The sequence below is a fragment of the Lytechinus variegatus genome, chromosome 11 (genome assembly GCF_018143015.1).
Source record: "Lytechinus variegatus isolate NC3 chromosome 11, Lvar_3.0, whole genome shotgun sequence".
Taxonomy (NCBI): Eukaryota; Metazoa; Echinodermata; class Echinoidea; order Temnopleuroida; family Toxopneustidae; genus Lytechinus; species Lytechinus variegatus.
In genome coordinates this window covers 24,870,569-24,995,817 of record NC_054750.1, presented here as the reverse complement: position 1 = coordinate 24,995,817, position 125,249 = coordinate 24,870,569, and the positions used below count along the sequence as shown (strand labels likewise).

Here is a 125,249-nt window from a genome sequence, read left to right as displayed (position 1 = left end):
ATGATGATATCTGCTTTAAACGGAGCGGTGATGCACATGAAATGGCTAATGCTTGATTTTGGGTTTCTTATTCAAATGAAATATGGTCACACGTTAAATGATAAAACTAACAGTGAAATAAAGCTTGCGATGTCTGAAATTAACTTTTGTTTACAATCATTTGTGTCCTCAGATCCAGACGGCATAAAAGGGTAAAGGTTTTGCTTACCTAGAGTTAAATTGTTAATTTGGGTGGCGATGATGTTACAAAATATTCAAATGGATATGTTTTATTTCAATTCGCTAAAAATGCAAAAGAAATGTAAAAAAAGGGAAAAACACGCGGTCACAATTTTCTTCGGATTAGTTATTGTCTATAATCCTCTGGATTTCATGTTACCAGATGTGAACCTTCAGTCCACTTCATGGGCAACGATCCCCCACCCCCACTTTTCGAAGCACTGAAAAGTGCCTTTTTTATGCAAGAAAAATGCCCCCCCCCCCACAAATGTGTACCAGCATTGCCCTTTCACCGGAGGACCCGTTCTGGCTGTTACCAAGTGCCCTTTCTCGTATAAGTGCCAATTTTCACAAAAAATGCTCCTTCTTGAATGTGTTCTGTGCCCCTTTCACCCAAGAACCCGTTTTTGTCTCACCTGCATAGCAGAGTGAGACTATAGGAGCCGCTTTTCCGACGGCGGCGGCGGCTGTTAAGGCCCTAAACCGCAAATTGCACCTAAACCGCAAATTGCCGCCTAAGCATGTAGTGTAGAATATTAACAAGGACCGTGCGCGCGTAAGAGGCGTGAACACAGAGGGCGGCAAACATAAATCGCAGAAGGATAGAGGTTGAAGAGTGAGGAATTAGAACTAGGGCGCTGATCTCATTTTTATGAGAAATGTTGTTGTTGATACACGTATTTATTTATTTATTCATTTATTTATTTAAATATTTTACCAGGGTGCTCATTCAACATAAAATTGGTCTCCCATGGGGCCCTAAAAGGCTATCATTATTGTTCTTCTTGTTTGTTGGTTTTGGACTTTTGGTTAATGGCGGGAGTTGGGCAACTAAGGCTGTACATAGTGCCGGTTTTTTTTTTATCCCTAATTCTCCCTAGTATAATCTAACGCCTGTAGGTTTAAGAAAAGGAAAAGGGAAGAAATTAAAGGGGGAAAATAAAGAAAGAATCGCTATAAATAATTTTTTAAATATTATTTATAATTTTTAAAAACTTAATACAAAATGTTACGAGGGTAATGAAGCCATGTACTCATATTATTATAGTCATAATCAGTACGAAGTAGTAGTAGTAGTAGTAGTAGTAGTAGTAGTAGTAGTAGTAGGAGTAGCAGTAGTAGAAGTAGTAGTAGCAGTAAGAGTAGTAGTAGTAGTAGTAGTAGTAGTAGTAGTAGTAGTAGTAGTATAGGAGTAGTAGTAGTAGTGGTAGTACTAGTGGTTAGTAGTAGTAGTAATAGTAGCTTATTTTCAAAAATTTTCAAACTTTAATACAAAATGTTACCAGGGGAGTGAAACCACTCATCCAAGGTCCTTCGTTATCATTCGTATAATCATTATTATTATAGTCACAATAATTATCATTATTGGCAGCAAGAGTAGTAGTATAGTTCTAGTAGTAGTAGTAGTAGTAGTAGTAGTAGTAGTAGTATTAGAAGTAGTAGTAATTTATAGTTTATTTAGTTACAATTAACCAACAATATAAAGTTAATTTCTTTGAAGAGATTTTGGTATTGAACAAGATACAAAAACATGGTTTACTATTCATGTGCATTTTTTTAACTTCTGTGCAGCCCTGATTCCAACAGCCAAAAATTATTGCAATTAAATAATTTGAAATCCAAAGTTCCTTTATCACCATTCAAGAAAAACATTTTAAATTTAGCATTCTGTTGAAATGACAGCAATCGGTGGCCTACCTTGAGAGAACAATATTTTCATAATCCCAGGTATTTTCAGGAATAATTTCCATTCTTCACTTATGAAGGTATTTGGACACAATAAACTTACTCCTATACTTCTGGATTAGAAGTTAGACATTTACAGAGTCTTGCCCCTTTGGGCTCTCACACCCCTCCCCCCCCCCCCCCCCGGGTCCCCGCGAGGGCCATATTTACAATGTGAATATTATATGTGCATCCCCTATTCATGAGCACAATTCCAGTATCAATATGGGATAAAATTTGACCATCAAATTTGCAACAGAAAAAAATATTTTCCCCCTTGAAATGCCCCACCCCCAACTAGAAACCCCCACAGGGCCCCAAGGGGGTCATCCTAGGAGTTGTCATGAAGAACTCTTAATTTTTCACCCAATAAGATTCTATGCATGACACAACTTCCATTTCTGGAACTGGAGAAGGAGAAGTAGAAATTTACAGTTTTGCCTCTGGATGCCCCCCACAGGGTCCAGGGGGTATTATTTAAACACCTGTGCGTCCCCTACCCCTAAGCATGATTTCAGCCAGGTTTGGATAAAATTTGACCATCTATTTTGAAAAAGAAAAAAAAATAGGATTTTCCTTAAAGTGCCCCACCCCCAAATTTTAAGCCCCCACAGGGCCCCAAAGGGGCCACCCCTTGAACTGGCATGAACAACTTTTGTTCTTCACCTATTAAGGTGTCTACACACCAAACAACTTGAATGTTCTACTTCTGGATCTGAAGAAGATTTCTGAAATTTACAGGGTTTCCCCCTGGAGGGCCCTCCCCCTGGGCCCCGATGGGGGCTACAGGTATCCCTTGAACAACTTTGTGTCCCCTACATCAAGCATAATTCCTACCAGGTTTGAATGATATCTGACCATCCATTTTGAAACAGAAGAAAAACGTTTTTTTCCCTGAAGTGCCCCACCCCCGACTTTTAAGCCCCAACAGGGCCCCAAAGGGGGCACCCCAGGAACTGGCATGAACAAATTTATTCTTCGCCTATTAAGGTATCTACACACAAAACAACTTGACTGTTCTACTTCTGGATCTAGAGATTTTTAAAATTTACAGTCTTTTCTCCCTTGGGGGTCCTCCCCCAGGGCCCCCATGGGGGCTACAGGTATCCCTTGAACAACTTTGCATCCCCTACGCATAGGGATGATTCCTACCAAGTTTGGTCAAGATTGGACCAGCCGTTCTGGAGAAGAAGATGAAAATGTAACAGTTTACGGACGACGCACGACGGACAAAAACGGACGGCAATAGATCACTTGAGCCTTCGGCTCAGGTGAGCTAAAAATGTAAAGAAAGATATGATAAATTGACAAACTTTTAAAGGGATAGTTCAGTAATGGATCCGAACTCAAAATTTTCTCCAAACCTCATTTTAACAGTAAATTTGATTGAGAAACTGCTTATAAACACCATTTGAAACTCTCGCCCGGACGAATCAACACCAAACACCAAAATAACAAAGTTATGATTTTCCAATTCATTATGAAAATTTGATGAAGGTTCTCGCGAAATTTTAGGCCAGCAGACTTAGCAGAATCAAACAACTTTCGCGAATTGCATGAAGTGTTTACGTACATGTATACATGTATGCACAGCTAGCTGGCTCAATTTCTCGCGCGAAGGTGCATTGCTATTGAGTAAACAAGACTAAACTTTTTTCTACAAGCTTAAGCGGCGATTTGCGGTTTAGGTGCAATTTGCGGTTTAGGGCCTTAACAGGCGGCGGCGTCAACATCAAATCTTAACCTGAGGTTAAGTTTTTGAAATGACATCATAACTTAGAAAGTATATCACTTAGAAAATATATGGACCTAGTTCATGAAACTTGGACATAAGGTTAGTCAAGTATCACTGAACATTCTGCATGAGTTTCACCTCACATGACCAAGGTCAAAGGTCATTTAGGGTCAATGAACTTTGGCCGAATTGGGGGTATCTGTTGAATTCCCATCATAACTATGAAAGTTTATGGATCAGATTCATGAAACTTAGACATAATAGTAATCAAGCATCACTGAACATTTTGTGCAAGTTTCAGGTGTCATGATTAAGGTCAAAGGTCATTTAGGGTCAATGAACTTTGGCCGAATCATAACTTTGATAGTTTATTGGTCCAGTTCGTTAAACTTGGACGTTAGAGTAATCAAGTATCACTGAACATCCTGTGCGCATTTCAGGTCACATGACCAAGGTCAAAGGTCAATGAACTTTGGCCGAATTGGGTGTATCTGTTGAATTACCATCGTAACTTTGAAAGTTTATGGATCTGATTCATGAAACGTGTACATAAGAGTAATCAATGTATCACTGAACATCCTGTGCGAGTTTCAGGTCACATGATTATCGACTTTGCTCAACCGCCCCTGGTCCACTTGCATCGCCTCAGTGTATCATTTGTCTCCTTACTCCATCTACATCTTTCTAAATGCCATTTGGCTAATGATATCTTTCTCTAACCATTTCCATCTCTTTGTATTTTCTTCTCTCTCGCTTTCTCTTTTCTACATCTTACCTTGATGAATCGACCTCCAGCTTGGAAATTATTTGGAAATATTGAAGTGACAATGACCTGACTCATGAAACTTAACCCTAATTTAATTGGCCTATTTGTCATTTCTGACCTTACAATTTTTCTCATGCAAAGTGAAATGTCCAAAGATACTTCCTGAATATCCGAATATTTAAGTACAAGTTAAAGTATTTTCATACCAGAACTAGAACATACGATTTAGTAAATTAATTGCTTTATTTCAATGAGAGATGGATGTCGTAACTTCCTAATTTACCAAGGAAAGTACCAATTTGTACGTACATTATCAGTGAGTTTAAACCTTATGACCTTATAACAAAACAAGAATGTTACCATATTATTGTAAATCCTCTATATTTGTCAAACATTTTATCAGTTTATAAAAGCAAGGAAAAAAAATCACCACTGACCTGTTTTTAAACCTAAATACATTATCACCCCCATGCAATGTTTGCCATTTTTATAGTTTAGCTTTACTGAATGAATTGAGCCATTTTCAGGTATGTTATTTCTGACATTTGACCCCATAAATCCAATCAGATATTTTCACTCCAATATATACCAATAAATACCAAGCTTGAGGTTGAATCATCATTTGGGGATTTCTCATGTATTTAGAAATAAGTATGTGACCTTGGTTTCTCCCCAAGTAATCAGATCCTTCTCATACACAGTGAGTTTGGAGATGATTTTTCAAGATTTTCAATTGATAGTGAGGATGAAAACAGGAAGGATGGACAACCTATCCCCCAAAAAATTACACTTCTGACACCAATGTTTAGTGGGTAAAGAGATGACAACCATTTCGTTTTTAAATTTGTTGCCTGGCTAGCAGTAGAGCATTAGCTCTTGCGCAATGAAATGTGTAAAATGTGCGCAAGCGGGTCAACGCCCTCCTGCCTGACCATCAGGAATGGGCATTGATGTACATGTACATCCTAACGCCCTTGTGCCACCAAGGCAACAATCAAGGTTGAATGCTCCCCCCCCATTTAGCACCAACACACAATGGATAAAGGGGATACTATTACTCAATATATCATTTTCATTTATTTCATATACATAACAAATAACACTGTAGTCATTACAGGGATTAATCACATACTCGTTTGGAACAAACAGTTCATAAAGCAAGAAGCAGAGATAAGTTAGGAGGTCACTCTGGCCAATGTAACAATGTTCATCACAGTTGAACAGTTACTCAAGATTTATGCAAATAGATTTACATAACTTATGTATTCTTCTAAAGTGCTTGCAAGCATTTTAACACAGGCTGAAGCAGTACCCATGAACGCTCACTCCATACTGAAAAGAGGAAGTAAGAAAGAGATATCACAGCAACCGATACTAAGAATTCAATCTTCAATATCCAAGGTTTCAGTGTTAAGAGTTTTATCATTTGGTGTGGTATGGTGATTTCGGTAAATAAAGTAATATGAATCTTCGTTCAGATGAGTAATTAGATCACAATCATCATTCCAAATTCCATTTGTGTGTGAAGGGTGGGGTCAGGCTAGGGATCTCTGCTTCATGAATTCTGTGTGAAAAAAAGAGAAAGAAAACGGGGCACAAACATGAGATCAAGCTTCAATCAACACAGACATGAAAGAGTGAAAGGTCAAGACAAAAGAGAAATAGATATGTAAATACTTGTACAATCCATCATTGAATACAGTGTTTTAATAGAAATAGTAATAATAGCTGGATTTATAAAGCACTTTTTGCCAGAGGATGCAAAGCGCTGCTATTATTAACCCAGCTTTAGCTCGAGCTACCATCACCAGCGCTCAGTGCATGCATAGGAATTACTACTGCCGGGTACCCATTCACCTCACCTGGGTGGAGTGCAGCACAGTGTGGATAAATTTAGTCTCTTTCTTCGTGAATTATAGACTCAATTAGGCAAGAGGAGACAATTCCAAAACACCATCAATAGTCTTCTAAAATTCTTACAATTCCAGTGTTCCAGCAAAACGGGTGCTAATAACGCAAGTAATGTTGATTAACTCTTTGCTCGCTTTGTTCGACTAGAATCACAAACAGGCGGCTGCCAATTTCTACTAAAAGTCACATTCCATTCAACTTTTGTACACACAAAGCTTTTCTTTATAATAAACCAATCAAAAGCTATTGTCAGCAGAATTACATGTATCAAGTCCATAATAATAATAATAATATAGGATATTTATATTGCGCACATATCCACCTTGTTAGGTGCTCAAGGCGCTCCTATATTACCCGGCTAAGCTAGGCGTTCATAGCACACACAGCTTCTTAAGGAATTACTTCCTACCGGTACCCATTTACCTCACCTGGGTCGAGTGCAGCACATCGTGGATCAGTTTCTTGCTGAAGGAAATTACGCCATGGCTGGGATTCGAACCCACGACCTTCTGTTTCAAAGTCCGAAGACTAATCCACTGGGCCACAACGCTCCACATGCAAATCCCCTCTTCAGGTTGCACCTTGAAATTAATGTGGCACAGGAGTGATTCTGTACATGGCGGGCATAGAGTTAACTCTATCTGAGAGCAAGGAATTTGATTGTTTTATATTTTACTTTAGCCTTTTGTTTTGACACTATATCAAGTTTTAAAGTCAAACCTGAAATCAAGAAAATACATGTAAGTCTATAGGAGTCGACTATGCAAGTCATATTTATTACATCTTTATGAGAATTCAATGTTATGTCTTCTGTGCCTCTTGTACAGCTAGCCAATTGATGCATGGTGCCATCCAAGCGAAATAGATACCTGTTATTATTTTAGTGTTTTTTTACACCCTTATAACGTTACGTACGTTACAGAACATGCCCTACCTTGAAAAAGACACCTTTCTTACATGTTTCTGGGGTCGCGCATGGTATCCACTCGTCAATCTCTTATCATTGTTTGCATCACTTTATAGGACAAGGTACAATAAAGGTACAAAATAAACATATGAGACGAAATACAGGTGATGAAAAATCGCAAAAGAGACCCAAGTTCCTGGCCATAATACCGTCTCAAGCAGGGCAAAGGAACATCCAATAAAAATAACACAATCCCGCTATTACTCGGTTCAAACTTAATTTTGAGAACAAATTTCTGTGGTGTACAAGGCTTTCAACTCAAGCAAAGTTATTGTATGGCAGAAACCATTCAAACATACCTTAAAAACAGGCAGGTGATGTAAAAGTATCTACTTGTTGACGGCAGCGTCCATTGCTTCGTGAACTTCCACAGCAATTTGAGCCTCAGCGCGGGCAAGGTCTGTGGCTGCTGCAGCCAGCTCCTGTTGGGCCTTGGTCATTCCTTCTTTGATTGCCTGGACAATTAAAAAAAAAACACCATAGATTTATGAAATACGCGCTCCTGTCCTGCTCACGGGCAACATACATAAAGAGCACATCTCAACTGCTTGGATTCTATTTGCTAATTCCTTTTCTATGCTTCTTAATTTACATGTATATATAGCTTTTCATTATACCAGTCACATTCATTTATTCATGTCCCATTAATTCATCTATCTACATTTCCTCTTCTTACACTCTGTGGAGATTCAAATGATTTGTATGTGGAAGACTTGCAAATGACACAATACATGTGAAAATCAATTAAAAAAGATGTTTTTAATCAAGTTATGAAAAAAATCAACATTGTTACATACATGTACACACTAGTATGTACAGAAATCAAAAGTACTTTGCACCAATAATTACAGGTACATGTACTAAAAACAGTGATGGTTTTAACCGTGATAAGGGGGGCTGATTCAGCCCCCCCCCCTCGACATTGTCCACAGTGCAAATTTCTTTACCACGTCGCTAACTGACTTTTAACTTTCAAGTCTCGCGCAACTTTTGAGACCAAATTGTGACCCCTGCTTCCGAAATTACACATTTCGTGAGTGCATTCAGACCCTAAATGACAAATCCAATGCAAAATTGTTTCTATAGCCAAAACTCATAAATGTATCATTATTTTTACTTTTACTGATTTAAATCAATCATTTTCATGGTCAAAATAAAGTCACCAGTAATTTCCAATGAAAAAAACCCCAAACAGGTACATAAGAAATTTAGAAAACAACAAAACACAATATACATGTAAGAAAATAAATGTGATGTTGAAATTTTGGTCAAGTGCATGTGTTCAGATTCCTAGTAAAGGGATCGTTTTACTTTGTGAAAAGCCGTTTAAAAAAAATTCTAAAACTGAGCTGAAACACGGGTATGAGTGCCTGTATTTGTCCACAAAAACCCTGAAACAGACCGAAATATACATGTAGGATGAAAAACTCTAATTGAGGTACAAATACACGGAGCAATTTAATCATTAGAACCAACTGTAACTGGTTACATGCATTATGCCATATAAGGGATTCTAAGGGGCATGATGAAGTTCCAGAAAAATATGTGGGTAAAAGATACCTGTATTTATAAAAGGACAAGTCCACCCCAACAAAAACTTGATTTGAATAAAAAGATAAAAATTCAACAAGCATAACACTGAAAATTTCCTCAAAATTGGATGTAAAATAAGAAAGTTATGGCATTTTAAAGTTTCGCTTATTTTCAACAAAATAGTTATATGAATGAGCCAATTATATCCAAATGAGAGAGTTGATGACATCACTCACTATTTCTGTTGTATTTTATTATATGAAATATGAAATATTTTTATTTTCTCGTCATTGTCATGTGAAATGAAGTTTCATTCCTCCCTGAACACGTGGAATTCCATTATTTTAACATTTTGTGCTTCAGGCAAGGACGTCCTAATCGTCAAATTCGTAAAAATTGAAATATTGTATAATTCAAACAATAAAAAACAAAAGAAATAGTGAGTGAGTGACATCATCGACTCTCTCATTTGGATGTAACTGGCTCGTTCATATAAATATCTTGTTGAAAATAAGCGAAACTTTGAAATGTCAAACTTTCTTATTTTACATCCGATTTTGATGAAATCTTCAGCATTGTGCTTGTCTGATTTTTCTCTATTGATTCAAATCAACATTTTTCTGAGGTGGACTTGACCTTTAAACATCCCTCCTCCCCCCTTTACTCCTGGTCAAGGAATTACCTGTGAATCTAGATCCTCCACCGGGGCAGCCATCTCAGCCAGAATCTGGACAGATGAGTCATCATTGACTGTGACCATACCACTGCTCACTAAAGAACAAGGGCAATTAGAAAAGGTTTGCAATTAGAGTTGACATGGCTTACAGAGTTCTTATGTTATCATTCTCTCTGCTCCGCTATTCTGCATGGCATACATGTACATGCTATGTCTACAAATAACCAATCCCCTCCACACTCTGCCACCAATCTTTGAGCACAGATTACCCTTGGTTTTACACTCGAGCCAGGACAAAGGAAATGGTCCAGTTGTTCTGGCTACATGTAGTTCACTCTGGGCCCGAATGCATTTTTGAGTGTAATTACACAAAAAGATTGCTGACGGCTCTCACATATTTACACATATGAACTGCATTACCGAGACATCATATTGTCCCATTCAAATGTATTCCATTTCATTTGATTGCATAGTAACGAAATACATTTTCCAATCATTTGCTTTACATTGACTTTACATACTGTACATAACTTACAAAGCATTATAAGGCTTTATTGTGCCTTCAATACCAATGAATAAAACCTGACTGAACTTCAACAAACTAATTGCACTTTAGTGTTACGGGGAGCAATTCATGAAAAGTTAAGCCAATCATTTTCACAGACTAATGTGCTTTCAGCTACTCAGATGCAAGAACTTGCAGCAGCTTATAACAATATCAATTAAAAAAATCCCTTTTTGTTTTATGGAATGCTCCCCAATGTTAGATAAGCATAAAGAGCAGGCACGAGTGACGAGTCACCCAAACTTTTTTCTTTGACCGGTGACCGCCCAGGATTGTATTCGGCGGAGAGCGGTGGACCACCAAAATAAAGAAATACATCAGAAATTCAGTGCCACCTAAGACTTTAACAACCACATTTGGGGTCTTCATTTCCTTACTTTGATCTGTTTCAAAACTATATGATACTATATTTCCAATCCTTAAATCAACCATGAAGAGCTGTGAAAATAAAACCAACTACGAGGTAGGAATTGTCAATTTTCTTGCTTTATCGGTCCAAAAAGTCATAACCCATGTGCATTCATGCAGCCATTTTGCTCTGTTTGCGACCGCGATCCATAGATACAGCAATTCTGCAGTGTAGTAACTAAGAGTGCAAACAATGCAACAAGAACAAAATGATGCATCCATGCCACTGGGATTACAATTGGTGAGGCCATTTTGTTCTGCTTGCGGTGGTGATCGATCAACATCACCGCAATTCTGCAGTGCAGTAATAAAAGCGCAAACAGAACAAAATGGATGCGCCCATGCAACTGGGATTTTAACGTTTCTGGCTGGTTAATTCAAGCAAGAAAATTTGGTACTATGATAAAGTTTGGACATACATGTATACATCTAGATAAAAAATAAAGGAATGAGAGTGTTTGATTTTCTCAGTTCTTGGTGACACAAAAGTTCTCAAGTTCTTTCTTTACTTTAGAAGTCCATTGGTCTGGAAGAGATTGCACCAGTGATCCAAGGTCATGGATGGTTCAACTCAGGCCTAACAAAATGGTCTACAATAATTTCAAAAAATGCAACAAAATCATATCCAACTGGCATAGTCCTGTGGAAGAAATCAGAAGGAACAAATAAATAAAGTACGCTGCCCCACCCCCAATCCCTTCATTCTTGATTGACAACCAATCAAATATCGGTCTATAACTTCTGGATGAGGAGAAGAGCATAATTTTGAGGCCTTTGACTTACCAAAGAATTTGCTAATAGAACCGTCATCCTCCGTGACTAGGACCGTGCCAGGTTTCAAAACAGCTAATGATGGTACATGTTGAGCAAGAATACCAAAACTTCCAGTGCCTGAAGGAACATCAACTTGCTTCACACTCGCATTTGAGTAGAACATCTATGAAAGAAAGAACAAAGCAGGAATCACAAGTACCCTATAAATTACAACTTTCCTATCTCTGGATTTCATACAAGCTGTTTATAGTAAAAAAGTCAAAAACATTTTTATGCAGGCTCTTTATGTGTTCAACAGACTTTGAGAAAACACAGTAATTGATGATTACAAAATATTTAAAGAGGTTTCAACTTTCAACACATCCAAACCACATGGATTTTCAACTCCCACAAGAAAAAAAATCATGCTAATCGAGTGATCGCAATTGGCTTGCAAAGGTATCGGCCTGCCACCAGAATGATATTGCACAACATGTCTATCAGGATCACCCTTGGGGCTCCATTGTTTTTTTTTAACGTGAAAATGACAGGCTATGGTTTTTTGTAAGAAATTCATATGGGGTTCTTTAGGGATGAGTCAAAATGTTTAAACGCTGTTCAAACAATAATTATAAGCTTAAATGTTTACCCGTTCTGATAACCGTTTGATGGCATGAAAAAAAACACTTCCCCAAAGTTGCTGAAATTTCAAACATCTTTACATCCATATTTTCCAAGTTTCCCTGAAATTGTATTTATTTAGTTGGAAACTATCAAGAAAATCAACAATATTAATTTCTTTCCTGACTCATCTTGGGACTACAAGATATTAGTACACTCGGTCCATATCATGATAGTCTACATGTGGGACTACAATTAACATCTCACATGTATTCACTGCAACAACCCTGCCTATGGTGAATCTACATGTAGATCTATGCAGTACACAACACACACTTGAACAAATCTTTAAACATTAAAATATAACCCAAAATACTAATTTCCATACAGTTGTAACTTGGGTATCATTTTTGTTTTCATTTAACAGAGCACTAAACAAAAAGATTTTGAGCATATTTTTGTATAGACCCTCTATTGGTGGAAAGTAAAATCGCAAAAAAAAATTGTCATTCAACAATCCCTAATTTACATTCAGAAAAAAAAATTAAAAGAATTCAATTTACTTAAGAGCCAAGTTATGATAAATACATGTAGATGCAATGGAAACTGACAGTGTCAAAAAATTAAGCAGTTGACCCCAAGAGCACGAGAAACTAATAACTTACATGTATTTTACCACACATAGCGTCCTGACAGAGAACAAGGTTATATCATAACCTTGTTTATGAGTGCGCTAGCTGTTTGAAATAAAAATTTTGGATTTTACATCAAATATGTCAAGAAACTGTTATGCCAATTGTATTCATAAAATGTTAATTTTTATTCCGGCACTTTGTTTCACCCATTAAAGCCTTGCACAAACCACTGTTACGAGTCCTAAAGCTATTCTTCCATTTGTGTAGGAGGGCTGGGGCTTGAAAATATCAGAAAATGTAAAAAAAAAAAACCTCAGACAAATTTTTCAGTCTAAGTTGTGGTGAAAACATCAAAAAATGTTTTAACAATTCTGCAAAACAGCAGATTTTCCAATCTACCTTGTGGTGAGCACCACCCAATCCAAATAACAATGAAATATGCATGTATAGACTACAGTCTACAAGACTACAATTGAGACACCTGTAGTCAAACAGCAGAGTGAACTTTCACCGCAGTGGATAGAATATACACGCATTGGCCGATAAATACCTCGATGCTAAAATATCCCGCTTGTCAGACAACGTCAAGCGGGATTTAGCATTGAAGTGAGATTCATATTTATTGGCCAATGCATGCATTTTTTATCTAGCACCGCTCATGAAGTTTCAGCCCTCGATAAATAGGGCTATTTCTGTCAGGGATATGCTCCGCCGAGACGTTGTCTGGCTCCACATCATCCCTTCTGTCAATAGACCGATGATGGCCATTGGGCTCATAATGGTGGAACAAACAACCGTCGCATACAGCGTATACGTCAGCACAGCTACAGCTGAGCGTACCAACGTGCCAGCCAATCCGCCGGCACGTCCACTTGCCCAGCTGTAGCTGACAGTGATAGAAGAACCTGGCTGATCCTGATCTGTTTGTCATCAAAGTTCGCTATTTTCCAGCATACCCTTGTACATGTATTTTTCAGAAAGGTGGTAAGCTGATTGTATTTGATGTAAATTTATCTTTATTATTTCTTTCTTTTTCCCCCCATCAAAAAGCAAAATTAGGAGTAATCGAGGGGGCTGTAAAAGTGCGCACTTTCTCCATAGAGGCTGTAGTTAAGCAGGGGTTTATCCACCATTACGAGCCCAATGGCCGTCATCTGTCTGTGTAGGAGGACAAAAAAAGTTCTGTGAGTAACTGCTCATGAATCATAAAATACTTGCAACGGCCGATAAATATCATGAATGGTATTCATAAATGATTCAAGACATTTATTGGCCACTGCAAGTATTTTACGATTCATATTGGCCGATGTAATTGAAAAAAAAAGTTGGCACTGCTCATATTGTCGCTCTCTAAACGCATCTTGTGGCTAGGTGCTATGATAACACAAATGGCAAGATGGTGACAATAACAGACTGTAAGTAAACGCCCCTGCTCTTAATTATTTTTCTTTACTTTTACAATAAATTTGAATAAAGCACCATTAGTGCTTGTGCAGGGCAAATCATAACAAAAATGGCCGATCGAGACTGGGGTAGGAGAAAATTTTTCGTTTTTTGAGGTTCCAGTCTGTGCCCCGATGGATGTCAGGATTCTTTCACTCGATAGACCTTCATCCATATAATCGTGATAAGTGCATAATTTCTGTTTTCATAATTTATCTAGCTAGATATTTTGACCATAATCTACCCTTGTCCCGTGAGTATGGGTAAATACACGATGAGCTCCTGGGCTCCCTGGGCTATCGTACCACCAGCATGAATCAGGGACAACTCGGACCACGGGACATCTCGGACCCGTGGTCCCACCCATTACGAGATTTATTTCCACTAATTTGCGTCTATTTTTCCGTCATTTCGAAATTTCTTGTAAAGATTTTCTAGATATATGGTCTGATGGTAATGTTCTTCACTTTCTATTACTTTTTTTTTCGCTGAAATAAAAAAAAGGTGTAATTTTAGGCGTTTTTCGACAGCTAACGATTCCCATAGGTGCGCGTGTATTAACTGTGTCAGTGCTCGGCCCCGCTCAACAACTGACTTGATTTTGTGATAATTTCTCCTTAAATTACCATTTTTATCGCAGAAGATCAAGATGGACTTTATAGTAACTCCATTTTCTCATCACAAGGATAAAATTTGGTGTATTTGCACGATTTTGTGAAAGTTTTTCATCTTTTCTCTCTGGTCACAAGAAGCAAACAACCGATGAACCGTCTGCTTCTCTTCATCTCAACTCTACGTAGCTCGGCCGCCTAAACTTGCGGGGTGGTATTCAGCCCAAATCCACAATGGAAGTGGGCGTGCACAGTGAGAGAGCTGAGCTGGACTGAGTGAGAGAGAGTGAACTAGAGCTTAAAGCTTGGCAGTCTCATATAATCATATTGGCTCTGCCTTTTTTTTTGTAAATATTTATATATCTATATACCCTTTAGGCCTAGTCCAGCTCAGCTCTTTCACTGTGCATGCCCACTTCCATTGTAGATTCGGGCTGAATCCACCCTGCCAGTTTTGTAGAGTTGCGATGAAGAGCAGCGGACAGTTCATCGGTTGTTTGCTTTAAAACTTTAACAAAATCGTGCAAATACACCAAATTTTATCCTTGTGATGAGAAAATGGAGTTAGGCCTAATGGAATACAATAAAGTCCATCTTGATCTTCTGCGAAAAAAATGGTAATTTGAGGAGAAATTATCACAAAATCAAGTAAGTTGTTGAGCGGGGCCGAGCCAAGCACCAACACAGTTAATACACGCGCGCCTATGAAGCCTGGAGGCGTCTGGGGAGTAAAGTCTTCTACCTACGTAGGGTTACTCCCCTAACGCCTGGCCTTGCTTTACATGCCTGGCTGTAGAGGTAAGGATTACCCGTGGTGAACCTAGACCTAAATCACCAATTTTATTTTTTGTTTTTCGCCCAAAGTTATTGGCAAGTTTTATGTTTACCCGCATTTTTTATCAGTGGTTCAGTGGTTGAAGCGGGACATTTTAGCACTTTTTAATCTAGCATCGCTCATGATTTTGCCGCCCTCTATACGCTTCACGCGACTAGGTTGCATTAACAATGGTTCAAAGATGGCGATGACAACAGATGTGAGTAAACACTCTTCTACTTCTGTTTTTTCATCGCATTTCTGCGATATTTTTTAACCATCACTATCCATATTTTGCCCACCCGTGGGTTCAAAGCATCTCGCGTGCGAAGGAATATCAGTCGTATGCACGTGACACACACGACACAGTTAAAGTTTGCTGGGCTTTTGCCCACATAAAATATGACTTAAAATTTCATATATCACATTCTGCTATGACACTTACCGAATCATTTAGATCCTTCCGTGACTTCTTGAAGTTTCTTTTAAAAAACATGTATATTTTCTTGATCTTTAGTGAAGATTTTACCGAGATGAAATCTGCTCAGCGCGGATATCAATTTTCGCCTTAAGAGGGCGCGCGATTTATATTCAGATCAAAGACACGACAAGGGAAAGACTAGGCACCTACACTATTTCTACACGCAAATCGACGCAAGGCATTACGCGAAGTCCGTGAAGTGTCCAATCTTTTCATTGTATAGACTTTGGGATACCGTATACGTATAATTGACGTTCGTTGTGTGTGTATTTGAGTTTTATCAGACGTGTATCAATCAGATATGATTATTTACGTCTGGGACCGACCTTTAACGTCACCATCCGAAAGACGTGACCAGGGCTCGAACCTCTGCATCAATTTGTAACTTCCCCACAGCTTGGATTACAGCGCAAGCCACAACGCCCAGTGAATTATGGCGCAGTTCGTTAATGCTTGTACTGCTGGTTTCTTTCCAGGCACGTATATTTTTCTTCTTTTTTTTTTTATTAGTCATCTTTTTAAATTCATTGCAAATAAGTGTTATCATCACCAACAATAATCTTTAATTATGTTTTTGAAGGTATTTCATTCATTGATGCCCATAATTAGTAAATTAATTATAAGGATTGCGCATTCAAAGAATTTAGATACAGTATAAAATTACCGAGGAGCTGAATCAAGGTTGTGAAATTATTAGCGCCAACAACAGGCTTCCTTGTATTTCCGTGGAAGAGACAAGCGAAGTCACTTTTGAGGCCGAGGTAAGCAAAATTTGCTTTTTTTTCATGATTATGATTTTAAAATAATTCCTATTTGTTGCCCCCATTGCAACTTACCGGCAAGAGCCCCGGTGCGTAGCGAGAAGGAGTTTCGTCAAATATTACTTCAGCAATGAAGCGATGTTTGCCGACTACTTCGAAATCCAGGGTCAAACACGGTCTATTGTACGAGGTTAGTACATACTAACCTTGTACAATGTGTGAGTGTATTTTGCCAAACGTTGCCAACTGATATTTTTACGCATAAGTGTTAACCTCAGATTCTAAACATAACTAGCAGTAATTTGGTGCATTTGTCAGTAGAGGCGCACGGCCAATATGGGAGACTCTCTCCAATAAGGGAGACAATCTCCCATATACTTGCTTTGCAAAAGAACAAAAGAAACAAAAGTATGATTTTTTCCACCCAAACTTTTGTTCCACCGAGGTCAGAAGCCCAATTGTTTTGTGTGTGGATGACAACAAAAATCCTTATGAAAACAAAAGTAGACGGTGAATTTTTATAGTAGATGGTGAAAAGGGGTAATATTTCATGAGGAATCTGCTTATCACATTTTTATTTGCTGCCAAGGTAATCCTTTTTAAGCAAATGTAAACAAAGAAAATTGGTCTCCAAAACTGGAGACTGTCTCTGAAATTGGATACCCAAATTCTTTACAAAAGTCTCTGATATTGGAGATAATTTCCCACATTGGAGACAGTCTCCAATATCGGCCGTGCGCCTCTACTGATTAGGCGTAGGAAGGTGTAAGAATTACTAAAATTAATAGAATTGTCGTGATTTCAGTTTAAATGAAGAAGTACATGACATATCTAAAAAATCATCATCATCTGATTGCGTCCTAATCCTAGTCCTAGGCTCAAGACTAGGCTAAAATTACACTTTTTTTTATTTCAGCGAAAAAAACTAAGTCTAAAGTGAAGAACATTACCATCAGACCATATCTCTAGAAAATCTTTACAAGAGATTTCGAAATGATAGAAAAATAGACGCTAATTAGTGGACAAAAAATCTCGTAATATGGGTGGGACAACTCGGCCCGCGGTCCGAGATGTCCCGTGGACTGGTCCGAGTTGTCCCGACCCCCACCAGCATGAACATGATCAACACACATAGCACAGATTTTAATACATGGGACTGAACAACAAAATGTGATTTTCGAACCTTTCCTGGGTAGCCAAAGGAAAATGACATTTGCGTCGGCGCTGATGCCTTAGTATCATCAGCATAGTTTCTACATGGTTGACATATCCTTACAAGTTGCCTTTGTGATCGCAACGCCCCCGAAAGTCTAGTGACACTTCTCATGAGCGACATTTTTCTAGCAGAGTTGGACCCTCAAAAGTGAAAATGGCGATTTCGGTAAAGTGCACCCAGGATGCAACGCGCGCACTGCTCCACTGATGATCCATCCAATGAAATCTATAATTCGTGGAATGGGAACACCACTAAATGATTCAACAGAGGAGTTCCGTCCGCCATGACGACCACCCCAAAGGAAAGATTTGGGAGGCCTATGGGGAGGGGGGGCTCTGGGTGAATTATGGCGCAGTTACAATTTCCCGTATGATGGCAGTGAGCTGAGTCGAGAACAGCCGTTTTAACATTTTTCTACCACATAATATATACAATATAATAATCTAAATTATACCTGATAATTTTTTGTTTTTTAATTATTTAAACAAATAGCAGAAAAATCATATATATACATATATATCGACATAATGCATTTTGAAATATGGGAAACCTTCATCTTAAGCTTAGAGCTTGAAATTGATAAGGGCCTCAAAAGGAAAGGGGGGGGGGAATCAGACAAACAGTGCAATAAACATTCACACATAAAAATTATACGGGGTACCCCCGACCAATTTGGCTATAAAACATCAAATGGTTCAGGCCCGTTAATTGGTCCAAAGTTGAAAGTGGTAAAATATGATTTGAAGTTCATGAATATGATACAATTTATCTAACTAAGAAAATAATAAGAGCACGCATTAGCGTACCTACGGGGAAGGGGGGGGGGGTAGACTGCCCCCCCCCCCTCTGAGCAAGGGACGTATCCCTGCCCCCTCACATGACGAGTCACAACTGATCCCTGACGAGCCACAAGTGGCCGGCTCCTTTGAACTTGAAGACCTCTATTCTTCTTTCTTTTTTTGCTTGTCAATTTTTTGTCTGGTACGAAATCCTTTATTTGTGGTTGCAGACCTTTTTTTTCCTTGTCATTTTTTTTGGCGGACAAATTTGCCCCCACCCCCTTGCGAAATCCTAGGTAGGCCACTGGCATAAGATGGTGGAATTTTCGGATGTATATTCACCTGAAAACGGGACCTTGCGAAAATTATGGCAACAATGATTCCAGCCCAAAGCGGCAAGCTGTAATTTTTATTTATTGACTTGAAAATGGGGAATTATGTGTAAGCACAATTTGTAGCTCTGTCAGATGATATCAAAGAAAATTTCGAATTCCCATTAAACATGTTAAAAGTGAACAAAAATAATGGCAAAGAAAAATTCTTTTTTTGTCGAAAGGTGTTAGATCCATTTCAGTTTGCAAAACGAAATTTATAAAGACAAATATTTTTGAATGAAAATATGAAGACAGGCAGATTTGTTTTATAGCAATTTTTTATGTTCACATGGTAGGGTATCGTGACAATTTAGTTTCGCATAAGAATATTGCAATATCATAAATGGGAGAATAAAACAAACAGACAAAAAAAACATGATTTTCATGGAATGGTCTAAAGTGGCTCTAACTCTTTTTGCAAACAAATTCTTCTCAAAATCTCAATTGCAAAAGGGGTTAGATCCTTTCCTCATAAAATTTGGGGGGGGGGGGGGGTTTGGTCTCAATTTATAGACTTTTTGGTGAAAGAAAAGAAAAAAAATCCCATTTAAACGTGATGCATGGCAAAGAAAAATCACTTTTTTATTTAAAAGGAGGTTGGATCCATTTCAGTTTGTAAAGGGGGCTTAATCCGCCACTGGTATTTTTTAAGAAAAAAAATATTGAAATAATTATCATAAGACAGGTAGACATATTTTATACCCAATTTTATGTTTACATAGTAGGGTAGTAGATTATAACAATTAAGTTTCACATACGAATATTGCAATATGGGAGAATTAAAAAACATGAATTTCTCGAAATGGTCTAAAGTGGATCTAACTCGTTTTGCAAACAACTACTTTGAATAAAGCGGAATCTAAAAGGTTTTATGATGTACTGAATTGAAAGGGGTTTTTAAAGACCATTTGTAGGAACTTCAGAGCAGGATGATTATCACACTAAATTCAATAATAGGAGCGCAAAGCGCAAGCTGATATCTTTTGATTTACTTACTCTAAAATGTATTTTTAAAGAACTATTTGTAAAAATCTATGAACATGATGCGTATCTTAATATAATGCAAGCGCGAAGAGCGGAACTGAATATTTGTATGAAACGAATGACGCATATATTTTGCATATGTCTCGTAAAAAATACGATGCGAGCTGAAATATATGATATACCTAAAAACGGTATGCATTTATCGATCGTGAACATGATTTATATCTCCAGAAAATGTAAGCTTTCCCATTAAACACATTATACGCGCGCGAAGCGCCAGCATATGTTTTGTGAGAGATTGATCTGCAAATAAATTGATATGGCCGCTTAGGGACGTTTTTTATGATCCTTAAAATTAATAATAATTGCTTTTGTTTTAAGCATGAATGCAGGGTGCTATCTGGTCTGGCAGAGGTGGGCGGTTGGCTGTTATTTTTAAATCGATTTGATTTATATATTTAAGCATAGCGACCGAGGAAGAACTTCTGCCACTTTCGATTGTAAATCATGAATATTTGAATGTACAGGTAGGCGTATAATACTAGATACAAATTAGTATTGCAGTGAGAGAGGGGATGGCTGAAATATGTTGACGTCCCAAATATGGTATGATGATTGTATGGGAGGAAGCGTTCATAACGGATTTCGAACGGTTTACTTGCACTTGTTTTTTAATCGTCTAGCAAGAAATATATTGGAAGTACCCATATTTTAAACTGATGTGAAACACTTTTTTGAAAGGTCACCATTTTTAAAAGTTAACTATAGTTTAGTGTTAGGAATGGCGATATTTCTTTATTAATATAGGTTTATTTCGGATTTGTATGTTTATCGACATTGAAAATGAAATAACCTCCAATTGATAGTCGACGATTTTGATTTGGCTTTATACACTCTTCATCATGATTGTGAAGTTGACGTCATCCGACGTCGACTCACGCTCTAAAAAACACTGGGCAAGATTGCTCCATATGAGGGTAATCGTGTGTCCAACCAACATTGGGCTTTTCTTTTGGGCATTTTTATTTATCCAGTGTGATGACAATTTTGCCCATTCTAAAGTAATTGTAATTTTTTAAGCTTACTGGACAATATGCTTCCCGCATTGAATAAAATACTGCCCCAAATTGGTTGGACACATAAATATACTCGTGGTGGTAATTTTTTTAGCCAATATATTTAACAGTGTACACGTCATCCGAGATCGCGGCTTCAGATAACAAGGAACACCGGAGCGTTACGAGGCACATCGGCTTCGACATTGATTTCGCAAAGATACTTAATTCCCAGCATCTAATTTATTTGAAGTATAGACCGATTTATAGGCCAAACATTGATACGTCTTCATACACTTTGTACATTGACAAAACTCGAATTTCATGAAAACTATACTGCATTGTTTCCGGTTGATTATTAATTTCATAAATTTCATACAAAATGATAATTTAGAAAGTATGTCTAGATTTGTTAATCACTGAAAAATAAGAACCTGTTTTCTTTTGCACTAATTCATCCCGACAGATTGCGGGTTTCTCTTGGAAAGTTTGGGATGCTGAATCGCTATGATTGTTTTTTTTTCATTGTGGATTCATTTGATTGATCGATTCTCTTTATTTCCTTGCTATACACATTCATCCTTGATTAATTTAGCAATCTCAGAACAGTGCCAACATTTCCATAAAACAAAAGATTATCTTTGAACTAAGTACGTTCCAACCTCACGGATGTGTCAATGCCAGCTTCCGTTTGTTCCCGTCCTCGAATTTGTTTTCTTCCCCTTTCTGTTGTCTCTTTCCTTTCTTTATATTTTCCATTTTTCTTCAATATCTTTCTTTCCTTTTCATCGTCTGATTTCCCATATCTTTTCTCCTTTGGCCTTCTTTTTGTATTTTTCTCTCTTTCTTTCCTCCTCTCTTTTCGTTTTCCCTATTCTTTTTGCCCTTTTCTCTTTCTTCCTTTTTTTCTTTCTTTCCCATCACTTCTCATTCTTTTTCATTTGTGCTTGTCAACAAACCTAGAAAAAACAGAAACAATGATTCCACCTTCCGCTCTTTTTTTAAAGTAATTTTATTTTTCAATACATTGTTGCATTGTCAGGTACATTCTTCTTTCTCACAACAGCCCTGTCTGCTCAACACACAATTTGTTTATTAAGTTAAGTGATTAAATCAGAAATATTTACGCGGCCACTGGCGCAATTTTGCGTATATCAATGTAATGGTTTTCACTTAGAAAAAAAAATAGAATTTAAACTGAAAATAATTACAGTATGGGGACATTCTTTTTAATTTTAGTTATAACAATATATTTCCATTATTTATCATGCTTGTATACGTACGGTGGCGAATAGCGACCAAGGAAGACAAGTAGTAAGTTTCGAGAATTATGGCGCACTAAACACAGTGTTTCCCATATCAAATACTAGTACCTTAATTCCGGTAAATCGCTATAGGGCTCTAAAGAGATGTTTCGTTTTTTCAAATTTTCATTTTGGTAGAAAAAATATATAATTACTAAAAGGTATTTTGAGATAAAAGAAAGCATTTCAAACGTTTAATTCAAATTAGTGGAACGTCTCCTGGTCTCTGGTGGTCTCGTCTGAATAACGCAATGGAATATAGCAGCAGTGATGACTTAGAGAACAAATAGGATGTGCAATTATTCACAAAATACAAATCATTGCCCCAAACATGCCATATGATATTTGACCTTGATTATGTGAGCAGAAACTCATGCAATACCATAAGTGATACTTAATAACCATTATTGTCCCAATATTCTCAACAAAATTCATGTACTAACTTCTAAAGTTATGGAATTAAAAAGAAAACTTCACCTTGGTTAAGATTTCAATTTTGATAAACAAAACATTGTCAAAGTTCACTGACGCTAGATGACATTTTTACCTTGGTCACGTGGCCTGAAACTCGTAAAAAAAACAAGTGGAATGCCTCTGGCCGTCTCACCTGCATCACGCGGTTCAATATAGCAGCAGTGCTGACTTTGACTACTCTAACTCGCAAAAGATGTTCAGTGATACATGGTTACTCTTATGTCCACTTTTTTATGAACTAGACCAATAAACTTACAGAGATATGATGGTTATTCAACAAAAAAAACCCAACATGGCCAAAGTTCATTGACCTTACATGACCTTTGACCTTGATCATGTGACCTGAAACTCGCACAGGATGTTCAGTGATACTTGATTACTCTTATGTACAAGTTTCATGAATCAGATCAATAAACTTTCAAAGTTATGATGGTAATTCAACAGATACACCCAATTCGGCCAAAGTTCATTGACCTTTGACCTTGGTCATGTGACCTGAAACGCGCACAGGATGTTCAGTGATACTTGATTACTCTAATGTCCAAGTTTAATGAACTAGACCAATAAACTTTCAAAGTTATGATGGTAATTCAACAGATACCCCCGATTCGGCCAAAGTTCATTGACCCTAAATGACCTTTGACCTTAATCATGAGACCTGAAACTTGCACAAAATGTTTAGTGATGCTTGATTACTATTATGTCCAAGTTTCATGAATCAGATCCATAAACTTTCCAAGTTATGATGGGAATTCAACAGATATCCCCAATTCGACCAAAGTTCATTGACCCTAAATGACCTTTGACCTTGGTCATGTGACGTAAAACTCATGCAGGATGTTTAGTGATACTAGAGTAACCTTATGTCCAAGTTTCATGAACTAGGTCCATATATTTTCTAAGTTATGATGACATTTCAAAAACTTAACCTCAGGTTAAGATTTCGATGTTGATTCCTCCAACATGGTCTAAGTTCATTGACCCTAAATGACCTTTGACCTTGGTCATGTGACATGAAACTCTAATAGGATGTTTAGTGATACTTGATTAACCTTATGGTAAAGTTTTATGAACTAGGTCCATATACTTTCTAAGTTATGATGTCATTTCAAAAACTTAACCTCGGGTTAAGATTTGATGTTGACGCCGCCGCCGCCGTCGCCGTCGGAGAAGCGGCGCCTATAGTCTCACTTTGCTTCGCAGGTGAGACAAAAATCAGTGAAATCTTATTATCCTTTGATATGTACAAGTTTAATAGGCCCATTTATATAGTTATAGTGGCATGTCAAAAACCTAACCTTGGTTAAAGGGAATGAAACTTTTGAAACATGTGGACTTGTTCGAAAGAGAAAAATCAAAGAATAACAACAAAGAAAATTTGAGAAAAATCGGACAAATAATGAGGAATTTAGGATTTGAATATTGCGATCATTAATGCTATAGGGATCCTCCCATTTGCAATGCGACAAAGATCTGTGATATCACCTGTGAAAAACTTTCCCTTTGGTGGAATATGAAATACCCTCAAATGTTTCTTTTTGCTCTTTTTCATGGTGATGCAAACTCTTTATTGATGACGTTTCTTTGAAAATTGTATTACGTGCACCCTATAGAAAGAATACATGATCTACTGATAGATGTCATAAAGAAGGCAGTTTAAGTGAAATATATAGAAAAGTACTGGAAAATTTGTTCACATGTGACATCTTACATCTTTGTCGCATTGCCAATTGGAGGATCTCTATAGCTTAGGTGATTGCAATATTCAAATGATCATACATTTTTCATTATATTTTAGATTTTCTTTTCAAACTTTCGTTGATCTGTTTCTTTGATTTTTCTTTTTTCACACAAGCTATGTTGACCCAAAGGTTTCATTTTCCTTTAAGCGCCGCCGCCGTCTTGTTTCTTGACCTTGTTTTTTATTGTTCCTTCCTCTTAATTTCTTATTTTGTTTTCTCCATGCCTCTTTCTCTCATTTAGCTTTTCTTTTTTTTTCAGGTTGGCTCCAACGGGTGTGATTAAAGAAAGGATACTAACAATTGGTTTGACTAGAAATGGGAAATTGAGATACAAGTACCTTTTATCAAAATTGAGATACAAGTACCATTTATCAAAATAGTTTCATTCACTCATGCGTGTATTATATATTTGCAGTGATATCCACTAAAACTTGTGATTAGTTTTTGATAAAACATCGATCATGCTCGGTAACGCATGGGCAGTCAAGAATCTTGACTACAAGATAAACCGAGGTGAGTTCGAGTCCCAACTAACTAAATGTAACTAAAAATTCGGTACAGAAAGTGAATGGACGGGATTTCATGACAATCTTTTTGATATTTTAGGTGGGGGTACAAAATGCATCCTGTAAGGTGCAGATGGACACCCCAAATAGGGGTGCGTACGTACACCCCTATTCGGGGTGTACGTGTGCACCGCTATATAGGGGTATTCGTATAGGTACAAGCCTGTGCGCCCCTAGGGGTGTAAAATTGAACGCGAATTTCTAAGTGTGTATAAATTAAAAGTGTTATTTGTTTAAACAATATATTGTATTTATTATCATCATTATTATTATTGCCTGGAACACTTGAAACGAACACTATGACGTTGTGGAGCGTTGTGGCCCAGTGGATTAGTCTTCGGACTTTGAAACAGAGGGTCGTGGGTTCGAATCCCAGCCATGGCGTAATTTCCTTCAGCAAGAAACTGATCCACGATGTGCTGCACTCGACCCAGGTGAGGTAAATGGGTACCGGTAGGAAGTAATTCCTTAAGAAGCTGTATGCGCTATGAACGCCTAGCTTAGCCGGGTAATATAGGAGCGCCTTGAGCACCTAACAAAGTGGAAATGTACGCAATATAAATATCCTATATTATTAGTATGATGAAATAACTAATTCTCATGATCTTTTGTCGGATTCATAACGTATGCGATAAAACAGATCATGGTCATGCCTCGAGCTGCGTTACTTGGTTGATGACTGGCTGACACATAAACTGCAAGCAATGCATGAAAATTCTGAGTATTTTTAGCAATCAAATCACGAGTGATTGGTTAGTAGGCTTAGTACAACGATTACTTAACAATTATATAATCTTGCATACAAACTTTTCTGCGTACAATGTATGAATAGCAAAAGTCTGGAGTAGAAATCAATATGAATGTAGCTGCAATATCTATGGGGCTGATCATAAGGATAAACCATATCATACAATACAAAGAATTCTATTACAGCAGCATATTGAAGAACAATAATTTTGCATACTTTAAAAATAATCATTGTTTCCGCAAACAACATAAGCAGGATTTATGCACCTCTCATCGCTGAGTAACATACCACAAATATGAACAATACCCTGTATACATATAGATATCCCTTAGAACATAATGATATTAATAACTGAAGAAAAATTGTATCGTCTTTACATACTGCATCGCAAAAGTAAAATATATTCAAAGATGTGATATGAATCATAATCCTTTAAATGCATTTAAAAAAAACAAATATGAAGAAAAAATATAGTTCCCGTCCGAGTAGTACACCACAGTATGTCATTCATAACGCATCACAAATTTTATCGTGTCAGTTTACATACTGCATCGCAAAAGTCAAATATATTCAAAGATGTGATATGAATCATAATCCTTTAAATGCATTTTTTAAAAACAAATATGAAGACAAAATATAGTTCCCGTCCGAGTAGTACACCACAGTATGTCATTCATAACGCATCACAAAGAATGTAACCAAGATTTTCACCCATCCATCAAGCATACAATCATACACGCATTTAACACGCAAACCCACCCACATACGTTACAGAAATTGTACCATCTATTGATTAAGAATTATCAGTGTAGTAAGTAAGTTTTCAGTACACCATGTATCTTTCTTGGGAAATTGTCGGTCCTGAAAAGACCACCCAAACTCGACGTTTCGACAAGTGTGTTTTTGTCGTCTTCAGGAAAGCCGAAAAGTCGGGCCTTGCTCGTCTCCGAGATGTTAACTCCTCATACTCTCAAGGCATACAAAAGTAATGCCCCTGTTGTCATGGACAGATTGGATTATAAGAACAAATTTCAAATCCTACCGGTCTCGGGGACCTATAAGAAACTTCCCAGAGACCCCATGCCCGTCATTGAACGAAGGGATAACGATCGAATACCTCTCAATCCAGAGAAAGGATGCCTTGTCTAGACCCCTTTACCGACAACTCCGCAGCTCGTATGGCCCATGTCCTATATACACACACATGTGAGCTTTACAGTATTACGGGCACAATAGACCGGTTCGTAGTTACTTCATGGACAATTTTGGTCAAATGACCTTTCATTTCTTTCATTATGATATACATAATTATTTCAAAGCAAGATATTACGTAAGCTTGCCCTACATAACAGGATAAAGAAATTGAATAGACCAGGTGACTAGAATAGCACACCAATGAACACCTTATAAAGGTATTTGGTGCATTCCTACTTTGAATGCATATCATAGCAAGTTGCACAATGTACTTGGCAAACTGTGAAATACCAGTCGTTCGTGGACGCATTGTTGTTTTTTGTGGATGTGAATGAAAACCACTATTTAAAAGAATATATGAATAATCAAGACATCAAAGTTGGTGCTTATCTCATTAGATTTTAAACCACCATGTCACTTTAGTACAATGACCTTCCTCTGATCATGCGTATAAACTTTTGATCATGCGCAGAAAGGAACTACGAACTGGCTTATTGGCAGCTTTTGTCATTCATGCCATTTTGGCGGAAATGATAATTGGCGGCATTTCCGTTTTCACCGTTTCGCCAATAGACCAGTTCGTAGTATTTATGGGCAATTTTGGTCAAATGACCTTTCATTTCTCTCATCATGATAGGCAGATTGAGATATTACGCAAGCCTGCCTTACATAGCAGGATGAAGAATTGGATAAACCAGGTGACTAGAATAGCACACCAATGAACACTTAATAAAGGTATTTGTTGCATTCCTACTTTGAATGCATAAATTTAGCATGTTGCACAATGTACTTGTTCGTGGAAGCATTGTTGTTTTCTGTGGATGTAAATGAAAACGACAATTCAAAAGAATATACGAATAATCAAGACATCAAATTTGGTGCTTATCTCATTAGATTTTAAAGCACCATGTCACTTTAGTACAAATAACTTTCTTCTGATCATGCGTAGAATCTTTTGATCATGCGCAGAAAGGAATACGAACTGGCTTATACGAGTGCTGCCACTCACGTCCGCATATGCAGATGTCAAGTGACTTATCCAGCCTATATACGAACTTTGCTCATCTGAAGACAACAAGAATACACTTGTCGAAATGGCGAATAAAACCTTCAGAAATATTGAATTATCGATATCCGTAAAAATGTCACGGAACAATTTGAAAGGGAGGGAGGGGGTGCTGAATATGCATAGAGTTAGAATTTGATGGTAAGTGTCACGTATCTGCTCGCATGTTAGTGTAAAAAATGTTTGTGGGGGTGCGTTTAGAGCAACTCCCTCCACGGAATCCTGCTCTATTTTATGAGAACCCATCCTCATTATGAAAGAGCTTATGCAGCTTTAGGTAAAAGCTTCCTTTGGAAGTCGACTGTGCTATAATTATCTGATTATCTTTAATTTCATTATGCATTCTTCCTTCTATTTATTCAATATTTGTTTGATTTAATACGATTTATAATTTCACTTAAACTCAGAACTCCTCTGTAATTAGATCCGTTATAATGAACATTTTTGAATAATTTAATCTATTATTTATTTAATGCATTAAACTAATATTTACTCTTTGTGTAAACATGTATATTTAAGCCACTGGCTGCCACTCAGGTATTGCCAATAAACCATTACTATTCTATTCTTTAATTTGATGGTCGTAGAGGACGAACGACAACCGGCAACGGTGTATCTTCAAAATCCCCCTGAGAGCTGTTGCAGAAAGAGTTTTGATTGAACGTAACGAAAAAAAAGAAGAAATCTCAAGTCATGCATATATGCGTTTGCCTCAAGATCAGTTGTGTTTAAGTCGCCACTCTTCCTGCAACTTCCCCCTGGTTATTACCAGACTCAGGTTTCAATTTTTCCTTTATTTCATTTCAACTCAACACATTAAACAAAAGAGTAAAAATGTCAGTAATGTTAGCCCCCCTTCAGTCGATCTAGCAATGGATCCTGCTGTAGAACTGCCTTAGCACTACATAGTGTCGTCTTCCCGGTACTCTTTGGTTGGTTCAATAACATGGATACTAACCATCCCAGCATCCGTTGCATCACTTTCCTGGCTCTTCTGCCCCTCGTTAGAGCTTTGGGCGTCATTGTCGAGTGGTGGGGCAACGTCTTTCGCAATCTGCCCGACGTCATATGCTGGGTTGTGCAGAGATACATGGTCCGCTTTATTTGTTGGTAATTTATCAGATAGACCCTGGGATAATAATCCAATCGTACTCATGACACCATCTGATGCGCTCGACGGGCTTAGTGAACTCTGTACACCACCAGAGGAAGTGCTGACTTCGTTCTTCTTGTCAAAGCAAGTGAGCCCCCATTTCTTGCGGATGTGAGGTTTCCTGACGCAGTAGAGTAGGAAGATGAACAGTCCTTGCAAGGAGTTCAGTACGATAAAGATTGGCTGAGCCACCTGTTAAACAAACAAAACAAAAATCAATATCATCATAATAACTCATAAAATCCTGTTATGCTTATTTGGCATCAACAATTTTCCTATTGCTGTAGGAAACCTTTAAGAAAAGAAATGCGAAGATCGTAACACCGACTAAAGTGGATGAGGATATTTTGAAAGGTAATGCTGCCGACAATTTATAAAGCCGAATCTTTATTGAACACTTGAATTTGTAAACATACAGAAGGTAAATAACGTGTGTCATGCATAATCTGGTCTCAAAATTTTGCTCGACATAGTCGATTTAGATAATATTAAAGGTCGGCTCGATCCAAGTTGAATGTATGCCATATCATTGAGATGAAACAAGAAATATAGACCAAAAAATATGTTTTAGAATAGTTGGAGCTATAATTATGTTTACCGGACTGAATGATGGAATAAGCAGAAGATAACCTGTGATCCAAGTCAGACCGAGAAGGAGCAAGATACAAATCGCATTCTGGACGCGTTCAATGGTCTCTCTACGTTCTACCTCAGCCTCCCTCTTCACCCGACCAGCCACGTTTCCTGACTGGAACAACTGACGAATGACCAGGATGAAGATAACGATGTTAATGACGAGGATGATAGACATAGGAATCAGGAGTCCTCCAATTTGAGCCCAGAATTGTAGGAAACACCTGTTAACGGTAATATAATGTATTTTCTTGAAGGACTTGAAATCTGCAAATCGTTAATACGTAACTGATACCCCAATACTCTGCTGTGATATGCAAACTATTATTTCTTTATTGTTAATGCTTCAACGGGATCATAAAACAAATGTCATGTTGAGTTAATAGACAACAAACCAAGCTCACCGATACAATTAATATTGTTGGTCAAGTACAGTGGGGGGGGGGGGCACGTGCCCTCCAATCGGCTGACAAAAATAATAAATGGGAAAAGGAGAAAAAGAGGGAGAAAGGAAGAGAAACATAGTGGGAAAGAATAACTTATTGTTTATAAAAATACTGTATTACAATTATGTATGTCATGTTAATGTAGATTACATAATTTTTTTCATAACTTTATGAAACATAATTTGTTCAGGGCCTATGCCTTCATTATTTCTGGTGCTCTCATTGTCTGTTTAACTATAGATATAATAGATCAAATGCTTATTTTTCGAAACACTATAGTTTTCAAGTATATTTAGAGACCTGACGTTGTCAATTCAAGTCAATATACACCGAATATATTTCCTCGCACTTTGGTTTATTGTTTCATGTAGTGGCATATGCTTTTTTCATGACTACTTAAAGTGATTGCCCATTTTAAGGTCTCAATATAAAACATTTCATGTCCGACGTGCTTACGTTTGCATTAGTGGATTAGTGAGATATGTCTGCTCTTCATGAATTCCTAAAATCAGTCCTTTTCAGTCCCTTTTTCTGATCTTAATATCGAATATTTTCAGCTCGCGCTGGCATTATCTGGTTAGTGAAATACGTATGGTCTTAGTGAATTCCTGCAAAAAATCCTTAAAATGCCCATCTTCAGGCCTGAATTGCCTAAATGTTCAGCTCGCGCTTCGTGCTTGCATCATTCGATTAGTGAAATGCGTATATGGTCTTTGTGAATTCCTACAAACTAGCCTTAAAATGTCCCTCTTCAGGTGTGAATTTCCTAAATTGTCAGCTCGCGCTTCGCGTTCGCAATATTTGATACGTGAGGTGCGTACACTGTTAAAAAAAACCTGATTTTACAGAAAAATAAAAGAAGATTTTGCAGAAAGCAATACCAGAATCATTCTGTAAATTCATGAAACAGGAATTTTTCTACAATTTAACAGAACAGGTCTGTTAGAAAAAGGGGAAAAGAGTGTTTTATTTAAGGAAATTTGTAAAATTACATACACCAAATACCAAAATCCTTTAAGATTACGCAATCTGGTATTAAAGATTACAGGTGTTCTCGAGACTCTGCTGCAGGAACTTATTTTATTTCAAAGATAAATTTTCTAACAGTGTATGTTAATCAGGATTACAATGATTCTGGTGTTCAGATGTAATTCTAACGAAATCAGGAAGCGGTTGGCACTCGCATTAAATGACTATGGTGAGATATGTATACTCTTAACCGATTCCTAAAATATGGTCCTAAAAATGTCCCTGTTTGGGTTCAATATATATACAAATTTCAGCTCGCGCTTCGCGCTCGTAATGTTTGTTTAGCGAGACATGTACGTATCATGATAACAAACATTTGCTTAAAATGTCCCTCTTTAGGTCTGAATATAAAAAATGTTCAGCTCGCGCTTCGAGCTCACATTATTTGATCAGTCAGATACAGATCCGTTTAATGGCACTGTCATTCAAAATGTCTCTACTAGAACAGTATACCTGGCAACTGTGCGCGCTTCGCGCGATCACTAAGTGACCCACAATCTATGCTGGTCCCCCCATGCCGTGACACACGGTACGCCACTGGTTAAGTATATAAAGGAAAAAAATTTGGGAGCTCAGTATTTATATCTACAATGCAATGCAAAGTCAGCTGTATCTTAATCAAAATTTCCCTTATCAAATTTTCCAAACATTACTACTTACAGATCATCATGGGCGTATGTGTCTCTGGCAATAACCCCTGTGAGAAGCACAATAAGGGCAGGAACCCCTGAAAGCAATGACATACACAAGAATACCTATTATGAAAATATATTTTTTGTATATCGATAAACAAGAACTTGTAACATTTGACTTTTCATTCTATGCACTAGTCTAAACTTTTATTATTAAAGAAATAATATGGTAAACTAAAGGAATATACATGTACTTGGTATAACATTAAACGTTTAAGCCCCTATCTCAAAATCAAAACCAAAACTTTAAACCTGATGTTTTTGTCTTTAATCGATTTCCTTTCTTGTGAAATTCAAAATGTACGGTAAAAAAAATGTCCCATAATTTTCAGGCCGACCTTTTTTTAGCATGAAGACTTTGATTTCATCATACGCTCTTATTTGATAGAGCCATGGTTCCAGTATTTTCTGGTATCATTTCATTTGGATCTTTGCACGCATGAAAGAGTAAACAATCTTCAGAAGACTGCATGATCTAAATTGTGCCAAGTGGACCATTTAATCAAATGTTAAAATGTGTACAAGCATACCCTCACACACTCTCATCACACATACACACACTCAGAACACCACCATATAACAATCCTCCCTCAAACGCATTATCATCCCTTACGCACCAACAGAGTAAACAATTCACAAAAAAATCAGTTCACTTTTTCTGATTAACAATCATATCAGTGTTTCCTTTGTCAACTGTCTGTGAGTGCATGTATAGGTGTGCGTTATGTGTGTGTGCGAGCTTATGTGCGTTGAGGTTATGGGTGTTTTAACTGGTATGGATGAGAGAGGGTGGGTGCGTTTGTATGTGTGTGGATGTTGGAGGTGGGGTGTGTTCGTGGTGTGTGTAAATGAGGAGTTTTTGTTGGTATTGGTCTTTGAGTATGTACAAAATAATTCATTCTCTTTTTTTTTTATTCTTGACCTACCCATTTGGCGCGACTGAGATTTTGCTATCTTCTAAAGATTGTCTGTTAGTCTTCCATGCATGTAATGATCGAAATAATTCTAGGAGGTTGATTCTACCATGACATATCATGAATCACATGACTACCTGCTCCTCCTCTTTACAAGACAACTTCAAAATGATTCACTCACATTATTTAATTATACAAAACATGCAATCCTGGCAAATGTTTTGGTTGTGCTCTCACATAGTAATGATTGGATTTAGATGGACATACTGTCCCCCGGATTCTGTAACGACCACCATCTTGTGCATGCACAGCATCGCTCAGAGTTATAAACCAAACCATTCATAAAGGGAATTTTCGCAACAGAGATTTGTTGGTTACGAAGTAACTTTTCCATATTGAGTTACCAGTAATTACGCTATATTAAAGAGACCATGTAAATGCTGGCCAGTATGTCATGCATATCCAAAACTGAAGTATGAAAGGACTATTAAGGGTGTAGTTGATCTGCCTCACGCTGGTCTTAGAAAATAAAGAAGTACTAAACCTACCCCATGCAGCCAGACAGGCCTTGATCATGAATTTTGGGATGTAGGTGTTGAATATCTTCACAATGATAAGATATGTATTGTATCCTTCCACTCCCATCCATGCAATAGAGGAGAGAACGAAGTAGTGTACAAGGGCTGAAAGGAACCCACAAGGTCCTGCTTGAACCTCACGGTAATCTCTGATCGAATCCAGAGAGATCATGATGACGAATGTTATGTAGAGACACAGTAAGGTTGCACATAGACAGATAAAGATCTTACTGGTCTGTTTCGCCCTCAAATCCCTAGAAAGATGGAAACATTGAAACAAGGTTAACAATTATTCATAACGACATTGGAATCGAACTGAAATCAAAGTCGATGTATTCATAAACTGTACAAACAATCAAAATCTTGTAATGCATCCGGGGGGGGGGGGGGGCACTTCGATTTACGAGTAGATACCATGCGCGACCATGGGTTCTCGAAAAGCACCCTGAGCAAGTAATTTCCATATTCTGAAAATGCACCCCTTAACAAGTATTGGCGCGTGAAACCCGATCCTTAACAAGTATTGTAAACCAGACCATACTCTTGGCAAATAAGTAACATTTGAATAAAGTAACATTTTGGAGATTCCTCGGTGTAAAATACTGGGCATAATTCAGTTATTAAGATACGTATCGATGTTCAAGTTATAGGGTAAGGGTTAGATATGGTATCTTTCAGATAACATATTATTTCATATCTGATGGTACAGAATGGCAGTTGCATATATTCAATTTTGATGAATAGGCAAATGCTAAAGTTAGAGCAAACGTTAGGAAAGTCGAAATCCAAAAGGGGTGCCAGTCAGACTGCAGGTCCCAAGAAGGTGGCTTCTTTCATCCAAGTGATATTCATGACTTGAGATGTTTTGCATATTTAATGAGCTTGATGCGGACCAAAACATCTCTTTTCATTCGGTCCTTGCTGCTCTAATTATGCATCGAATTTTATGAATTTGGTACCATTGTAAAGAAGAAGAATCATTCTTTTAGGTCATGAGTTTGGATTTATTCAAAGATTTTGTAATATGATTAAAATTTTGATCTAAAAAATGCTACAAATAAATGTAGCTGCTATTTTCACACTTTATTTTTGTTTGAGCCCAAATGATTTTTATATCATTATAAAACTGAATATGTATGCTTTGAAAGGATATAGGTTTCAAATAAGAATTGGTTTAATCGGGTTAAGATCACACTTTTCATTTGCCAAGAACATTAAGCAGCTTGAAAACAAGAATACTGCTCTCTGATTGGTCAGAGACCACACAATGGCAAATTCAAACGGTTCCAGTGCCTGGGTTCGTGGGAAGGTCACACTTCCCATGTGGTAATCTCAAATACCCCGCGCCTGTTGTTCTGTGAACCTTATCCAGCCAATCAGAACTCTGGATTTCATGCAAGTACAACATTTCAGAAATCTCGTCTTGTACCTTGGTGGGAAAAGTGTGATCTTGACCCGATTAAAAGGTGCCGCATATCAAGAGTGGCATTACGAGAAAGTACAGAAGTTCAGCTTTATGGTGATATAGATATCATTGAAGCTGAAAATAAAAAGTTTTGCACAATTTGCAAAACAAAACAGAGGAAAACAGTTTTGAGGCACATTTTCAGGCCAGAAATTTACTTATTTAACAAAATTATTGTATACAAAATAAATGACCAATATGAAAGAGTAACTTTTACTCTATATGATGGTGTAAAAATATGTCATTTAACTTGAGGTTAAAACAGGTAAATTCTTAGAGAAAGAAAACCTCACGAATCCCGAGATTTTGCAAGGAGGATTCAGCCACGAGATGATTTGCATGAATCTGGCCCTTTTGCTCATTAGCATAGGGACCTGCGGTCTGACTTGAGCCAGGGATTAATAATAGTCCAGTCATTTAAAATTTTCACTTGGAACAAATTGCAACAGAATTTATTCCAATGCAGAACGTTTCTTTGAGGTCCATAGAAGACCATACTAAAAGTCCCAGAAAATCCGAATAGGGGAAAGTGTTCTAATTTGCATAAACATAATGGTTAATTTTGGTCATATTCGCTCATTAAGTTTACGTAGCAGACGACGCCAGTGTAGACTATGTACTCAGACCCGATTACAAATCATATCAATTCCGGCCTCGATATACTATAAACATTGACTTCCTCAAACTATCGCTGTATCATAAATATCAGTAAGCAAAGATTTATACCACAAGAACATTGTTACTATTAACATTAAATACGTAAATTCGATTCTGTTTGGACTGTATTAATTGTTTAACATGAAAAGGTCTAGGCACGGAAACTATCATATGCTAGTCACGTGACATTGTACACCAAAATAATGACATTTTCTGCTTGCTCGATCTCAAAGTTCAAGAGAAAAATAAGATGTACAGCTATTAGACCTGCCTATTATACTACTATTTAACTGTATACCAAAGTAGCACTTTTTCCGTATTTTGCCAATTTATGGGGAAAATCTGTCAATTTGGAGCCCCTGAAGAGGGAAGGGGTCGATGCGCCGTATTTTGCCAATTTATGGGAAAATCTGTCAATTTGGAGTCCCTGAAGAGGGAAGGGTCGATGCGCTGATAGACTAAACCTACTCATCTTTAAGTTTCAAATATTAAAAGTGACTTAACCATATAGCAGAAATGCCTTTTGCCCGAATGGGGGGGGGGTCAAAAACTGCAATTTTGAGACTTCGGGAACCCCTAAGGGAGGTAGGCTTTGCTGAGCCAGCACTTCTTTATTGTAGTTGATAGAGGAAAATCTACTTTTTTATCTCCAAGTGGTTACGAAACAATGAAAGAAGTTTGCTATAGAGCAGAACAACTTTTGCCTTAATAGGGGCTCCAAATTGGCAGATTTTCCCCATAAATTATAAATAAAATAAGGAGGGGAAAATAGACAAAAAGGGTGGGGAGACTTAGGGAACCCCTGAGGGGGTAGGCTTTGCTGAGCCAGAACTTCTTTATATGTAGCTGATATAAAGGATTTTTTTTAATCTCCAAGTGGTTACGAAACAATGAAAGTGGTTTGCTATATATATATATATATATATATATATAAACATTTTTGCATCAATGAGGGCTCCGAATTGATAGATTTTTCCATAAATAGGCAAAATATGGAAAAGGGATGGTTGACTTCGGCAAACCCCTGAGAGGTAGGGTTTGCTGTGCCAGCACTTCTTTGTATGTAGCTGATGGAGGAAAATCTAATTTTATTATCTCCAAGTGGTTCCAAAGAATAAAAGTGGTCTACTGCAAAGGGGAAACGCCTTTTACCTCATTGGGGCTCCAAAATTTTACAAGAAATTGGTAAAATACGCTTAAGGGGTGGGGTGATTTCAGCAGCTCCCTAAAGGATGTAGGCTTTGATGTGCCAGCACTTCTTTATACGTAGCACATAGACAAAAGGCTACTCTTTTGTTTCCAAGTGGTTTTAAAACAATAAAAGTGGCTTACACTGTAGCAGAAACATATTTTTGCCTCAATGAGGGCTCCGGATTTATAGATTTTTCCATAAATTGGCAAAATATGGAAAAGGGGTGAATGACTTTAGCGAACCCCGTAGACTTTGCTGTGCCAGCACTTCTTTAAATTTAGCTGATAGAAGAAAATCTCTTTTTTCATCCCCAAGTGCTTACAAAAGAATTAAATCGGTTTACTGCAAAGGGGAAACGCCTATTGCCTCAATGGAGCTAAAAATTGTGCGAATTTTCCAAGAAATGAGCAAATTACAAAAAGGGTTTGGTGACTTCAGAAGACCCCTGAAAGGGTAGGCTTTGATGTGCCATTATGTAACTCAAAGAGAAAAGCCTGCTCTTTTGCCTCCAAGTGATTTCTAGACAATAAAAGTTTTTTTCTTTGTAGCAAAACACCGCGTTATCACATCGGGGGCTCCAAAAAGCACGATATTTTTAATAGTTGAGCTACGGATAAGGGGGTAACTTTGACAAGCTATTGCGGGACTATGCTGTGATGTTCTTGAACGTAATTGCATACAGCATGCAGATCAATTATGCATCCTCTAACTTTTTCTAAGAAATTTCATTAACATAAATGTTACTTTCAAATGAAGAAAAGGCCCTTTGCCCACATATCAATAAATATACACCTTTGTATCGCTAGACGTCATTGTATTTACGCGTGTTAGTCACACCAACAAAGGCGAGGCAAGACCGATTTAGTATATTGTACTATCTTCAAAGGCATCCAAGCGATCGCGTTGTAGTCGATATAAAAGAGTGACTGGACACGGAGGTTGGTTTTTGGTGTCACTTTATCGCAATACAGCATAATACATTCGGATGTATTTGCCCTTAATCTAAGCAAGTTAAGACATTAATACTGTTATGAAGCATATCAATTTTTTCGTTGATATATCCCCATTCTTGTCGAATGCTGATATTTTACATTAGTTGTTGATGCTAATGTTTTAAAACAGAAAGATTTCAATGCACATGCAAATTTTTGACCGAAAACACGAAAATTTTGGCATAATTTCTCACATTTTTCGAAAAATATGAACCGGACAGTCCCGGAAACGATTGCAACCGAATTGTGATATCTTAATCATAGTGAATTGCGTATTCATTTCAAGATTTTTCCATGATCTGTACAAAAAATATTAAGGATAAGGCATATCAATTAATTTTGGCAGCCATCTTGGATTTATGCAAATTAGATGCCTTTCCCCTATTCGGAAAGTTTGGGACTTTTAGTATGTTGTACTAGGGACCTTACAGAAATGCATTGTGATAAAAAAAATTCTGTTGCAATTTGTTCCAAGTTTGGTAAAAATTTGGGCTAAAATGACTGGGCTATAATGCAGCGCTCACCGCGCGTGCTGTCCCCTTGCAAAACGACTACCTCGAACTCACTTATTCCAGAGATAAGTTGTCAATGCGACGAGGAGGCTGAGGATAGAGAGACCGCATCCAACATAGGTCAAGATATTGTATACCGCCTCTGGGGAATCCTGTATTCGGATATCCTGTATAATGAAACAAATAACAAAATACATTCAACTACTGCACTAACAATGTCATCTGGTGATTGCCATGTTCTGCAATGGAATGGTATTCCCCAAAATCTGCAAATTATTGTAATACATTGATATCCTTCTGTTAATGTTTGCACTGTATTAATAATAATGATAAAAAACCGAAGACATTTATCTTTAAAATAAAAAGGGAGAATCGAAATGGAGGATTGAGGGGACCGAAACTGATAAAAATTAATGCTTTCTTCTTCATTCATGTAATCATCATACTTGATGCCAACCTCTGCAAACTGCAGTGTTTCAGTAAGGTTTAAGAGATCAAGGAACTTTATAGGATATAAACCGCTGTTGTAAATCACGTAGCAGCCCAGTGGCGGCGATCCGGGAGCGGGGGGGGGGGGGGCACAGTGCCCTATCTTTATGAAGCAGTGAAAAAGTGTTAGATTACTGCCCCTGCAGTGCACCCTTTTAACCAAGAAAAATGCCACTCACGACGAACGAGTTATCTGCCCCTTTCACCTGAGAAAGACCCGTTTTATGTCCGTGCAATTAGATGCTCCCTTGCCTCCTTCAGTCAGGAGGCAGGTCCTCAAAAAGTAGCTTCTTTCATAGTGATATTCATGACTAGAGATGTTCTGCATATTTAATGAGCTGGGTGCGAACCAAAACGCCTCTTTTTATTCGGCCATTGCTGCTCTAAATTTATTTCAAATTTCATTATTCTGGTATCACTGTAAATAAGAAGAGTCATTCTTAACGTGTGATTGAATTCATAAAAAGAAATTGTAATAAAGGCAAAAGTTTTGATCTAAACCATGCTTCCCCGTGCCTCTTGTAATGAAGCCTTATTCAGCCAATCAGATCTCCGAATTTCATGCTACTCAGAATCTTAGAAATCTCGTCATGTATCTTGATGGGAAAAGTGTAATCTTGACACTTTTAGCTTGATGATGATACAAATAATAGGCTCAAAATAAAAATTTCTGCACAGTTTGCAAGAGAAAACAGAGGAAGAAACTCAGTTTTGAGGCATCTTTTCAGGCCTGAAATTCACTTATTTGTGAACATATTTGAAAAATACTAATATAAAATAGTAACAGTTACTCGTATTTAATAGTATGATATTCCATTTTACTTGAGGATAAAGGGGTTAAATCATTTTAGAAAGAAAATCTCACGAATCACGAAATTGTGCAGGAATGGAGATTAAGTCACTAGAGGATTTGGATGATTTTTGCCTATTTGCTCATTAGCATAGGGACCTGCAGACTGACTGTCTTGTAAGCGCCTTTCTCGAATCAGTGCCCCTTTTAGCTAAGAAAAATGCACCCACAACCTTCAGTGTTCTGTGCACCTTTCACCTGAGAAGGACCCATCTTATTTAATGAGTGCCCCTTTGCCCTCTCGTAGTTGCCTGATCTTCCTATCAGTTAAGTTGTCCCGAAAAACACTCTTTTTCGTGCCCGATGAGCGTCTGGTTTCTTTATCTAGCGCAGCCTGCTTCCTTCTGCAGTTCTGCTAGTGCATAATGAATGAAAAATAATCCTACGTGCCTTAATTTTCATGAATCATGTGAGTGGGGGTAGAAAAGTTTTTTTTTCTTTGTTTTAAGGTCACGACCCAACGTACCATGCGTGCGCCCACGATCCAGACACGATCTCCATATTCCTCCCAACCATAAAAAAACCAAGGGGAGATTAAAATGGAAATTAAACATCACCTTTTTCTTGGCCGGTTACAAATTAGTGATGCCAATAAAGATCCCCAATCAACGAAACACACACCAAATTTAATTTTGAATTGAATTGAAAAAAAAGTAAAAAGGTATAAAACATGACTACTAATAACGGTAAATGGTGTCATCCATTATCCATTATAAGATCGGCTAATTCCATTTGCCATGTAGCCTACATATAATGTGTCCATCTGAATATATTCTTGACTGACAAAAACATCTGTCAGTATTATATGCCCTAGCACAAGCAGATATTCTATAATTTCACTGGAGGGCATCCTAATCGTATGGATAATAGTTGCAGATGGACAGTAGATGAAATCGTCATTTTTTTGAATTCTGTTTTTATTATAACAAATTGAAATAGATCACAAAATTCACAAATGATTATTAGGTGATTGCAAATCACATAAACAAAAGTTACACAAAAGACAAAATAACAACCATAATAATAATAAAAAAACTGTACCTACTTATCCTCCCCCACCCCCCCCCATAGGAATGTGGCAAAGTGATGACTTAATATTACTGTTATCTAAACAAAGATAGGTGATATGGTAAATAAAGTAGACAAAACAAAATATACAAGCTATTATTATGAAGTGGTTTCCAAACAACTAATCATAGGATTAAAAAACCCAACTGGTTATCCAAGACAACATAATTTTGGAGGTTTTTAAACGAACAAGTATTTATTTATTTATTTATTTATTAGAACATATTTAATCAGGTACAAAAGATCAGTATAAAACTGTTTTTCATCAATGACCTGATGAAAACATAAAGAATAACATAAATCATCACATCATACATGAAAATATAGTCAAAATCTAAATCAAAGATAACAATACTTAGTAACATAAATAAACAAATATTGTTACTTAGATGGTAATATTAATCAAACTAAAATATTTCAAATTATTAAAAGGAACAGTAACTAATTTTAATACTACTAATTGTATAATTTATTCACTGATAAAAACAAAGTATATCAAGTTGACTGAGATACAATTTGCATGAAAAAATGGGATCTGATGTCTACAACCATATAACCAATACAGTGCAGTATTATTTTTAAAAAGGGGGCACTAAGCCTGTTATACAAAATATACAGTGTTATCATGTAACCTGCTGACATTTTTGAAAACCAAATTATAAGGGGAATCGCTACTTCTTAAAGTGGGCGGGCAACTTATTATTTTTTCTTACCTGTCAAATATTCCAAGTCCTGTTGTTTTTTTAACAAATGTTTTCAAAAGAGCAAAACTTGGAGGATTATTCTTAAATTTACATGTATGAATATAATACTTCAAAAGTAAGAAAAGGTATGAAACGAACTTATCAGCTGAGAGTCCGAACATTTTTTCAAAATTAGAACCATTTATTTGAACATTATTTTGGGAAATTTTCTTTAAAAGGGATTGCCAAATAGGAATTATCCTTTCACATTCTCAAAACAGGTGGACTATTGTTTCCTCACTTTTATTACAGAAAACACAATTGAGTGAATCCTTAGATTTAATCTTATACAAAAAATCATTTAATGATATGGTATGATATGAAAAATCTTAAAATAGAATGATCTTAATTTAGTATCAATGGTACAAAAAAAATTGTGTAGTGTACCTTTTCCCAATCGATAGATACTGGTATTGGTAAACGTTCATCCCAATAAGAGTATCTTTTGTCAGGTGTGATCCCCTAAATAAAATGTATGAATGTCTAGGGACTTTTTATAACTCAACAATTTATGTACAATTGTTTCATGAACACCAATAATACCAGGGTCAAAACTCACCAACCATTCTTTCGGGATGCACTTAATTAAAAAATTGAATTTCCTTCTGTCTGTTTGACTGATTCCAAAATATAACACAAGCTCTTCAAAGAGTTTGTGACCTAAAAGAGGAGGATTAAATACGTCTGACATCAATAAGACATTTCTCTCATGCCACATTGGATAATTAAGATACTGTTTAGATTTTAAACGAATGAGTTTGTTATATACCACAGGAGTTGATAAACACTCAAATCTGGAAATGTGTTACCATAAAATTCGACAGCAGCTTCCTCCCTAAATGAATACCACATTCTCAATGCTTTAGCTAATTGTATATTTCCAAGACTGTTTAAAATGCTCTCAGGTGCATGAGATTTCCACAAAATCTGAATAATTTTTTTTATCATGATTAAATTTTTCTAAACAGGCTACTTCAATTTTTTCCCATGGAGCATTAAAATTCTTATCCAATAAGTGTTTTACCCAGACCATTTTTTGAACACATGCAAGAGAAAAAAGGTCAATCATTCTAAGTCCAGCCTGAGTATAATCATTACACATTATTATACGTTGAACTCTATCCTTGCCTCCATTCCAAATAAATTTAAAAATAATTCATTTAATTCTTTAAAAAAGGCTCTGGGTAATTTAACAGAAAAAACAGAAAAAAATGTTACCTGGGATTACCCAATGAGGTTCAACAACGGTTATGTAAATGAAAATTATATTTTCCGAAAGTCACTGTTTGGGACCTATGCTAATTCTGTCAGATTGATATTTTCCGAAAGTCACTACCTATTTTCATTCTGTCAGATTAACATTATTCCATGAAAACCTCTCTAATACGATTCCAACTATAATCGCAATTTATGATTTAGGAATACCTAGAAGGGCAATATGACTTGAACAGTGAACCTTGTAGGGTAAACCTACACAAAAAATGACAATTGTAAAAACAGAAGGTACCCCCTTTGAAAAAAAACAAAAAAATTTCACAAATTTATCAAAAATATGCACAAAAGCCAACAATTTCCCCTAATAAAATATAAAAACGCCCCAACGATAGACTGGGTCGCTTCGCTCACTCGCTTTTAATTTTTTCCAAAAAGTTTACGCATGTTGCCACCTCCCAGCGTAAAATTTCTGCATACATCCATGTTTACGATGGTGACCTTTTCGAAAGAAATGGTGCCATATTTTCCTTGTGTAACCCCCCCCCCCTATTTAAACTTCGCTCCACCGCCCCTGTAACAGCCAAATATTTTTTTCTCACTCACCATTAATACCGCGAAGTTGGTAAGATGGTCACAAGCACAACGCACTCTCTCATCCCAGGAACCCTCCTGTGTTGATTCAGAGTTGGCATAATTGATATCATCATCGGTTGATCCGACTCTAGAAATCAGTGAACATCCATCTTGGGCCCAATCTGCTTTCTCATCATCCCAGAATGAACACATAGGATTATCATATCCAGACTACAAATACACAGAAAAAAGGACAATAAAATTTCTAATTTACAGTCCATGAAGACGAGAGGTGCATTGATAGAATGAATATAATAATGCAATGAATACTATGATCGACTTTATGTAGCTTAAAATAATGACAATGCACATCAATTTGTAGTCCTTAGCATATATAAGTACATAATCATTATGATATCATGAGAGCAATCAACCGCATGGATAAGATAGGAGATTCTGAATTATGCAAAGGCCTCCTACTTCCATAATTGCCAAAGTAAAATAAAATTGTGGGGATAAAATGGTTTCTTCAACCTAAATGGCATCATGCACAAGTCTCTTACCATTAATGTCAAAAATGTAAAGTTAATGGGTTCAGCCAAGGATTCCACTCTTCTCCCATCGATGCTGACGGCTATGACAGGAGTGTTAGCTGACCGATTCACGGCTTCATTATCTGCACTGAATTCGCGCAGTGATTTAGAAATGAACAAGGCTGGAGTTGAAAAGACGTTGAAGTTTATACGAATGTATTCACCGCTGCCATTCGACGACGATCCCGTAAGAGGATTCGTGGATGATATGGCCGATGAAACCGAAGAAGGGATAATGACCTGTGCGATTGTGTCTGGTTTGGAAGCAATACTGTCATCGTCCTGGTGGTCACCTTGAGTAAGAGCACTGATGGTAAAATTGGCCTTAGTCAAATCAGAAAGAGTAGATCCGGCCAGAGAAAGAACAAGTCCGCCCATGCCCTCATCAGCTGATACACTCTGGATCTAGTATGCGGATTTGAACAATCGACAATGGAATACTTTCTTTACTTTCCTTTAAAAAAATCGTAGTTTGCATTAACAGTTTCGAACCACAGTACACAACATTCGGTTATAAAACTTCTCTCCTTCATTGCGAGTTTGATTTATTTAAAATGTCAACGCTACGTTTAACCAGATAATTTGAAGTATGTAAAAAGATAAACATAAACAACTGTAATGAACTTTGATAAAAATGGAAGCTTAATAAAGATATGAAACTCGCGAAATGTTTAGTAATGGCACATACTTTATTTGAAAGAACCGTCAACCTTTGGCATCTCTGATTTTGATGTGAATGAATGGCATGACATTGTTTAACTGATCTGTGATCAATAATGACTTATAAGTAGTAGTTGAAGATGGGTCTCTGTGTCTGTTTCACAATTTCATGACTTGCAATAGCCGAAACCACCAGCCCTTCTCCGTGATTTAGTGGCTAGGTTATGACATTCAAAGTCAGAGGTTCGAGTTCGAATTCCAGTTGGGTCATTTGTCTTACTCTCTTACAAAAATCTAACAGGGCTCGACAACTCTCGAGAAGTTTGATTGAAGGTAATTTAAATATAATAATAGAATATGAATAATGTATTAATATCTTTGTTTATTTGGCCTGTAGACAAATTGAGTACTTTGTAAATAAGTTGTTAACATATTTGAGTGTGTGTGTGTGTGTGGGGGGGTGGAGTGAGGGTGTATTTAAATTTCTCCTTATCCAATATGACACCCGTTAGATGACGCTGTCTTTTTATAAACTACTAATTTCTCGCCTTATCCCTTTCTCCGTCTTTTTGAAAATTCCACTCCTTGAATCATTTAAGTACCCATTATAGTCACCTGAACAGCAACATTTGGCTGCTGAATGTTGAGCATCTCACCATCGGCAACCTCAACACGGCTGATTTGCTCCTCAAAAGCCTCTCGTAATTTCGAAACTGCTTCTTCCGCAGCAACGAGTATATCTGTTTCTACCTCTGCTACATTACTTAAAGTACCAGTTAGATCCTCCGTTACCTGTCGTATCAAACAAATAAAAGGATATTGTTTAGGACTACAATGAAAAGGTCACATAAACAGGTAGCGTTATATTAGGTTAATAACACAGATCATGATCCTCTGTATTTTAAAAAATCAATTCACTATCTCTGCACTGAGATAGCCACCGGTTGGATTAAACATCTGTAACTGCTCCAGTTCACCCACTACATCCACTGCATTATGAGACTCTTATTCAGAAAGACTTGCAACTTAGAAAAACGACTGACCAACGACATAACCATAGTAAATAATATTACATAGGTTATGTAGATTCGAATCAGTGATAGGTCACCACGCCATCACGTGACCATAGCTTCGAGGATCGCATTTGTTATATTCTAGGTTTTGACGTCACCTCAGGGAATATACTTTGTTGTATTTTCAATTGCGGCGTTATATTCACTAAGGTGACGTCACTCGCTGCATACAAGTTGCGTAACAAGTGTAAAAATGTACGAGCTAATGTTAATGTGTGGATTGCATGAAGAACGCGCTTGATGTATTATAAAAAAAAATAATTATGACGTAGATGGATCAGAGCTGAAGCATGAATTTCGGGTTTGAGCCAGATGATGAATGCAATTTCTGATGGCGAATCTACATATACTATTATAATATAACAGATATTGCCTGGTCTATCGTTTTAATAAATAACATTTCAACTCCCCTCCGAAGCTATATTTTTCCCTCGGGATAACATTTTCCCTCACCGCCGTAGTAATAGTACACAGCTCCTACTCGTTTTTCAAAAAACTATTTCAAAATTCTATAGAATCAGGTATTTTTTTGGTACCATTTCCCCTATTTCGAGGGTGCTAAACTCGATTATGCTTGTTAAAAAATAAATAAATGACGTCTTTGGTCGTTGCCATGGCAACTGATTATTTTCTAAAAAAATAACATATGTTTGTTATAATTGTAGATAAACGTGGTAAAAATGCCCCAATCTTACAGTTTTAAGCTTCCAATACGATAAATCGTAATACTTCTAGAAATTTAAAGTCATCCCAACAGTTGGAATTATACCGTTGCCATGATGGTTACGGCTATTGCCCAAGAAAAGTGAATATTTTGATTAAAAATGTAAATTCTAAATTTCCCCCTTTTCCCCAAATTGAGCCGTTACCATGGCAACCAAATAACCCATAACTTAATGAAAATAACATGTTGTAAAAAGATATTGGTGGATGCGTGAATGTTTGACCCACAACTAGTTCTCGTTCTGTATGATCCAATCAAATGATAAGAATCACTGTTGCCTTGGTAAATAACGCTATTGAATTTAACCATGAATATAGATGTTGCAAATGACCTGTTGTCATGGTAACGGCTCATCCCCCAATTAAAAAAAGCAATACATTTAAAACCTGATACGGGGGGGGGGGTTCCCTTAATTAGGACGCCGAAGTTTTTTTCCCACTTTTGGTGGGAAAAGTGGGTCGTTACCATGGCAATAGTTCATTTGCAACATTGATGTTTATCGTTAAATTCAGTCATTACCATGACAACAACAATTCATTTCATGCAGATCACTAATTTGACCGCAGGATGATTCAAAATGAATGACTGGTTCAAACTTATAGCATGACGTAGATAATGTATTTTTATGTTATTTTCCACCATGTTATTATTAGGTGTTATTTGGTTGCCATGGCAATGATTTAAGATGCTATTTTTAAAATTCATTTTCAATATCCTGAAATTAAGATGAATTACCCCCTTCCCCAAAAAATAAATAAATAAAAAATCAAATTCATATCTTTAAAATTTACATTTGGGAAGGAAATGAGCCGTTACCATGACAACCATTTGCAAAATTGATATTTATCGTTAAATTCAATCGTTACCAAGGTACCAATTAATATATTATCAGTCTGTTTATTAACGTAATTCATGGGGATCAAACCTATTAAACTGATATGCAGAGTTAGTGGTTTTTGTCGTATTTTCCATCATTATCTGTTAACATGTTATTTTGTATCAAGTTATGGGTTATGTGGTTGCCATGGTAACGGCCTAAAATGGTATTTGACTATTCTTACATGGGTAGCAATAATCACTTCATTCATCAGCACCGATAAATATGGGAAAAGGGGGAAAAATCAGATTTTACATTTTTAATCAAAATGTTTAGTTTTCTAGGGGAATAGCCGTTACCATGGCAACGTTATAATTTCAACTGTTGGGAGGACTTTAAATTTCTAGAATTATTAAGACTTATCGAATTGGAAGCTTAAAACTGTAAGATTGGGGCATTTATACCATGTTTATCTACAATTATGACAAATATAATATTATTTTTTTAGAAAATAATCTGTTGTCATGGCAACGACAAAAGACGTCATTTATATATTTTTTTACCTGCATAATTGTGTTCAGCACCCTCGAAATAGGGGAAATGGAACAAAAAATATTTGATTCCATAGAATTTTGAAATAATTTTTTGAAAAACGAGTAGGAGCTAGTACTATTACTACGGCGACAGAGCACATTTGTCCGGTTTGGTAATGGCGGCCGGTCTTACATGGTCGGCACACGATTTGCCCGGAGTCAGCGCTCTAGCTACGCTTTATCCAACTCTATGGTCAAATCGTATTTAATCCACTGAATCCGGAAACTGTTGTGATAATTTCCGGGCCACAACTTCTACGACCTTGGGTCTTATGACGTCCGAATCATGTCAAATCACTGTGAATTCCATAACCATACATGTGCCAACGGTGAATTTGATTCATGAAATGAATCATAATCATTTGACCTGAAACATTCATGTTGAGCAATGACCGATCTAAACTTTGTCTTTACAACCTATTTTTATAGTTATTACCCCAGGTACCATGTTTGGAAAATACCTGTTCATTTGTAACATTTTGCTGTACAATACTCGATGTTATCTCTGCTATCAATGTGACGTCATCAGATGTGATGTCTTCGATATTTGAAGAAACAGCTTCTACTTGTTGGCTCACTTCCCCAGCGTTTTCTTCACTTATGCTTGCCTAAAATCAATCAGAATAAATATACATACAGAAATCGAGAGCTAATCATTTTTACAGAATCAATATTATTTGAAAAGAATAAATTTCGGTAGTCATACGTAATTTTACCTTACATTAGAATCAAGGAAAATAACAGAATTCTGCTTTGTAAACCCCTTTCATTTTTTCAGTTTACTATCCCATACATGGCGTTTTCCTTCAGTAACAAATTTATCCACAATGTGCTGCACTCAACCCAGGTGTGGTGAATGGGTAGATGGCGCTATATAAATGCCTATTATCATTATTACTATCGTGATCATTTATGAGAATACCAAGAAGGCTTAATTTTCAGTTAAGAGCTGGTTTATTGATAAGAATGAATTATATTCTCCATGATTATTTCTAATGGGTTTATCGTTTTAATGCAATCACGACTTCTAAAAATGTGAAATATGATATAAACAAATGACAAACAGTAGACAGAACGAGATACAAGGTAGAACATTACAGGTTTTTTTTTAAACACGGTACGTTGAAATATATAGGGCCTGAGGAACCCTAAATAGAGGCATTTTCATTGTACTTGTACTATACTACGTTTCCCCCTAAACCTAAAACCCTTTCCAGTAACTCGCTGGCCGGGCCAGGCCCGGACTAAGTCGTAAAATTTTGAGTTTATGAATGGCGCGGGCCAAAATAGCCCGCACCAGGCCCGGGCTATTTTGGTGCTGCTTTTATCAGCACCAGACCAGCGCCAGGACCGCACCAGGCGCCGACCAAAGAGTTTTATGAACGGATAGCAGCACCAGGCCGGCCCCGGCCAAAATTCCTCACACGGTAAAAGGTCACACAATTCTGGCCGTGCCTCCGCATCGCGTGTACATCAAATTTACCGCGCGAATGTTCAGCGAATACGGAGCACTTCCGCTCTGTATATGGCGTGTTCAGTTACCATGACAGTTTGCCCTTACGTGCCCGAGTTTTGAATGGGTGATCGTAAAAGTGGCGCGGCTCTGCTATAGTTACTGAAAGCATTTTTTATCGCTTGGTGCGGACTGTTTTAGCGCCGGCCTGGTACGGACCAAAAAATCATGAGTTACTGAAAACGGCATAAATTAGTTAAGGAATTAATATTAAAAAATAGGATTGACACCGTTTTATCCATAACGGAATTCTCCTTTTCAATAATAAGTTTCATTCAGCACAGTTCCCTTATGTGAGAAACACGGGGATATGGTGCACCAAATGTAACGCTGGGAACACCTTTTTCTTGTGCAAAATTTGCACCCTATGACGTTTTGTACACATTCAAAGGGAAGTAGACAAATTGTATACTTGTTAAACATGGAAAGGGTGCAGAGTTGTACGATTTGGGAAAGGTGTAAACTGGCACCATTTGAATATTACATTCTCTGCACTTTGCGAAGTGGCACCACTTGATGGTGTGAAGTGGCATTTCTGGGTGCATAGTGAAGCAAGAGTTACATTAAAAAAGTCTGAAGTATCATAAATTACACTTTTTATACAACTATTTTTTTATTAACCTCTGCAATTTCTGTGAGAATATCTGTAACATTTCTAAAAGGTCCACAATTATCCATAGGTTGCCACCGACTCTGTGAAATACCATCTCCGATACAAAGTGCTCGTCCGATTGGTCCATCAGCTGTTTGGTTAAAATGAGAAAAAAATATAAACTAGATGGATTTTCAACTAAAAACTTAAAACATCCGCCATTGCCAGTTAAAACATATATTTTACACTATTCAAATAATGTCCCCGTGGCCTTTGAAATTAGACAGCGAAATCTAATCCAGTAGTCCTAACTCACATGAGCCAAGTTTAAAATAAGATTTTTAATCGGCTATTATTGCTAAAATTGCTCTAAAAATTGCCTTCAAGTAGTTTTCTCTCATTTTCAAGATTGTGTTTCTTTATCCTCTGTCTTTTCTTGCTCCATGTAATTTTAGTCTTATATCCTTTTCTCAGCACCCTGAGCACATAATTAATGTGGATTTGGCGCTTTAGAATTACTATTACCCCCCACAATATAACTAATTTAAAGAAAAAAATGATATCTGTGACTTTTATTGACCTTTTACCCCATGATTCAAAAGTCAAAGAAGCTAATCATCCCTCCAATATGCTTATACAAGAACCAAATTTAAAGATTATAGCTTAACCCTTCGCACGCTGATGTTGCAATTTTGCACATTTGTAAAATTAAATTCAGCAATCTTAATAATTAGTTTTTTTACACTAACTTTATATAAGAGAAGCTAATAAATAGCAACTCAATTATCGTGAGAAATGAATATTCCAATGTATATGTATATGGCCGCTGTTTCCTGTGACCTTTGATCTCGTGACCCAAATAAACCCAATTTTAGACTGAACCTTGAATTTCTTCTTTATGTTATGCGATAACCAGATACTTTCAGTTACCCATTTATGAACTTTATTCTTTTGCGAAACATTCACTACTTTTATTACTCATTTATAATTTCTGACGATTTTCTTTGTGCTTCTTTTTTTTTATTTTTTTTAATACTTTTTTCGACAAAATTCGTCCGTGACATTAATTCTGCTATAAATAACAGCAAACTGAAAACAAAAATCAGACTACAAACAGATTTGCATTGACTTTGCAAGTGAAAAAAGTGTTAATTGGCTCCATAAAAAAATCATTAAGGTTTTAATTGGCCATTGTCGTTCTCAAGTAATTTCCTTAAAGTGTAATGATCTCTCAAATATCATAACAATACTGGATGAAAGTTAGGTATAGAGTTTAAGAGTAAATATTTTCTTTGTTTTATTAAAATGTATGAAGATCTTCTATTGATGTGGTTATTATACGGAGGTAACTGTCTAATTTCTGTAAAGTAAAAAAGAAAGATAATAAAATAAATCAACCTTGTGTAGTGTTGAAAGGACATCTCCCTGTTGAGTTTGCCCATGTTCCGTTTTCACCAACTGGAAATCCGACCCTCTCGAAACGCGGAGAAATCCACGATATATTCCGGCAAATTGCTTCACAAGATAGATGTACGATAATGAAGAGTTCAACGGAATTAGCAAAAATGACAAACCTCAAGTAATGATAATATTTAGAAAGTTAAATATTGGAAATGATCTAAACTTAACTCTACTTTCAAGAAGTGAACTGCAGTAGGCCTATAAAGTGCGGAAAATCTGGCTAAAACAAAACATGCGAATCAACACTCAAATACATTGTGATTTCAGGTAAGAAGTCAAGTAGGTGCATTCAATGGGTTCACAGAATTACGAAGTCACTATGTCTTCTTGACTTTCAAAAAGCACCCGAGAGGAAACTTTTCATAAACTTTTCATTTCACCTTTTCGGCCAAGAGCGTCAGGCCAAAATAAGGCTTAAGGAATCAAATTTCTGGTAACAAGCTGATCTATTTGGGGAAAGGTCCAGGAATATGCCTAAAATAACATATTAAAAGTTTTTAATAAATCCTCCTTTTCCGTAATCTTTTTGACAACCTGCAGAAAAGCACCCCCTATGTGTGTGAAAAACTTTGCATTTGTTCAGTAATTATGTTTCCGTCAATATGATTTCTTTTTCTTTCATGTAATACATGCATGTACGCATATAGTTAGTCGACTATAATTTCTTCTTTCCACGGGGATCCACAATTTTACAAGCTTTGCTTTTTAGTGGATCCCCCTCATTTCCATTTCCATTTATGATCTATATAATTATACTGGTTTTTTTACGAAGTAAGAATGCCCTTCTGTAAAATTGTATTTGATTTGTATTGTTTTATATTACTTTGTATTTGTTTTGAATGGAGATGAAATAAAAGAATAGAATTGAATTGAAAAAGTGTACTTTTTAACTTGATAGAAACTATGAAAAACAGAAAGAAAAGTAAAAAAAAAGAGGTATCATACCCATGATGTGTAATTTACAATAGAATTGGAAAATAGACTTTGCTTTATATTAAAATTTTCGCTCGCCCTTTGCGCTCACATTGCCTGTGTAATGAATTCCATTCAAGAGGATTAATGGCACTTATATATCCAGTTCTGAAACCATTTAAACACAATATTTTAGCTCGCACATCAAGCTTTCATTATTTTGTTTGATTTACACAAATTGTTTATATATATCAAAATTTTCAGCTCGCGCTGCGCGCTCGCATTGTGTGATTTGTGAGTAACCTATCCTCTTTGGAAATTCTTACCAAAATTTGTCAAAATGCTTCTTTATTATGTCAGTATATAAAAAAAAATCAAGCTCGTGCTTCGCGCTCGCATTGTTTAAATGTTTGTGAACACACAGCTTGTTTTTATTCAAATAAAAACGCGCTTAGACTGTCCAGTTCTCAGGTCGGAATATCAAAAATTTTGAGCTCGCGCTTCGCACTCTCATTATTTAATTGGTGATACTTTATCCTCTTCATTAATCACCAAAGAACAGTCCTAATTGAGTCCCTTTTCACATTACTCAGTACAATAAAATTTCGGCTCGCGCTTCGCGCTCGCATTGTTTAGTTAGATACTTATCTTTTTTTTCATAATTATAAAATTTCCTCTGAATTTTCCGGTCTAAGGATATAAAATATCAAACGATTTGAGCTCGAGCTTCGCGCTCGCTTTATATATTAAGACCACATGAGACACCTTATCTTGTTTTTGTTTTACAATAAACATTAACATGTTCTTAAAACTTCAGTCTTTAGTTAATTAGGGCTACCCCCTGAAAAACCGAAAAAAAAATCAGCTTATAGCGGCCAATCGAGAAAAAATGTTGATGAAAATATTTTCGGTCCCCCCTATTGGCGAAAGCTGGATCCGCCCCTGCTATCCACCCCATAAACATGATAGACATCCAATTTCGGTGCATATTCTACGGTTTAGGGAATAAAGAGATAATGATACAGGTAAGAGTGATCACAAGGAGACCAGCGTAGCTTAGCTGAAGATCCAAGATGCCGTCCAAAAATGGCTGCCAAAGCCATTTTCCAAAGTCTTTAATTTTGAGTAAGTGGTCCAGTATGTCTAAAAATTCAAGATGGTTTCCGAAAATGAAGTCTAAATAAATGGCTGCTGATATTTAAAATCTGACAGTTTTTTGTATCTAAACCATGGTTTAAAGGGTCAAATAATACGTTGGGACAAGTTAAAAGGGCAGTCAGTGGTCTACATGTAGTTTGCCAAAAAATTGAAGGTCAATTCCAAAAATGCAGTAGGAAATGGCTGCTGATACTTACAAATGGACATAGTTCGTTTTTTGTATCCACCAGCGGCCTTGGAGATATGGTCTACACTGGGGAGTTTGACAGCCTTTCTTTGTACGCCATCTTGGGGTTCCAAGTACCCCTTAAACTATGGAAGGTGCACCGAAATCAAATATGTGGATAATGAATGAGCTATGTCCATTTTCTGTCAGTGTGAATGGCAGCCAGTTTTGGGCGCCATCTTGGATTACGGAAACCCTAAGGAAATATATTCCTGGACCTATCCTGAAAAAATCCGCTTGTTACCAGAAATTTCCTTGTTAAACCTTATGCTCTTGGGCTATTCCTAACCTATACGACGCCTCCTTATCGATACAAATAGAGGACCTACCAATATTGAACACTGCATATTGGCCAAGCATTAAAGTTATGGTCCGGGCAGAAAATATTTGCAAAATACCGAAAATTTCATCAAAATCTAATAATAAATACAATTATTGAAGCTTAAAGGTTAGCAATATTTTGTAAAAGAAAATACAGTTGTCATGAATATTCATTAGGTGGGATGATGATGTCACATCCCCACTTTCAGTTTTCTTATGTTATTACATAAAATCATATTTTTCATTATTTCATACTTGTGTGAATAATATGTCTCCATTATCATGCTTATAATGAAATAAGTTGCAGCAATAAATATCTAATGCACTAAATCAGTTTTCAATCCAATTTTCTAGTTCTTGGAGGAAAAAAATTGAATAAACGTAATTTCATATAATAAAATACAAAAGAACAAGTGGGGATGTGACATCATCAGCCACCTCATCGATATTCATGACGACTGTTTTAAAAAAAATATCGCTAAAATTTAAAATGCAATAACTTTGTAATTTGTTAACCGATTTTGATGAAATTTTAAACATTTTGCTTAGTGAATTCTACTCTATTTATTAAGCTATAAATAATTTCAGCTCGGACCATTCCTTTAAATGAGCGCCACAAAACAGCAGTTGATATGGAGACTTGAGTCCATTTTATAAATAGAAAAGCAAGTACAATAGAGACCTTGCTTGGCTGTTGAGCCCCGTGTTTCCATAGTAGTTGTCATAATGGCATAGTTCCAGGTATTCAATGGCTACAATCCTACGGTATTAAACAAGTGGAATGCCTCTGTCAGTCTCGCCTCCATTACGTCATTCAAGCAACGCCGACTTTGAAAAACAACTATTGAATATTACCCCCCCCCCCCCGCAATTCACGTTGGTTAAGATTTCAGTGCTGACGACGCCGCCGCCGTCGGAAAAGTCTCGCTCTGCTATGCATGCGAGACTAAAACATAACTCCGCGCCGTGAATCCGCACGAAAATCGCACGATCGTTGTACGCAACCCTCAGAACATGCGATTAGCAGGATGTAATCACCCTACGTCTACGATGACCCTAGATCACATGAAAATGGATAAAGTATTCGATCAAAAATTTAAAATTTTACCTTTATTTTGAACCGAAATCACCGATGAATCTAGAAAACCGTTGGACCCTTATAAAAAAAATTGAATGGTATACCATTGACTACCATTTATCATACACCACTGATATACCATTGGAATACCATTCGCACAGCACCCACCATACACCAATGGTATACCATTCAAGCCTCAATGGTATACCATTCAAACTAATTTAAATAATTGGGACGTTACTATTACCATATTCATGAGCACCATTTACCATTCATATACCATTGATCAAACACCATTCACCATTGATCTACCATATGGCCACTATAGACAGGTTTACCATTGACCACCATTCACCATTCAGCCACCATTCACTGGCCTACCATTTACCATTCAGCCACCATTCACTGGACACCATTGGCCTACCAATTGCCTTTCACCATACACCATTCGCCTACCATTGACCATACACCATACACCATACACCATTCATGTACCATTTTCCATCCGCGTACCATTCATCGTACACCATTCGCGTACACCATTCACTGTACACCATTCACCGTACACCATTCGCATACCGTTCAACGTACACCATTCGTGTACCATTCGACACTCACCATTCAACTACCATTCGCCGTACACCATACACCGTTCACCATTGATTGACCATTCACTTTACACCATTTTACCATACACCATTGACCTACCATTTACAGTACACCATTGGCCTACCATACACCATTGAACTACTATTCACCGTACGGTAGGCTTACCATACACCATACACCATTGGCTTACCATACACTGTACACCATTGACCTACCATTTACCATACAATACTGTCATACCATACACTCTATACTATTAGTCAACCATTCAAATAACACCATTGGTCATACACTATAGACCACAAGTGTACATTCAATGGTAGACCAATGGTAGACAGAAGAACAAAGATGTGCAATGTATAGTAAGCCAATAAAGTACAGTGAATGGTAGACCAATGGTGTACAACATATCTCTGGGGTTAATGGTAGGCTTAATAATGGAATATGTATACACAAGAAAAATAAATGAAAGCAGTTATTTCAAGAACGTCATTAAATTGTTTTTACTATAAGAAGTTTAAGTACAGCATAAATGGCACAGAGTATTCACAAGTATAGACTTTATAATTAAAGCACATAAGTTATTAATATATATGACTTAGTCTTAGCTACTCGTTGATATCTCTGTCAATCTTGTTATGAAAAAAATAAACATGTATCAAGACAGATCGAGTTTGATTGAAAAACACAACAAATGAAGACTAACATTTCCAAGAATAAACCTGTTCTCTCTTATTGCTTTTTACATGGATTGAGTACTTGGCAAAACCACTGTTCTGCGTACAAACCTGATACTTGATGTTAAATCTGTTGTGTGTAATTGCTTTCAACAATATTAATAAACATTTTTTTTACTAATAAGTTCAAGTACAAAAGAGTATTGACAGGAATGGTATAAAAGCACCATATTATGAATACATGTGACTGCGCGACACTACAAGAGATCAATGATTACACTCCACATAGGTATTATGTTAATCTTCCTATAAATAAATTTACATGCAAGACAGAATTTGGAAAACAAACTAATGAACACCAAATTTTGAAGATTAAACTCAAAATGTGCGATAGCCTTCACATGGCCAAATGAATAAAGGGTACCACACCTAGAAGAAATGAAATATCCCCAAAAGGGGGAAAATAGTACCCCGTCCCCCAAATTGTTCCCTTTTTTTCTTTTCACCTAAAAAGATATATCAATGGCGTGTTTCTACAAAGAATTGTTAAAAAGTATTACCCGCCTAAGTATCCAGAATCCTGGATAAGTTTCCTGTAGAAACAAACGCGATGCAGTTAATTGATAAATTGCATCGCGCAAAATACGGTTTCTCATAACCATCTTTGAGAGGTGGTTATTGCCATGTTAATCCGTTTAACTTTTCTGTAAACATGGGGCAAAATAGCATTCATGTCTGGCTTAAGTGCTTGAACCCAGAAGTGCGATCTCACAGTATACATATATTCTGGCCTGTTTAATCTCGCCAGCTGATCGCGAAACATGTATACCTGCTACAATGAGTGAGATCTACCATGAATTTTGAAAATTTTCCTGACGAGATGCAATTTTTGACATTCCAAAATGCAATGTTGATGTTATAGGTTGAATTTTCCGATTTCTGCCGTATTTGCGAAGCGAAATGCAAGTTAATCAGATTCTTTGGTCTGTAGAAACAGCTTGGTTTAAGAGCGATAAGGTTATTCGAGTCTGGAAAAGATAAACTGTTTTTAATGATTTACTGTAGAAACATGCCAAAAGTTTATCATAAATACAATAAAGATACATTAAGAAATAAATAATATATCACACATAGAAAGAAAATATAATGAAAATAGGGAAAGAAAATTATTCAATTTGGAACACTAAAAAACATAAAAAATAGAGACCTCTTTTTGCAAAATATATAGAAAATAATATATACAAGAGCAAGATACCCACTTATTTCTTTTCTGTCTATTTTTGCTGTGCTGAATCAGATGAATAACTCAACTATGTGTGAGAAATAATATGATTGTCTTACACAGAATCAGTAGTCAATTGTAATTTGTTACAACCTAGCTTGGACAAAATTTGAATTCATATAATACAAAAAATATATAAATTGTGATTTTGTATATTCATGAGGACTTGAAGAGAACAGTTTTACCAAAAAATAACAACTTTAATTCGTCATAACTTCGTTAATCCTCAACAAATTTTGATGAAATTTTAAGTGCTTTTTGTTTGTCTGATGTACACTTTGAATTGTATCACATAACTTTCAGTCTCGAGTACCTCTAGCCCTTCAATCGAATGGGTTGGACGACTGGTTACATTTTACACATAAAATAGTTATAAGGAGAATGAAGGGGACCATAGAAAGAAAGCATGAGAAAAGGGGAGATTTTGGTAGGGAGAGAATGAATCAGAAAAGCATCATGCTGAAAATTTCATTAACATCTAATAATAACAAAGTTATTGAATTTGAAATTTCAACAATATTTTGGTAAAAAAATTAACCTAATGTACACATGATCGTCAGGAATATTTGCTATGCTTATTGTATAAAATGCAATCATAATTATTTAATATTATCATACATGTGTGTATGATATGTCCCAAGTATCATATCATTATTTCCAGCAATGAATATCTTCACATTAAAGGTCAAGTCCACCACAGAAAAGGTTGTTTTGAATCAACAAAGAAAAATCAGGCAAGCATCATGCAAAATATTTCATCAAAATCGGATGCAAAATAAGAAAGTTATGACATTTTGAAATTTCGCTTATATTTCACAAAATAGTTATATGCACAATTTACCCACATGCATATGAGAGAATCGATGATGTCCCTTTTTGGTTTGTTTTTCATTGTTTGAATTCTACAATATTTCAAATTTTACAGATTTGACAATAAGGACCAACTGGACTGAACCAAATAATGTTAAGCAATGGTAACTCCACATGTTCAGTGAGAAATAAAACTTTATTTCATAGGTCAATGGGGAGAAAATTATATTTCATATTCAAAAAAACAAAAGAAAAGTGAATGAGTGATGTCATCAGTTCCCTCATTTGCATACCGACCAGGATATGCATATAACTATTAAGTGAAATTGAGTGAAACTTAAAAATGTCATACCTTCCTTATTTTTCATCCGTTTTTTATGTTTGATTTTTCTCTTTTTAATCAAATCAACATTTTGTTAGGGTGGACATGTCTTTGAAATAAATTTTCACTCCATTTTTTATAGTTCTCGGAGGACAAAGTGTAAATAAGCACGACTTCTTGTAATAAAATACAAAAGAACAAGTGGGGATATGACATCAGCTTGGGTACGTCATGGTCTAGTGGTTCTGACTCTCACCTTACAAACAGAGGGTCATGAATTTGAGTCCTAGCCATGGTGTGTTTTCCTTCAGCCCGAAATTTATCCACACTGTGCTGCACTAGACCCAGGTTAAGTGAATGGGTACCCGGCAGGATTAATTCCTTGAAGCTGTAATAAGAAATATTGGATGAAAACAATGCAAAGGACAGTATATTAGCTACGGGTTCAAAACATCAATGCTTGTCGTGTGTGTAAGCTTTCTTTAGAAGTTCATATATTTTTTTAAATATCGAGAAATTTACAGTATACACTACCATTCAATTGAATGGTACCAATTAACAAATACTAACAAAACATTTTGTAAAATATGATAAATAAATTTATGTTTAACCATAGATGGGAAGAAAATAACCTATTATCTAATGGGAGGCCCCAATGATGACAAATACCACAACAAATGAATACCTGAGGACAAAGCGTCCACCCCTCCCCCTCAGCCAACATACTGATTTTTTTTTTTCAGCTATGCCACTGCAGGAATACAATCTGTTTTATCTCATGAAGCTTTGCAATTTTTCCTACTGAAGAAAATTCTTACACACATACCTTTCATAACTCCATTTTTTTTCTTGTACACGGCACGTTTTCTGTGTTCAACACCCGTCGTGTCATTCCCAGATAAGGCTGGACCATTAACCTTATCATCCAGTGTATCCGTCGTCCAAACTTTGAAAATGAAATAAAATCAATTTGAGTGTTGTAAAATCTGCATGTATGTGCAGATACAAACAAAAATAGAATACTAATATAGTAATAGAAAAAGAATGATCTTAGAACATTAATTTTAGAGATATTTTTCATGGATCTCTGATTACCAGCCCAGAATTCAGGAAAACAATAAGGAAATGTGATATTGTTCAGCTTAGTTCAGACAAGGCTGTATTATAACTGTGCATGATTTATACTAGTAATAGCTATGTCATCTGAAATCAAATTTCCAGAGCAGCAATTTTCAAAAGGAGGGTAATCGATGACATAAATTCCATTTCCCTGGTATTGACAATCACAGAAGCGGATCCAAGTGGGCACATTTGACCTGGGGTCCGTTGTATATTTAGAGTTGCAATAAATCGCAACTCTAAATATCATGCGCAACTTGATTTTCAACCAATCAACAGCGCGCATTTGGGACTTGCGATTGATTTTTTTACCTGCGTTTAAACGCAACTCTTTCTGCAATGGACCCCTGTGCCCCCACCTTGAGAGCAAGATAAGAATGTGGCTTTCTTACACAAGTGTTCCCCCCCCCCTTCGAAAGTTACAGCAAATATTTATATTGAAAATATTGTCTCATACAAGAGGATCTCTTTTTTGGTTTGCTTGTTATTTAAAGTTTCCTTGGGAAAATCTGCCCCACTACCCCCTTTGAGAAATCATGGATCCGTTCATGGACAATCATATGTCAGTGGATGAATTCCAGACATTGTTTTAGGCAAGTTTTGATCAGTAAATAAATAAAAACAGATAAAATGTGATCACAGGACAAACTTAAAAAAGGATAAAATTTACTTTAAAAATTGATATGCCTAGCCCCATGAAAAGATCTAATAATACCCTCCCGCATTAATGCTTCACAAGTTTCACACCAGCCAACTTCGAGCAAAACTCCCCACCAGAAATTGTCTACACACATTTTGAGGTCAATACACAATATGCCCACCACTAAAATATTGCGGATTGCTTGGATTTGCCGTCATGTTGATATGGACCGAAGTTATGCGACCAGAAGATTCGCATGTGGCATGTTGGCTGTTTGTTCGCCACATGTAAGCATGATTTGTTCGCTAACTTCAGTCCCAATAAACATTACAGCGAATCCAAGCAATCCGCGAAGTGATGTCTACGGATTAGATCAACGCATCGAGATCGAAGACTAAATACAGCCGTTCCAGATATTTTGAAAAGCGGTGGTATTAACATCGAAATGTGACTGAGAGACCTGTCATGACATTTGGGAACAAATTTTGGTGATGAGGTATGCTGGTAATCGGCCGGTGCAAAACTGCATTAGCACCACTTTTCTCTGCATAATTATTGCAGCCTCTGTAGAAAAATTGAATAGGAATCGTTTGTCACTCTGTCCAGTCACAGTTCCACACACAAAGTGCACATTTCACCTTACGTGCCATGAGTGGTAGAGTGTAACTTTATAGGGGCTGCGTAGCCTTTATCATTTTTTAAACTTTAGGACCCCTTCCATGTTTCACCTCCATTTTATCTCATTTACCAACATCCATCAACAACAACAAATTTATAGGCCTAATTCCAAAACATTATTTGTCGGCAAGTTTTCAATTTCAGTGAATTAACGTTGTGCAGTAGGCCCTACGTGTTTCACAATTAACGTTTTGACAGTCTTGACATTAGTTTAACAAATCATTCATTCATGAATTCAACGTATTCAGAGACGGTTTTTTGTAAAACATTGACAATAAACATCAGGCAATATGAGCGAATTACTAATCTATTCAATGCTCCCCGAGCTAAACTCAGCCAACACAAAGCATAAGCACTCCCTATCGTCATAGCCACGTCCCGGCCGCGTAGAGCAGCGGCCAGCGCCAACGGGGCAATGGCGGTGGCAGTGCAGTGGTCGTGGTAGTACACCGACATCTAATATTTTGAGACAATTTGAGAAATAAATCAAAGAAATTTGTTATAGAACTTACTGTTTAGACTTCTACAAATGACTTTGAAGTCGCTGTCCGAATCTGACCCATGTTCCTTTCGTTTTTGATGAATTATCGACGGACTTATCAACAGCAAAACGGCGGTCCTGGTAGATGGAGTTTTCTTTTTCAAATATTGTAATTGGCGGTTGGACGCACGTGCGCGCGCGTGCAATAGAGCTAGCTAGCAAGCAGCCAAGCGGCCCAGCCCTGCTTGCCAACGCATATGGGGGGGGGGGGGGAGGGGGTGGATTAAAACCAAATCAGGGGTGTCTTCTTTTTCCTCTCGATTGCTTCTGGGTTGGAAACCATGATGGCGTGAGTGCCACTGTTTTCCTTGGATCTTGGAATCTATGAAAAAAGTTTTCGATCCCTTCACTTTTTTTCCTGTTCTCTCTCTTTTCTTTTTTATTTTCGTTGTCTTTTTTTTCTGTTAATCTTTCTTTTCTTCTTTGCCTTTTTTCTTTTCTTGTTTTTTCCCCTTTATATATATATTTTTTTTACTCACTCCTCTTCCCTTTTAATTTGCTTTTGTAATGATTGAAATTGAGATTTCATTCAGTAGATTTCTTTTCTGTTAGATTGTACTATACCCTGTATGGCGGCAGGGAATTTTGATAGGGGTGAGGGAGCAAGACCATGTGGATAAATCATTTCAATCAAGTAATGCCGGTCTATAGAATAGCTCTCCTCTTTATAAACGCCGTCCACAAGTGGGAAAGAATATTTAGGGTCTAAAAATAGAATTAGAATTTTGAAAATATCATTTGTAAAAAAAGGGTGAAATAATTCATGATTGGAAGCAGCTATAATAGCGTACAAATGGGTTCAGATGGGGCTTTTGACGTTGCAGACAGACCAAATCAGGGTTTGCGGATGGGAATTTGATAGAGGTTGGGGGACCAAGACAACCAACAGTGAATTCATTTTGAGCAAAATATGGGGCATTGCAAGAAACTTGCAATCGAAGCAATCGAACGCAAATCAATTTCAGACTCCAAAATCATGAGAGTCATACTTTTCATTGCAAACTTGCAACTGATCCATAAAAAAATCCAAATTGATATGTTCTAGATAAACTTAATGTATCATCACCTGTAAATTTGCATCTGATCGAATTTTGGGATTGATTGCAAATATCTTCTTGGAACACTCAGTATATAGTTCTTTTTACAAAAAGCGGCCATAAACAAGCAAAATGATTATAAAAATAGAATAAAACTTATTAATTAAAAATTAAAACCCTTTTTATCAAAAAAGGTTTCATTGACCGATTGATTTTATTTTTGCACCCATTGCATCAGATTTAAATTTAGAAGGTAATATGTACAATTGTAAAATATAACAAATTTATAATATTGTATCATAACCACTGGATCAATAATATTTAAACACATATAGACCTTTTACTTAATAAGGACAAAGACAATTTAAAAGAATGCAAGAGACCATGTTTACAATCATGAGCGATTACACTTGATTTGGGGAAGCTGCTCGCATAAAAGTCACAGGTCAGATATTTAATTAACTCTAAATACCTTTTAATCTTTGATATATTTTCTTTAAATCTTCGGAATTATGTTAATGGGTAATGCACTTGGGCATATCATTCACCATTAACACAAATGGCATTCAATAGGCAAACACCACTAAGCCACTATAGCTTTACAATTATCCAACATGATTATATATACCACTAGGCACATACTACTAAGACACCATATTGATACCAATCATACCATTATAGAGGCACACACTACTGAGACACCATTGAATACCACTGAGACACCATTGTATACCACTGAGACACCATTGGGTATATAATGATATACCATGCAGTCATACCATTAGAGGCACATACTACTCAGACACCATTTGACACCACTGAGACACCATTGGGTATAAGGTATACAATTCATCATACCAGTCATACCATCATAGAGACACATACTACTGAGACACCATTGAATACCACTGAGACACCATTGTATACCACTAAGACACCATTGGTGCATGGTATACAATTCATTATACCAGTCATACCATTAGAGGCATACTGAGACACTATTGAATACCACTGAGATACCATTGAATACCACTGAGACACCATTGGATGTATGGTATACTATTCATCATACCAATCATACCATTACAAGCACATACCACTGAGACACCATTGAATACCACTGAGACACCATTGTATACCACAGAGACACCATTGGGTATGGTATACCATGCAGTCATACCATTAGAGACACATACTACTGAGACACCATTGAATACCACTGAGACACCATTGTATACCACTGAGACACCATTGGTGCATGGTATACCATTCATTATACCAGTCATACCATTAGAGGCATATACTACTGAGACACTATTGAATACCAGTGAGACACCATTGTATACCACTGAGACACCATTGGTGTATGGTATACCATTGATCATACCAATCATACTATTACAGGCACATACTACTGAGACACCATTGAATACCACTGAGACACCATTGTATACCACTGAGACACCATTGGATGTATGGTATACTATTCATCATACCAATCATACCATTACAAGCACATACCACTGAGACACCATTGAATACCACTGAGACACCATTGGGTTAATGGTATACCATTCATCATACCAATCATATCATTAGTCACATACCACTGAAACACCATTCGGTATATGGTATACCATTTACCATTAAATAAACTACCAATTACCATTAAGAACTTACCATTGAAACACCACTTAAATACCATTCGCGTACCATTTACCATTCAGATCACCATTCAACTACCATTCGGCACCATTCAAATACCATTGGCGATTTTTATAAGGGGAGTTTTCTGCCATGCTTTGAATAGAATCACCGATTAGATGTTCTGTATCCATTGCAGACATATTGGTTTTATCAAGGTAGATATTCAAATCAGCCTCGATACTTCCTGGTCTTAGCGCCCTACATACTACCAAAACGCCTTCTAGACCTGTATTTGATCTTAGGCCTTTTTCCATCTTCACAAAAGATAAAACCAAGAAAACAGTGATATATTTCATACATGTATTATCTACCCTCGAAAAACATTCCTATGAATTTGACATCTTTGCATGAATTATCATGACAGCCACTAACGTAAATCCGGTCCGAGCAGTGGATGGGGTGGGGGATCATAACAATATATTCACAATTCAAAATGTTGGGGACACCCTACACCAAGAGCTGTGTAAAAGGGGGTATATATACACAATACTACAATCTTTCGGTTAAAGGCAAATAACGATTTTTTCCCCGATAACTTTATTGCAATCTGTTGTGATATAAAGTAATGAATTACAGTTAATATCAATATGCGAGCAAGCGAGCTAATAATCAGCAGATAGAAGACTTCTTTCAAGGAGTGTGTAATTATTGCAAAAATGTAACAAGTGAGTGTAATGAATGAGATGTTGTTTGAAGTTTGCATGGTGGCATGTACAATCGCTGATGTGGTTTACGGTACACCATGTGGAGTGTTGTAGAAAGGACCGTAAACCGGAAGAGATTGATGAGTTAAAAACAGCTTGAGTAGTAGGATGGATAAGGAGATGCTGGCTTGAGTCGGTGAGTAGAAATGATGAGTAGAAGCAGTAAAAAGACTCGACGTTTCGGGCAGGTTGACTCTCCGTCTTCAGGTTTACAGTCCTTTTCAGGACTACATTCAAGAAAGATCACTAGTTCTCTACTCTCAAATCTCTACTTTCTCGACTATCCATTTCTTTTCTTCTTCTATCCACTGTTTCTACAACATGCACTCCACATGGTGCACCGTAAATTACATCAGCGATTGTAATGAGTGAGTCTTGAAAATGTTGCTTCAGTCGTTTAAAATGATATGTCAAAAAGAATGATAAGGGTAAATAACCGCTTAAACTTTACGTAAAGGACATATAAAAAGCCAATAAGGATTGAACAATCGAGGTTTTGTTCAATGCAAACTAATTTTGTCACTGACTGAAGGCGGGCGCGGGTGAGAATGAAAGAAAATGAGATCATGATTTTAAGGATTAAAGGTGCTTTATAAAATGATCAGAGATCATCACGGGTAATCACACACACACACACACACACAAATCGTTCCACTTTTTCCTGAGACACCCAGTATGATGCTTTGCGTTTCTACGATAAAATGGCTGGTCCTGTTCTAAATTTCAATACATAGACATACATCAATTCAGAACTCCGTATGGATTTCTTTGAAAAAAGGGGGAAATCCTATAATGTCTCAATAGAGATTAGAGAAGAATGTAGAAAATGCCGAAGTGATGTTCAAACTATAATCTAACTACACATTATAGTAGCAGTAATGTAATTATGGTTATTGCAGTATATCATTATAATAGGATAATAGCACGTTTTGTAAGGCGAGAATTAGCGATATTATGAAACTTACAAAGTTGGTGATATTGGAAGCCGTTTCTTTATATATCATGGAAGTTTGGTCATGAAGCTCTTCGCGAAATGGTATAGCAAACCGTACATTCAAAACTTGTATATTGGTTAGATCTGGAAAAAAGAACACAGGAATTAAAGTTAGTGGATTATCCAGGGAAGAACCAATTCATTGCCCTGTGTAAAAAAAAATCATACCTGAGATTTGAGACGAGAGGAAATCTCATTAAGGTAGGTACTCATGTCGTTCCATGACATGAAGATTTGGGTTATTAATGGTATTCCATTTAAGAAGGCAACTTTCCTTATATTGAATATGCTCTCCACTCTTAGTATGCTATCACTGCCAGGGCTGTCGCTAACGATGGGGGGGGGGGGTGCGACATCCCAATACTCTGTCTGGATATCGTCGGTAAATCTGCGTTGGCGTCGGGGGAAAAAGTTAAAGAAAAGTGGAGAGAGAGGAATAAAAAGGGAGAAAGAGGAAAGAACATGGCATAAGCGATTTTTTGTCTCGCCCATTAATGAAATTAACCAGAAATATTGTGAGGGCACGCAGCAGAATTATATCGAAATTTCATTGCGATTCTTGTACGTAAACTTTGACGTTGACCTGAAAATGATCTTTGACCTTACCATGTGACCTGCAACTAATCCATAAAATGCAAGTTTCCAAAGTACATCTACAACCCAAGTTTGGGTAAAAAGTGACTTACGGTTGTGAAGTTATGTGTCATAAGAGAGTCTTGCACGTAAATTTTAGCGTTGACCTGAAAATGACATTTGACCTAACCGTGCGACCTTGGAATGCACCATAACATACAGTTCCCAAAAGTACATCTGAAAATCAAAATAAAAATCCATATTTTATTGTTCGAAATAGACAAGAAATGAAATACTCCGAAAATTTTCTATGCCCAATTGATCGTGGGCCCGGCAGCCGGTGTGCAACGTCGGATCGACGAGGCTCTATCCCTTTAACCGTTGAACGCCAAACAGGGTAGCAGCAACTCCCATCTTTTTACGTCTTTTGGTCTCAACGCAGCCGGAGTTTGAACCCCCGATCTCCCGGTTGTGAGACGGACGCTCTTACTAACTGGGCCAACACACCGGTCTACCATCCAAGATTGATTTAAAAGCAATTTACGGCTGCAGAGTTATATGTCATAAGAGAGTCTTGCAGGTAAACTTTAACGTTGACCTGAAAATTGCCTTTGATCTTATCATGTGACCTTCGACTGCAGCAAAACATGCAGGCCCCCTCGTACATTTACCATCTGAGTTTGGTTGAAAAGTGACTTACGGTTGAAGAGTTGTATGTCATGAGAGAGTCTTGCATGTAAACTTTTAACGTTAACCATTAACTTTATTTTCAAATTCCGGGGGGGGGGACCACTTCCATTAACGAGTGGATACCAGGTGCGACCATGGAGTTTCGAAAAGCACCCTAAGCAAGGGAAGCACGTCTTTCTCAGAATACTAAAATACATCTCTTGACAAGGATTTGGCATGTGAGGCTCTACCCTTGACAAGTATTGGGCATTTGACCGAAAAGACGTACGTTTTCTCACGACATATTACATTTTCAGTAATTTAAATAACGTTTTTGATACCCATATAACGTTACATATACGTAACGTGCTAACTCTTGAAAATGAATTTTGCACACGAAACGCAGATTGAATGTTTCCGTTGCAGGCGTCAAATGTAAAAAAGTTCTCATGTCACACAACTTGCATGACAGGACAGTGTTTAACAATGGGCCCAAAAGTCTCTTTCAAAATCAATATACCGTTGTAAAGTCCGTCTGCGTTGCACAGCGAAAAGTCCGGAAGTCTCCCCTTCACCTCTGGTGGGCGAGACAAAAAGGAAATAAAAAAGAGGAAAAAAAAGGAAGGAAGGAAGAAAGAAAGAAAGGAGGCAAAGAGGAAGAGGAAAACAAATTAAAAATGATGGAAAACAAAGGGAGAATAATCAGACAGAGGAGGGGACATGGTAAATGAGGTTTAGATTAGGTAATACCTCGTAGATATACAGATGCTCGTGTCGTCTCCAAAATTTCTCCATTTCTACCTTCGCCTCTACAGAAGTAATACCCGATGTCATTGTGCGAAGCAGACATGATTATCAATGGATTCCGATTCTCACTGTCTGGCAAAAGGACACCGTCGCCTTCTTTCCTGACAGTTTTGTACCAGTGGTACTGCTTGGCATGGTTGAAACCGCATACCAGATTCACATTGGCATTGACATTGACTATCTGGCTGGACGGATGGTGAGAAACCTCTATTGGAACTGGAACAAGAACATGAGAAAGCCACGAAGATGTAAAAATAACAATTGTTATGATGGATAATGGTGATAACTGTACAAGACAAAAGAAGGAGATAGAAGTGATAGTGTCAAAAAATATAAGCAATGAGGCCTATGTTTAAATTTTCGGTTTCGTCTTGTCTTCCATGTCCGGAACGACACCGTATGAGTTGTGTGTACATAATCATTCAAAAAAAGTTTTGAGGTGAGAACTAGGCGAGGGTTTTGTGTTTTTTATTGTAATTAAGAGGTTATGAGAACTCTTCCCGGAAAGAATCGGTAATGAATTTGATCTAAACCTCCGGTAACTAATGGCTAATAGTGAAATAAACACATGTACAAGTTGAAATGATTTGCACGATACAATACTTTATTCAATGGAGATTGGAATATAATTACTTACGAATGGGTTCATCACAATGAATCCCGTCATAATTATCTTGGCATTCGCACTCATACTGTCCTTGTCCTACATTAATGCAGACACCATGGACACACTGATCTTGATCGATACAAGGATTAGTGTTTGCTTAAAAAAAAAAGAAAGAAAAGGAGAAAGTAGTGTGTAATAAGAATGTAGCATCCAGAATAAAGGAACGAGGGCGACATACTGCATGACGTTTGTATGTTATTCAGATCAGTCTTTACATTCGCATGAAGCCCCCTCCGTACAGTTTGAATAATATCTTTCAAACTGTGTAACATTTATGTGTTCTTCGTATAATTTTATCCTGTTTGCACATATAAAACTCATTTAGTTCAGCCCCATAATAGCAGCTGTGCAATAAAACCTGATATTTTTTGTATATCCCTAACAGAGATAAACAATTATAACCTTTAGAAAATGTTGTATTATGTATCACGTTTGAGGAAGATGTCAGAGGGATCGTTCAGAAAAAGGCAAACTGTGAAAAAATCCTTTTTCTTTGTAAACTTCCTCTTGGTTTGCACAAACCTATTTCACAGTTGAGTCCGGTAAAGGTATCCATGCAGTCACATCGGTATCCGCCATCAGGAAGGTGATTACAAGTACCTCCGTTTAGACAGGGATTTGAGAAACATGCACCTTTCCAATCATAAAACAGTACAAATCATGAAATCATAAATCATATGAAAATGGTCATTGGCTTATAAACTGCAAGCTAATGGAACATATTCAGTCACTTGTGAATTTCATATCAGAATGAGAGCAAAAACATCTATAGGCATGCACAACTGATTCATAAAAAAAACTCTATATTCATAAATCAAGTTAATTAGAATCTATGGAAAATAAGCCATCCCACAATTATAAAATTATGATGATGATGATATATTGTGAAAGGGATGGAAACATAATTTTAAAGTATTAGCATAAAGAAATGTTCGAAATCTTGAAAATACTGATTTCCTTATTTACTAAATAACCTGATGCATCTCGTTTATATCTATGCTATATTTTTACAATAAACCAATGCGTACGTGGCGTGCGATAGCCAATCATGCAAAGCGGATACTCCATTTCCTCTTATGAGCCGATGACATTGAGACATGTTACCATGCAAGGCGGGGGGTTGGTATGAGGGACTAACGGAGATGCAACAGGATATCTTGTAAATTAATAAAATCAATATTTTCTTGATTTACTACTATAACAATGATGCATCTCCTTTATATTTATAACAGACCAACACGGATTCAGCCTTAGGGAGGCATGTCTGAAAAAAGAAGTACGCAAGAATATAGGGAGATGAAGACGCGGAAGCAGCTCTGCTGAACTAAACGCAACCACAAACTAGCTCGAAAAGGAGTCGCGAAACACTGCGCGGAAAGATTCACGAGATAAGCCAAGGGATAAACCTATTTGGGAACACGCACGTCGAAAACCATTTCAAAAGCCCAGACAGGATATCAGAAGGAAAGAAGTCTGAAGCGCGATCAATTGGTTCTAGACAAAAACGAATGCGTGGGAATCACCTGGAGTCCACGCCACTCCCACCTAAGTGTTCTGGAGCAATGCAGCGGTGATCACAAGGATGAACACGCCGGGCGCCGGTGGCAGAACGAACGGGAAGGCCCGTAAGTCACGGGAGGCAACAAGGACTGATTCCTCAAGCGACGAGAGAATGGGGCCCCAAGCTTCCATTTGGAAAAGCTCCTGTGAAGTGAAAATGAAGATCACTTTCATGTTGGGACTCATCCTCAGTTGGAGTTAGGGTTCACAACACTCGGGGTAGACAGATATAGAATGTCTGATACCTTCACAATCACATCCTCTCTGGTCACCATGTACCGAACGGGAGGATGGTGATGGCCAGCGAGGCGACTCAAGTGCGCCGAATGGAGAGGCCAGTTTTAATGAAAAAAGGAAGCCTTCTCGCCAGAAGCACACGACTTTTAAGTTCTCGCGCAAACTTTACCCAACTTTGTGGGCAGCCTTTTAAATGGACTGTTTGGACTTGGCTGAAGCCCTGGTAGCGGAACAACCACATCTGCCCCTGCCACTAAGGCAAAAGGTTAACCAGTCGTCTGGTTTGGGCTTGCCAACCCGATGGGGCAGGTGCGCCCATAGGGCAGGTATCATGGCAAAAGGTGCGGCCATCAATCTTCTTCATGAGAATGTCAGATTATCATGAGCTCGACGGGTCGAGCTCTTGTGTCTCTACTGACTAGGGGCTCGCAATCCTTTGCTGATGCTTCCTTCAGAGACTGACAAAACATCGAGCCTAGTATTTACCGGTAAAAGAGTCCCACGCTCTTATGCCGGTCATGTTGCGACCCGATAGCCGGTGGGTAACACCGTGCAGGAGTTGAGGTTTTCTCTACAAGTACAACACTCCCCCCAAATTTCAGGTCCCGACTTTGGATCCTTGGCTGTTATACACCGGCTTGGTTCTTCCAAAGCGGCAGCTGTTGGATCATCAAGGAATGAATCGAATACGCTCATCTACTTAGTAAAGTTCTTAACCTGAAAAAAACAAAGAGAGGGGCGAAAAGAACAGAGCAAGGGCGGGGTGGACAAGAAACGGAAGGCAATTCCAAGGTCAACATTTTATCAGTATTAACATTTCTGATAATTGAGACAACGAAGACGACGGATTAAGAAGGCCACCTGCGATAAGAACAGTGTTTTTGATTAATCAAAACGAACTAAAGTCGTTACTAAGCAAGATAGTGCTTCTTGAGACTTGAGTCCGAAGACAAAATATATAAAGATTAGCTGTGATAAAAAAAAAACCCAGTTTCGGGGGGATAATCAATTTAGAAGAAGTCGTTAAATTAATTACAACAAGATTCTTAATGCTAGGTCCGAAGACAAGATTAGGAATACCAGCTGAAAGAAAAAAAACAGCAACATATATTTGACTTTTTTATTGATTAAAACGAACCAAGCGTCATTAATTAATTAAGAAAAATGGTTCGCTACAAAGTCAAACGAAGACAAGAAGCCCGCCTGAAAGTTTTTTTTTAAATCAATTAAGGCGAATTAATAATCGCTTATTAATTAAACAATAGAAGGTTTCCAGGAAAAAAAGTCCAAAGACAATTCAAGAAATCCATCTGAAGAAAAAAATTCTTCCAAGGCAAAAAAAAATCGGGCTGTAAGAAAAAAAGGTCGAATTCAGGGGAAAAAATGATTTATCATTCACACGGATTAATTATTGTAATTAATTAAGATAACCAAGGGCAGCGATTAAACAATGTTAAATGTTAAAAAGAAAAAAAAACACGGCGTCGCCAAACCAACTCGACCTAGATAAGAAGAAAAAGGACAGAAAAAATTAAAGACAATAGCGAGAATTAAAAAATCAAAACGAAGCAAGAAGAATTATAAGTCCAGTGTCGCACAATATTACTACTAATGCAAGGTGAAACGAGCGCGAAGCCTACTTGGGAGAGTTATCGAGATCTCTGCCCGTGCGAGCAAAGTGTAAAGGCAAGCTAAAAAAAGAGTAGACGACATTGTATTAATGTCTGGCGCTAGAGATTCTCTCTAGACTAAGAATAAGTAAACTCAGATTTAAAACCCAAAGAGTAACAAATAAGCGATATATCGATTATAAGAGCTATAGACAGTGGGATGGACAAGGAAAATGTCTCTAGTTTTTCATTTCCGTAGGGCGGCAAATGCAACCACGGTTCTTGGACATGATAATATGTAACATATTATGTGTAAATACATGCAACATGTTGCCATCGATAAATTCTGCCCCTGAACTCAAAATAAAACAATTATATGAGAAATCGTACCATTGATTCGACTGGAAATTCCGCCATTCACCCCGTGTGTAAAGGACTTCCGCGAACGAGCGCGAGCGTGTAATGCATGTAACCTCGTTCGCGTTTATTATTTTTTATTCGTCGTAGATGCTTTACGTTACGATGGCAGATAAGATGTCGTCGCCTTCGTCATGTTTTGACAGCCAAATTGACGATTTACCACCAGCAAATATGTGCTACATGCACGTCTTAACCAAGGAGAGAAGGACAGTATATTTCTTTCAAGTAAAGAACTAGAACAAATTTAAACCTTTGCTGCATTCGCTGGTGTAGACTACCTTGGACTTCGGAATAAAAATGAATATTCGTGCAGCAGAGAAAATTGCGACTGACTTGCAGCCTGGTCCCTGGAGCAGTAGCGTCACAGGCGGGGGGGGGGGGGGAGACAATGGGACAAGCTGTCCCATTTGGCGGAGTTCACCGGGAAATAAAAAAAAGGGGAGAAAGAGAGGGAAAGGAAAAAAGAGGAAATGGGGAAAAGGAAAAGAAAACTAATAAAAAAAATACAAGTGAAAACTGGAAAAGGAAGGAAAGAAGAACAGTTAGTTATAATTTTAGCGATCATCCCACAGTCTACTAACAAAACATTATAAAATCAATGGTTTGGGGACAGCACTTAGCGTAGACGTCCAAATTCGTTGAGGGCGAAGCAAAAGGAGAAAATGGAGTCTCTTTGCCTGATTGACTATGACACGCCACGTACACACGGGGTGAAGATCCGGCGGAAGGAATTCTGTATTCTTTTGTTTTCGGTGTACTGGTTTTCATTGTAAATAGCACATAAGGGAAATGCATCATGGTTATAGTAAGTCACTTCTTATCAAAAACTACATGCTCGCATTTGCTCTAGAATATTTGAAATTTTGACATAAACTGCGTATTTTCAAAATGGAATCCATTTGCCAGAGGCATGATTTGCTTAACGTATGATACTGTAGCTGTTACGGATAAATTTTGACAGTTCTTCTCATGACTCTTTGCTCTTGAAGTCTATTTCAAGTTGAAAACAAACATTGTTCTCATTGTTGATTATCTACCAAAGGTTTTGGGAATTGTTTTTATTGGTCTGATTCATTAGTCAACAGCATAGCGGTTACATTTCATGTCCTACCAATTATATACCATTTAACTCCAAAAAAGCGAAGTAGCATGAAATCTATTTACTTGAGAGATCAATAGCAAAGATGTCAACATCTGTGAAGAGATTGGTTTCGTAAAGTCCGCCTATGACAGCCATCCACATCCGATTGGTTTCTACATAGACATCATCAGAAGATCTTATAGTAAAGCGATCTTCGATGATCCTGATGACAGACTGTGGATCAGATGGATCAGTACCTCTCCCTATTTGGATTTGATTAGTAGCTATCATATAGATATCTTGGAACACGATACGAAATCCATTCGTATTATTTGTTTGTAGCACGGTTGCGTGGTAAAATCGTCTGTTGTAGTTGCGTGGTATGTTGATGGAATATATTTCACCTGATTGCAGATACGTCGCTGTATAATCTATTTACAAATTCAGAGAAAAGTTATAAGATGTTTGACCAAACCTATCAGAGTGAACACACAGTTAACACACTGTGATACACGATTTAACAACGTTGCATTTTACCTTGTAGTCTAGGAGTTAGGGGCTTTATTCCGAATTTTTGGTGGGGAAGGTTTGACAGTCTTATCCGGGGTGAAATTGTGTGCTAATTTTTATTGATCTTATTGACTCACGACATTTTGGCAATTTTTGACCTAAGATGATCATTTTGACCAATCTTTGGAAAATGGTTCCTAACACAATGCTTTTGTACCCACATCCAATTAAAAGGATCTATCCTAGGTAGAAATGCACCCAGATTCTAGATAAAGTGGTTTCATTTGCAAAATCACGATAAAAGTGGTCCTTTTGGCCACGTTTTGACCCAAAATTACAATTTTTATGATTTTTTTTGTCCGAAATGCGTTACAAATATTTTAGAAATATGTCTTTAGAAATTCACATTTATTTTCAAAATGTGCGCTAGATCATAACAATCAACCTCATATAATTTATTCTGTCAGTTTTGACGTATGAGGGTCATTTTGGGTACTTTAGACAAAACTGACCATTCGCTCAGTTTTGCATAATAAACTGTGCAAATCGGCAGGAATTTGAGGTCTTCAGCTTGTTTATATTATTCCATTAGAAAATGGGAATGCATTTAAAGGTCTATCTTGTTTGGAATTTTATGCTGATTCCAAATATATCATTATTGATGACCCTATTTAAAAGTTGATGGTAAATTTGGCTTCTTATGGCCCTCATAATGACCAATAATATAAGTTTGATTTATCAAAAATACTTCAATTGTTACCAGAATCGTAACAAGTGTGTGCTGTGGCACCTAACATTGGTGTATTAATCCTTTGAACTGAACATCTCATAAGTATTTTGACCTCATGTAACTGACCTATGAGGGTCATTTTGGATACTTTAGACATAACTGGCCATTCGCGCAGTTTTGCACAATAAACTGTTCAAATAGCCGGGAATTTGAGGTCTTAGCGTGTATTACCTTCTTCCCTTATAAGATGGGAATGCATTTTAGGCGTTATTCTATGTGAAATTTTACGCTGATTCCAAATATGTCAGTCCTAATTACCCTTTCAACAGCCTATGGTCATTTTGGCTACTTATGGCCCTCAAAATGACCAATGACATCACACTGCAAAAACTCCGGCGTTGATTTAACATCGATATATGTCCACACCAGAAAAGTATTGAAACAACACCAGTTTGGAATCAAACCGATGCTGTTTTAATACTAATTGGTGCTGTATAAACACCTTTCTGGTGTTAGACCAAAACAAAACTGGTGTTGTTTAACACTTCTCTGTTGTGGACATATATAGATTGCCGGCTGGAGTTAAATCAACACCGGAGCTAGTTTTTGCAGGGCAGTTCAATTTATCAAAACATTGATTGAAAATCATTGAAAATCACATTTATTTTCCTTCAAACAGATACAAAATAATATTTGACATAGTAACGAATACAGTATATATTTCGACACAAATTTGAAGGAGGCGAAAACCCGAAAAGCAGAGCTTGAGTTGGGGTCGCCAGATACAAATAAATAACAAGTTACGTACTGTAATGACATCATATGTAATTGCATATAAAAAAGAAAGTTAAGAGTATAAGAGAAACATACAGTAGATGGAGAAAAGGGAGAAGAAATGTAGGCATTAGAAGTTCATTTGAACAAAAGAGTAAACAGATCGCAATAACGTGACATTGGTACATGTATATAGAGCTTGACTGACATTTGTCTAGCATAGCAACAGGTAAGGCATGTGCATTAATTAACAATATAAATGGAAGGTAGTTGAAGCATGTCAACGTGTCAGTGATCTGCATTTAAATAAAGTTTCATTTTATAAGAAAAAGATTGCAAAGAACGAGAGTTTTGTAGGTGGGCTGGTAAACTGTTCCAAAGTTTTGGATACATCGAAAACATACTTCGAATGTTACCAGAATCGTAACAAGGATGTGCTGTGGGACCTAACATTAGTGTGTGAATCCTTGAAATTGAGCATACCCAAAGTATTTTGACTACCTTAGTCATTTTGGCAACTTGACCCCCGGGCTTGACCCCTGCCCAATGTGTATATCAATTCAGCCTTTAGCGAACATGGTGAGGAGACATTCACGATCGCGTTAATATTAGCATCAATTATTGTTGAATGGGGAAAGTCTGAAAGCTTTTGGGTGAAAATCATTACAATAATTCCACATAGTCCAGTGTTATTTGCCTGACTATTGTACCCTCTGGTCATTTTAAACACTTTTTCCTTACCAGTGACCACTCATGCTTTGATGATTAAAAAACGGCTCAATTAAATGTCGGTCATCAGTATCATAATCAGCAAGAACTACCAATAACCAGTGAAGAGTGTTGATAAATGTGATGAAATCCTTTACATCGAGCATGCGTAAGGTTTTTGACTATGAACTGTGGTCATTTTCACGATTTTAGCCACCTTGACCACATAGTAAATGTAAATATACACTTCACATATATGAAACAGAAAATTCACGAATGAGACATTTTAGCATCATTCAATGTTAGGACATAACCCTAAACTTTCTGAAGTAGATTACTTTAATGATTCCATACATTATATATCAGTCATGACCATTTATGAGCTAGTGGTAATTTCAAATGGTCACTTTTGGTCCCGACAATGACCAATGATATTTGAATGTATAAAAAGGATTCAAATGTTGTTGCTCTGTGTCGTTAATATCAATTATAATAGGTGACAAAATACTTATTGATTTCAATATGATATTACTAACAGTACGTAATCAAAATGTTGTGACCATTTGGGTCATTTTGGCCACTTTGACTATTTATACAATGTATAACTTCAGCCATGTTAGCGGAAAATAAATGACTGTGGAACAATTATGCAAATGCGTTTAATGCCTCTTAACGCGCAAAGCGAGTTAATGAGAGGTTATCTCAGGTCAGACTAGCTGGACAACAACATATCTCGCCAGCGGTACGTAACAGGTGTTTACAAGGAAGGGGCCTGGTCAGGCGAATTCCTTTGGCCTGGTGGAGATATGTTGCGATGCCAAATATGGTATTGTTCGGACTTCACGAGGAGGCGTGGCCCAAAAAATGTTGCATTGCGAATTTTGGTAGTTCGGACATCACAAGGAGGCGTGGCTAAAGATGCTACGTCGCGTTAGCTGACGTGGTAATTTCGGGAGGGGGCAAAATCCAATTTCTAACAAGTTAGCATTCTTCTTCGTGGAGTCGAGTGGAAAGCATCTTTTATCTCAATTCACCTGTTTTGTGCCACATACTTCCTGTATTTTTGTTATCCGTTCGTTGGACTCTTTAGCTGTGATCCTGCTAATTGTCATTTTAACCCAATCGTATAGCTATTAAAGAACGCTTCGCAGTTGAGAATTATTTTCCTTATCTGGGAACATACCTGTACATATTTTGTGTTTATATCCGTTTGTTGGATCTTTACCGGATTGAACTTTTGAGTTTTTAGGAGTCACAGTTTGCTCTTAGGATTTTTCAATTTCATCGCCATCCCGCATATTCTAATCATGCCTAAGGCTAAGCCCGGCAAAAAGTTAAGTCAGAGGAAGTCTACTCGTCGTTCGGTCCGAGATGCCGGCAGCCAGCCTTCTCCTGTCGACCTCGCGACAGACGTCGGCCAAGTTTTTAGTTCGAGCCCAGAGCCCAGCTGCTGGAAGTTCGGCGTCGACAAGCAACGGTGAGTTCGGGACAATGGGGGGCTCCTGGCCTCTTGTGACTTCTCCACAAGATCCGGTCATTCCCCAAATTCAATCTCAAGCTCCCCTTCTATCCTTCCTGCCCCTGTAGCTGAGGGGCTTAATAGTCATGATAATTTTACACCAGCCCTCAACCCTCCTTTTCCTGCGCAGCCAGATATGCTTAGCTGCGTGTGTGATGAATTGGGCGGGGAGGTGCCTTCTAGTGTTGCCCTCAACCCTCCTTTTCCTACGCAGCCAGATATGCTTAGCTGCGTGTGTGATGAATTGGGCGGGGAGGTGCCTTCTAGTGTTAAGGAGAAGATTTGGAAGGGTGAGTTTGTAGAGTTAGGTGGATTGCTAAAAGGGAAAGCTTAAGTGAGGAAGGTTCCCAGTTGCAGGCCTTCAGCCTTTGTGCCTCCGGCTCAGCTTTAATGCTTCGCCCCCAAAGTAAGGCTCCGGTGATCGCGAGCATAGAGCAGTGGACATCTGCGTTCCTTATTTACGCGTCTATATACTTGGAGCGACACTGTATGCGTGCGCGCGAGCTCCTCAAGTATATAGATATCGTTCGTTCTATTGTGCGTTTTGGGATTTCAATTGGCGGGCCTATGACATTCAATTTCGGTTACGTCAGGCCCGTCATCCACATCGTTCCTGGGCTGTCATAGACACCGAGCTATGGCTGACAGTAGCTTCGACTCCCGGTCGAGCAATGTTTTCTTCTTTTGGGGGTAACCAGCCCTTTCGGACATACGACCGGTCGTTCCGGCTGGGTAATTTCCCATTCTCTGGATGTGCCAATAGACAAGGGGCAAATTGGGCCCCTGGCGCCGCGCCTGCCCCCTCAGGCCTGGCTTTTACGATGCAAACATTGGGTTGGCCTGACGTGACTGACGCTTTTGTAATCCGGCGGCTGGTAGACGGGTGCAGACGGAAAAACGCTCGCCGCGATACCCGGTGTCCCATTACTCTACCTATTCTCAAATCCATCCTAAATTCATTGACTCACGTATGTGTTAATACGTATGATTTGGCATTGTTTCGGGCTGCCTTTTTAATCGCTTTCTTTGGTTTTCTTCGAGTAGGGGAGTTCACGTCTCGATCTAGACATGAACCCGTTCCTTTATCAGAAAAAGATGTTATTATTCAAGGAATGGGTAATCAAGCAAAATTGCGCATTATGATTGCGAAGTCTAAAACAGATCAAACTAGACGTGGATGCTCGATTTTAATTCCACAGAATGTTGTTTCGTATTTATGCCCACTTCGCGCTGTAAATGATTACCTCGCTCTGCGGAGCTCGTGCGGCTCTGCCTTTTTCTGTCATTTTGACTCGTCACCCCTACGAGGCACAATTTTGGCAAAGTTTTAAGACGTGCCATTACTTTTTGCGGTTTACCCGTTGCTCACTTCTCTTCCCATTCTTTCCGTATTGGGGCTGCAACTTCTGCAGCCATGGCGGGTGTTCCCGATGTTTGCATTCAAAATATGGGGCGCTGGGCTTCCAACACACACAGATTGCATTGTAATATATTCGACAACCTGTCCCCCCTTAATTTAAGCAATTTTTGCCAGTATGTTTATCGCCTTTCTGTTTTAAATACCAGTTCGTGCAAAATTTAATATCGACCTAATGTTTTATGAATTTGTTTTGACACCCTCTAACAAGCAGTATATATTATCTTTACTCTCTCTCTCTCTCTCGCTTGTTGCCATGGTGACGGCGATGGTTACTTTACCCAATAATAGCTCCATGGGCGCAGACAGACTTGCTCGCCCTCTCTTATTAGACTGTGGGCTTTGCTACTCTTATCATGTTTATGGTAATTATGTAACCCCCCCCTTTAGAATGCACAATTGGTGCCGCTGTTTCTTTCCTTTTCTCTCTTCCATGTGCAGTTATTTGGAGTTTCAACGTGGGCCGTGTCAGCCTTCCACGGAATCGTACGAGAGGAAGGGGGCGAATCACTTTTCGCTGACGTGGTCAGACCCGCTCTAAATGGGGGCGGGCCCTCACAACTCGGCGCGTGCCCGAGTCCTAAAGCTCAATACATCCGCGAACATGAGGATCGACCCTTGATTTCTTTGTCGCGGAGTGATATCACTGGACAAACAGCTGTTTTACCTCCGTCAAGCAATCGCTGGCTCGGACGTCGCGAACGATTGGACCTTTTTTATGATCAGATGTTGTAACCTGAATACATTATCCAGAACTCATACGTGGACTCATGAGATTTCAAGTTACCGCAACTTCACTATTTAGTTGATAAGCCCCACCCCCCCCTTTCATAGAACATTAGACTCTTCGCCAGTGAACTGAATGAGCAATATTCCTGCTAGTTGGTATAATGGTATAATGCGTCCCCGTTCGTTTAATGCACCTCCCCTTTCCCAGCTTCTTATTTTGTTTGTTTATTTATTTTTTGTTTGTTTGAATTATTTATTTATTTATTTATTTGTTTCTGCATGTCATGATAATTTACATAGTGTAACCATCACAAAATTGATTACATTGAATTTTACATAATAATAATGTATAATTATGATGATTAACATTAACATAACTGATTATAACAAGGTTGCAGACATGCAGTGGTATGACAAAATAAGCAGATGCTTGAGCTGTTGTCAGACCTTTGAATATATGAAATGCATACATAAATATAAAAACAATACTGAAAAGTCAAAACTAATGATAACTCAAAGAAGGGAAAGAAAAAGAAAAACAAAACAAAGAAAACTAAATAAACAAATTATTATGTTCCACAACTATTTACAAATATTTACAAGGAGTGTATGAGGCGTAATAATACTTGAAATTATATCAATCCTTAAAGTTTAAAATGTACAGTGCAACAAAATGTGTCTTGCTAAAGAAATTACATCTTAGAGACAAGTATGCGTTTTACCGCATTTTTGAAGGAATGCACTGATAATATATTCCTAATACTAGTAGGTATCGAATTCCAAACATCAGGTCCATAATGTCGGACAGATTTGTGAGCCAACAGTGTGCGAGGGTTATACAAATGCATATTAGATGCTTGTCTTGTGTGGTAGGTATGGATAGTATTATTTTGTTGAAACATATTGGAAAAGCAGGTAGGTAACATTTTGGCATTAAACCGATACATAAAAAGGGAAGTTTGAAGAAAATGGACATCATCAACAGTAAGACATTGCAACTTTATAAAGAGAGGGCGTGTATGATCACGGTAACCAACTCCAGCACAAATGCGAATTGCTTTCTTTTGCAACAAAAGAATTGGGTTTGTGACACTCGTTGATGTTGCCAAAAGAATATTGCAATATGACACATAAGGTAGAATAAGAGTATTGTACAACATGTAAAGTATTTTATAGGGTACAAGGTACTTAACTTTATACAGTATACCTATATTTCGAGAAATTGGTTTACTGATGTGTTTCATGTGATCATTCCAGTTAAGTTGCGTGGACCTTGTACATACAGCATGGTTGGAACTATTGCATCATATTGTGTTGTGGCGGCGGGCTGACGATGAGTCATCCCGTTTGGCGGCATTCCATTTTTTGCCACAACACATTATGATTCTTCACTTATTATGGGCTTCCTGAGATAATAATTTTCAGTTATTTAGACCAATTTCGTATATTCCACTCCTCAGGTTATAATGTGAACGGGGCGTGGTTCGTCACCCGATTTGGATGAGGCCACCAGCGAATTCCATTTAGGACCGAACATTAACGTTGCCTCGTTCACATTCTAGTTCGGGGCCGTTGGTGGGGCTTCTGAGCACTAGTTTCTGTTTTAAAAGTTTTCCTGCATAAGCTCGTGTTGCAAACGGGAATCTTTGCTTCGTAGCTTTGCAGATGGATTTTTACGTTTCCCACATTTGGCCAACATGACAAACTGGTGTCTTTGTCATGAATGTGGATGGACTGTTTTAATTTTCAATTGAGGAGATTGGTTTAATAACTTATATTTTTTCGCATATGACACATCTCAGGAGACTTTACGTTTATACATGTATTATTATGTTTTAATTCTTGCATTATATTATTTTGGCTTTATTTGATGCCACATCATTTTACATTTCGGTATACATCATTTGGAAGATGCTTTTCAGAAACAATTTATTAAACTCCACGGAAACTGCATTTACTCGCCTCTCGTGTATTTTGTCTGGGTTGAGATAATCCCTTTTGATTGGAAATATTACAAGTTCACCTTGAGTAAAAATTGTTCCAAATACCTAACTAAGTCTAATGTGGCCCAATTTGTCACTGTTTGGTCCTTAAATAGCCAGAACATGATTTTCCTTATGTTCTAGATGAATGCTCTAATCCTCACTTCAAATGTGCGTCTTTACAAAGCAATTGGTCAAAGTGAATTTCACGAATAGATTTAACTATCGTGCATTTTACCACCTTCACAAACCTCACATTGACATGATTGGGTAGTTGAAAATGGAAAACTTGCCCTAAATTGTTGAAGAGTGGCCAAAATTCGGCACAGATAATAATTTCATGTAGAATGTATTTTATTACCAAGTACTTTTTTAAAGAATTCAGGTTAAATTTGCTGCTCACCAATCATGCCAATATGAGGTTTGTAAAGCCTTGTACAAAAAACTCTAAGATGGTCAAAACAAATGATTGTCAAACTCTTAATGAACTCCACACCAATTTTGCTTTGTAAATATTCTCAGCATAATTTGACTTGAAAGAAGGGAAATATTGCTGGCTATTTAGGACCATACAGTGACCAAAGGGGCCACGGTAGACACTCGCAAGATATTTGGCACAATTCTTACTCAAGGTGAGCCTTTAAAATTTCCAATCAAAAGGGATTGAACGCATTGCTGCTTAGTCATGTTTATTTCTAAATTCATACATTGGATAAAAGGTCAAAGTAGCCAAAATGACCAAAATTGTCAGATCTTGATTATGTACCATTAGTAATATCATATTGAATTAAATGATTTGTCACTGATTATGATTGATATAACACCAAAAAAAATGATTATTTTATACATGCAATTGTCATTGGTAATTGTAGGGACCTAAAAGTGATCAAAATGACCACTAGTTTGTAAATAGTCATTAATACTGATATATTTGGAATCATTGTATTAATCTACTTCAGAAAGTTTGGTGATATGTCCTATCTACCTTTACATGATGTTAAGCATATCTCATTCCTGAATTTGCTACCCGCTATAATTGAAGTTTCCATTAATATTTATGAAGAGGTCAGTGTGCATAAAATCATGAAAATGACCAAAGTGCATGGTCAAACAACCCTATGTTTAGGTACTCGATGTGAAGGTTTGTTGCACCCACGAATGTAATAACGCCCACAAATGTAATAACACTTTACCCACAAATGTAATAACGCCCACAAATGTAATAACGCCCACAAATGTAATAACACTTTACCCACAAATGTAATAATTTCACCCACAAATGTAATAATGCAGTTTACCCACAAATGTAATAATGACTTTACCTCAAATGTAATAAATTTGAAGGGATTTTTGGCGAATCCGTTCTATACTAAGATCCTATAGTAATGCGTTTATATAGCCATGGACCTACTGTAATAGGTCCATGATATAGCACAAAATGACAAAAGTGCAAAGTCTTTTTTCCAGACCCGAATAATTCCAAAATTATAATATTAGTCCAAAGTCTTTTTTCCAGACCCGGTTGTTAAAAAAAAGATAACATAAGTCCAAAGTCTTTTTTTTCCAGACCCAGTTATTTCAAATTATAATATAAGTCCAGTCTTTTTTTCCAGACCCGGTTATTTCAAAAATTATAATATAAGTCCAAAATTAAGATACGATAATGATAGAGTGGAATAAAAATAAGAATCAAGCTTAGTCTTTTCTCCAGACCCAGTTAATTAAAACTTGTGGAATTAATGTCTTGTTGTTGTTTCAAATTACACGGAACGTATTGTGAATATATGCGCTGAGAGTAAATTGAAAATCAAGTGTAGTCTTTTCTCCAGACCCGGTTACTTAAAACTAAAAACTAAAACCCTATAGTGATGCGTTCATAAAGCACAAAAGTCCAAAGTCTTTTTTTCCAGACCCGGTAATTCAAAATTTATAAGTCCAAAGTCTTTTTTCCAGACCCAATTGTTTCAAAAATCATAATATAAGTCCATAGTTTTTTCCAGACCCGGTTATTTGAAAAATTATAACATGAGTCCAAACTAAGATACGATAATGATATTCCAGTCGAATAAATATGAAAATCGAGCTTTGCCTTTCCTCCAAATCCAGTTAATTGAAGCTGGTGGAATAAATGTCTTTGTTGTTGTTTCAACTTATGAGGCGCATGTTGTGAATATATGCGCTAAGAGTAAATTCAGAACCGAGCATAATCTTTTCTCTAGACTGGGTTACTTAAAACTTAAAACTAAAACCCTATAGTAATGCATTCATATAGCACAAAAGTCCAAAGTCTTTTTTCCAGACCCGGTTAATTATAAAATTATAATATAAGTCAAAGTCTTTTTCCAGACCCGGTTAATAAAAAAAAGTTATAACACAAGTCCAGAGCTCTTTTTCCAGACCCGGTTGTTTAAAAAATTAAAATATAAGTCCAAAGTCTTTTTCCAGACCCGGTTGTTTAAAAACTTATAACATAAGTCCAAAGTCTTTTTTCCAGACCGGTTTTTACAAAAATTATAATATAAATCGAAACTAAGATACGATAATGATATTCCAGTGGAATAAAGATGAAAATCGAGCTTAGTCTTTTCTCCAAACCCTGTTTTTCCAAAATTATAAATAACAATACAAGAACAAAAACAGTATAAAGACCCCATAATCTTATTAATGCTGGATAACTGTGTGTGTGTGTATTTGAGTTTTGTCAGACGTGTATCAATCAGATATGATTACTTACGTCTGGGACCGACCTTTAACGTCACCATCCGAAAGACGTGACCAGGACTCGAACCTCGAGCCTCTGCATCAATTTGTAACTTCCCCCACAGCTTGGATTACAGGCGCACGCCACAACGCCCAGTTGTGGACATGGACATATGGCGTAGTCTTTCAGCCAGACCCAGTTATTTTTTTTCAAAATAACGCAAATAGTAATAATAAAAAACTACAAATCTAAGACCAAGCAATCCTTCAACCTAAGAACCTGTTTTAAAAAGAGGTTAAGAGCGTTGTCTTTATTCCAAGACCTAATCATTAAAAAAAATACAAAAAAATCTTCTAACGTAAGACCCTATCATATTCCTATTCTTGTGGAATAACATGACTTTTAAAACGTACTCTTTCCTCCAGACCCGATTATTTAAAAATGAATTTAACAAAACTTCAAATCTAAGACCAATCTTCAAAAGTTACACCCAGTAAAAAAATATGTCTTTACCCCACACCCATTTTTTTAAAATAATACTAAGACCCATACAAAACATTGTAATAATGCATGGGTAAAGCAAACATCTTTTCTCCAGACTTGGTTATTATTTGAAAAAAATAAAATAGTTTTTAGGAATATTCCAAAACAAATACCCAATAATCTAATTACTGTGGAATAACATGAAGATCGATTGTAGACTTTCCTCCAGACAGTTATTTCAAGAATAAAAAAGCAATAAAAACCCAACCCCCAACAACGAATCTAAGAACCAACAATCCTCCAAATTAAGACCATGTAGAAAAGCACATGTTTAGACCGTTGTCTTTATTCCAGACCAAGTCATTCAAAAAATAATTTAAACAATCTTAAACACATAAAACTTTGTCATGATCTTATTCCTGTGGAATAAAATGAGTATTATGCTTAGTCTTTCGTCTATACCCGGTTATTTAAAAGATATTAACAAATATTAAAAAAAATCAAGGCTAAGACCAATCTTCAAAATTAAACCCAGTTAAAATGCTAATTGGGTTAAGAGTGTTGTCTTTACCCCACACCCAGTTCTCTTAAAAATACAAATTAAGCGAAACATTAATCTTAAGATTTAGACCTGAGCATCTTCCGAACTATAAAAACCATGTGATAACGCATACCACAAAGACAACAAATTAATCAAAGGCGTAAATATTCATATGATACGCGCGCCTTAAAATCAAAGATAACAACGTTATTCTACACCAATGTCTATTGTGGGGTTTTTGCTGATACTGTTTGTTTTTATTGTTTCTCATAATTTCCTATTTTGAAATAACTGGGTCTGGAGCAAAGACTGCACCATATTTCCATGCTAAAAAAATTAAAAGAGAGAGAAGGAAAAAAGGAATGGAAAATATATATAACAAGTTACTGAAAATGAACAAAAGCTGTGGCAAAAATAGTCAATCCTGACTGGTTGCCAACCAAGGAAAGAAGAAGAAGAAGAAGCTATTCAATGTTGATAGGATTGCAGGGTCTTTGTTTTGTTGTTGTGTTTTTTAATGATTTTTATAACTGGGTCTGGAGAAAAGACCACGCTATATTTCCATGTCATTCAACATGAATAGGATCGTGTTTTTTAAATTATTATTATTAATTTATTATAATTATTCATCATTTGTTATTTGAAGATCTGGGTCTGGATAAAACACTACGCTATATTTATATGACTTGGCGCAAATATTCACTACTGAATGACACGCGCCGTATAAACTGAAACAACAACAACAACAACAAAAACGACTTCTTATTTCAAAATGACTGGGTCTAGAAGAAAGACTACGCTATATTTTCAAGTTTCAATGAGATGATGTGCTATCTTGAAATAACCGGGGCTTGAACAAAGACTACACCATATTTCGATGCTAACTTGGCGTTGTGGCGTGCGCCTGTAATCCAAGCTATGTGGGGAAGTTACAAATTGATGCAGAGGTTCGAGATTCGAGCCCTGGTCACGTATTTTGGATGGTGACGTTCAAGGTCGGTCCCAGACATAAATAATCATATCTGATTGATACACGTCTGACAAAACTCAAATACACACACACACACATGCTATTCAATGTTGAAAAGATTGCGGGGTCTGTTTTTGGTTGTTGTTGTTTTGTTTTGTTTTTGAATGATTTTTTTTATAACTGGGTCTGGAGGAAAGACTATGCTATGTTTACATTTTGTTCAACATTAATAAGATCGTTGGGTCTTTGTTTTTTTATTATTATTATTTATTATTTTTTATTTGCTATTTGAAATATTTGGGTCTGGAGGTAAGACTAAGCTAAACTTCTATGTAGCGCATTTCTGGCGGCGGAGGAGGCAGGTCATGGCTGCGGGCTTCTCTTGATTTTTCAATCTATATCTCGGATTTATTTAGGATTTTCTGGATTTATTAACTGGACATACGTGCCTGTCTGATAGATACATACATTGGAATACTATTTGGATTTGTCAAAGGTCTCGGTAAGCAAACTTTCTGGGTCTTGCAACTTTCATGCACAACTAACACAAATTTGATTTTCCCGCCAAATTTCGGCGCGTGGTCATTATGACCGACACGTCGTCATTGATGATGGATTCCGATCACATTGGTCAAAATAGTGGGGGAGATAATTGGTCTGTCGTTAATAACAAAACAGTAAGAAGAAAAAAGAGAAAAGTGAGAGAAGGCAGTAGCCAGAACATAGAGAATTTATCACCATGTCGAGGAGACTCGTCCTCGGATGGAAATGACAAATCAGTTTTTCAAACTCCAACTGCCTCCTCCAACCATAATAATATGACCGTATTAATTATGCCCATTGCAAAAGAAAGGTCACTGAGAATTTTAATATGCGGACAGTTGCGAATGAAATCCATAATTGTTCTGGATCAGCACCTGCTAACATGAATTTCTTTAGGTCAGGCATTCTTATCAATTGTGTAAATACTAGACATTATAAGTCACTACATGACATTGAAGATATTGGTAACATACCGGTTAAGCCATTGATAGAACAATCACGCTAAAAGGTGTTATCTCTGACATCCCCACGGAAATGTCAGAGGAAGAATTACTCGCTGAGTTGAAATCACAACATGTAGTAAATGTAAAGAGAATTATGAGAAAGGGAAATAATAGGCCTAATGGTGCAAACAACAAAGAAACAAATTACCCTACTCGCAGCTTAATCATTTCCTTCGAAAAGGTGAAAACTCTACCAAAAGAGATTGCCTTGTGCTACCAGAAAAAAGAAGTAAAACAATACATCCCCCGACTTATCCGTTGCTTCCAATGTCAACGATTTGGACATACAATAGCTAATTGTCGCCAAAAACTTAGATGCGTCCGGTGTGGAGGTGAACATCCATTTGAGGAATGCAATCGCAAGGAAGAGCGAAACTGCGTTAATTGTGGAGGTAACCACTCAGCCGCCTTTAGAGGATGTGAAGAAGCAATTAAGGCAAAAGAAATCTTAAAGATTAAGGTTGTCAATAAAATGAACTATGCACAGGCGCTCAAAAAATACAATGGGATGCAAAATGACAAAAATCTTGCTAATAATGATAGCGCGCCCTCCTATGCACAGGCTGTCAAGCCTAACTCCAAAAATGCTCAAAAAGACATTGGAAGCAAGGAAAGTCGACCGAATGAGATAACAATCGAGGCTGAAATTCATGATTCAACTTCAATTCATGAATCCGCACAAGTGGATCTCCCTGGCCCAACCCTAGTAGAAAATAAAGTGAAACAGGTTGAAACTAATAGATATATGCCAACCCCCCTGGCAAAAGAGAATTTCTTGATGTCAGCATCCAATGAAGATCTAATTACTTTCTTTGTAAAATTGTTTATGATTTTCTTCAGAGAACACTCAGAAGCCGAAGTTGTAACTCTCATTGAGTCTTCTGTTGAAAAACTTGTGGCTACCAATTCATCAAGAGCGAGCTAATTAATTCATTCATGACTGCACTTTTAGTCCTACAATGGAATGCACAAAGTATGATTGGACACGGTGATGAGTTAATAAAGTATTTAGAATGTAATAAGAATACACCTTTCCACCTCATCTGCATTCAAGAAACGTGGTTTTCAGAGGAACATATACTCCACATCCCGAATTATAGCTGCTTCACTAGAAATAGAGATAAGCAGCGAGGTGGTGGATGTGCATTATATGTTCACGACTCTGTTCACTACGATTATCCTACAATACATGCAGATATAGAAATGCAATTGATAAATTTATATATGCATAATTTTACTTTATCCGTTGTCAATTATTATAATCCTTGTAAGAGAATAGACGAAAACATTCTAAATACTTTATTGCGCCATGTTAAGGACACTACGAAATTGTTATTATTAGGGGACTTTAACTCCCACAATACACTTTGGGGAAGCGATACAACAGATAATAATGGGCTCCTGATAGAAGACTTCCTTATCCATCATGATTTGATGGTTCTTAATGATGGTTCAGGTACAAGATTGAATCCTGTAACAGGACAAACCTCATGTTTAGATCTATCTATCATCTCCACTTCCTTAGCTATGAACTGTCATTGGTACACCCTTCCTAATAAATTTGGAAGTGATCACTTCCCAGTTATAACGGAAATATATACCAGTAAACAGATCTCGAAACAAGACGAAGACAGAGAGACTAAATACAAATGGTCCCTGAAAGGCATGAACTGGAAAAATTTTAGTAATATATGTGAGAAAAACTATAAACAATATTATATGAATAATACTATTGATGTTAATATTCTTTATGAAAGATTTATGGACATTTTAGCAATGTCTCTAAATGAATCGGCACCCATTAAGAAAAGGGCGCATCGCAATCCAGTCCCATGGTGGACAAAGAAATGTTCCTTAAAAATCAAAGAAAGGAATAAAGCGAAAAATAAATTAAGAAAATGTCTATCAACTGAGAACCTGATTAGTTATAAGCAAAAGAAAGCTGAAGCTCAAAAAGAAATTCGACTTGCCAAACGTCAGTATTGGCAGTTATACTGCTCTAAATTGAGTCGCTTCACTCCACTTGGTCAAATTTGGCGTTTTGTTAAAAGATTGAAAGGTGTCCCTAATCCAACAAGGCGTAACATGCCTGTATTGTTCTTAGAGAATGGAGAAACGCTTCTCAGTGATACAGACAAAGCCAACGCTTTTGCTCGATCTTTTGTACAAGTTGGAGAAACTACCAATGCTGACAGTTCGGATAAAGAGATCAATAGGCAGTTTGAAAATCTTCCTTTCGAGAACACAGGTAACATGCCTCTAGCAATTAACGAACAATTTCAGATGATAGAGTTAGAAAGTATCCTACAAGGTAAGAAACCCTCAACTCCAGGAGAAGATGGAATAGGTTATCAAGTGTACGAGCACCTGCCGGAGTCCCTTAAACATATGATGTTATATGTTATAAATAGGATCTGGGAAACCGGTACAATACCAGTGCCATGCAAGCACTCCATACTTATTCCCATGTTAAAGCATGACAAAAACCCATCCAAAACAGATTCTTATCGACCCATTGCACTCACGTCTTGTTTCATTAAAATTATGGAAAGTATGGTAAAAAAACGACTTCAAATGTACCTTGAAAAACACGTTTTACTATCTCCTATACAGAATGGATTCCGCAAAGGTCGAGGAACAATTGATAACATTGTTCATCTTGAGAACGAAATTCAAAAGAATTTGAAAACTGGTGTTAAAACATTAGCAATCTTTATAGACATAAAGAAAGCATTTGACTCCCTATGGACAAAGGGACTCCTAGTCAAATTAAGTAAATTAGGTCTTACAGGAAACATTCTACTTTTCTTAAAAAATCTATTGACACATCGCACTATTCAAGTTCGAGTAGGGGATCATCTTTCTGACATTATGGAAACCAATAATGGAATTCCTCAAGGCAGTAGCCTAAGTCCTGAATTATTTAATATTATGGTGCACGATATTCCAATTTCACCAACCATCCACAATCTCCTTTATGCCGATGATTGTGTAATATGGAAATCTGCCAATGATATAAGAGAGGGTACCAAAGAAATCCAGGAATATCTAAATATACTTTATGATTGGTTTCTCTCTTGGGGAATGATAATTTCTTGTGAAAAGACGGTTCCCGTACTTTTTTCTCATTCCCCTCGATATGATCCATGTCTCGAGATATATTTGGGGGACAACCTCCTAACGCCAAGGAAGGAGTACAAATATCTTGGTACTATTTTCGACTCTAGGCTAACATGGAGACCCCACATACATGAAGTAGTTCAAAGATGTAAAAAGAGAATTAACATTTTGAAATGCTTATCTTATGCCAATTTCTGTGGTAATGTTGGAGAATTACTCCACGTATACCGGGCAATTATTCGGTCACTCATGGATTATTCATGTGAGGCTTATGACTCTGCAACCACAAATGTTAAAAATATTCTTAACTCCTGCCAATATCAGGCACTCGCCATATGCGCGGGAGCAAAAAGGGGCACTTCCCTTCGAACTCTTCAAGTAGAACTTGGAGAAATGCCCCTAGATATACGACGTGAAATGCTGAGCGTAAGACTCAAGAAACGCATAGATAGTATACTAAATCATCCATTGAAACAAGATCTTCAAGACTGTTGGCAGTTTCAGTTTTACTCTGACAAGAACACGAGGAAGCCGTTCGGGGAAAGAATATCGAAATTACCCCAGCCTCTCCAATATGAAATTGAATATATGTACTCGTATACTTTTATACCTTATTGGCATTACCGGTCACCAATAATATCCACGGAGATATCCGATTATATATCGAAAAGTGACAATTTAACATTCCAGAAACAAACAAGTCTTGAATTAATACACAAGAAGTGGTATAACTTCTTACAAATCTTCACTGATGGTTCGAAGTCTCCTGAAACAGGAAAAGCAGCAGCAGCATTTCACGTACCCTATTACAAATATATACATTCAATGAGACTCCAAGATAATACATCGTCTTATAGATCAGAGCTTGCAGCGATTATACTAGCATTAAATTGGTTGAACCAATTACCTGGCCTTTATACAGGAGCGGTCGTATTTTGTGATTCACTCAGCGCACTAGAGGCAATCAAAACTAAAAAAGAAACTAACTTTGTGAATGAAATTTTGTTAATGTATACACAATTGTATAATAAAGGAATAACAGTGTATTTTGAATGGATCCCAGGTCATTGTGATATCAGGAACAATGAGGTGGTGGATATCGCAGCCAAACAAGGTTTACGGCACAGCCAGATTGATGTAAATAACAAAATTAGTAAGCATGAATCAAACTGCATTCTTAAAACGTACTTCACACAAATATGGCAAAAAAAATGGGATGAAACACAATCACCTTTGAAGGACATTCAAAAATCAGTTTCGAAAACTTTCAAATGTGTTCTAAACCAGAGATATAACACATCTATTTTACATTGTCTCCGAATGAACAATATTGATCTTAACGAGAATAGACGGCTTGTCAACAACCATGAAACAGGTCTATGCTCATTCTGTGCTGTGCCGGAAACAACTCTCCACTATCTCACAAAATGTCCAGAATACTCACAAGAAAGGGAAAGGCTCTTACTTGAAATAAATGAAAGCGAATTGGATATAAAGAGACTTCTCAATTCAGCAGAGTACTCGCATCAAAAAGCTTTGGTATCCTTCGTAAGAAGGACCCAAAGATTCACATAGTATATTCGAGTCATTTTAAACATATTGTTAATTGAAATAATTGAACGTTGTATTAGTTCCATTCATATATGAATATTGATATGTTTGTTGAGTCTTATAAACCCATGTTGGGAAAAAAAGATATATGTATGTGTATGTATATGTATGTATGTATATATATATGTATATATATATATATATATGTATATATATGTATATATATGTGTATATATAATGATATACGTGTTAGATATAAATGTGTTAGATATGAATGAATTACATATATGTCTTCCGTATGATCTTATTAATTTGTAAATATTTGATATATTGAACAAACTATGAGATGTGAAAATTAACCCAATGCACGATAACTGCACAAGACTCAGAACGTTTGTTTTGTCTCGAACCTAACCATTTGTATTAACATATTAACATAGAGCTATTTTGAAACTCGGTTGAAGGAGATCACTTCGTCAACAGACATCACACAGCCTTGACTGGTATTGGGGGGGCCTAAGGCTACGCATGCGCATCATGCAGTAGCTGAGAAACCTGATCAATGTACCGATCCGGGCTTGGCCAGAAAATACATCATAAGTGGTTAAGTGATTTGTGATGACAGTCTGTTGTGAATCTCCAAAATTGCGCGAATAATGCAGCGCCGTACCTGACTTTACTGAATTGATTTAAGTACAGAAAAAATTATAAATAAAATTACCGCAAATTATGCTGGCGCAAATATTCACTACTGAATGACACGCGCCGTATAAGCTAAAACAACAACAACAACAACAACGTTATTCAACATTAAGAAGAATTAATTTTGGGATCTTGATATGGAAGATTTCTTTCTTTTATATAACCGGGTCTGCAGAAAAAAGACTGTGACTTTGCGCTATATGAGCGCATTGCTAAAGGGTTTTAGTTTAGAACAGATTCGCCAAAAATCTCTTCAAATTTATAACATTTGTGCGTTAAGTCATTATTATATTTTTGGGCGATCAAAAATTACTAAATATGTGGGTAAAGTACATTATTACATTTGTGGGTGAAATGTTTGCATTTGTGGGTAAAGAGTTCTAGTTTTTAGTTTTAAGTAACTTGATTTGGAGAAAAGACTACGCTTGATTCTCAATCTACTCTTAGCGCATATATTCACAATAAGCACCATTTAAGTTGAAACAACAACAAAGACATTTAGTCCACCAGTTTTAATTAACTGGGTCTGGAGAAAAGACTAAGCTAGATTCTTTTTTTTATTGGCGCAAATATTCACCACTGAATGATACGCGCCGTATAAGCTAAAACAACAACATTTTATTCCACTGGAATATCATTATCGTATCTTTGTTTGGACTTATATTATAATTTTTGAAACAACCGGGTCTGGAAAAAAGACTTTGACTTATATTATCATTTTTTAATTAACCGGGTCTGGAAAAAAAAACTTTGCACTTTGTGCTATACGAACGCATTACTATATGGTTTTAGTTTTTAGTTACCAGGTCTGGAGAAAAGACTATGCTTGATTCTCAATTTACTCTTAGCAAATATATTCACAATATGTGCCGTATAAGTTAACACAATAAACACATTAATTCCACATGTTTTAATTAACTGGGTCTGGAGAAAAGACTAAGCTCGATTCTCATTTCCATTCCACTGGAATATCATTATCGTATCTTAGTTTGGACTTATATCATAATTTTTTAAATAACCGGGTCTGGAAAAAGATTTTGGACTTTATATTGTAATTTTTTAAACAACCGAGTCTGGAAAAAGACTTTGGACTTACATTATAATTGTTTAAACAACCGGGTCTGGAAAAAGACTTTGGACTTATATCATAATTTTTTCAAAAACCGGGTCTGGAAAAAAGACTTTGGACTTGTATTATAATTTTTAAACAACCGGGTCTGTAAAAAAGACTTTGGACTTTTATTATAATTTTGGAATTAGCCGGGTCTGGAAAAAAGACTTTGCACTCTTATGCTATATCATGGACCTATTACAATAGGTCCATGGCTATATAAACGCATTACTATAGGATCTTAGTATAGAACGGATTCGCCAAAAATCCCTTCAAATTTATTACATTTGTGGGTAAAGTCATTATTACATTTGTGGGTAAAGTGCATTATTACATTTGTGGGTGAAATTATTACATTTGTGGGTAAAGTGTTATTACATTTGTTGGTAAAGTGTTATTACATTTGTGGGCATTATAACATTTGTGGGCGATTATTACATTTGTGGGTGTAACAAGGTTCTTTCACATTTTTCTGCACTTTTGATTATTGTTGTCGTAGCTCACGCCGATAATGAAACTAAGCAATATTTGAGCCCTTTTTAAACCAAAGAATGTGTGGTCACTAGTCATATTGAGGAAACAAGTGGAATGCCTCTGGCCGTCTCACCTGCATCACGCGGTTCAATGTAGCAGCAGTGCTGACTTTGAATACTACTCTAACTCGCACAAGAAGTTCAGTGATACACGGTTCCTCTTATGTCCACTTTTTATGAACTAGACCAATAAACTTACAGAGATATGATGGTTATTCAACAAAAAACCCCAACATGGCCAAAGTTCATTGACCTTACATGACCTTTGACCTTGATCATGTGACCTGAAACTCGAACAGGATGTTCAGTGATACTTTATTACTCTTATGTACAAGTTTCATGAATCAGATCCATAAACTTTCAAAGTTATGATGGTAATTCAACAGATACACCAAATTCGGCCAAAGTTCATTGACCTTTGACCTTGGTCATGTGACCTGAAACGTGCACAGGATGTTCAGTGATACTTGATTACTCTAATGTCTAAGTTTAATGAACTAGACCAATAAACTTTCAAAGTTATGATGGTAATTCAACAGATACCCCCGATTCGGCCAAAGTTCATTGACCCTAAATGACCTTTGACCTTAATCATGAGACCTGAAACTTGCACAAAATTTTGAGTGATGCTTGATTACTATTATGTCCAAGTTTCATGAATCAGATCCATAAACTATCAAAGTTATGATGGGAATTCAACAGATATCGCCAATTCGGCCAAAGTTCATTGACCCTAAATGACCTTTGACCTTGGTCATGTGACATGAAACTCTAATAGGATGTTCAGTAATACTTGATTAACCTTATGGCCAAGTTTCATGAACTAGGTCCATATACTTTCTAAGTTATGACGTCATTTCAAAAACCTTTCAAAGACCTTTCAATGCATTCACATTTTATAAGGAAGAATATAAACCAGCTCAAGACCTCATTTTCCTGACGATTAGTACAGTTTATTATGCAAAACTGAGCGAATGGTCAGTTTTGTACCCAAAATAACCCTCATACGTTAAAACTGACAGAATAAATTATATGAGGTTGATTGTTATGATCTAGCGCACATTTTTAAAATAAATGTGGATTTCTAAAGACATCAAATCGTAGTTCTGATCAATATTTGTAACACATTTCGGACAAAAAAATCATGAAAATGGTCATTTTTGGTCAAAACGTGGCCAAAATAACCACTTCTATCGTGATTTGGAGAATTAAACCACTTTATCTAGAATCTGGGTGCATTTCTACTTAGGATAGACCCTTTTAATTGGATGTGGGTACAAAAGCATTGTGTTAGGGACCATTTTCCAAAGAGTGGTCAAAATGGTCATTTTCCGGTCAAAAATGGCCAAAATGGCCAAAATGTCGTGAGTACGATCAATAAGACATTTTTGGAATCAGCACACAATCTTACCCGGATAAGCCTGTCAAACCTTCCCCACCAAAAATTCGGAATAAAGCCCCCTATCTCCTAGACTACTGTGTTCACTTAGTCATTTCATACAAAATAGGATTAAAAGATTGCTGCGTAGTCTGCCAACACCTCATACTCTAACACAGCGACTTGACAGGAAAATGAAAATTATCCTGTTTTATTAAAGGGGAAGTTTGCCCTGATGAATAAATTGTTGCAAAGATGCCAGAAATTGGAGAAGGTTTGAGGAAAATTTCGATTTTTTTTTTATTTGTAACGTCAAATATGAGCAGCTGTCCTCATATGCTATGTGATATGAAAAACATGAATTTCATTTCTTTCAGTTGTTCATGCTATGAGGACTAAACAAATTCTTCTTTCCGAATTGGAAGAAATACTTTTTCTCTGCTGATATGCTGAACGTACACTTGAGCCCATTTTATTGTAATTTTTATTATACTTCAATGATCTTTTTAAGATTTCATACATAGAAAGATGCTCGTATATAACGTCCCAAATAAATCATAAATACATATAAATGAATAAATATTGTGTATACAATAATGTCTTTGTCAGGGTGAACTTCCAATTTAAGCGGAAAAGCTGTGTGTACACAGGGTGAAAAAAATTCCAACACAAAGCATTTCGCCATGAAACGCTAAACATATACGGTGATGGATTTCAAATAGACATTCGATTTCCAATAACATCTTAATCAACCTGAGAGAAAGTAAATTAATTGACCAAATCATTGATATTTTCTATACTTTGAAACAATCACAGAAGTAGGCATGGTATTAAGATATATCACGTAATCATACGAATTACAGTGCATTTTTAACACTGGCCGTGACTGGATTACTTTTATCAGCAATATCACTTTTAGTAGCCTACTTTTTCTTCTTAGTAGAAACGAAAAATGCGGTAGAGTTCATATTCAGCGGGATGGGAATGTCTTGTGGCTCTTCTTCTACGATAAACTATATTTAATGATAACAAAAGAAGATAATGATACTAATATCAATAGTTATGATTACAAAATAGAATTATATAATTAGAATTGTAAATAATAACGATAATAATTATGACCATAAAGGATATATATTAAGATTAATAACCACAAGTACCATTATTCTAACATGGATTTTATATGAATTTAGATGACAGGATATTGATAGCTTTTGGATAGTATCAAGGATGAACATTACTTGTCCATTGACTTACTACATGTCGATTCGTCCTCATGATAATTGCATTGGTAAAGTCCATCGCAGAGATCATTAGATGATACGTTTATCATGGAAATCGGGCAATAGAACGGGTCTGGTACATGTGAAAGAAGAGAGACAAAATAAAGCAAATGCTATAAGATTAAACATATTGACTATCAATAAAATGAGTTGTGCCTTAACTATTCCAGCATTGTCATTTTAAGAAAAGAGAGGTATATGGAAGGATTATATCGCATGAAAAAAAAGGTTCCCTATTGATTCAATATGGGGGGGGGGGGGGGATTTAATGGACTCATTAGTTACACGTTGTTATTTTTCTTTAGTTACCAACATTTTAGGAGGACAACTAATACCGCATTCAGAAACGCGTTGGTCCAGACCAGCTCCGGGCTGCGAAGCTATTTTCCCATCGCAGTTCGGAAGCAAATATGAATATTGATTACTTTCGTCTTCGGAATAAGAGTACGCAAAATTGTGGTCGTTCGCGTTGCCATGAACGAATCAGGACCTTAAAGTTGCCGATGCCCTTATACATGTTATATTGGCCTTGGGTTTACATCAATATCTAGATCCAATTCTTAATCAAATTACCATTAATAATAGGAAAATATGCTAGAGATGATTTCATACTCAAAATCAAGGAGATATTACAGGATCATCGATGGTATCTGGAGCATTCTTCTGACAAACCAGCTGTAAACTACAATTTCAATTTCATCCAAGATGTTCTTATTGCCTTTGACTCAAAGCTCCCCCTGGATATCAATGCCAAGCTATTAAAAGCGACTTTGATATATATCACAAAAATCCATAATTGCCGTTCCAGTGCTCTCCTGGCCCGATGAGTCACTAATATTCAGTCATCAAGATACATATACGTCACATGCGGGTTGGACCCGACGATCTCCGAACCAAGCGGAGGGATGAGAACAGAGAGAGAGAGAGCTAGGCTAAAGCTATGGCTGCGTAGGCTAGCGTATTAACTTTATTTCATATCTGGACCTGTCTGCCTGCGGCTGACGAATGCCATGGTTAACTTAGAATTGGTTGATTTTGAACTTTACTTTTATCACGTGAGACCCATGAGCTTGGTCGTCTTGGTTTAACAATAACAGGTCTTGTCTGTATATAGAACTAGTAACACAATTGCCGATATGGGGCACAGGAATTAAAGGTAAAGACCATGCATACCGCGATCTATTATACAGTGCCTATCAAAAAAGGTTTACACTTTGAAAAAGTCCTGGAAATTAAACAAATATCCAACATGTGGGTATTGTTTTCACATATATTCTTGGGCTTGGGTCTCATCTATCCAATAGAAGTAAAAGTTATGACAGATTATTACACTTGAGTGAGCACTTTCCGTTAAGGTATAGCTCGCAGAAATCTGTTGGCGCAGAAATGGTTGTTTTCACCCTGTGTCAAGAGGAAAGGGAGAAATCAAACTTACCCTGTGAAACATTTCTCATACATTTCCCTTGCTTTTTAGTCAATTGAAATAAAACAGATACTTCCAAGCATTTTGCACCAATTTTACTACCTAAATTGAAATTTCAACACTTAAAAAGCACAACCTTTACCCTTTTTGTGACAGCTGGATCACAGGACATAAATGAATCTGAACAAAAGTTTATATCAGACATCTCCAGCATTTTTTCACTAAGCTTTTATCATTCAAAGTGGATTTATATTTCTTTTTTGGTTTAATAATTGTTTCTTCACACTTTTGTTCAAGCTTGACCATGATTGACAAAATGAAAATCAAGCCTAAGCCAATTCATTTATATCACAGCTCAGTGTAAAGCAAACATCGTCACGATGGCCTCGGTGTGTGGGGGATGGGGCGCAATGAATTTTTCAAAGTGTTTTGGGCAGGGAAACAAGTTAAAAAGGTAAAGATAATAGTCTTCAAATCAATTTTACTAGCTAAATTCCACGTGTTCTTTATGATTAAGGTCTACTTTTATTCGCATAACTATTTCAAAGTTCTGCACAAATCATTTTCAATAACTTTTTTCAAAAGAAAGTGGTGCTCATTCAAGCGGAAATATTTTTCGACGGTTATATCGTCATTTCTTTAAATGGATCTGTACCAATGTTAAAATGTGGAAAAATGTTCAGGATATTACAAATGTATAATTTTACAGGAATTTCTAAGTGTAAACTTTTTTATACGCACTGTATTTTGTTTATCAAGACGGGGATCAAGATCGAGAGTTTACTCTGCGATTGCAATTATGTAGTATGCAGAGCCGTTGTAGCAGGTTTCATGCCCTAGCGGTGAAAACGTCCGCAAATGGGAAGACGGACAAAAAGACCTCATATCGTTCAGGCATTTCCGTCCCTCGGACGTAAAAAAACCGTTTTGTCCGCTGAAAATGTCCTGTTTTCCTGAGATTACGCCCGCATATTTTTTTTAACGACTGGAGTACAGGTTACGATTTATTTCGGCGACTGAATCATAGGCTATCTGACAATGATGTCCGGGCATTGTGGCGTGCGCCTTTAATCCAAGCTGCGGGGAACTTACAAATTGATGCAGAGGTTCGAGCCCTGGTCACGTCTTTCGGATGGTGTCGTTAAAGGTCGGTCCCAGACGTAAGTAATCATTTCTGATTGATACACGTCTGAAGAACTCAAACACACACGTGTGTGTTGCTTGCGATAAAGCAAGTCAATCATATTTTGTTTTCAGATATTCGGTACTATATTTGTAAATTACAATGCACTGTTTCTCGTAGGTGTTCTCTCCATCGTGAAATTTTAGTTGAGTTTGTTTTTATACTATGGTAATATGCAAGTAGTTTGTGTTACTGTTAGCCTACTTGTTGCGTGTGAATCAACAAAATTAGCAGGCCTTTGGTCCTACTCATACATTTCTGTGTTGCTACAGAATCGTTGAATGGGGGGGGGGGGAGTGGGAATATTGCATAAAGGTATTAAGGACAAAACGTAGATAATAACTTTTATTCATGTAAATATACGTTATGAAATTACAAAGACAATTTGTGCGTGCAGTGTATATTTTAAATGGGATCCCTTAATAAATAAATTGTAAAAATAGCTGAAAGAATGATACAAAATATTAGTGAAAGTTTGAAGAAAAACCATAGAAAAATATATGGAAAACACATTTAAGTTATTAAAGGTGGACACGTCCACCCAAACAAAAAGTTGATTTGAATTAATGTGAAAAATCTAACAAGCGTTACACTGAAAATTTTATCAAAATCGGATGTAGAAAAAGAAAGTTATGATATTTCAAAGTTTCAATTTATTTCACAGAACAGTTATATGCACATGAATCATGGTCGGTATGCAAATACATGAGGAGACTGATGACGTCATCCACTTACTATTTCTTTTGTACTTTATTATATGATATATTCTAATTTTCTCTCCATTGACAAGTGAAAAAATGATTAATTCATCCCTGAACATGTGGACTTATATGGTTCAGTCAACTTGGTCCTTATAGTCAAATCTGTAAAAAAAGGAAATATTGTATCATGAAAACAATAAAAAATAAAATTTAATAGTGATTGATGGACATCATCGATTTGCTCATTTGTATTACACTGAATTGTGAATATCACCTTTTTGTGAAAAATAAGCGAAACTTTAAAACACCATAATTTTCTTATTTTTCCTCAAATTTTGATGAAATTTTCAGCGTTATGCTCCTTTTATTTTTTCTATTTATTTAAATCAACATTTTCTGGGGTGGAGTTGACCTTAAGTTTGGGATTTTGATGTCATAATCGAGCAGCTGGATTATTATGTTATGTATTAGAAAATGCACTGAAATTCCATTTTTTGATGGTTCGAACGTAATCGAGTTATTTTTGTTTTTGTTGTAGGAGCGGGCGTAAAATAATTTGTCTATTAATATATTGATGATACAATAAAATCCGGTTCAATTTTCTGAGAAAATGACATTTCATTGATTTCTTACCATTCGATTATGTAGGAAAGCTTCTCGCATATGACGTCACTAATCAAATAATACAAATTTTGATTTGCATTATAAGGAAACTTTTTCCTTTGATGGATTTCTTTCTTCAACCTTTGACAATATTGTTTTATTATTTTGTTTTGCTATTTTACATTATTTTTTTTTCAGGGCGAACTTCCCTTTTAATGGAGTGTTTACTATCCCAGATTATTTATGCGATTGCTCGAGTTATGGTATTGTATATATAACAAGCTATGATATTGCACCCCCTTAAAAATATACGTCCCGCTCGACCGATTATGAATACTCCACCCCCTACTCACACAAGAAATGAGTGGGTAGGGGGTGTCTACGCCCGTGAATTGTGAGGTGGGGGTGGACCATACACTTCAGTCTGTCCACAAAATTGATAATTTATCAGTTAATATGCTCTGTCCAATCCTGTAAACAGTCGAGTCTATAGGGGTTATAGCCAATACCAAACTTTAAATTTGAATTTCTAATAATTTTTTTGCCAAACTTGGTGACTTTTCCTAAAATTTCAATATACATATTTTGTTGGGTATAACATCTCTTGTTGCCATGGGAACTACAAGTTTGAAACACGTTTTTCTATTCTTTTTAATCCCATCTAATATTATAGACCTAACAATGAAATATTTTTTTTTCAAATATAAAGTCTGAAATGAGTTTATCCCTTGAAAGTCATGGAATATTATTGTATAGTTACCTTGAATACCTAAACAGTATATAATGAGTACAAAAATAAATGAAGTATTTTAGTTAATTTTTTCAAATTTCGAACAGGCTATGAGAGCGCGAAGCGCGAGCGAAAATTTAATAAAGTGTAATGAAATGTATATTTTGAATCATTTCTCAAGTCTTTCCCTGACCTTATTTTATTAACTTATCTCCCCACTCTTATTTTTCATCTTCTTTTTTCCTCCTTTCTTTCCCTTCATTTTTTTACTTTATTTCTCGCTGTTTTTTTTTTTTTGCTCCGCCAAATTGGGCAAAAATCCCAGGGGGGACAGGGGAACGTGTCCCCCCTACTCAAAATAGTAGGGGCCAATATCAAATGTCCCCCTACTATTTGTGGTTTTTCATGATAGTAAGAACTATATATTCAAAATCGAAATAAAACATGTATTGTAGGACGAGATGACCTTACTTTTGGGATGAAAACCCTTTTTTTTGCTTGTCAAATTTTCCAGCCCCTTGTCCCCCTACCACCATGGGAGAGATTTCCGTCCCTGTCCGCCAATAAGGGGGGGGGGGGGGTTCCCGGGCGCCTCAGCCCCCCTTGATCCGCCTATGTATAACATCCAGCAGTGAAAACGTGATTTAACATTTAATTCTCTATAATCCCCCAAACGGCTGAATGATCCTACCGCTTAGACCGTTTTTTTTTTTGTAAAACATACATGAGGATCGCCTTCTTGCCTGATTATAAATTTACCCCTAACTCCCCTTGAATAAATACCTAACCCTATTGGGGGTAGTTTTCCTGCTCGGGACGCTAATAATAATAATAATAATAATTTATTTATTTATTAGAACATATTTAATCAGGTACAAAAGATCAGTATAAAACTGTTTTTCATCAATGACCTGATGAAAACATAAAGAATAACATAAATCATCACATCATACATGAAAATATAGTCAAAAATCTAAATCAAAGATAACAATACTTAGTAACATAAATAAACAAATATTGTTACTTAAATGGTATTATTAATCAAACTAGAATATTTTAAATTATCAAAAAGGAACAGGTACTAATTTTAATACTACTAATTGTATAATTTATTCGCTGATAAAAACAATAAACAATGAAATAATTCTGGCACAAGTTTGACCCTTCCTCAAATTTTTGAACTTTACACTTTGGGCCTGTCTATATGCATTGAGTTGATCAGTTATCGGAGTACAATTAGTTTGGGATGTTGAATGGAGATCTTTCGTAGTGCTGCCTGACTGCACATCAGTTTCCAACGGGTTGCTAGGGATAGAATTTCCATAGCAACGGGAAGGCATAATGTCTTGTGACTGGGTTGGGGGATTCCTTTTGTATCCGTCTTGATATACGACATAGTCGTTCGCTTTGTTAGATAAGGAGTTACTTATCTGGATTAATCGATTTTCCATTGATTTTAGTCTATCCGGGATCGTCGCACAATTAGCCTAAGGGCAAAGTACTCCCTCGCATTCAACAAAGATTATCCACACCAAAATGCACTGGGACGGTCCAGCAGTTGATCCATCTATTATTGTTGATTCTTCGACCATGGGTACATCATCAAGATCATTATCAAGGTCATCATTTTCAAAATGGTCGACATCATCTTCATGTATTTTGCCATGTTCCGAATGAATATGTGGAACAGGTTTCACAGTTATAGTGAAATGTTTGCAAATTTTATGATCTAAGCTAGGGAGAATCGATGTGAGCGCTTCAGTTATGAACTCATTTTCTTCTATATCCACATCTATCTTCAGATTTTCATATGCCTGGTGCAATAGATAACGGCATTATGCAAACTTTTATTTGTCACATATTTAGGGAGTTTGTAGCGAAAATTTGATTTTCCAGCAGTTCCTTGACAAGAGTTCATTCTAAGTTTGCGTGTCATGTCTATAATATGCCTTGATCAGTTAGAAACATAGTTTTGACTCACCAAAAATATCGTAACTTTATGAAGTTATATATAGTTCCAGTCACATGTAAGTGGGACTAAGGGGTTCTCACGGGTCGGCAGTGTCTTATCTCACAACATTCCACAAATATGTCTTTAGTCACCATTTTCATATAGGGAACTAAAAATCCAACCGTTTCCAAGGACAAATATAGAGATGAACACCAATTTTTCAATTATCACATAAGAAATGCTGGATTTTCCACAAAATATGATGAAGATATATGAAGAGGGTTTTTTCGCTCCGAGAGATCGTATATATGCTCAATTCTTGCATAGCGCATCACACATAGCATAGCATGTCCCTATGCGCTTAAAGAAGAAATAGTGAAAGGTAAATAATAATAAAGTAATCGACATATTTAGATTGGACCATTAGTTCAAAGTTAGTTTTTATGCATTGAAAAGATATGTTTTGAGGGATCTCCTGAATGTACATAAATTACTTTGATATCTCATTGAATTAGGTAAAGCATTCCAGAGGACAGCAGAGGCATGAGTAAAAGCACGCTTACCATACGACTTTGTAAAGACAGAGGGAACAACAAATAATGCTTTTGAGCTTGATCTAAGATTTCGGGATGGCTGGTAATATGGAACTAAATCGAGTAAATAGGACGGGGCAATTTTGTAAAAACAGTTGTGTGCAAAAACTAGAAGTTTGAATACAATCCGGGAACGGACAGGGAGCCAATGTAATTCTCTGAGAACTGGAGTAATTGTTTCATACTTGCGTGTTCGTGTAACTAATCTCGCAGCTGAATTTTGAATGGTTTGCAGTTTTTTTAATTTGTTTAATAGGTAATCCTGAAAGGAGACTATTGCAGAAATCAATGTGACATAAAACAGAAGCATGTACCAAGTTTTAAGTGGTGGGTTTGTCCAAGAATTCACGAAGTTTACAAATTTTGTATAAGGCGTATGATGCAGAGCGACATTTTTGGGATATAAATTCATCGAATGTCAAATTATCATCAAATATAACTCCTAGATTTCTACAAGAAGTACTTGCGCGTATGCCCATTCCACCAAGTTTTAACATCTGGATTGATTCTGTTTCTCGGAAACGTGAGGAAATTCGTAAAAACTCTGTTTTTTCACGGTTTAGTTTGAGGCTATTGATCTGTGACCATTCTTTAATTTCTTGAATACAATGTGTAATTTCAGCAGTGGGGTCAGAATCCTTAAACTTTTTAAGGGTAACATACATAATATGCTGCCCAACATACGGAGAGGCTGACCGGGAGGCTGACCGGGAGGCTGACAGGCTATGCAAAATAGACGCCTAATGTGTTATAACGACAAAGAAACAAAGACTAATACTAAGACTAAGCAAGGAGATAACGTCCGCCCCTCGGCGGAAAATTCCTCCCCTCAACACGATCTTTTTGTCCGCGGACAAAATCCCCTGAAATAGCATTTCTCGTCAGCGCAGACAGATTATTTTGGCCAGACGTTTTCGCCTCCGACATCGTGCGGTGCGTTAAACATACATTCCCAAATTCTGAAGCAGGTTTAATTTAATCCTAGTCTAAAGTTAACGCTGGTTTAACTAAACCTCCTCTAAACCTCACCTCTAGTCTAAGTGTAGTTTGATTATTTTAGTATTCTGATAGCCAGGTTTAACTAAACCTGGGTTTAAAATTATTTTTGGAAATAATGACCCTCTTTTGACCAAGACTAGCACCTTAGTGTAAATTACTGCTGCAGGAGAGACTGCAACACAGTTGAAAAAATGTTACTGTAGTGGTTTTTGTCTCACCTGCATAGCAGAGTGAGACTATAGGCGCCGATTTTCCGACGGCGGCGTCAACATCAAATCTTAACCTGAGTTGTTAAGTTTTTGAAATGACATCATAACTTAGAAAGTATATGGACCTAGTTCATGAAACTTGACCATAAGGTTAATGAAGTATTACTGAACATCCTGCATGAGTTTCACGTCACATGACCAAGGTCAAAGGTCATTTAGGGTCAATGAACTTAGACCATGTTGGAGGAATCAACATCAAAATCTTAACCTGAGGTTAAGTTTTTGAAATGTCATCATAACTTAGAAAATATATGGACCTAGTTCATGAAACTTGGACATAAGGTTAATCAAGTATCACTGAACATCCTGCATGAGTTTCACGTCACATGACTAAGGTCAAAGGTCATTTAGGGTCAATGAACTTTGGCCGAATTGGGGGTATCTGTTGAATTCCCATCATACCTTTGAAAGTTTATGGATCTGATTCATGAAACTTGGACATTAGAGTAATCAAGCATCACTGAACATTTTGTGCAAGTTTCAGGTCTCATGATTAAGGTCAAAGCTCATTTAGGGTCAATGAACTTTGGCCGAATTGGGGTTATCTGTTGAATTACCATCATAACTTTGAAAGTTTATTGGTCTAGTTCGTTAAACTTGGACATTAGAGTAATCAAGTATCACTGAACATCCTGTGCGCATTTCAGGTCACATGACCAAGGTCAAAGGTCAATGAACTTTGGCCGAATTGGGTGTAGGCTATCTGTTGAATTACCATCATAACTTTGAAAGTTTATGGATCTCATTCATGAAACTTGGACATAAGAGTAATCAAGAATCACTAAACATTCTGTGCGAGTTTCAGGTCATATGATCAAGGTCAAAGGTCATGTAAGGTCAATGAACTTTGGCCATGTTGGGTTTTTTTGTTGAATAACCATCATATCTCTGTAAGTTTATCGGTCTAGTTCATAGAAAGTGGACATAAGAGTAACCCTGTACCACTGAACATCTTGTGCGAGTTAGAGTAGTTTTCAAAGTCAGCACTGCTGCTTTATTGAACTGCGTGATGCAGGTAAGACGGCCAGAGGCATTCCACTTGCTTTTCTTAAAAATTTGGATTTCATGAAAACTAATTACAACTATTTTAGTAAAAGGAAAGCATTCATTACCATGTTATGGTAAGATTTTTTTTTATTCAGATCATCTTTTTTTTTGTTAATTACCAAAACATTGTAATCCCCCAAACCGTGTGACTTGCAGTGTTTTTGTGTATCAGTCCCTTTTATTGTTTTTCATGTATTGTTTGTCAAAATGTAAATTGCATGGATTTCCCTCACCCACTTTAGAATCTAGACTCTAGATTTAAAACAATAACTTAAGAGGTTGACATCTTTATTCTAATTTTTAAGTAAGGGAATACTTCTGTAACTTTTGAGACCAGTCTTGGGTCTAACATTGAGCCTTAATCTAGCCTAGGCCCAAGATCTACAACTAATAATCCATATGTTTGGAGGAGAATTGAACATTGTTTTTGACATTTTTACATTCCTGAACTTAAAACTAAACGTAGTCAGTGGAGCAACGAGACTAAAACTATTAATATTGGTCTAGGCAAAGAACAACATTCAGGACTTAGACTGGTTTATGTAAATCTAGGTCTAGTACTAGAAATACATGTAGATCTAGATATGACTTAGACTAGAGTTGGACAAAAAGCTTCAGTCTCTGTATTTTGGTTGTTCCGCTGAACTAAGTAAGACTAAGATAAAGACAGTCTACGTTGGCCTCCCTCACCATGGCAATGTGATATGACTGTAAAATTTCAGAAATATTTAAATAAATCCCCCAAAATGACGGATTTTCCTGTATAACTTTTTACAGTATTAATAGATCTGACTATCGATATTCATTGCTTGCCAAAGACTAGATCTAGCTTAGACAGGAATAACCGTCGTTTCTGGGGATTTTTTTAACAATTACTGATATTTTACTATGTCAGTGAGCAAACGCAGTTCAGGAGAACAAACAATATACAGAGGCTGAAGCTTTTGGTCTAGATCTAGCTAAGCCTAACTGTTAAAGTTAGAACCAGACCTAGACATCTAGATCTAGATCTACACTTTTAGGTCCAGTTTGTTTTGAGGAGTTTTTATTTTATTTACGCAATTTTGGGACTTGTGTAGGTTTCCAGGACTAGAAAACAGAATAAACTTAGACCATCAGCTCAGTCAAGACTAGGGCCTAGCCCTAGATCTATGTAAGAATTTGGATCTCGGCGGCGTAGGCCTAGTCTGTGGGTGTGCTATAATTTCCCTACATGTTTTTTCCAGATTCTGTTTCTAGCCAAGCTGGTAGCTCTAACGTTAGGACTGGCTATCTAGTCCACTGTTTGATCTAGACTCTCTAACGTAGTCCTTGCTCTAGACTAAATAACTTAGACTTAAAGTTAGACCCTATCTAGATCTAGAATTATATCAATATACGTCTACATGTAATAGGTCTAGATCTAGAGACTTGCATATGAATTTTTGACCCCCGATTTCTTTCACCTAATTTGAAGCTTTTAATCAGCCCGGGTCAGCTGTGCGCACACACAGAACCGACTAAGCGTACAATTGTCGCTCAGCTGTGCGGTTAAATCGGATTGGATCACGCTAGGTTCGCGACCGGTCTATTTCGACCAAGGGTGACACGGAGGTGGCCATGGTGGAAGGGACACGTACGGCATTTTATTGAGACTGTTTATTTTCAGCAGGCAATGTGTCTTGTCATTTTCATTTCAAGGAATGTGAGATGCAATTCATTAGCTGTCTCATCGCTCTCTGCCTACGTGATTATTTACTGAAGATTAGTACAAATGTCGCCTCTCTTCATCTTTTTCTCATTCAATCTCATCGATACCCGGTGTCGGGTTTCTCTTCCCCTCCCTCGTGGAGAAATGAAATGCGCAAATGTAGCAAAGTTCCCCAAATCAGACGGAGGCTCCAATCTTTTGACGTTTTTTTTCATCCAATGAGAATCATTTATATATCAAAATGTTCAGAATGAACTGAATGACTTGAATCTTTTTCCGGTGGTAAAAAATAGCCCACTCCCGGCAAGAAACCGCCAGATCTAGCCGGAAGCGTTCAGTCAAAAAGTTCAATACCACAGAAATTTTGACCAAATTGATGGAAAATAAACAATAAATGACGGTGCGATGGCACAACAAAAAATCGTGATTTTACATCACCATAACGAAGAAGAGTTAAATTTTCTAATGCTTTTTCCGGTGGTGAACTAGGCCAATCGGATCAAAATATATGGTTGAAAAAGGGGGGAAATGGCACATTTTTGCGGCTTTTCACGGCGGCGCGCGGTGTGTTTGAAGAGGTTGACGCTTAAGTGTTTGGGTAAAATCCATATGGACGAAACTATGTCTTGCACATTTTTAACCGAGGACTAATGTGTGAGCCAAATTTCATGAGCATTGGTTGAAAAAAGATGAAGGAGTTCGGACTACAAATTTTCACATTAATTTCGTTATATTACATGTTTTTACCACGGCAATACGATTTCTGATACAGGCAAAAAATAAAGACATTTTAACCTCAACATTAATGTATGTGCCAATTTTTAAAGAGAATTGATCAGTTGGAAACTGATTTATAAAGTAATTAGAATCACAAGATTTTCATCTAATTTTTGTGATTTGATTTGTTACCATGGCAACAATTTTTTTTATAAAGCTATAAAATATGTGTTTTCACATCTTCACGTCAACGCTAATGTGTGTGCCACATTTCATGAAAATCGGTTAAAAACTGAGGAAGTAGCTCAAAATGCAATATAGTCATACATTCTAAACATTTGTTGTTTATGATTCGTTTGGTTTAAACCAGGCTTAAACTAGCCCCTGCGTGAGTTTAACTTTTTTGGGATTTATTACCACACTTTTTTAGTAGGGTTAACTTAAACCTTGCTATCGGAATACGAAACGTAAACCTAGGTTTAAATATGGCAGTTTACTACCACAATTAGACTAGGGTTAAGTTAAACCACGCTATCAGAATACGGGCCACACAGTAAATGACCGTGTTCTACTCACTGACGTTTTTTTTATGATACGTTCCATGCTGACACAGCGTAAATCACGTGTTTTTTTTTTATCTAGAGACTAGACTAGATCTAAGACAAATTTATTGAGATGTAGGACTAGTTCAGTATACGGACTAGACTTATTAAACCAATGCTACTATTAAAGCTGATTGGTCTAACATAATCAAACTTAAGGGAGAAATATATTTATTATGAATGTGGTCTTATTATAGATCAATGAAAAGATAATGATATGGGGATATCATTTGGTCATTGAAAAATAACGAAAATAATACATAAGGTGAAAATCGCCGATTAAAAAACGCTAAAATGCCTCTCCGAAATATGCCTCGCATCAGTCTCTGAATTGACCCGAATTTGATGACGTCACTGTCTGTACGACAGGCGTGATTAGCTCTCCCTAGTGAAGCTCCACTTGCATGCAAAACCCGTTGCGAGGGTACGTTTTCTCCACACTGTCACTGAATACTTCGATCACGAAATGAAAGAAAACCCAAAATTTTATCTAGATTTGGATTTTTAAATAGATGATTTTGAAGATGAAGAGAATGATGATGAAGCGAACAACAAAGTGACGTAGTTGGATGTAGTTGGATGGGGGAATTACGCCGATGATGATGGGTCGGACAATTCAACTTGCAACACGATCACATGCCGATTCGGTACCAACTCATGCAGCTGCTACAAGTGCTAGCTACACCGCGCTGCCCAAAATGAATTCATGAAAATGAATAACCACATCCAGACAGAGTCTCTTCCCTCTTTCAAAATTTACTATGAAGAAGGAAAATAATGATACAACTGTACTTACAAACAAGTGAATATAATCCGAACCTGAAGGCAAATCAACTGAACGAATAGCAGCAGACGACATGCACCAACGATGTACTTCGCGTGGCTGGGATAGATTGTCACTCGTTCTGTTAGATGTATTTTTTTTATCTCATCAATTTGACAAATTGTCCGACTCATCATCATTGGCGTATACTTCCCCCAATTTACCTCCAAATACGTCACTTTTTTGTTCACTTCATCATCATTCTCTTCATCTTCAAAATCATCAATTTGAAAATCCAAATCTAGATAAAATTCTGCGTTTTCTTTCACTTCGGGATCGAAGTATTCAGTGACAATGTGGAGAAAACGTACCCTCACAACAGGTTTTGCATGCAAGTAGACCTTGATGTGTGAGAACCGATACGTCTCTCGTACAGACATACACGTCATCAAAAATCCCAAATTTCGCGGACGTAATTCTGCGTGTTTGAGGCATTCAGAGAGAGAACTTTAAGCTATTATTATCTGAGTTTCATCGGTCCCCATGAAAATGATGTACACCATCGTGTTCTCCTTATTTTTTCCTTTAATTTAATAAATGATTCTCCATTTTTATGAAATATTTTTACTTTAAAGTTCGGAATTCACCAGCTCGAAGTTAACCATGGCATTCTTCGGCATTAGGCATTAGACAGCTCCAGATTTGAGATAAAGTTAATACGTCTACAGTTCGCCTCAGCCCAGTAGCATTTTGTCTTGTCATTAATGGCAGTTTAATAATTGGATGTAGATATATGCAAATTTTTGACCAAAAATGACTATTTTGACCACTCTTTGGAAAATGGTCCATTATCAAAACAGACCTTTTTTGTAGCCACATGCAATTAAAAGGGTATATCTTAAGTAAAAAAGCACGATAGCAGTGGTCATTTTGGCCATATTTTGACCAAATGACAATTTTCATGATTTTTTTTTGGCCCAAATGTGTTACAAATATTGATCAGAGCTACAATTGGATGTCTTTAGAAATCCACGTTTATTTTAAAAAATGTGCGCTGGATCATATCAATCAACCTCATGTAATTTATTCCGTCAGGTTTGACCTATGAGGGTCATTTTCGGTACTTTAGACATCAGTGACCATTCGCGGAGTTTGCATCAAATAGGCAGGAAATTTAGGTCTTTAGCATGTTTTATCTTCTTCCCTTATAAAATGAGAATGCATTTAAAGGTTCTTCTGGTGTAGAATTTTCTGTTGATTCCAAGTATACCAGTCTTAATTACCTTATTGAACACCTTATGGTCATTTTGGCCACGTATGGCCTTAAAAATGACCAATAACATCAGTTCAATTTATCCAAAAATACTTAAATGTTACGAGGATCGTTTACAAGGATGTGCTCAGACATCTAGCATTGATGTATGACGGAAAACTTCAAAAGTGTTTTAACCTCAAGTAATTTATATCATTATTTTTTACTTGTGACCTATAAGGGTCATTTTGGGTAACTGACCATTCGTGCTATTTTGCATAAAGACCAATACTGACCAATGACCAATACCATCTGTTCAATACTTCAATTTATCCAAAATACTTTGAATGTTACTACAATCGTTACAAGGGTGTGTTGTGACACTGGTGTATTATTGAGTGTCCCAAAATATCTTGACTACCTTAGTCATTTTGGCCACATTGTCCCATGCCCCATGTGTATACTAAATCAGCCTATATCGAACATGGTCAGGAGACAATTCAGGATTGTGTTAATATTATCATCAGTTATTGTTAAATGGGAAAGTTTGAAAACTTTTGGGTGAAAATCAATGCAATGTTTCAATATAAACCAATGTTATTCGCTGAACTATTGGACCTTTTGGTCATTTAGATCACTTTTCCTCAATAATATCTTGTGACCACAATTGATTTAAAAAGGCTCAAATGTTGATTGATATTATGTTCAGCGTGAGCTACCACACCAATAATAAAGAGTTTAATGAATGTGATAAAAACCGTCACATCAATTATACATAAGGTTGTTTGACCAAACCTTTGGTCATTTTCATGATTTTCATATTGACCATTTTGTAAATATTCATGGCAAAGAATTCAAGAATGAGATATTATTAGCATCATTTAATGCTAGATAGGGCATATTACAAAAAATTCTTAATCAGAATAATACAATGATTTCAAAAATATCAGTCTTAATGACTTAATTTCCTTCGTTAAAGTCAAATTGTACTGTGAATCATTACAAAGCATATTTGGTCACAGTAAAGTTCACTAAGAGTTTTGACTATCATTCATTTTTACCATCTTTGTTTTTTGTACAGTGCTTCACAAACCTCACATTGGCATGATTGGTGAGCAGCAAATTTACCCTTAATTCTTTTGAAGACGTACTGGGTAATAAAACACATTCTGTATATGAAATTATTCTTTGTGCCGATTTTTGGTCACTCTTTAACAATTGAGGGCAAGTTTTCCACTTTCAACTTTTAAGACCAATGACGCCAATGTGAAACATTATACAAAGTGGCAAAGGTAATATAAATGCATCATGGTCAAATCTATTCTTAAAATTCACTTTGACCTATTGCTTTGTAATGAGACACTTTTGAATTGAGGATTAGTGCCTTCCTCTAGAACATAGTAATCTGCACAATTTAAATTAAAAAGGAGGGAATGACGTTATGCCTTCTCAGTGACCATACAATGAACAATTGGGCCACATAAGGCAGTGGTGAGGTATTTGGCACAATTTTTTTTAATCAAGGTGAGCTTGTAATATTTCCAATCATGCCAATCGAAAGGATCTGAATACATTTCCACAATTGCTCCTGTCATGTTTATTTACAAAAGTCATACATGCGATGAATAGCAAAAAAGTGGCCAAAATGGTTACATTTTGATTATATCCTATTAGTCATATCATATTGAAATAAATAGATGATAAATACTTGATTGGTCATTGTCGGGACCAAAAGCGACCAAAATGACCACTTGCTCATAAATGGTCATTAAGACTCGTATATTTGGAATCATTAATCTACATTAATGCAGAAAAATATTAAGTGTCACAGGATGCCGTTGTTACGATTCTGGTAACATTCAAAGTATTTTTGGATGAACTGAACTGATGTCATTGGTAATTTTGAGGGCCATAAGTGGCTAAATTGACCTTAAGCTGTTAAATAGGGTCGTTAGGACTGGTATTTTTGGAATCAACATAAAATTCGACAAAAGAGGAACCTTTAAATGCATTCTCATTTCATAAGGAAAGAAGATAAAACGTGCTGAAGACCTAAATATACTGCCTATTTGAACAGTTAATAATGCAAACTACGCGAATGATCAGTTATGTCCAAAATGACCCTCACGGGTCAAACCTGACGGAATAAATTACATGAGGTTGATGGGTATATGACCCACCGCACATTTTGAAAACAAATGTGGATTTCTAAGAAAATCAATTCGTAGCTCTGATCAATATTTGTAACACATTTCGGCCAAAGAAAATTATGAAAATTGTCATTTAAGCCAGTATTAAGATACCCTTTCAATTGCATGTTGCTACAAAAACAGTCTGTTAAGGGACAATTTTCCAATGAGTGGTCAAAACGGTCATTGTTGGTCAAAAATTGGCCAAAGTGAGTACTGTCAATAAGAGTGACATTTTTTTGAATCAGCGCACACTTTTACCCCGGATAAGCTTGTCAAACTTTCCCCACCAAAAATTCTGAATAAAGCCCCCTATCACCTAGACTACATGAAGTTAATGTTTGTGGTGCTATTTTAGTTCTGGCCTGGTGCAGATCATTAAATTGCGAGTTGCTAAAAACGGTATAACGGACTCAGTAAAAATATTCCCCTTGATGATGTGCTCCCTCCCCAATCAACATCCATGCCAATAAGATTGATACAAATAATGTCTATTTCAACTTGGACTCACACATTATGCACACTGTTATAATCTACTACAATATTTAACGACTTTTACAGCTTTGATTCATTAGTCAACAATAAAATTGGTTACATTTCATTTTTTTTTCAAGTTTTTTTTAAGTTTTACATCATTGAGCTTGGTGTAAGTAAAATAATTTGAAATCTACTTACTTGAGAGATCCATAACAGAGATGTCAATATCTATGAAGAGATTGGTTGCGTAAAGTCCGCCTATGACAGCCATCCACATCCGATTGGTTTCTACAAAGACATCATCAGAAGATCTTATAGTAAAGCGATCTTCGATGATCCTGATGACAGACTGTGGATCAGATGGATCAGTACCTCTCCCTATTTGGATTTGATTGGAAGATCTCATATAGATATCTTGGAACACAATTCGAAATCCATTCGTATCATTTGTTTGTAGCACGGTTGCGTAGTAAAATCGCCTGGTGTAGTTGCGTGGTATGTAGACTGAATATATTTCACCTGATTGCAGATACGTCGCTGTGTAATCTATGTATAAATTCGGAGAAAGGTTATGAATAAGATGTTTGACCAAACCTACCAGAATGAACACACAGTCATCACACTGTGATACACAGTTTAACAACATTGTATTTTACCCTCTGTTCACTTAATCATTTTATATAACGCATGATAAAAAGATTTTAACGTAGTTTGTCAGCACTTTCTACCCGAATACTAAGAGTCAGGGTGAACTGAAAACAAATTAAACATTTGATTGACAATATTAAACATCTCAATCAACCTTAAAGAAGTAAATTAATTGACCGAATGATCACTATTATCTATACTTTGAAACAATCACAGAAGCAGCATAGTATGAACACATATCACGTAACCATACGAATTAAAGTATATTTTTAACAATGTGGCCGTGACAAGTATTTTATATACATGTCTTCATTTATCAAAAATATCACTTTACGTAGTTTACTTTCCCTTCTAAAAAGAAAATAAAAAATGCGGTGGAGTTGATTTTACCGGGATGAGAATCTAGTTACTCTTGTACGTTAAGCTTTAAATAATGAAAAGTAAAATAGATAATGATACTAATAGTAACAATAACAATAATAACACTTATTTAATTAAAATAGTAATAAAAATCTTAACAGCGATACTAATAATAAACATGAAAAATAATAAAATCAAGTATAATTTTTTTAAAATTGATTACATTTATAATTAAATGACAGAATATTGACAGCTGTTGGATAGTATTAAGGATGGATATTAATTGTCTATTGACTTACTACAAGTCGATTCGTCCTCATGATAATTGCAGTGGTATAGTCCATCGCAGAGATCATTAGATGATACATTTATATTGGAAATCGGGCAATAGAACGGGTCTGGTACATGTAAAAGAGAGACACAAATGCTCTAAGATAAACATGGTGACCAATTAATAAAATCAGTTGTGCCTTAACTAATAAAAAAACCTGTCATTTTAAGAAAAAAGAGTAGATAGAGAGGTATTTGGAAAGATAATATCAAAGTTAAGCTTCAAAACGAGGGGAAGATATAATGCACTAATTAGTTACACGTTGTTATTTTTCTTCAGTCACCAACATTTAAGGAAGGCAACTGACACCGCATTCAGGAACTCGTTGGTCAAGACCAGCTAAGGGCTACGTCGTAAAAATTTGAGTTTGTTAAGGTGACGAGCTAAAAATGACTGCGTCAGAAATGTGATATTTTGACACTGCTATTCGCAGCACCAGACTAGCCCAATCCCTTTATGTGCCTGACTTTCATGACTTTTTGAATGGATGATCGTTGTTACTGAATGCTTGTCATGCGGACTATTTTAGTGCTGGCCTGGTCCAGACTATGAAATCGCGAGTTACTAAAAATGGTATTATCGACTCAGTACGAAGGTTCCCCTTGAAGATGTGCTCCTTTCCCAATCAATTTCCCAATCTATGTAATTATGTCAACACCAGCGAAGTATTGAAACAACACCAGTTTGGAATCAAACCGATGCTGTTTTAATACTAATTTCTGTTGTATAATCATCTATCTGGTGTTACAGCAAATAGTATCCCTAAATTAGACTCCAAAATAGCCAATCTGCAATAAAATTATTTGAAATGGTTTTTTCAGCTGATTTGAGTAGGTATATGTGTCAACATTTACCCCCCCCCCAAAAAAAAATAGGAGGAATGCGGGTTGAGATATTATTTTTTCCCCAGGTCACAGGTCAATGACCTTTTCGTATATACTGTATAATGGTATCTCTGCGATGGAAAGGCGCAAGTTGGTGAGAATGGTGTCAAAATGCACAAGTTCTTACATGAATACCAAATTAAATAAAATTAAGTACCTAGAATGCACATGCACAATCAAGGTCAAAACCTTTCAAAGTTCAATGACCTTTTTTTTACATTATATACCATACTGTGTAATGGTATCCATGAGCTGATAAGGTACAGGCTGGTGATCATGGTGTCAAAATGTACATACTATTACAAGGAGATTATAATAGATTTAAGTAACTATATAGAATGGACTTAAATTGATAAAATTCAAGGTCAAAGCTTTCAAAATGTCAATGACCCATTCACATTATATATACTCTACTGTGTAATAGTATCTCTGAGATGAAAATGCACAGGTTGGTGATCATGGTGTCAAAATTCACAGATTCTGACCAGAAGATCAAATAAAATAAAATTAAGTACTTTAAGGCCAAAGGTCAATGACATTTATAGATTATATACAATATTATACAATGGTATATCGAATAAAAAGGGCGCAGGTTGATGTTCTTGGTGTCAAAATACACAGATTCTTACAGGAAGATGAAATAAAATGAAATAAAGCATCGAGAACTATGCATATTCACCTTTTAAATTCAGGGACAAATGTCAATGTCCCTTTTAACATAAGATAATGATAATGGTATCTCTGAGATAAAACACGGCAGGTTGGTGATCTTGGTGCCAAAATGCAAAGATTTGTACAAGAAGATATAAAAATTGCAAAATCAGTATAAATAATAAACTTTCACCCTTGACATCCAAGATCAGATAAAATAATTCATAATTTAATAATTTCAGTCTGAAATAATGAAGGTCATTAAAGGGGAATGAAACCTTTGGAACAAATAGGCTTGTGTAGAAACAGAAAAATCAAAGAATAAGAATAAAGAAAGTTTGAGAAAAATCGGACAAATAGTGAGAAAGTTATGAGCATTTGAATATTGCAATCACTAATGCTATGGAGATCCTCACATTGGCAATGCGACAAGGATGTGTGATGTCACCGATGAACAACTTTCCCTTTGGTGGACTGTAAAATACCCTCAAAATGTTTCTTTTTGCTTTTTCTTATGATGAAACAAACTCTTTATCCATGATGTATTCTTAAAAAATATGTATTACATGCCCTCATGTAGACAGAACACATGATTTATGGATAGATGTGATAAAAGAGGCAATTCTAGTGAAATATATGATAAAGTAATGGGGAGAGTTGTTCACAAGTGACATCACACATGTTTGTCGCATTGCCAATTTGCTATCTCCATAGCATTAGTGATCGCAATATTGAAATGCTCATAACTTTCTCATTGTTTGTCCGATTTTTCTCAAACTTTCGTTGATCTGTTTCTTTGATTTTTCTGTTTTCACACAAGCTATCTTGTTCCAATGGTTTCATTCTCCTTTAAGAATGTACTAGTATTTAGGGGTGAGGGGTCAATGAACTCTTTCCAAAATATCAGTGGAAAGTAAGTAAAAAATAGTTGATAACCCGATAACACTTCTTCAAATACTTTGATGCATTGCCAAACGCAATGAAAAAAAAATAAATGAAATGAATTATATAATTTGAGATGATCTTTATCTTAAGTAGCAGCATTTAACGCATCATAATATCTTAATCAAGGCTGTCGTGTCTTTTTATCTCCAGCCGCCGCAGCGATAGGCTACTCACCTGAATGCTATAATAGATACTACAAACTATTAGCTTAATCTTCTGAGCATGGATATGATAGGTCTAACTCATGTCAGAGCTAGCATTATCTAAAAAACCTTTCAGAACAGCAGAGTGATGATAAAGATGAAATAAAAGCCATCAATAGAGCTGCAGCTTCTGTCATAGTAAATGGCATGTATCTCAACTTCAACAAAGATGAATTCCCGAATTATTATTAATTATCTCTCATTGCGAGCTGCCAGAATCTCTAGAGATGCTAATGCTTCATGACAAAACTTCATATCCGCTCTTTGCCGTACGTCACCCATGATGCTATTTCTACCAGGTATCAGTTTGTACAAGGATCATACATTTGGTCCAGAGCAACTGATTGTTATCATGCACAAACTAGGCATATAATGATGAAATTCAAAAGGAGATAATAGCTTACAAGTACAAATCCACCGACCTAACAAAACTCCTACAGAACCACTTCCAGTTCTTGAGAATCAAGCTGTGCAACATATCAGTAATAATATAGATCCTGGTCTGATATCCCTAGATAGAACTGTCAAATTTGTTTGTCCATTGAATGGACCAGATCGAGTACTGAAAATGTCAGATGGTTTTCAAGAGTTTAATTACTCTTTGCTGAAGTTCAGACACTTAACCTCATTTACTATAACAAAAGCTGCAGCTCTCATGATTGCCTTATTTTAATTCTTCATCATTGTCCCTGGCTATATGAAAATGTTCTTGGATGATGCATACCATAAGAGTTAGCCCTATCCTTTCCATTTACAGATAGGTTGTAGTGTATAGTATTGATAGTAGCATATGAGGTTAGTGACCTATTGCTAAAGAGAAATTAGTACCTTGATTTAGATTTATAAAATGCATATCTAAATGCTGCTTTTTCAGACAACTTCACCATTTCAAATTATATCATACATGATTTTGTTTACACTTTTAGCAATACATTACTACAATATATCTCAAAAAGTGCTACTCGATCTCAACTTCACCTCAAACTTGTATTTTGACATCATCATTAGGAATCAACTGTCAAAATTGTGTTCATTTTCCTCGCAGATAAGTCTTTTTTCCCCATCAGAATCACTATATACCTAAGTGCCAGAATCAAGCTAGCGACCTAATTACTTAAATTCCCTGACGTTATTGACTTCTAACCCTAAAGATACATTTTAATGGCCATTATGATCCTTATTTCAGAATGAAATTATCAAGCATCCAAGTTTTCATTACAAATAGCTATCTTTCATTCTACTATTCAAAAATAAAAAGCAAATATATTAGATTGTTTTTTGTGGTGTGAATCATCCATGGATATATAAATATCTATTAACTTTTGAACCTTGACTTTGGAAATCAAAGGTGAAGGATAATTCTTTATGATTATTTTGTGTCTTTTATCTTCTTGCAAAATTGCTTTTTGACACCAAAATTACCAACATGCAGCGTTTTATATCAGATATATCACGATATATAGCCTTCGTAAAAGAGGTCATTGACCTTTGGCCTTGAACTTTATAGATTAATATGCATTCTGGGTACTTAATTTCAACTTAATTGAAAATCTTCCTGTAAGAACCTCTGCAATTTGACACCAAGATCGCCAACCTGCGCCTTTCATCTCAGAGATACCATTACACCGTATAAAGAATACAATGTAAGAAAAAAGCGTCATTGACCTTTGAAAGACTTTGACCTTGAATTTCATTGATGAATGAGCATTGCAGGTACTTTATTTGATTTTATTTGATCTTCCTATCAGATTCTGTGCATTCTGAAAACAAGATCACCAACCTGCGCCTTATCATCTAAGAGATACCGTTATACCTTATATGGTATATAATGTAAGAAAGGTCAATGGACTTTGAAAGGCTTTGACCTTGAAAGTTTTTGTTTGATGTGCATTCTAGGTACTTAATTAAATTTTATTTGATCATTCTTTAAGAACCTCATCATTTTGACACCAAGATCACCAACCTGTGCCATTCCACCTCGGAGATACCATTACACCGTATATGGTATATAATGTAAAAAAGTTCACTGACCTTTGAAAGGTTTTGACCTTGAATTTCATGGGTGAATGAGCATTGTAGGTGTTTGGTTTGATTTTATTTGATCTTCTTGTAAGAATCCGTGCATTTTGAGACCATGGTCACCAACCTGTAATATTTTATCTGGGAGATACCATGATGCAGTATATTTTAAAAAGGTCACTGACCTTTGATCTAAAAAAAAAAACACTGTCCCCAACCCGTATTCCACCTTACTTTTTTCGTAAATGTTGACACCCATACCTACTTAAATCAGTAAAAAAAAAACATTTCCAATAGTTTTATTCCAGATTGTTACTAATTATGGGATGCTAAAAGCGAAACTGATGTTATTTAACACTTCTCTTATGTGGACATATATAAATTTCAGGCTGGTGTTAAATTAACACCGGAGTTTTTGTAGTGTATGACAATTAGATTGAGAAAAATTATGTCTATTTCAAGTAAAAATTATGCACATTGACTATTATCTACCACAGGTTTTAACAACTTTTACATGTTTAATTCATGAAACAAACAAAAAAGATCTTGAACTTCAAATTATATATCATTTAACTCGATGCAAGGTAAATCGTTTGAAATATATTTACTTGAGAGATCAATAGCAAAGATGTCAACATCTATGAAGAGATTGGTTGCGTAAAGTCCGCCTATGACAGCCATCCACATCCGATTGGTTTCTACATAGACATCATCGAAAGAGCTTATAATAAAGCGATCTTCGATGATCCTGATGACAGACTGTGGATCAGATGGATCAGTACCTCTCCCTATTTGGATTTGATTGGAAGATCTCATATAGATATCTTGGAACACAATTCGAAATCCATTCGTATCATTTGTTTGTAGCACGGTTGCGTGGTAAAATCGCCTGGTGTAGTTGCGTGGTATGTAGACTGAATATATTTCACCTGATTGCAGATACGTCGCTGTGTAATCTATTTGTAAATCCAAAGAAAAGTTGTAAATAAGATGTTTGACCAAACCTACCAGAATGAACACACAGTCACCAAAATGTGATACACAGTTTAACAACATTGCATTTTACCCTGTGTTCACTTAACCATTTTATACAACGCATAATAAAAAGGTTTTAACGTAGTTTGTCAACACTTTCTACCCGAATACTAAGAGGTAACAGGAAAATGAAAATTACCCAGTTTATTAAAGGGGAAGTTCACCCTGAAAAAAATATTGTTGCAAAGATGCCCGAAATTGGAGAGGGTTTGAGGAAAGTTTCATTTTTTTTATTTGTGAGGTAAAATAAGAGCAGCTGTCCCAATATGTAAATCTAATTTCTTTTAGTTGTTCATGATGACTAAATAAATTCTTCTTTTAGAATTGGGGAAAATAATTTATTTTCTTGTGATATACTTAAGTACAATTAAGCAAATTTCATTATTTTTAGAGAATATTATATTTCATTGATCTTTTCAATTTTCAATATATGGAAAGCTGCTCGCATATGACGTTACAAAAAAATCTAGCAACTTTTTTTATGTTTGAGAGATATTTCTCAAACCTTCGCCAATCTTTTTCTTTCTTTACCATTTGTTCTACGTATAGTATCTATTTTCCGTATTAAAAAAATGCACAACGGATGGATAGCCCATTTTCAGGTTAGTCGACATGACTATACTGCTATTCAATGGGGTCCATATACAATACAAAGTAAAAAGTTAACACATATGAAAGAAGCATAACATATACGGTAAATCAAACAAAATAACAAAGGTAATATGATATATGTGGCTACCAATAAGAAAAGATCATAAAATTAAATAATTTGGAAGGATTTACACTAAATATCTATAGAATGAATGAATAAGGCTGCTATCACGTTATTGAAAAAGGTTTTCACAAGGAGCAAGGAATAAACCAGAATTTGTCTAGTGTCGAATCAGTGAACTGTTTACTGTTGTGAGCTAGAATGATTGCTAAAAGATTTTTGAATAGCAAAAGTTAATCCAACGAGACCACCGTCCAAACTCAGTCAAGTCCGATGGATTATACATTTTCTGATTAGGGACGATATATGGCGCTAGAATTCCTATATTGTTCTGATGATGGACAGTAGATGGAGCTAAAGTTCCTTCATACATAGTTAAATCTTGTGATGTTAAAATTACATCTGGTGAATGGCTTTCAATATTGAATAAAATGCCTCTAAGTAAATCACCTGGGAATAATGGTTCGACAGTAAAATGTTATCGTACTTTTTGGCCTGATATTTGGCATGTGGTTCTAGACTCTTTCATTGCCTCTTTTGAGAATGGTAAATTGTCATCCACACAAAGACAAGGAGTAATAACGTTAAGAAAGATGATAAAGATGCTTTATATATTCAAAATTACAGACCAATCACCCTTTTCAATGTTGACTATAAACTTTTATCTAAAGTCTTGGCTGAGAGGATAAAACTTGTATTAGGAGAAGTGATATACGTGGATCAAGTCGGGTATCTCCCGGAAAGGAATATTGGGGAAGCAGTGAGAATTATTGATGATATCAAATTTTATACAAAAGAGTATAATATACAAGGTTATTTAGTTTTCGGTTGATTTGAGAAAGCTCTTGATACGGTTTCACATTCATATATGAAGTCTCTAATGAAAAAGTATGGTTTTGGTCCATATTTTTGCAAATGGATAGAAGTAATATACAATAATGCAGTTAGCTGTGTTATGAATGGAGGATTTTCTACAGGTTTTTTGATATAGGTAGGAGAATAAGACAGGGGGATCTCCTTTCTCCATATATTTTTCTATTAATTATCGAAACTTTAGCAGTGGCTGTTCGAAATTAGCAAACTTTAAAAAGGTATTTCAATAGTTGACATGGAAATAAAGATAGTATTTTTGTATTCAGACGATTGTTCAATTCGTTTAAATGATACAAATGATATAGAAACATTAAGTAAAATATTGACTTCCTTCTATTATATTTCTGGATTGAAAATCAATAGGGACAAGACTTATATTATGAAACTAGATTCTTGTAGTCAAAGTAGTGATATCTTGCCTGAAATCTTGTTAGAAAAACTGGTTCCCATTGTAAAGGTGCTCGGGATATAGTTTTTTTCTTGATATAAACATTAAAGAAGAAATTAATATTATAAAGAAATACTAACTAAAGTAAGACAAACCGAATATTATTAGGATGCTGGAAGCAACGGAATTTAACCTTATTTGGGAAAATCAAGTTAATTAAAGCCTTTGGAATATCAAAATTATTACATGTATCTTCCATAATGTCTGTACCACAATGGGTGTTAAAAAAGTGAAGATCTGTTCTAATTTCCTTTGGAATAGTCATGATTAGATAAAAAAGAACATCATTTACACCAGTTATGATGCAGGAGGTTTAAATATATTTTAAATATGGTTTGTGCTCAGCGTGTTATGTGGATAAAAATACTTCTTGATGAAAATAAGGAAATGAAATGGAAACAATTTTCCAGCATGTATTCAGATCTTTAGGAGTTTAATATTTTTTTGTAAGTACAATCCCAGAGCTTTCAACGTCAATGCACCTAACCTCTACTTGGAAATTTTGGATATTTGGAATTATTTAAAAGAAAGGGAATTTATTATCAGAAAAATGCATAGTGAAAACCACATAATTTTTTGCAATACCTCTATCAAAGGAAAGACCTTTCCTTTTAATGAAAAACTATTTAAGGTCAACATTTTTAAGTTAAATACATTGTTGACAAAGATGGCAAAATGAGAACAGATTTTTTCTTTGGAAAAGGTTTAAATTTAACTGATTTATTTTCTTTTAACGAATTGTATAAAAAGTTGCCAATTAAATGGAAGAATCGGAGAATATCTAGCTCGGGGAGATGTGACACACGGCACGATAACATTGATTTTTCTAGCATCAATTTTGAAAACCATGGATTACCCTCGATATGATGAAGCTTATAAGAAAGAAAAACAAATGTTATAAATTGTATCTTAACTCTCCTACCAAAAATAATCACGATAGATATAGAAAGATTCGTAATACTGTTACCCTGAATCTCCGCCGTTTGAAAAGAAAATATTACTTTAACAAGTTTGAATCCATGAAAACAAATTCTAATAAAACATGGAAACTTAACAATAACATTTTGGGAAAACAGAAAAATAATTTTGATAAACAAAAGTCTTTTTTATATAATGATTGTAACATTAGTGATAGTAGTGAAATTGCAGAAAAGTTTAAGAATATTTTGTCAATATCGGATCGAGTATAAACAATGATCCAAATGAATATAATTTTAATTCGTTTGATATTTATATGAATGACCCACTCTCTCATACTATGTTTTTAAAACTGATTACAAAAAAAAATATTAGATATCGGTAAATCACTTAAACCCAATAAGAGCAGCGGATTTGATGACATTGATCCATTTGTTGTGAAGAATGTTTTAC

The 125,249-nt window shown here is 36.4% G+C and overlaps 3 protein-coding genes across 3 annotated transcripts; 1 reads left to right on the top strand and 2 right to left on the bottom strand.

The window, feature by feature from the left end:
* Positions 1-5,503: 5,503 nt before the first annotated feature.
* Positions 5,504-18,040, bottom strand: LOC121424047 (ATP synthase subunit delta, mitochondrial-like). Its single transcript, XM_041619626.1, has 5 exons — positions 17,808-18,040; positions 11,289-11,442; positions 9,539-9,627; positions 7,623-7,778; positions 5,504-6,009 (listed from the first exon to the last, which is right to left on the bottom strand). Exons 1-4 carry the CDS (start codon positions 17,958-17,960, stop codon positions 7,653-7,655), a joined length of 522 nt encoding a protein of 173 aa, XP_041475560.1. The 5' UTR covers positions 17,961-18,040; the 3' UTR covers positions 5,504-6,009; positions 7,623-7,652.
* A 10,944-nt stretch (positions 18,041-28,984) lies between these two features.
* Positions 28,985-74,083, bottom strand: LOC121423495. Its single transcript, XM_041618843.1, has 18 exons — positions 73,876-74,083; positions 69,407-69,517; positions 68,855-68,980; positions 68,161-68,433; positions 66,140-66,252; positions 64,535-64,724; positions 55,079-55,126; positions 51,291-51,407; positions 49,922-50,043; positions 48,249-48,395; positions 45,196-45,372; positions 43,891-44,325; positions 43,358-43,558; positions 38,444-38,556; positions 33,542-33,825; positions 32,048-32,114; positions 29,878-30,136; positions 28,985-29,471 (listed from the first exon to the last, which is right to left on the bottom strand). Exons 1-18 carry the CDS (start codon positions 74,081-74,083, stop codon positions 29,028-29,030), a joined length of 3,435 nt encoding a protein of 1,144 aa, XP_041474777.1. The 3' UTR covers positions 28,985-29,027.
* Positions 74,084-78,103: 4,020 nt separating this feature from the next.
* On the top strand, positions 78,104-81,683 carry LOC121423494. Its single transcript, XM_041618842.1, has 4 exons — positions 78,104-78,145; positions 78,230-78,361; positions 78,462-78,765; positions 81,640-81,683. Exons 2-4 carry the CDS (start codon positions 78,254-78,256, stop codon positions 81,681-81,683), a joined length of 456 nt encoding a protein of 151 aa, XP_041474776.1. The 5' UTR covers positions 78,104-78,145; positions 78,230-78,253.
* The last annotated feature ends 43,566 nt before the right edge of the window (positions 81,684-125,249 follow it).

Coding starts and splice junctions, on each gene's coding strand:
- LOC121423495 (XM_041618843.1), bottom strand. CDS start 74,083: ATGATAGCTACTAATCAAATCCAAATAGGGAGAGGTACTGATCCATCT. Junction 48,396..49,921: donor TTCTCACAGAAATTGCAGAG/GTTAATAAAAAA, acceptor GATTGATTTTAG/GCAAGCATAAGTGAAGAAAA. Junction 32,115..33,541: donor GGCCTGTCTGGCTGCATGGG/GTAGGTTTAGTA, acceptor CATTGCTTTCAG/GGGTTCCTGCCCTTATTGTG.
- LOC121423494 (XM_041618842.1), top strand. CDS start 78,254: ATGCTTAGCTGCGTGTGTGATGAATTGGGCGGGGAGGTGCCTTCTAGT. Junction 78,362..78,461: donor GTGGATTGCTAAAAGGGAAA/GCTTAAGTGAGG, acceptor GGTGATCGCGAG/CATAGAGCAGTGGACATCTG. Junction 78,766..81,639: donor CGACCGGTCGTTCCGGCTGG/GTAATTTCCCAT, acceptor TCCACTCCTCAG/GTTATAATGTGAACGGGGCG.
- LOC121424047 (XM_041619626.1), bottom strand. CDS start 17,960: ATGTCGCTCATGAGAAGTGTCACTAGACTTTCGGGGGCGTTGCGATCA. Junction 11,443..17,807: donor CCTTTGGCTACCCAGGAAAG/GTTCGAAAATCA, acceptor TTTCTTTCATAG/ATGTTCTACTCAAATGCGAG. Junction 9,628..11,288: donor TTCTATTAGCAAATTCTTTG/GTAAGTCAAAGG, acceptor CTTGTTCTTTAG/TGAGCAGTGGTATGGTCACA.